The sequence below is a fragment of the Labrus mixtus genome, chromosome 2 (assembly GCF_963584025.1).
Source record: "Labrus mixtus chromosome 2, fLabMix1.1, whole genome shotgun sequence".
In the NCBI taxonomy this organism is placed as follows: Eukaryota; Metazoa; Chordata; class Actinopteri; order Labriformes; family Labridae; genus Labrus; species Labrus mixtus.
This window is the reverse complement of record NC_083613.1, coordinates 2,295,152-2,418,101: the sequence shown is the minus strand read 5'-3', so window position 1 is coordinate 2,418,101 and position 122,950 is coordinate 2,295,152. Positions and strand designations below refer to the sequence as shown.

At 39.4% G+C, this 122,950-nt stretch overlaps 5 protein-coding genes across 8 annotated transcripts; 2 read left to right on the top strand and 3 right to left on the bottom strand.

The window, feature by feature from the left end:
- Window positions 1-2,310: 2,310 nt before the first annotated feature.
- Window positions 2,311-19,773, bottom strand: cabp2a (calcium binding protein 2a). 3 transcript variants are annotated; one of them, XM_061046988.1, is made up of 8 exons: window positions 19,509-19,773; window positions 18,890-19,072; window positions 10,511-10,732; window positions 6,897-6,927; window positions 3,486-3,620; window positions 3,011-3,120; window positions 2,686-2,833; window positions 2,311-2,501 (listed from the first exon to the last, which is right to left on the bottom strand). In XM_061046988.1, exons 1-8 carry the CDS (start codon window positions 19,566-19,568, stop codon window positions 2,476-2,478), a joined length of 915 nt encoding a protein of 304 aa, XP_060902971.1. In that variant the 5' UTR covers window positions 19,569-19,773; the 3' UTR covers window positions 2,311-2,475. The 3 variants fall into 3 exon arrangements, with proteins under 3 accessions (XP_060902971.1, XP_060902987.1, XP_060902980.1); XM_061047004.1 differs by lacking the exon at window positions 10,511-10,732 and having other exon boundaries at window positions 19,509-19,758; XM_061046997.1 differs by lacking the exons at window positions 18,890-19,072; window positions 19,509-19,773 and adding an exon at window positions 11,043-11,434.
- A 5,150-nt stretch (window positions 19,774-24,923) lies between these two features.
- Window positions 24,924-31,763, bottom strand: LOC132980697 (prostaglandin D2 receptor 2). Its single transcript, XM_061046975.1, has 2 exons — window positions 31,615-31,763; window positions 24,924-27,772 (listed from the first exon to the last, which is right to left on the bottom strand). The coding sequence occupies exon 2, from the start codon at window positions 27,766-27,768 to the stop codon at window positions 26,386-26,388; it is 1,383 nt and encodes a 460-aa protein (XP_060902958.1). The 5' UTR covers window positions 27,769-27,772; window positions 31,615-31,763; the 3' UTR covers window positions 24,924-26,385.
- Window positions 31,764-46,940: 15,177 nt separating this feature from the next.
- Window positions 46,941-56,496, top strand: vwa11 (von Willebrand factor A domain containing 11). Its single transcript, XM_061046962.1, has 18 exons — window positions 46,941-47,030; window positions 47,927-48,116; window positions 48,742-48,878; window positions 48,962-49,106; window positions 49,798-49,891; window positions 50,861-50,989; window positions 51,252-51,438; window positions 51,813-51,982; window positions 52,257-52,369; window positions 52,495-52,611; window positions 52,701-52,874; window positions 52,990-53,122; window positions 53,246-53,398; window positions 54,108-54,200; window positions 54,409-54,680; window positions 54,835-54,968; window positions 55,657-55,810; window positions 55,995-56,496. The coding sequence occupies exons 2-18, from the start codon at window positions 47,934-47,936 to the stop codon at window positions 56,373-56,375; spliced, it is 2,769 nt and encodes a 922-aa protein (XP_060902945.1). The 5' UTR covers window positions 46,941-47,030; window positions 47,927-47,933; the 3' UTR covers window positions 56,376-56,496.
- Window positions 56,497-57,229: 733 nt separating this feature from the next.
- On the bottom strand, window positions 57,230-64,334 carry LOC132980676 (mucin-2). 2 transcript variants are annotated; one of them, XM_061046943.1, is made up of 5 exons: window positions 63,871-64,334; window positions 62,810-62,991; window positions 62,645-62,714; window positions 60,478-62,531; window positions 57,230-60,004 (listed from the first exon to the last, which is right to left on the bottom strand). In XM_061046943.1, the coding sequence occupies exons 1-5, from the start codon at window positions 64,136-64,138 to the stop codon at window positions 57,842-57,844; spliced, it is 4,737 nt and encodes a 1,578-aa protein (XP_060902926.1). In that variant the 5' UTR covers window positions 64,139-64,334; the 3' UTR covers window positions 57,230-57,841. The 2 variants fall into 2 exon arrangements, with proteins under 2 accessions (XP_060902926.1, XP_060902934.1); XM_061046951.1 differs by having other exon boundaries at window positions 62,645-62,711.
- A 138-nt stretch (window positions 64,335-64,472) lies between these two features.
- Window positions 64,473-77,049, top strand: LOC132993985 (uncharacterized). Its single transcript, XM_061064028.1, has 8 exons — window positions 64,473-65,378; window positions 66,328-66,446; window positions 67,000-67,099; window positions 67,346-68,507; window positions 71,296-71,579; window positions 71,654-71,790; window positions 71,901-72,006; window positions 73,238-77,049. Exons 1-8 carry the CDS (start codon window positions 65,114-65,116, stop codon window positions 74,434-74,436), a joined length of 3,372 nt encoding a protein of 1,123 aa, XP_060920011.1. The 5' UTR covers window positions 64,473-65,113; the 3' UTR covers window positions 74,437-77,049.
- Window positions 77,050-122,950: the final 45,901 nt, after the last annotated feature.

Below are 122,950 nucleotides of genomic sequence, written 5' to 3'. Positions count from 1 at the left end.
CAGAAGCACAGGTAAGTATTTTTTTATTTTTTATTATTAGGTGCAATATCGTGACAAACTGGTGACATATACATGACAAAAAAACAAACAGACAAGTTCAGGACAGCTACGACAAAATACAATAAAATAAATAAAGATAGCAAAATACTGAGACATGCATGAGTTACAGATGAAAATATATAAATCAGTATGAGCATCTATAAAGAGCTATATGCTGATGTTTTGAGCCATGGTGACTGGTGGTCTTCTATATTCTGAAAAGTATCTTAAGAGATATAGGTATTATCTTTGCTATCATGAATTACATTAACTAAGAAATTATGACACATGACATATGAATTCAAGGGGTTTTTGGCTACATATCCACCCACCCACCCATCCTATGATTTCATTTTTGTAGGAAAATATGCAGCAAATAAGGCGTTGGAACTTGGATTGGCCGGCTCACGGACTAAAAGAGTTCACCGATTGGCTCACTTACAAACTCATCATATCACTCAAAGACAACAACAGAAATTTAACCCTTAGAAGTGACTTGATGAGACAGCTAGATATGATTGTATTTGTTATCTTTCAATCATCTTCTTTAGGCATAAAATAATTTCTAACAATCTTTCAATAACTTTATATCTTGAGTTACACCTCCACTACATATATGTTATTTTTAAAATAAAGGAATGTGTCATAGTTAAACCTGGGCTACATTTAGCAATATCATCAAGCAGGTGTCCTAAAGAAACATTATAGTGTTTTTTACTCAGCCATTCGTTCCACTATCACAATCAGGTGATCTCTTAGCAGGTACTCAGTGCGATTCCCCGAGTCTTCCGATGGTCTCCTTCTAGTCAACATTAACTTAAAAGTTTGTAAAATATAGTGTTTTATTATTGGTGTGCAAAAAGTGTATCTTCTATAGGTCATCTATGAAACATTTAATGGGGCGCACAAACATGGTGTGGATAATGCTTTTAGATGGTTTATAAACCAATTATTAATCATTGATAAAATATTAATTATCTATCTAAAAAATATTTATAGATGCTTTACAAAGTATTAATAAGGGATTATAATCTTCAGTTCCAACTTTATAATAACCATCCAAATAATGTTAATAGACACTTTATAAAATATTTACAAACCATGAACAAATATCTGGTCCATGTAGCTCTGTAATGTTTATAGATGTTTTATAAACCATCTCTTAAAGGTTTATAAATCATTTGGTCATCATTAACAAACACTTTATAAAGTATATTAAATGTTATAATGTGTGCATCAATAAACTGTTAACATAACATAAATTAAAGCATTAAAAATCATTAGCAAACATTATTAACTATCATTTCATTGTTTGTTAACAGTAAATAACTATTAACTAACTATCTATTTACCCTTATTTACCCTTTATAGATGATGGTTATTATAAAGTGTTACCCATTTAAGTCTGAAAAATCGCATATTAAGCCTTTAAAGGTAAAGTTCCCGCACACTGTCAAACTTACAAACTAACATTTATTAGTGATGTATCAGTACTAGACCTTTATCAGGCAAAGAAAGAGACCTAAAATTAAGAAGGGAAAATAAAGTAAGGATGAAAAGCTTTATGAAAAAGTAAAGCCTCTGTGCAAGTGCAGGAAATCAGTTTGAACACAGTTAAATTGAGAAAATAAAGAAATAAAGAGGAGGTTTTTGGTCAGTAAAAACTAGTTTATTTGAGTTGATTTCATTTGTTTTTATTTACAATATATTTCTCAAAAGATCTGACTTGTTGAACACTGTACAAAAATAACATTTAACATGTATACAGGATTGCATAAAATGAACTTTGGGACTGATTAAGGAAATTAACGAATGGAAAATTGACATATATGTGAAAAAAACAGAAGTGTAGCACACCACAAAATTCAATGCATTAGTGTTACAAATACCGTAACAAAACAAGATGGCTTGCTTTTCTTTGCCTGCATTGTTTGGATTATATAAAATGCTGAAAGTGAAGTTAAAATGATTTATCACATTATGAATCTGTGGGGCAGTTTGTACTTCTGCTATCTACACTAAAGTAACATCACAAAGTCACAGTCATAACACTTCTTGATTTAGATTTTAGATATGGCATCATAAAAATGCTCTAAATGTATATATAAATATAAAGATAATGCATATAGTGTATTGCTGGTATGTAGTTCTCGGTAAAGAGGTATTGCCATTTAATTCAGCGTTTGTTAAATATTCTCCATCTCAAAGAGTCGTCGACCGAACATCTCTCATCACATTTTAAATATATATATTGCTTTCTTATAGCAGTAACACATTTAAGGGATATTTTTATTTTTGAGAAATAATGGAAGTAACTGAAAACGTAACACAGACATCAATACATGTTTGTACATCAAGAAGAATGACACATATATTAACAGTGTGCAGTCTGGTCCTTGTCGTATTTAGTGCAGTAGTGAGACATTTGGTGAGGAGTCAGCGAGACATCATTCGCACAAACTCTGGGGAAGGAAAAGATACGTTCTTATACTTGGTTAAACAAAAGGAAAGTTATCAACCTTAACATCCATGCCGCCGCATAAACAGAAATCAATATATTTGTAAAATCTTTCTGTCATACCACTTAAAAGCAGTTTCTAGAGATCTTTTTCTTCTGTTTTAGTTTCTTTATTTTGAACAACCCACCTTCAAAGTCCACCTGTCCATCCCCGTTGAGATCCACGTCTCGCAGGATCTCGTCAATCTCTCTGTGGTTGAGCTGCTCCCCCATTAGCTTCTTCATGGCTTCCCTCAGCTCTCCGAGACTGATCTGACCGTCACCATCAGAGTCAAACTGAGGAATCAAAAGGTGTGGTAGAGAAAAAAAAAGAAAATCTATTTAATATAGATATGAAATGTATGGCATGATATTTAACAAAGACGTGCATTAATGGTGAGTTCTGAAGTGGTTAATCCTTTCAGACAAAATGCACTTCTATTTTGTTGAAAATTATTAGATTGTATTGCAGACCTCCTTGAATGCATCCCTTAGCTCCTTGACTCCAATCATATCTGCAGTTTCAGCAAGCATCTTAGGACCCATCAGTTCCACAAAGTCCTCAAAGTCCACTCTGCCGCCACCTAGAGGGGGGGAATGTAAGAACACAATTGTTACCTCATCTTTCATTTTTATTATACTTCATTAATCCCTGAGTGGATATTTGGGTTACACCCTGTCATTGGAAGCTACTTTAATACACACATGCACAAACAGGACCTACAGACATGCATTAATGGAGAGGAGGCTGCACAAAGTTCAGTGCTTTGGTTAATGGCAGCTCGGCAGTACTCAGGAAGGAAGCTCCTACAGCAACCAAACCAATTTCCATACTTTGGTCGATACCCAGACTTGAACTGATGACCCTTCTGGTCTCTTCAGACTGAGCCACTGCTTCCCTTTTCCTTGACTGATTGTTAACTCATGTTGTGTCTTTAGAAGCACTCACAGATCTGCTGACTGAGTTCAATCAGTTCCATCTCTGTGGGCATGTATCCCATAGTCCTCATGCACTCGCCCAAGTCTTTACAGCTGATGAAGCCATCCTTGTCTTTGTCGAACTCCCTGAATGCCTCACGGAGCTCTGTGAAAAAAAGAAAAGCAAAACAACAACAGGGAAGTGGTGAATTCCTCAGAAGACTCTTATGTATCCTCCTCCCTCTGATGAAATGTTGAAAAATGAGACAGTCCAGCGGTTTTTGTATCTTTGACTATTTCAATCCATCCTTTTGTTGGTACTGTAGTGAGATTTCTGGTATGTATTTTCTAATGCTACCACTGGGTGGTGCCACAGAAAAAGAAATAAATACATTTCTGCTGAGGTTAGCATTAACTTAAGAAGCAGTTTGGTACTGTGAGGACAGTTACATTTTGGTAAAGACGTTGGAAATGTTAATCTGTAAGATGCTGGACTTTTAATGCTCTCTCTCTGTGAGACCGATTACTATTATATGCACATTTTTTCCAGCCTCTGTTAATTTTATTTTTTACTCAGGTACCACTGTCTTACATTCCAATTTTTAGCAATATTTTTTTATTTTCTAACTGCTTTATTTTAAAGGTAATCAATCACTAGTTTCTTATTGGTCACTGGATCAATTAGCACTAGTTACTAGTTGCTTATTGATTTGATTTGATTTGATTTGATTTGATTTATTTTTATTTCGAACATGTTTTAAAAATAAAATAAAAATACACATTACAAACAAAGCAAACAGCAATCAAAGCATACTTTCTGTAGTGGCTCGATTATTTTTCCTTAACCAGTCCATGTTGGAAAAGGGTGTAGGATGAAGTTAAATAACTTATCCAGTCCTACCCCTTTTATCTTTTTATCTTAATAAATTAATCCAAGACTAAGCTTTAAAAAATAAAGTCAAATAATACAGATAACGAAGTAACAAAAGCAACAGATATAATGTATTACACACATTAATTGGTAGACGGTACAGACCTTACAACTGACATTGATTCCATTTTTCCCATTGACTGTTCAATTTTATATTTATTAAATATTTTATTCTTAAAAATGTGTTTAAACTGTCCTCATGTTTTACATGTTTTCATTTCACCACTGCAGCTGTTCCATAAATTAACACCCAGTGTAGTTTCATGTTGGTCCTTACTGCTCGAGATTGTGTTTACTGTCCCTCTGCTGAAAAAACTTTTGGATACTGTTCGGTACATGATTTGAAGGGTTTTAAATTTGACCCAGTCCTTGAGTTTCAGTGTTTTCAGTTTGATGAAGAGTGGGTTGGTTGGTTCTCTGTAGTTGGAGTTAGTTATAATTCTTATGGCTCTTTTCTGGAGAATGAAGACTGGTTCAGTATTTGTTTTGTACGTGTTCCCCCACACTTCCACACAGTAACTAATATATGGGAGTATTAGGGAGCCGTACAACGTGTAAAGTGACTGTTGATTTAACAGCCCTTTCACTTTAAATAAAATTGCAGTACATTTTGATATTTTTTCCTTGATGTATTGTATGTGTGATTTCCAGGATAATTTATTGTCTACAATAACTCCAAGAAGTTTTATTTCAGCCACTCTTTCAATTTCCAAATCATTAATCATAAGTTTCTTGGTCAAGCCAGTTGATCATTTCCAAAAGATTATTAATTTGGTTTAGTTAAGTTCAATGTTAGTTTGTTTGAGTCAAACCAACTCTTCAGTTTCTTTAATTCATTTCCCACTGTATCCAAAAGTTTTTACAGATTGTCCCCACAGCATAGTAAGTTTGTGTCATCAGCAAATAAAATAGTTTTTAAAATACAGGAGACTTCACATATGTTATTGATGTACAGAAGAAATAATAATGGCCCCAACACTGAACCTTGGGGAACTCCACACTTTAACTTCATCTGTTCTGATTGAACCTGATTGATTTGAACATATTGATATCTGTTGTCTAAGGAACTGATGAGCCAAGTCAGTGCAACTCCTCTGATTCCATATTTCTGTAGTTTTATTTGTAATAAGTTATGGTCAACTGTGTCAAATGCTTTTTGAAGATCCAGGAAAACACCTACGGCATAATTTTTGTTTTTGACGGCTGTTGTAATCTCTTCTACAAATTCTATGAGTGCCATTGAGGTGGTCCTGTTGTTTTTAAATCCATATTGTTGATCATACAGTATATTGTGTTTAGTAATAAGATCATGTAGTCTTACAAAGTATAGTTTTTCCAGTATTTTAGAGAATTGTGGCAGTAAATTGATCAGCTACAGTATAAGTCACTGATAAGAAAAGTTCATGTTGATTTTAGTTAGTCAATTCTTAAAGAAAGGGCTGCAAACTGTCTGCACATAAATATATGTAACTAAGAACACAGATAGTTTCAGACTTATATAATAATATAAATCCGACCTGATACATTACATGAAGGGGGACGTCTATTTCAAACCCTGATAACAGGATAAACTGTCGTACCTAAGACAAATGTTTTAAATGGCGCCACTTTGTGGTGGAGATTTGAGAAGGCTAGGTTGTTAATGTTTAAAATATGAGTGTCATGCGTTGGAGAGATAATGCCTGACCGATGTCTGCCTGCGCTCTTAATTTGAACTTGAGCTAGAGGATTGAGACTACATTAATTACTAAAAGTGTAACCCACCTGAAACTCAAACTGTGCTGGCAGTCAGTTTTAAAATATGGGTAATGTCGGCGGAGACAAGGAGGGATGCGAATGAAACAAAACTAATTTGCTTGTTTTTTTATGCATCTTTTTAAAACCATCTTGTGTTCAAAGAGCAATGGTAGCATTTCTAGAGACTGTATCATTGGTTGACAGGTGTTCTTTTATGGGGCTGTTTAATAGGCTGGGATTCTCCTTGTGTTTGGATGAATGCCCCAAAATGTAGCTGTTTTATTATGAGATTTGTTGATCATATAGCCAGACGGTGCATCACTTTTAATTTTGTTGTTTACCAAAATGCCTAGCAAAAAACAGAGTAAAATCAATTTTGTTTCACCAATTGTATTGTGTTATAACCCCTAAAACACAAACACACAAACACACAAACACGTTTTGTGATTATCTACAACATCCTGTACAAATCCTGTGAAAGTGTTAAACCGACCTGAGGAATATAGTTGGATAACAATCCTTCCCTTTGATCCACAGTACACGTTAAAAAAAACAAATATAATACTGCTGGTTCCTACAGCTGAGATTCAGTCAGAGGGCAAAGTCGAGGAGCAGTTTGATTGTCTTACTCTTTATGGTGAAGCACTTTATTTCACAGTCAAACAGAAGGTTTGGGGATTGAAAGGAGGGCGGTTTCAGGAAAAGACAGGATTGAGGGGACAACGGATGAATGCACTATTTGGATTAATCTTTGTTTTTTTTATATCTCTGTACCTTCCATCTCCTCTGGTCGAAGATCTCTGTCCTGTGTTGGTGCAGATAGAAAAACAGTAAAGAGGGAAGGTTATAAAAACACTGTCAGTCATCATTAACCAGAAGAAAACATTTTGGAGTTGTAGTTTCTTGTGGTCTTTTTCGCTGCTGTGAATCCTTTTTTTTTTTTTTTTTTTTCAATTAAATGTTAAATCAGCCCGAGCAGAGATTCTATTACAAGATGATTTCGTTTTTGATCCGACTGACCCTAATGACCTTTTAGTCCACAATCTCATGTCCAATCTCATTTTGTTCCTGCTAAAGAAGGAGCTATGAAAGTCTAAGGGGCATATGCTCCTCAACAAGCGTTCAAATGTGTAAGACAAACCCACAGATACACAAAATCAAATCACGCAGAAAGCCTCTGGTCTCTTTCTCCCCTCCAAACATACTGAGATAAGGCACACACATCTGCAAGCACACACACATGCAACAAAGCTTTTTTGTATGATGGGGGCTCTAAGAAAGACTGCCCATCTTAACATACATTGATAGAAATTACAATTCAATTGGAGATAAATGTCACTTTGAGGTATGTGAAAATAGTTAAACCCTTTTTTAGTTTTTGATGAGATGGCTTCAGCATGTTGCTGCATGAACAAAAGGTGATGTCAGGATGTGTCCTGCAAGGCTGTGACATCAGCACAAGGAATAATACAGGCCAGGATTAGAGGATGTAGGAGAGAGAGAACAGTGGCAGGGAGATTACAGCTGTAAATTGTATTACAAATCACGAAGGCTTATCGGTTTTTCATTTTCCAATCTGCCACTGATTTTTTTTCATAAATCTTGATCTGCATCGTCATTTTCATTTGCATCTGCACTGCGGCTCAACTGTCACTTGGTTAACAAACACTAACACACTTGCAGGATGCTCAGCATGCAGCAAAACCACATGTTCCACTTCTGCTGGTGGTCTTTTTTTTCATGTGCAAAAATGAGTGACTGTCTGGTAAATCTGACTTTCTGCACATCAGCAACGAAGCAGAATCTTTGTAACTCAGATACTGCCGCCAATCTTAAAGGAAAAATGTGCAAAAGCAATAATCTCCAAAAAAGCAATATGGCTTATTTGTAGTTTGCAGTTTCAAACAATAAAGTGGGATTATAGGGGATTATGAAAAGGCTATAACTCTCACACTGTCCATGAAAAGACTAATGTGAGACTAATCTCTGTGTCCTCTGTCTAGGAATTCATTCGTCCTCATCAACAACTTGAAGTATTAGCAGGAAGATGTCCGACAAGTTTAGGATTTTGGTGACTCAGAAAGGTTGCTACTGGTTTATTGCCTTGATGTAAGATGGATCTGACTATCAAAACTCAAAGTCGAAACTTCAAAAGGTACAATAACTTCCAACGGGGAAAATCTCAACTATCCCATTTCCACAGATTGAGTGCCACAGTCGCCTGCCTTGATCATTATGTAATGTTGGCAGTTCTCTCTTGAGATTTGTGTATGGCTTTAAGGCACTAGTTCACACACCAGCTTTCAGCTTCAAAGAAGCCAGTTCGCCCATCTCTGTGCTGTTTGATAGAATGACCAAAGGTAAGACAAGGTGACGCAAAAAAGAGAGACTGACAGAGCAAGAATCAAGACTAGAGTAAATATTGATGTGAAACGACATATCCATATCCCAGACTAAAAAGTACTACCAGAACAAAATAATCTCAATGAACAATCATCCTCCATCAAGTAATAATCCCAGTGCAAAATCACTTTAAATCACCAATACTTTACATTTGCACTGTAAGGAAACTTGAAGCATTTGTTGATTCTCTATATGAAAACCTTTATTAAAGATTTTAGAGGAAGTATTTCTCCGTCATGATGACAAGCCCCATGGACTTCACAGAGCTGCATGGTAGCACATCTCGATGGGTATCAGTATTCAATAGTAAACCTTCTTTGCAACCCTCTACTCATCAACAAATGCACATAGTCTATGAGAGGGAGGCGTAGCGGCGCTGTTTACAACAGTGTAGTTGCGCTAAGAGACCTTCAGTGGGGGCCAAAGTTTACGCAACCAAATTCCCCGCAAGTGTTGTTTTAAATAGTGTTTGATAAGCAACAGATTTGAGCTGATGACGACTTTTGCCATCATTTTAAGCAAATTAATTTCTGCATCAAAACATAATATACAGTCACTTCTAATCTGAAGGTTCAAAATAATGTAAGCAATTTTCTGACCTGTATGTACGACCAGTATTCAACCTCTTTCTAGCTCCGTTCTGTGTCCACTAAATCCTGATGGAAACATGCAGCCCTCATAGCTGCTGAATGTAAAACTACTTTTTCTAAGCAGATACTTCCTTTGTTCCTCTGCACTTGATAATTAGTCAGGTAGTGTTGAGTCTGTTTTTGCTGAAAGCAGATATCAACTAGCTTGATCAGTGAACTGAAACACCAACGCTGCTGGTTATAACCTCAAATGAAAGTCTTAAAATAAGGTTCAAATGATCTGTTGAACCAAAAGGAAGGCATTTAAAAGAGTTACTGAAGTGATTTTTTTGCCATTGGTCTCTTTTTTTAAAGGCCTGTGTTAGCTGATTGAAGGGGCTCTAAACCTGAAAAGGATATACTGTCATCTTTTATAGCCAACACTGTTAGAAAACAGGATGGTATCCAGCTATTAAAGGGCAACAGGAATTATGTGTCATGTTTCTAGCCACCTGTAGAATGCACATTTATATACAAATATTTTCTCTCCTTTCACCTTCTGATATTGGTTTCCACCAACCCCTGGGAACATGTGTCTGTTAAATGTCATTGTGTTTGGTGATTGTTTCCTTTAGAGTGATTTTGCTATGGCAGCCATCACCATTTGGGACTGAGATCAGTGACTTCACTACTGTCCTAATGGCTCTTTTCAATTAGTGCAGCTAGCTGCACAGTCAGGGGATGACTATAATTGATATCTGCCATATTCCTTATCTGTATTTTGGCCATTAAGCTGGGAAAAAAATCATTGCATGACTTCTTCAACAAATGAACAGAAGGGATTTATGATCTAATTACAATCAAGACAAAATGAGAGGTCATTAACTCAGTCATTATTGTGTAGCCTTTTACCAAACCAATGATTTTCTTTTTGAAGCTCACAGTGTAGAGAGCATTTCTTTCTGTCCTTCTTTGTTCTTATTTTCTTTTCTTTCCGTCTTTCTTTAATGGAATCTTTTGTTTGAGTGTTTGTTCAAGCTTTGACAAATTTACGTACAGAAACTACGGGTACTTCCAATGAATTTGAAGGACTACTTTAAAAAGATAGTTTACACAAAACAGTCAGTATTCTTATCAAATATGATACATTTGGTTTATAGGATTGATGGTCCAGGGTTAAATTCTTACTGAAGCAGATTGGATTGGAAAGCTGAGATGATGATGTAGGCTGATGGATGGCCTTAGCTTTAGCTTCCCTTGGACAGTGTGGAAAATGGATGAAGAGATTTATTGGATATTTTGGCTATAATTCTGTACTGTGTGTGTGTGTGTGTGTGTGTGTGTGTGTGTGTGTGTGTGTGTGTGTGCGTGCGTGCGTGCGTGTGTGTGTGTGTGTGTGTGTAATGTCATACATACAAGCTGGCTCTGAGCGAAGCTCTGTCTGAGGAAGATACAAGCAGGCCCCACTAAGTTGTGCAGCATGTTGCAGTTCTTAACCAGAGCACACAGAGGCTCCTCAAACTCTTGCTCGCTCCCTCCTTCCTCCTCTTCATCCGTGTCTGCTTCACCTGCACCTTCCAGGCCCCCCAGGGTGGTGGCAGCCATTGGGGTGCTACCTCGTTCTACAGGCGACTCTCCCTTTAAGGAGGGGAACCAACTGGATTAGAACCGAGATCAAACAGCCACTTACTGACTCATTTTTGCAATCATTTGTACTCATTCACGAGTCAAATCACAAAATACATTTGTCCTGTACATAAGAACCTTAATCCATTGAAAGTCTTTTGTGCCTGATAGGAACCTGTAAGGTTTAAATGTGGCTTTGAAATATTTAAAGCAGTTGCTATACATAAGTGAAGGCTTGGATATCCAAAAAGCATTATCCTAAATATCTTTATCATTTAAATCTATTTGTCTCTCATCAGAAAACAGTTAAATGAGTCCTTACCTTCTTTTTACTGTTCTTTTTAGAAGCCTTGTTGATGTTTCCCATCACCCTGCCCAAGTCTCCCTGTATGCCCCCCTCCCTATCCTCCTTAGTTTCCCCCCTGTTCCTCCCTATTTCTCAGTCTTTTTCTTTTTATCTCCCTCTTTGCTCCGTCACATTAAAATCCACTACATCCAGAGCAGTCCATGGGTTCAGTGTCTTTCACACACAGTGAGACGACAGCAAATGTTGTCACCTGCACCTCTTCTACTGCGTGCAAATGAGGATTGGTCCCAATTCATGTGTGTCCAAGTGGATCCAAGATGCTATTTGGTCCAGAGTGAGACCAGGTAGGCATATGTTGTATTAAATCCTAAAACTCCAGTAGGATATTGAGCGCTGTCATGATGAGCTTTGAGGCGTGTGGTGCATGTTAGTGAATAGCAGAAGAGTGCTGGAGTGAGACGGGGTGGGGTGGGAAAGCCGGGTCATATCTGGACTGAAACAACCTGCTGCGGCCAGTCTCTGGCTCTGATTGCATGACTCGACCATTTTCTCTATCTCTCCCTGCCTCTCACACACAAACACAAGCTTTTTTTTTTTTTTTGCGTTTATCTGTCAACCCTTCTTGCCATGAGTGATCCTTTGAATTTGGACCAACTTAATCTAATCCATCCATCCCACCCACCTTCCTCTCTCTCTGCCGCGCAAACATCGGGCTTACAGTCTCAAAATGACTAGTCTGGCAACTCGTGTGTTTATTTGTGCAAGTGTGTGTGTAAAAGGGAGCGAGTAAAAGGGGGGATGGTAGAGTTATGGATGGAGAATTGGCTGCCTGTTTAATCCCCAGCATTTCAGATTAGAGGGGAAGAGTTATGCTGACAGGCTTGGGGACTACAGGATTGAAGAGGGAGGTACAGATCATCCTCTTTTTAAAGTAGAAATAATGGGAGCTGATAGAAGTTTAAATTGAGGGAACTGCAAGAAGCCATGCATGGGAATACAAGGAATACATGAGCTAATACATTTTTATTGAGATCATAAAATCTACACAACAGTTACCTAATGACACTTTTCATTCAGAGAGAATCTGACTTGTACGCTTTGTAATACCCAACTAAATCCACCATGAATAAGCACAATGGGGCAGCTACAAGAAAAACCTCCCTTTGCTTTCTGAAACCTTGAGCAGAATGTGACTAATAGGAGGTTGGCCATTTGCCTAGACCTGATACATGGGTTTCATCAGAATTTTAAAAAATTCTAAAAACTGCTCTGGAGAGCTCACTGTGGGCAGTCCCCTCACTCTTAGACCTCTCCATTAATGCATGTCCATAGGATCCTGTTTGTGCATGTGTGTGTATTTCGGCTTATGTGTGTTCATGTTAATTAAACACAGTGTAAAAATTTTATTTCCCTTCGCGGGATTAATAAAGGATAAATTATTATTATTATTATCACATTGTTTCTCTTATTCTATCTTTCCTTCTGCTTTCATAAATGCTAAATGAAACTACAGTGAACGTCCCTGTATGTTTTATTGAACCTTTACAGGAATATTGGTTTACACATGCAAAGCTTTTTTTGCTTTTTTGTCAGCTTCAGAGAGCAGCACAGTTAAGCTTGCCGCTGGTGCGAAAATGAACTTGCTCTCCGCTGTAACACTTTTGTACCACCACCAGATGTCAGCATCAGGCCTTTTGGATGTCGAAGGCACAAGTCCAGCTTTTCAGTTATAGCAGGATTTGCGTGTGTTTTTGAACAGCGCACAAAGCATGTAGAGAGAGATACAGGTGGAGTAGTGAAAGCTATCTTGTGACATTGTTATGATCGCTGTATCTCCACCAGCTCCACAGACATAATTCTACACATAATTATGAGACTGATTTATTCTATTTGATTAAAAAAGACATAACTGAGAATCTATTAAGAGAAGGGTTGCTGAGGTGACTTGAGACAAAGGATTTGTGTCCACGGTGTCTCGGTTATATAACAGTATGTGTCTTAGCCCACTGATCCAGCTGGACATCAATCAGTTTAGCAAATAGAAGCCTCAGTCTTGTAATGAGCTTTGTTCTGCTTTTTTTTTTTTTTTTTACAAATGATATATTTCACAACCATGCACAAAATGCTTCAGCTTCATTTCATCTTGGAACTGCAGTGATGACTGCAAAAGTAGACACATCCCATAGAGAGGAAAATGGACAGAGTTTTGTCCCTCTCTCTTTTAAAAAAAAAAAGGAATTACTGAAATCCTGCTTCAATCAAAAACCTGGTGTGATTACAAAGCTTTTCACCATAATTCCTGAAACAGAGCACTTGGGTGAGAATAATGATCTATCCGTCAACAACATCAAGCCTACCAGATGCCCCAAAACACGAGGATAGAGGACAGAATACCGCCCTGGTAGCGATGGACATATTCCAAGAGTCAGGATTTTGCATGCCATGCTATGCTAACAGCTGTGGCGTAGGCATTTTGGTCCAGACGGGGGGGGGGGGGGGGGGGGGGGGGGTCCATGTGTATTTGGTTGCTTACACATGCCTGCACTTTCGCATACAAACAGAAATGTATTACAAATGCTTGAAATGACGTCATAGGATTCAAACGGGGTCACCTAGAAAATTAAATGCAGATATTTCTACAAGCAACCACATCTAAAAACGAGGCCAGCTGTATCACTACGTTGTGAATGTTGACTATTTACAGCCTGCATAACATTGTCACCAAGCCTTTCAAATGTGTTTTTTATCATAATCCCAATATATGAATACATATAGAAATCCTCTTATATGTAGTGTAAGGCTATTTGATGTCAGGGCTTAAGCATTCCTTTAGTCTTTGTCATTTTACCCAGTACACTTAAGGCACACCTTCTGACCTGAGAGGTGACATAATCACTCCATGAAATTAATTTAAAAGGGGTGCTGATGGCCTAGTGGTAAGGTCACACCCTGTGTACGGAGGCTATAGGTCCTTCAAGCAGGTGGCCCGGGTTTAGAGTCTGACCTCTGACTCCTATTCTGCATGTCATTCCCCACTGTCTCTCCATCCACTGTCCTATCAAATAATAAAATAATAAATAATAATAATAAAAGCCCAAAAGTAAATCTTATCTCTTATCTTATCTAAATCTAATCAATATCTACACAGTTTTCCAGTTATCTCTCCCTCTCTCTCCCTGAGAGACACACACACATGCACACACACACACACACACACACACACACACACACACACACACACACACACACACACACACACGCACACATACAACATTTACCATGATGCCATCAACGCTCTATTTGCCCGGTGTTAACTGGATATACGTTGCTGTTATACGTATCAATGTTTTATAGACTGCTTAGACACCCCCGAGTGGACTTACAGCATCTCTCAATGCTGCAAAAAGTCCAAGACAAAAACAGAAAAATGCACTTCTCCAATTTTATTCACAAACAGAAAGACGCAAAATCTGCATTTCCATGAGAGCAGTTCAAATGTATTTAGAAATAAAGGTCTGTTACAGATGGCGGCTTTCACTCTAACCTGACATGATTTTACAAACTGCAACAACACAAAGCTGTCTGGATTGGCCCACATACCTTGATCTCATTCTCTCCAAATGACCCCTTACAAAGTGGATAATGCTTGTTGCACCTGTCCAGAATTTTGTTTACTCTTCTTCATGTGACCTAAGAGTTTATTTTTATATTTTTATATTATGAGGTCTGAAAGAGACTCTTTGTAAAAACGTCACAGGATCTTTATCTCCATCCCTAATATAGGACACAACTGTTGCCACTAAGAGTGCTAGAGTAGTAATGGACCATCAACTAACCTACTTTTAAATCTGTCTACTAAAGCTGCTTTGTATCCACAGAATATGAATACTGTCATTTAGCTGTAGGAAGTGTAACCTGATATGATGATGTAATGATACAACAACATCTGAATGAAAGGAGTCAACTGCCAAAATACAAGTTTAACCTCCTTTATAAATGTTATTCTTTTAAAAATGATTTTGTGTAAATTAGATCTCTGACAAACTTCTCGTCATTATAAACACCATGTGCATGGAAAAAAACACAATTCAAATCCAATACTTTGAACACTTCATAGGCAATTACACAGTTACTTTTCTGGTTTATAATATGATTTAGCAATATTTCCACATTCATGCCCATAAAGTTTACTGAATTGAATTGAACTAAACTGATTTGAATTGCTGAACTACACTTTTCATGTACAGTGCTAGAAGAATAGTTTTAAAAGTTCCCCTGGCACATTTTTTGTGCTGGTGTGAAACACAAAAAATGACTAGGTTTAACATGCGTTTAATAAAGTGAACACTTTTTTTTGTTTTCAAGTAACCAGGATTAGTGTTTCTTTGTTAATAACAAAATCCCTCTGTTCTTGTTAAATTATTACTTCTCCATCAGAGGGCTTCAGAGATACCATAAGCTGTAGCTAAAGATGCTCTTCACTTGCTTGGGCAGGCAGTCATGTGGCACTCAGCCTAAACTCAAGGAAGTAGACAGCCAATACATTTGACAAGTACAGATTACAGAAACTGTTTCATACAATACAAAGACATTCCAATATGACGATTATACAAACTGGGCTGCTAAACGATTAGAAAAAGAAAGTAAGATTGAACTACTATTGTGTACTATTGTGAGCTAAAAGTTGTCATTTTAAAGTCTGGCATTGGAAATGGTAAGATCTTAATACTATACATTATTCTGCAAGGTGCTGTGTCCTAAACAAATACATACAACTGCACATTCCTTTATTATTTATTTATTTTTTCTAAAGATTTCTTTTGGGGATTTTTTTGCCTTTATCTGAGAGACAGGACAGAGGGTAGAGTCAGACATCTGTGAGTGAGAGAGTGTGGAACAACTTGCAACAATAGTCCCTTGAAGGAAAGCATCTGTTGGCTGGGTTTACCTCCATGGGGCCTGGTCAGGCTTTAAGAAATAACGTGGAGCCACTGCCATGTAGGCCCACCATCCGCAGGGAGAGGCATGGGGGGCCACGTGCAAAGGCAGGGGCCTGGGCAAGCCTTTTCCCAGCAACGCAGACTGGTTCTTGGGACATGGAACATGACCTTACTAGCAGGGAAGAAGCTGGAGTTGTGTGTTAGCTTGAGCGCTACCAGCTGATCTCAAGGCACAGCTCCAGCTCTGGAACCTAACTCCTGGAGAGGCGCTGAACTCTCTACTAGTCCAAAGTTGCCCAGAGTGAGAGGCGCTAGGTGGGTGTGGGGATGTTCACAAGCCCCCGGCTACCTGTACAGGTATGGCGCGAAGGGTTGTGGCTTCAGTGGTTGTACAAGCAAAAACCCGGATACGGGAGGTGTAGGAGGAGGCTACGGAGAAGGACTTTTCGATTGGTCTCAAGGAAAATCTGGCAAACTGTCTGACTGCTCAGGAGGGGAAAGCAAGACTTGCCCCAGGCTGTAATCAGTAGGGGTGGAGAATTGCTGCCCCGGACAAATGACACCATTGGGCATTGGAAGAATCTGTATTGGTTAAGGACTGGCAGTAATGCGGGCATTGTTCAGGACCGTCATGGTGAAGAGGAAGCTGAGCCTGATTTAACATGAGCTATGGGTAGTGACTAAAAAAGTAGCCCAAATTAATTTTCTTCCGGAGGGTGTCTGGGCTCAGCCTTAGAGATAAGGGTGGAGGGCTCAGACATTCGGGGGGTTCTCGTAGTAGACCAGCTACTCCTTTGCATGGAAAAAGAGCCAGTTGAGGTGGTTTGAGCATCTGATTAGGATGCTTTTTTTCGGGCACAGCCAACTGGGAGGATACCTTAAGGTAGATCAAGATCCACCTCGTTGGATGGATTGTAAATCCCGTCTGGCCTGGGCTGGAAAGTGAAGGTCTGAGTTGACTTACTTTGCGTGTTGCCACTGCAACCCACCCTCGGATAAACGGAAAAAAATGCACGGACGGATTGAATTTAAAAACAACACTGGTCCTTTACATTCTAAAGTGAGTGTGTTAAGTAATAACTCAGTCTCACCAAGATTGGATTTAGTTAATTTGCAAAGTTAGTTACGAACTGAACACGCTGATTACAATTACTGATTATTTTCTTTGAAAATTATAATTAAGGAAAGTAATACGAGTGACCTACTGTACGGATAAGGTAGTGTGTCATTGCAATATATAATAGCTCTCTCACTCTGACTGGACAATCCATTTACAGTTTGAAGCCCTATGTATGTCAAACTATTGTTTTTTGTGAGACTCAAGATTTCACAGAAATACATCCATTGGCTCGATTCTGTAGTTTGAGTGACTTTGAAGGAGCGATGTCCTTCGGTTTAAGCTCTTATCTCCGTCAACATCGCAATCAATCCCTTCCCTCTTTCTTTATGACCTCTAACCAACAAGCACAGCCCTGCTCTCAACCCTTCCCTTCCTCCTTAATATTCTCATTATTCACTTCATCTGCTGCTTACTGTTCAGCTGACTGATCTGAATAATTAGAACTGGAGAGAAAAGAGAAAATCTCCACAGAGGACCCACAAGAGTCAAAATGCAGAGCATTCAATACAGGCCAGGTTTCAGAAGTAATGATCTGTTAATTGTAAACCAGTTATTTGCACATCATAGCTTTTGTTGTCTAGAAGAAACCCTTTTAAATCCTTTTCTTAGATTGCTTTTTTTCCTTTTTGTTTTTAGGAGCTATAAAAAAAAACCGTCATGTCCAGAAATCTTTATTTAAGCTCCTGTAAGGATTTCCTTTAGCTGGTAATTAAACATAATCAAATTCTTACGTAACTTCATGATCTAAGAAAAGCAAAAAATACATTTTACAAAAATATTCAATATTTCTATGAAGTTATTTGTAATGCCCGTCCTCTCTACCACAGGGTTGATGTCAGATGAGGAGATAAACAGCATGCTGCAGAAACAGACCTTTACATTTTTACTCTGCCTAAGATGCAGTGTGATTTAGACATTGATGATGCTAATTTTCTGTTCTGGAAAAAAACAACGACTTACACATGTACACAACATCATTGCCAGATAGATAAACTGTTCTAAAATCAACATACAGAACGTAACTCTCAGGATCTGTTTCTTTGCTCAATTGAAACCACAGCTCTTTGAGTTCTCTGCCTCTTCCTGCACTTGTTGTGCAGGAAGGTTGTTATTTGTTTAATATGTATTTTTTTCCTTTACTGTGCAAATAAATAAATGCTAAATACTGAGTACTGCATAACCACAGGTGGTGGTGGAGAAGAAAACCTAGGCTTTAGTTGATATTGTGGGAGCAATACAACCAAAATCCACTGATCCAATGAGAAGAGAGAGACAAGTTTCATCACACATGTCCACACACAATCCCTTTAATCAAACAGACGCTTTAAAAATAACATTTAACCCTTGCAATAGATTCCTTCAGAAAACTACCGGTGAAGGTCAGGCAGATCTGAATTCACTGATTAAGACATTTACCTTAATGCTTGTATCTGCACACACAGTTAGCACCAATATAACGGAATACTTTTCACAAGTCTTTACATGCATATGGTGCAAATGCAGCACATAAAACTGACAATGCTTTAACCCTGAAATAATAATATATCAATATTAATATTGTGTAATACTGCTCCATATCACAACTATGGTTTAAAGACTCTGCAGGCAACCTTCCCATGAAGTCGCTATGTGTTTAAAAAGTTGCAGAACATTGTTACCTTCTGTAATAAGCACATGGCTGTTTTCACTCATGTTAGCAGTGACTGTGTCATTTTCTGTTAGTTATTATGTGTCATCGTCAAATGTTTCAGTCACACAGACAGAGGCACTAGGTACATGAAACTCCCACTTCATCGCCCTACCTGTCCAAAGACCGAGTCCACGATGGGTCGCAGCTTTCTCCTGTCCCCCTCCTTCAGCCAGAGGTCCTCGGGGTTCTCCACGGGGGAAGACAGACTCAAGGTCTTGGCCTTTTGCTTTGGATGCCTCTTCATGCTTGCTGAACTCCATCGCCTCAACGATTCGATCTTCTTCTTGATAGAACCCTGGAGAAGAAAAGAAAAGAAGCTTGAAGTTGTCGTACTTGGTAAGAGACAGAAAAGTAGGCCGGGAGAGAGAGAGACCTGTGTGAGCAATGATAATTCATGCTGCAAAGATTATGAATGATGAAACAGTTGAACACTTAGGACAGAAAAGGAAAAAAAAGTTGAGGTGGGAAAACAGCATTTAATATTTCCATTCTAATGTACAAGATAAGAGACGTTTTCTAAAAATGAAAAGTTGTATTTCTTTGCACACATAGTTGTTCTCTTAATTATATTGTGTTTAAATAAAGGAAAACTAACCTACTAAAATCAATAGATTAGTGTGTGTTCATTCAGGGGTTGGGTCACCACAGTATATCACATAAAGTGAGTAAGAGCAGCTGTGGCAGGATTAAGGGCACTGCAAAGTCATATAACTACATTCACATCCACTGACCTTTTTCATTAACTTCCCCTCTGGCACCTCCATGGTTGCTACGCTTTTGGCGTCAGTCATCTTTGCAGAGCTGCTTGCATGCACAGAGGCTTCCTCGTTCTCTCTCTCTCTCTCTCTCTCTCTCTCTCTCTCTCTCTCTCTCTCTCTCGGCCTGCACGCTCCTGTCCACTCCTCCTCTTTAACTGCCTCTAGAGCATCTGACACCAGTTGATAATCCGAGGCATATCATCCACTGTTGTTGCTCCTCCTGCTCTCATCTCCCTCTCTCTCTCATTCATCCCTCCTCTGCATGTGTCCACATGGACCCCTCACTCACACTCTGTCAGTTTTTATACTCCCTTAATCATGTGTAGGCCCTCTGACATGAATTAAAAAATAACTTTTTATGAATTGAACAATGATATACAAACAGTCACACATTGTCTTTTGTGAGCAGCGCACCATTTTCTGTGCATGTATGTGACATGTGAAATAATCCCCTATTCACTTCCTCTCCGTCTCTCTCTGATCTCATCTGTTCCCAAGCTGATGTAGGCTGCTGTCCTCAATCCTCTGCCCTTTATATTGCTTCCTTTTGTTTATTACATTCACCATATGGGCCTTTGCAGACTGACCATTTTACAAATTCAATTTAGTATAAAATTACATTTCTATTTATAAAATACAAAGAAAAGACGGGACATGACTGGTAAAGTATATGTTTCTGAATTCAAGGCCACACATGTGACTGAATAGAGTTTAAGTTCATATAAATTGGATTATGTTTATTTGTGGACATGCCTGATATTATTCTCTGCAGAGCGTCACAAGAGAACCAATGGAAAGACAAAGAGAGGAGAGAAGTGCTAATAAATAAACAATAATAAGCTTTTTAATTTGTGAGGGGAACAAAAACTGTTTACTATAGATAAGAACCAAGTATTAATCAAAACATTAAGCACTCAATCTGTGAGAGTTTAGCTGTTCTACTGCTTTATTTCCCAGAGATTTGTTTTTTTTAGTTATGCAGTATCTGTGAACGTAAACTGTAAATCCAAGGCAGAGTGTTTACCTCTTTTTCACCATGAAGCATGTCAGATATTGAAGTTTGCCTTTGTTTTAGGACCAACTTGAAAATGGCTCTGATGTTTATATGTTTGCTTGTAAACGCCATATTTGGAATATACTAAAACCGGGATAAGGCTCATAACCGGGATACTCAAGTCAATGTCAATGCACTCCTTTTTTTGGGAACCACAGAGGTTATTCACAGGACTCATACAATGGGTCCAAATATTGTGATTCTAAATTGAACATGCCTGTTACATAACATGTCACATGTGTCTCGTCAATGCATGTAATGTTCATTAATTAATTCATTGATATCAATCAGTTGTTCAGTTTAGATGAATTGTTGCTCACATACATACAGGCCTGTGACTGTAAGATTTTGTTCATACCATAAAAATACATTTTCATTTGATCTATTTTTGTTGTACTTGATTAGAACACGATAGAATGATATGCAATAGAAAATAAAACAATAGAATATAATTAAATTAAATTAAATTAAATAGAAAGCAATAGAAAAGAAAAGACATCTTTGTTGTCCACACAATTTCCTCAAAGTCAATTACCACTCGTTAGTTACTGCAGCACATCAGTGTTTGGCCACATAATTATACTGCAGTAAAACAAAGACAAAACTGAAAGGTCAACCTGAAGGTCAAACTACAATATGCTTGAAAGTCACTGCTCTCTCATCTTATCAACCACTAAATTGGTTGTTAAATAGAATTATTTGCTTACACTTGGCAACCTTCTTTCTTTTCCTTTCTAAGAAACTAAAGTGAAACTGGACTGTGTAATGAAGCATTATTTGTTGCCATAGAATTACCAGGTTCTTACCAAGTTATGTCCATGTCATTGGGACACCTTGTCTGTTCTGCAAAGTTACAAAGTAAAACATTCTAATTTACTCAGTAAGTAAGGTGTAACTGGACTGTGAAAGAAAGCATGGTTTACTAGGCTCTTACCAAATCATTACTTTTCCATATTACTAAGTAAAGCACTTCAACATATCCACGAGGAAAGTACCAGTTTAAGAAACTATGAAATGCTGCATGACTGTAACACTGACCTCAGGTCCAGTCTTTGTACAGACAGGAAATTTAGAAAATGTCTTCACCCCTCAGATATCTCATATCTAAATTAAGATTACCATAAAGAAGGTCCACTCACCTTCTGGAACTGTCCTGATTTCTATAGTCTGACAGCAAGGAGCCACCAGGGATTGACATTTCATCTCAAACTTGAAGCTACAACCAGTGCTGTCCCCACCCTGGAGCCAAGACGTAAGTGCAATACAACATCCTTAACAAGATGTTCATTTGTTATTCTCTCTTATTCTATTCTTCACCAGAATCAGTTGATCTTAAGTGACCACTTTTTTACATTTTTAAAAGAAGGGTTATTTTCTGCTATACATTTTTTTTAACCCCAATTCAAAGATGTGTAAAGAGATAAATGGAAGGTACAACATAATGGTGGTAGGTTCATTTTAAATACCTTTACAACAATAGGATGATTGCTGTTAAAGATTCATGGGATTTATTTAAAGATACTAAGTAAAACCTGCAGCTACTGCATTTCCAGTCTGTAACTTCTTTTGTCCTTTTTAAAAAAAATAAAAGTTCTAATTACTCCTTTTCTTCTGTGCGGACCAGAGCATGATGTTCTAACTAATGGGCATTGAGTGTGCTTTCATTTTTTAAGCCAGCATCTGTCAGCTATGAACAGTGTAGCATTAAACCTTTAAAGCAATCCCAGCCCTCCCTCCACTTGTTCATTCTTTCCCCTATCTCTTATCACTAGTGCTTTATATAATCTCCCCAGCTCCATCTGACACAGCCAATGTTCTCACTGTTCTCTTGCGGGTTCATTATCTTAATCCTTATCTGTGTGTTTGATCTTGTAAGCAGCACAATAACTCTAATCTATACATCTGCAAGGTTCCATTCACTTGAATTACACCAAGAAGTGTTTAGAATATTCATTTGTAAACATAACTTATACTCTGAATATTCACAATATAAGTAATATTTGGTTTAGTTTGTCTGTTCTTTTACTCCTATAACTTCTCTCACCATTCACTTTTACCCCTTTACTTACCTGAAATAATGTCTCACTCTCTAAAGAATCATGACCAACTTCTGAGTGCTTCTTTTGAACTTAATTCATCAATTGAGTTTCTTTATCAGAACACAGTTTTGAAGTTCCTTGACTTGTTGTGTCATTGTAAGAATCTAAAGAGACAATGCAAATATAGTCACTATTGCTGTACAGCAGTGAGTGGGAGAGAGGCATTTTGAGATGAAAGTGGTAAAAAAAATAGGAGATATATGAAGGATGAACATGAGAAATTCATCATTTAGCATAATTACCCTGAGCACCAGTGTTGTAGTACTCTAAATCCATCTTTGTCTCAAGACCGGTCTCGAGGCCACTTTATAAAGGTCTCGGTATTGTCTTAGAATCGACTGTATTTTTACTCTGTCTTGTCGCAGTCTCAGACTTAAATGAAAACCGGTCAAGACCACCACTGAAAGGCTATTTTTCCAAGTCATTACTATGATAGAAGGAAAACGCCCCTCTTGAAAAGAACGAATAACTTCAATTCATTTGTAGTTGGATTTTTATCTCCCAGTTAAGGCCACAACCTTTCTGGTGTTACTGTCTAAGTGAGGTACTCACCTGCTGCACACAAGTTAATGTTTTTTTTCGGTGATATTTATGGTCTTGGTCTTGTCTCGGTCTCTGAGCACTCTGGTCTCGGGTGTGTCTTGGTCTCTGTTATTGTGGTCTTGACTAAAAAACTACTGACTAAAATGATCTTTCAATCTTGGGGTAATAAAAGTTTCTTACTCATACAGCACTTTGAGAGCGATAGGCTTAAGACCTTTGGCATCAGAATGATTAAACATCATGATCATGTTGAGCTATCCAGAGTGATCATAGAGTCTGAGACTTTTGAGACTACTAGGGTAACAGCCATCCATTCAAGGCACATTACCACTGCTATACATTTTTTGAAGAGAGAAATGTTGAAATTTGGTGCAACATGTAACTGTTTTACAATGATTGATTTGTCTATATGTGTCAAACTGATGGTTCATGATGCTTTTTTCCATGGCTAAAAGTTTTTACACAAAAAAAAACTTTAAATAATTTGTTTATGAGATTAAGTTATAATACTTTATCCACAATGACATCAAAATGTAGTCATTTTTTAATAAAAGGTATCTTTATGTATTCAGTACTGTTTACAGTAAACTTATCTAATGAGCTTAGAAAACACGAGAAAAAACTCCAGGGCAATTATTCTAAAATTATTTAAATGCCTTTTTTTCACGACGTGCTTGTAGATAGAAACAAGATCATGCAGTGAAAAGAAAAACATTTTGATTGTTGAATGCCTTGTTGAGTTTTTTCTTGTCTTTTGACTACATGTGTCCCATTACAAAGAGCATCTTAAAATACCAGGAAGCATTTTTTGAACAGTATCGTTGTAGGCTTAATTTAGGTTAAATTAAAAGTAGCCTATGTCTGAATTGTTTAGGAAAGCCTGAAGGTGCAAATGGTGTCATTTCATTTTATTATTTTTGAATAAAGTGAACTGTGATTCAACAATGATTGAACATTTCTGCTCAGATGGGACTATATTTTGGTTAAAGTTTCAAAGATGTAGCATGCCAAACTGATTTCTGGTGAATTAAAATGCAAAGTTTTTAAAAATGTAATTCAAAGGAAGGTAGGGAAGTCATCATTGTATTTTTAGAGGGCTAGTTGGATATAACTAAAAGATAGGGAAACGAAAATACATACATAAATATATATTATGCCTCTGAAAAAAATGCACAGACATGTACTATGTCCTATAAAAATAATTTCATAGCATTTACATATTCTTGTTTTGTAATGTTCATATTGCACATTGCTGGATGTCAAACATTTCACTAAAGTTTGAACTTTGGAGCTTGACTCTTTCTTTTTACACATTCCTCCTCTCCCATTTATTTGTAATCTTGACTTTACTGTAATTGTTTAATGGAATAAAAGCAGCCAAAACAAAAAGAGAGAATATGAATGTAGAGGAAGTGAAAATGAGACAAGTCCCAAAGGGAGGGAGAGAGATGGATAATCTCCTGTAACTGGATGGCTGAGAGGTAGGAGCTTTATATGTCAGTCTGACCTGTGTGCTTTAATCCTGCTTTGCCTTTATATTCTGAATCTTCACTCTGCAATATTATCTTCAAATTACAACAACCTCCATTGTAATCCCACCCTGCTGTGGCCTATATTACACTTCAGCCTGTGTATGTCAGTCTGATTGAGAGTGATGGAACAAGATTATTCTGATGACATCAGTGAGACAGTCAAAATGTATATGAAACACAATCTCAGGAACGTGGTTTTACATCAGTTCAGAGTTGAAGTGCTCTTGGATTACAGGACCTGCACAGTCCTGTTGTATCACATCATGTCTGTTGTTTATTTAATCAGTGTTATAGGGCTCTCTGGTGGCAAAACATAGACACTGCATGACCCCAAATCTAAAAACCAAGCATGAATACCATAGTGCAGCAGATAAGTCATTACGGTTTACTATCTTTTAGTCATGCCATAACTGCTAGGTTTTATCAATCAACCTTCTGTGCTCCTTGATAAATCAGAGGCCATTCATTTATTTTATTTTCATATATTGTACTTGGAAACGATGAGAAATTAAAAGGACAAGGAAATCAAAGGACTTTAAGTGACAGAAAATGAACTTAAAACAAGCCAACCATAGGATGACTACGTCTTCATACTAAAACATTTCAATTCAATATGAAAGCAATACAGACAGAAAAAAACTCATAATAATAATAATTATTCAAATGTATGGCAGTAAGTGAATCCAGCATTGTGTTTTACATTTTTGACAAAATTCAAACATACAAAATACAGGATCTGGGATAGAGTCAAGCAATGAAGAAAAAACACTAGAAGTGTACAGCCTTAAGATAACTGCTGATATGAGCTCATATAGTTTAAAGGGGCACTATGATTTGGTCGTGAAATTTGAATGTTGGAGAAGTGAAACAATTCTATGCTATATTTTCTGAACTAAATAAACTTTATTCAAAGAAATAATGTGTCCCTGGAAGACTGTTTGGACTTAAAAAGCTACCAGGTGAGTTATGGTTATACTGTTGCGGGCCCCCCACCATAAGTTATAAACTTTAAACACTTATAAACATAAATACACAAAATCCATCCCACGTTAATGACAACGCCATTTTGTTTAGGATATATTTGTTCATAAATCACAGTTTATATCAGCAACAAAATTGAAAATGGCCATACATTGGATTTCCTGCTTTGAACCACAGGCTTTTAACAAATCTCCCAGTAAACCATCCAATTCTAGTTGAAATACTTCAGTTGACCAAAATGGTGGGTGGACCAACCTTCATACCCTGTGCTGTTAGCATGGCAGAACATCGTGTCAATATATGCTTCTATTTCCCTTTCCACATGCTTTTAGTGGCATTACTCTTGAAGTCATAGATCATAGGGTGCATTGGCTTAGCTCCACATGTACATTTGAAGATATCTCACATGCTAAAGGAACATCAGCTTTATGCTTAAGCAACACAAAGGCAAAAATCCAAGAGTCTGAGCTTTCTTGAAAGAAAACAATCAATGGTGAGTAGGGTTAGAGTTCTCTTTGGCGTTCTTGCCACTACGCCTTCATTTAAAATTCCCCTTATTTTTACATGAACTTTTCAAGCTTTTGGTATTTTCACTACTTTCTTTAAGAATGGCATTGTTTTCTCTTAGTTAAGTGAGAGTCCTAATCCTGTTCCACCTCGCTGTACGATCCTTGTCTGGTACGCTCCATGCATATCTCCCTGAGGCCAATAGAGGGCGAAGGTGGTGGGTAGGAGGGTTGAAAGTCAGAAGGACAGGGTGAACATGAACCCTTTGGCATTCCAAGATTCACATCTCGACTGCTCTTCCGTCTGATATGAGCTCTTAAATTTCTCCCTGGCACCATCAGTAAGCCTCCTCCTTCTTCCACCAGACCGTCAAACACTGCACCCAGACTCTGTCGTATTCGCACACAAAAGTTGGGGCAGCTGAAGGCGTACAGAATGGGGTTCAACACTGGATTCAGGAAAGCAAAGGTTGTGGCCAAGGGAAGCCCGACCTCCACCAGGTACAGATTCTTGTGCCAATACTGGGCTGTGACTTCAATCATGCAGAAGATGTGATAGGGAGCCCAGCACAGTGCAAACGCTGCTATTACAAATGTCACCATCTTGGTGAAGCTCTGCGACAACTGGCTGGGATTAGTAGAAGGGGACAAGGCAGTCGGTGTCAGAGCTAAAGATGGACCAGAGGATGGAGGCTTGAGAAAGATATTGGTTTTCATGGTTGTAGGAGTGTTTGGTGATCCAGATGCCCCGTTGTTGTTTGAAACAATCATTGCGTCAGTGAGCCTGCTGGCACTCTGCTTCCTCCTCCTTCTCCTTTTCCTCAGACTGACACCAATTTGGATGTAGCTCCCAGCAATCACCACCAGAGGGAACAGGAAGGCAACCAGCAACTTGGAGATAGCGGTTGCTGCCTGTCTCACTTTGCAGTCTCTCTCCAGAGTTACTCCAGGGGATGAATACAAGGCAAAATTGTGATAGCACAGTTTTCTCCCATCCTGTTTCTCAGTCACAGAGCGGAACAGGAGGTATGGAAATGTATTAACTGCCGCCCACAACCAGCCCAATGCACACACCTTCCACGCTCCGGCCACTGACCGATGATTCTGGCTCCACACCGGCTTGGCCACTATAAGGCAGCGATCGAGTGAAATGGCTGCTAACAGGAATGCTGACACAAACATGTTTAAGAAGAAGATGGAAGTCTGTGCTTTGCAAAGTGGGCCACCAAGCTCCCAGCTATGTGAGGAGCTAAGGTAGAAGGTGAAGAGTGGCAGGGTCAGAGTTGCCAAGAAGTCAGACATGGCCAGGTTAAGCACCCAAACAGAAGCCACAGTACGGCGCCGAAGACGGAAGCCCACCACCCAGAGGATTAGGGCATTCTCCAAAATCCCCAGGCAGGAAACAAGGCCGTGAATGCAAACCACCACAATATTAGCCTTTGTGTTATTGTTGAGGCTGTGTTCCTTCATGGCCTGTAGCAGAGGGCAGAACAGCTGCTCTCCCGTCACATTCGACATCGTGCTGTGAAAAAATAAAAATAAGGTCAGTGATTGTAGCAACTGGTTCGTGGACTAAATAGCCTCATGTTTGGTATTTAGCCATGACCATTTTGTGTCACCCAGAACTGATTAAACCAACAGTTAAGCATTGTAGTGCTTTATGCTTGTTGACTGTCTGCCTTCAGAAGACTTTTCCCCTTACACATATACAATGCCCCATAAGCACGCCATGATTTATCGTCACTGTTACTCTAAATAATAAACATAATGTTTTAAATAATTGAGAACATAAATTAATTCGGAACATTTTTACTTAGTTGGTGAATTAACTGTGAGGTTGTGTATTTTTTTTCATAGTTTTCATAGTTAAGAGGCCACAATAAAAATGCACAAATTTTTGCACTGGAACTACGGTGGCTGGGAGGTGCAAAACAAAATTACGAAGTGTGAAACACTTTGGCAAAATGTGAGACGATTTTACATTTTGAAAGACATTATTTCTTTTTATAAAACCAAATTACAAAACCAAAACACTTTTACCAAGGTGAAAACAAATGTACATTTTTATAAAACTAATTTACAAGATGTGAAACACTTTTAAAAGTGTTGAGACAAATTCACAAATGGCAGAACACTTTTATCAGTCCCCAAACAAATGTACAAATAACAGAATCTTGACGGAAAGGATTTTTTTCACATAATGTACTTGTAAACATTTGAAGAAAATGTCAGGCCCCTGAAATCCTCCTGAGTTGGTAGTTCACATGCATCTCACAGCGGGAGTCTATCCATCAGGAATCATGACATGATGTAAAAAGAGATTTTTGCCTTTATATCAGTGAGTTTGACAAATATCATAATATCAACAAAAGAGCAGAAAACAGAATGATGCAGTTTAAGTGTGTTCACCGAGATCACAACTCCCACTATGCAGTCTATGATTGTGCACCAGACGCAGGATAGAAACGTCATCACCCCCTGCCACCCGCTCACTGTGAAAAAACGTATCCCTACTTCATGCAGAAAATGTACTTGTGGGCTGGCAGGGAAATCTGATTGAGAGATTCAGCTGCTTGCATTTATTCATGCAGCTAACAGGGCGGCAGCAGCTCTGTCTTTAGGGACTCAGCAGTGCTCACTGTGACATCTCTCACTTAGTGCATGTTCAACAGAGTGTAAAAGTGCATTTCCCCTTTCGGGATTAATAAAATGTATCTTCTTCGTTTTCAGGAGTTTTGTGCATGTGTAAAGCACCAAAGGAGTCTACATTCAGTTGTTGTGCAGTCTGAGGTGTTGCACATACATTCTTATTCATGTTTAAAAGCTTCAGATGTTGTATTCATCTTTGTACTCTCTGCAGTAGCTGATATTTTGTACTCATGTTTGTAGTTGTCTGGTGGAAAAGGTTTCCGAGTAGAGAGATGATGATGATGATGCAGATGATGATGGTGATAAGGTTGATTTTATGACCAACAGACTTGTCCTTGCTTGTAGATGGCAGATACTGTAAATGGCTCTCTTTCCTCATATACAGTGACTAAAGGAAATGAGAACTAATTGTCTGGCTTGTCATCTTTGAGCATCATAATATAACCTTATAAATCTTAATTGACTTGATAATGATAAGAATTAAATCAACATGCCTGACATGATTACTGGTGATAAATCCTCCTGAACTGCACATTTTATGGGCAGTAAAATGTCTGTGTTTGTTTTTCTTTTATTTGTTATGACATTCTAGTCGTATGGTAACGTTTTTGAAAATAAATTCTGAATTAACAAAACCAATACAGACATGGTGGCAGCCAGGACATTTGATGTATAATATATTCACCTTCAGCTCTGCAGGTCTTTAAGTTATAAAATGACACATTAATGTGATGACAAGCGGTGCATACAGTTGAGTGGAAAACGCTCCAAATAACTGCTGGTTTACACTTCATTCATATTATATCATGTGTTTTAAGTCTATGGTTTCTTCTGCATTCTGCATTTTGTAGAAAAACAAAATGAGAAAACAATTCTCCACATTGTCCCTGACTCCTACGTGTCAAGGCCTGTTCATGTGGTCTAACCACATACCAACTCTTTGGCAACTATACGTGTTCAGTGAAGCAATACAGTCTGGGAATGTTTGAGAAGCTCAGAAGATGAGCGCGTGTAGTGTTTAGGAGCAGTGTTATCAATCTATCAATCTCTCTCTTTGAGATTATCCTTTTGTTCTATTTCCTCCAAATGAACCTGCCAGATCCCAACAAATCTGCAAACAAATGATTTACAAATACAACTTTCACAGCATATACTCTTATCCTTTTTGACATTTTGGGCTTCATCTTTATTTCAATAAAGATAAAGCCCACAATAGAGAGGGGCGGCTGAGTCGTCGTCTCTCAACAGGAAGGTGGAGGGTTCGATCGAGGTCCCATGTGTCCTTGAGCAAGAGACTAAACCCAGAATAGCTCCCGCTGCTTCGTCGGAGGCGTATGAATGTGTATGAATGGGATTAGTTACTTCTGATGGCCTCACTACCTCTACCATCAGTGTGTGAATGTGTAGGTGTGACCTGCAGTGTAAAAGTGCTTTGAGTAGTCTGAAGACTAGAAAAGTGCTCTACAAGCTCAAGTCCATTTACCATTTACGATATAGTAGGTAATTAGGAGAGAGAGCGGGGAATGCCACATGTCTGATTTGAACCTGGGTCGCCAGCTTCGGGGACTGCAGCCTCAGTTCGTTGGCTGTAACCTTCAGCGGCCCCACAGCATATTTTTTCCTTGTGTCAATTAGACCCTTACCATAAAGCCTAACCCAAGTCAGCTTGTTACCAAGGAAAAGATCGAAAGGACTGATAAATGAACTGGCTTTATGTGATATAAAATGTGGTTGGTTCTTGGCATTCACTTATCAGGACATTTGTAAGATCCAATCTTCAAATGTTACCAGCATCTGTTACAGACAGCATGGGGAAATACTTACTCACATAACCTCATCCCACCTCATCAGATTAGGCAAACACAGCACCTTGTCTGCACATGAATACAGACATGAGCAAAGTTATCTATGACATAAGTGTGATGTGCGTATATGGGCACAAATCTGATGGGATTGTTGCTTCATTAGAGTTTTTGCAGATCATGTCCTTTTGTGAGAGCTGCCTTAAAGTAATTCACTGAGAAACATAAAAAATGGCAAAATTTGATGAACGCAGTTGTGTGATACGGCTAAGTGCGATGGTTCATGTGCTGGTATGTGTTATCTTTGAAACTGCAGCTGACTTCTATTAAGCACAGCTAGCTTACATTAAGTCTGCCCTGACTGACATGAAGGAAGTGGATGGAGTATTAGAAACCTCATTTCACATGAAGCAACAATAAGAATAAAAATAACAAAACCACCATAATCAGAGTTGAATGATCAAGCACATACAAAAATATTTAAGTATGAGCTTCCAGAAGGTATCATTTATTGTTGGGCTATGTTAACTATTTGACTGTTTACAATACCAGGCACGTGTACCTGGTAGTAATCAGCCAACTGAGCGTGTGAATATGAAACGATATATACAAGATATTGTACTAGGATCCTGTAATAGAATATAATCACAGGTGTCTGCTGTGCAGGTATTTGACTAAACCTAGAGGAAGTATTAGGGCTGTATTGAAAAAGAAACTGTGCAGCAAAAACAGCAACACATATTGAAGTATTAGAACTGTAAAAGACATGTTATCGTATAGGAAAGTAGAATAAGAACATCTGAAAATTGTTTTTACAAAGGCAAGAAGTAGATGATCGAGAGTGGTCATTGCACACAATCATTATATTGTTTAAGCAGAAGTTAATTCATTCAGAGTCATTTTTAACACTCACCAAGATGTTAGGTCACATCTGTAAAGAATAAAGAAAGTCCCAACCTTTCCTCTGAAAAACCTCTCCTGTCTTTCTCTCCGTCTTTCTGTAAAAGCTTGTCATCCCTCCAGTTCTGTCACTTTCGGCAGCTCTCCTGACACGGAGACGCCCACTGTAAAACACACACACACACACATGCACACGCGCACGCGCACACGCACACGCACACGCACACGCACACACACACACACACACACACACACACACACACACACACACACACACACAAAACCTTGCCTGTCTTTCTTGCTGATAAATGTTCTGATGAGAGTGTGTGGACATTGATTCAACTTTGACAGCAATCTCATTCTTAGTCAATGATTTATCACATATAGAGAGTGAACTATTCAGAGGAGAGCTGCTTCTGGACAAGAGGAGAAACAGAAAGTATGCTAACAGAGACTGAGAGATAATGTCAGTCAAATGTTGTTTCCTGCTACACGACTGATCATCTGCTGGACTTGCAAGAACTAGTTTCACTGACGTTTCATTCTCTGCCGTCATTTCCATGACGACACATGACAGATGCAAAGCACATATTTACATGTTGACACATATTTACATATTTACTGTGTAGTAAATACAACTGCAATGTACAACAATCTACTTTTAATTCAATAAATGGTAAATGGACTACTCAAAGCTCTTCAAACAACTTTGAAGAAAAAACTCTTAAGCAGCTCAGAGTATGAGAACAAAATGAAAGTGCTTCGTGGTTTACGAACGTCTCTGTCACCATCTGGTGGTCAACACCAGTTAAAACAAGACACTTTCATACTGCTGATATAGAGGAGGTGGGAAATCTGTCTATCATTTGTTACAGTTTTTTCCAATTGCTAACACACTAAAATGACATGCATAGCACAATTATTTAAACTGACACACAGAGAGCAAAACCTCTTCTCAAGTCTCCAAAAGTCTAAACACATTTTCTGCTTTACACACATTTTGCAATTCAAAATGGCATTTTTTAAATGCACTGAACACGGTTCTCTGCATAAGACACAACAATCTAACATAAAGTCACATGTTTGCCATCTCAAAACACTGCCATTCAAAATGACACTACATGAGCTAATCGGCCAATATATGTGCCACCTGGCCAAACACCTCAATGGTTAATTGTTATCACTTCAATCAGGAAGTAAGCACTATGAAAAGACCACAAGTGAGCACCTTTTTTTTTTACAACAACACTGGAAGACTTTGCAGAGAGAGGAAGAGGGAGGGTGAGAATGAGAGGAAGAGGAAGAGGGAGGGTGAGAATGAGAGGGGGAGGAAGAGGTAGAGCTGGTAGAGGAGTTCATGGCCAAAGAAGAAAACAACTTTCAAATGAAATCAGAGCAACACCCAACCCCAAGTTGCTCCCACTGCTTCAGTGGTGGTGTATGAATGGGATTAGTTACTTCTGATGGATGATACTACATAGCGATCACTACCATCAGTGTGTGAATGGGTGGGTGTGACCTGCAGTGTAAAAGCACTTTGAGTAGTCGGAAGACTAGAAAAGCGCTATATAAGCTCAAGACCATTTACCATTTACATCCATAAAAATGTAACAGAAATCATTATTTATTGCATAGGAGTTTAGTTTGATGTCTAGGGTCTGATGTAACCCGTTTTAAGAGCCGCGAACCGAACGTCCACTTCCTTCCGGTTCGTTGTTGATAGCGTCCATAACTATCACCATAGCAACAGTAGAAAACGTAATGTCCCAACGTTTTTCTATCGAGACCTGAAAGAATCTTCGTAGAAACGAACAAACTAAAGATCATAAACATAAACTGAACGAAGATTATGAAGATACAATGTACATTTGTCACCAGAAAGGTTATCAAAACGACACTTAAGCCTCAAACTATCTTAAAATATTGCATTTTCCACTGAAAATAGAAGGGATGTCCGCCATGTTTTTTTTTTTCGCCAGGGGAAAACTGGGCAGTCACGTGACCTGAGGTATGCCTATACAAAAGAATAGACAAAAGGAAACGTAGACATGTCACAATTTTAGAGCCCTTATTGTGAAACTACTACGCTTTGAGCTGTGGACCAACGTAGGTATTACACATTTTGACATGAGACTGGGTTGGACAAGTGCCACCGGTAACAGGTTAAGCTATGGTTTTATGCAGTTATAAACAACAATTAAAGTAGTGTACTGCTATAGGCTACATTATGAAATAATACAATGTGATGTTCAAAACGTCATATACCAATAAATGGTTAAACTAATCTTTCTGATCTTTCTGTAAACAGGCAAACACAATTCAGAGATAATGTCAAACACCAGAACAGTTAAGAAGATAATCCCTGGCAAGCTAATAGTTAGTCCTGTATATCCTGGATACAGGTCAGGGTTGTAGCGTAATTAAGTTATTAAGATGTTATTTATTTATTTAACCTCGGATTTAAGAAGGGGCACCACTTCCTGTTAAAGGAAGAAAATAACTTCAATGGTATAAGTTAATTAATTAATCAGTCAGTTTCATATCTAAGTTCTGGAAAAGTTAAACAAGAAAACACACAGACAAAGTCCTGAATTTTATGTGTAAAATTTAATATAAAAAGGGGTAAACAATGAGGTATAGATGAAACAGATAAAGAATAGGATTATTATGATCAGGATAATGCAATTATAATGTATGGTGACATTATATATTTAGTAACGAGATAAGACGCGGTATTGTTTGAATGACTTACTCAGAAAATGGTCAAAAAGAAAAAGTTGATAAACGAATTTTGGGATTCTATTTGGATTTAAAGGAGGGCTCTGAATAGACATGACTCAAGACTTAATCTTCCAACACCCCTTGCCACCAGCAGTCTTACTGTGAGATGTGTTCAATTGAACTCCGCCGGCTGGTCCCGCGTTTCAGTCTCTGGCAAGCGGTTCTTTTCAGGCCCAGAGAGGTCCACGGCCAGATTAGATGCCTTGACACCTTGGTCGGAGTGTGCAGCTGGGATGGAGATTGTACGTCGGTTCAGCCGTCGTCTCAGAAGCTCCAAGAGGATCCCACAGGAAAAGTATTAAAGAGTCTTTTGATACGTCGATTTCCAATTCAGATTAACCGGATGGCCATCTTGATGAATCCAAATTAAGGAATTGGCGTTCAAAATTGAAGAGCAAAGACTTTAGAGAAGAAAGTTCAAAAGCCTTGCTTGAGCCAGAAAGAATTGATGTTTCCAAAAACTGAAAAAGAAAGTTCGGCAGAGACTCGTCTCTACGGCACAAACTTGAAAGAAGTGATTCGGACCAAGTCCGAAGAGAAGCGAGCAAGAGCTGAAGCTCTAAACTTCAAGAAACCAAAACTAAGAAGAACCAAAGATCTGAGCTCAGTGTGAGCTCTTATCAGCTGGATGGGAGGGGGGGGGTCTGCAGGCAAAGAGGGGTGCCTCCCATTCTGACTGGAGGACAACTGTTTAAACTAAACCGAGTTTACTCAATAAGATTAAGAATAAGAATCTAAACATATATACGTCACCATACATTCATTTCGGTATTATTTCTATCAGATCCACGTTGATGTAGGTTCACGTCATATATTTAGACAAACATTTCTATCAGATTCATGTTGAGATGAAAATCACACCATCTGGGAACATCCTCAGTCAATCCCATCCTGTAGGTGAACAAAACCATGTTATACAGTCAACATTCTTAATAAGACATATTAATAAAGTAGGAAAAGAAGTTGGTGTCTTTAAATAACACCATCTATATCTAATATCAAAGAGTATGCTTTATAACACATCTAAATGTATAATTATGAAGGTTACGTATTCATGGATATTCTAACACTAGATGGCAATAGCGCTCCACATCAAATTCTTATTCAACATAATATAACTCTTATTCCTGTTCTGAAGATCAGATTTTGAGTTTAAAAAGATGATTATAATACATTCAATGTGACAATTACAAATATCTAGATGAAGAAAGACATAAATGTTCATTTGATGCAGAATTGAAAGCTGTGGTTTAATTCAGTTCTTCAGCAGTCCTTCAACAGATGGTCAATTTTACGACTTTGCAGAGACTGGTTTCGGTCACAGTTCATGTCTTTGGGGTCAATTCGTAGATAGCAGAGTGTTCTGTTTCCGCTCGGTTGTTTATTCAAGGTGTTGTAAAGGTTCATAATATCCTGTCTGAGAGGGAGACTTAAATCATTGATCAGTTCCTTTGTTCCTTGGTAAAAGTAAAAAACATGTTAATCCACAGTCCTGAGTCCTGCAGGAAGAGAGGTTGTAAACGTGACTGCTGATAACGGCTACAGGGTGGTGGTGATTGGGAAATGTGTCACATGGAAATCCAACAGTTTCCTTATAGACTGAAATGTTGAAACAATGTGAATATTTTGTTGCTGTGATCAAAATCTTTATCATGTTGAGTCATGATCGTCCAGGGCTCCTCCTCTAACGTGAAGTGTGGAAAGAATGTTACTAGTGATATCTGAACCGTCCCAATTTTTTTACACTTTGTTAAAAGTCTTATACAGCATTGCATGACAACTGCCTTAAAATCATATAACTTAAAAAATGGAAGCGTTTGAGGCAGATGCCCAAATATCATGAAAACAGTTGTGTATTATTGCTAAGTGAGGTGGCTTATGTGCTCATAATATTGTGTGTGCGTTCTTTTTGAAACAGCATCTTAACTAATTATCTGAACTGAAATCCTTATTTGCCTTACATATGGTCTGCCCTGTTTGATATGATTGAGGTTTAATAGAAAAAGTTATCAAACTGTGAGAGAGTGAATACCTTATTGCTGTAATCAAAAACTTTATTTCATTTCATTTTCAAACCTTTATTTAAGCCTAAAAAATCAATTGATGTTTCCCTCATTTACATTTTGAGTTATAAAAAAAACACAAATAAAACAACAAAGGATGATTCTCAGTAAAAACAATCACACACTGGGGTAAAGGGGTTTGAGATTATTGTCTCAATATGTCCAAGAGAAACAGGAGTGTCCATCTTGAGAATGTGCTCTGTAAATGATTCCACATTTTTGGAGCGAAAAAGCTAAATGCGGATTTTCCAAGTTCAGAGAAAACCTGCAGGACTTGAAGCAATAGACGATCAGTAGAAGGAATTTGGTGGGGTCCGTTGGTCCATTTCATCAGAGATGTTAGGCTATATAAGATGATGTATGTCTAATAAGGGATTTATGTTTATCACGTCACTGTGCCAGTGAAGACCAACCAACTTTGTTATACAGAATGCAATAGCCTAAGTGTTATAGGGGTCTCCAGTTATGAATCTAAGAGCGGAGTGATACACTGAGTCTAGAGTTGATGTTGGAGATATGATTCTAACCTACTTGTAACACTATCTTAACCGTACCCATTTCTTAAAATGAATTTATTGCAGCACATTTCAGAATGAGTCTTTAGTTACTTTAAGTTGGGTCCCAAGGGTGTTCCTGATGTATCCCTGATGGTAAAAACGGGTTAAAAATTGTTATTAAAAGAGTCATAAACAAGATAATTATTGGCTTATTTCATAAGTTAATGTTTAATTTCTTTCATGTAATACACTCTAGCTGTGATTACTAAGTCAATCATTTTATTTTTGCAGTTTTTTTACAACTAAAATCAACAGCAGTTTTACAGTGCAGATTGATGTGCAGGAAAACAAAAATCCGCGATGCAGGACTAGAGATCATCACGCTGTCAGCACGTTAAGGTTAGAAGTTGATAAACAGCTAAATGAAGTTATAAAGATTAACAGTCGATAATTCATCAGTTAGGATGAAGCCATGCAGAAGCAGAAGCCATGAAACTGCGTCATCTTAAAAAGCGCTGCGGTCAAGCCAGCCGCTCCTCCAGTTTACATGGTGTAGTGAGCCGCCCCTAAATTTGAAGCGCTCACGTATTCTGATCTTTATGGTAAATGCTCCGGACTCCAGAGCGAGCAGGAGTAACAGACAGAGAGGGCGAGTCCGTTATTAATCTCCTTTTTCAAAATAAAGTGATAAATGCAGAAGTCTTACCATAAAACTGGCTATGAGATACACGTGTATGAAACGGGAGTAAACAAAATACTGTTCAGGGAATAGCTTCGGTGAAGTTAGTGTGAGAATAATACTGCGAGTCTGAGGTAACTTCCGTTTTTCAAAATAAGGTGTTTAGAAGTAAAACAAAAACAGTTTTCTTGGAGAAAAAAAAAAAAAAAAAAAATATATATACATATATATGTATATATGTATATATATATATTTTTTTATGACTTTGATGTCTTGTAAAAACATTTCCTTCCATAAGTACACCATGATTATGATATGGTTGGACTTAGTACTTCTTAGACTACATGCACAGGTACTATGAAGTACTTTTACTGTGTACTTTTTGAGAAATCCATTGTCTAAGTTCCTTATAAATCACTATAATGAGTCTTTTTTTCTGACTTGGATGTTGAAGAGCTGTGCAGTTGTGCAGATATGTGCATGATTTGCAGTCTAAAACAGAGTGCAATGTGAAGAGAAAATATAGTAATAAGTCCAGTGAGCGTTAATGTAACGCATCAAATCACTTTCAGCCTTCACATTACTGTCATGTATTGAGCTCAACTGTACTTTTGACACAAACCGGCAGCACTTCTATACAGAGATGTTCCTAAATTAGAATTTGGTCTTAAAGGCTGAATGTGCTACATTTTACACATACTGTAAATATAGCAGAAATCCAGTATATCCTCTGTAAATATCTCTGTGAGTCATGACTGTCTACAATGAGTGTGACACCCGAGTCCCATTGTCTGTGATGTTGTCTGAGCCGTATCTACAGCATGTTTACATGGACGGGACGGACGGCTGGCTCTTCCCCTTGTGTATAAAAGTTGTTTAAGTGAGGGACTATAGAAAAGAAGAATAACATACTCACTGCTTATTTGTAAGCGTTTTTAGATCATGTTCATTTTGTGTAAATTTACATGCAGTGTGAAGCTACGAGCAAACTAAAGAGCGCTAGCATTAGCATGCTAACACAACAATGCATCTCGAGTTGTTTTGGTTTCATGCTGGTGCTCAAGGGCGACATCTGCTGGATCAAAAAATTGCATATTCTTCCTTTGACATATCATAAACATAAGCAATGTCATTAAAAAAATCATACCTTTTAGAATACACATGCTCAAAATGTATCTCATATTTTTAATTTGATGGCTGTATTTTTTGTTTGTTTAAATCTTTGTTAATATTTGTATTCGTTCAAATTTGAAGAAAAAAGATAGATGTATATAGTTGTTGTTGTTCATAGTCTTTGTAATTTCATATGTTCTACAAAAGTGTTAATGTTTATAATAAATTTAAAAAAATGTCAATAGTATTTTTTTATTTGTGACATTAATAATATTTGAAAAATGCTTGTATGTGTGTTTATTGCAAAATATTAAAAGTGAAACATGTAGCTGTGACAGAGCGAATCAAATTGATACTGTCACATTCAAAACACTGCAGAGAGCTGTGCTGTGTAAGGGAGCTTGACGGTGGATTTCTCAGAAAGCACACAGTAAAAGTACTTCATAGTACCTGTGCATGTAGTCTAAGAAGTACTAAGTCCAACCATATCAGAACCATGGTGTACTTATGGAAGGAAATGTTTTTACAAGACATCAAAGTCATAAAAAAAGACTCATTATAGTGCTTTATTATGGACTTTGACAGTGGATTTCTCAAAAAGTACACAGTAAAATTATTTCATAGTACCGGTGCATGTAGTCTTAGAAGTACTAAGTCCAACCATATCAGAACGGTGTACTTATGGAAGAAAATATATATAATTATTTTTTTCTCCAAGAAAACAGTTTTTTTTAAATTGTAAACAGCTTATTTTATAAGCGAGGAGCGGCCGCAGTTAAAAAGCTGCACTCACATGTCTCGGTAAGCTAGCTTTTCACTTCATTTAGCTAGTGTGCGTGTGTGTGTGTGTGTGTGTGTGTGTGTGTGTGTGTGTGTGAGAGTGAGTGTGTGTGTTAGCAGAAAAGTTATTACTGTGTTATTTTCCTAAGACCAGCCTGCGCAAAATGAAACATATTTCCTCTGCAGACAGCTTCCTCCCAGTCATTGTGGTTCTTTCTTCAGTTTCTTGTAGTATCTTGTCAGGGTGCTGATATTTTGACAATGTGAAGATGATGATGTGCCAAAAGCATGTGTAGTTTCATATCTGCATAAGTAAAGCCCCAACACGAATATTATCGTAAATAGTGTCTGTTATCTGTCTGCCTTGTTAAAGTGTCTCATGTGCAGAGACAGTTTGTGTCCTGTTCATCAGTTTACAGATAAACAAGGTCTTTCAAGTTGAAGTGAAAACTTCTCTTGAACTAACTGTTTTTACCGACTACACAAGGAAGTAGCCTATTTCCTTATTCGTGAAACCTCCACGTTAGTCATTTGAGAACAGGATGCTGCTGCTCTTCTGATATAGACTAAAATAACCACTTTATTCTTTAAAGACTTCTACTTCTACTAAGAGTTCTACTTTCATCATTTTCGCACAGGCTGGTCTCGAACTCGTTAATTTACGAGATTAAATACCAGATTATACCAGAAAAGGTAAAGGGGTAATAATGGATTTGAAGTGTCTAAAAATGTAAATTCTGTTTGGCGTTTTTTGTTTTGGACTTTGAAAATTTCAAAAAAATCAGAGAATCGAAAAAGACCAAGTACTTTGACTTTTCTGTTTTCTGTTGTATCATCGATGTGTCATCAAAATTTACGACTTTAATCTCGAAATTTCTATATATTTTTTTAACGTGGCCCTAATCCTCCGTTGTAGTAAACTGATATTGTGTTCTGCAGAAAAATATATTAATGCTTTCAGCAAGGGAAGTAAATGTTTTGTGTTTTTTTTTTCAAATATCTTTATTGATTTTCTGATATACAAGTATATAACAAAAATTACTCAACAGTTTCACAAAGGCGATCCGTGTGATAAGTGAAAGAAATAAAGGGAGAGATCATATCTCCGGCAGACCATACACAGACCAGCAACAAAAACAATACAGAGAAAACTGAATTGTAGTAGAAGAACAGATATAACAAAAAACAAAAACAAAACACGGGGGGCCATGTTACACCTCAGAAATAGAAAATGACAAATAATATAAATAAATCAGAGACAGCATCCAAATTTTACAGTCCTGTACATCATAGCATCACAACACACCAACATATATCACGCTATGTGTAGCTCCATAGGGAATCAGTCACTCCTGTGATCAATGAGACCCTTCATTACAATGCTTGTCAGTCTAGTACAGGGGTGGGCAAACTTTTTGACTCGCGGGCCACAATGGGTTCTAAAATTTGACAGAGGGGCCGGGCCAGGAACAGATGGATGGAGTGTTTGTGTGAACTAATATAAATGACATGTAAAAGCCATTACATGAAAGGATTTGGCCTTTAACAGGTAGCAAAGCATGAATATGCAAGGCTCATTGTACAAATTGATTTCCAAATGCATTCATTTAATTAATTTAAATTTAATAAACACAGTAGAGAAACTCACGTTCAGTTTCAGTGGGAACAGTGTTGTTGATCTCCCTTTTTTGCCAGTGCATTAAAGTCTGGAGTTAGTTTTGTAGTGGCAATTCTCAGGATAGATCCGAGGTGTTGGTCAGTTAACAGTTAACTAATCTGTGAGGGGCTTTGTTGATGTTCATGACTCTGAATGTCTGCTCACATACGTAGGTATATCGCTTAGCTCAGGAAATTTGTCGGATTTCCCCATTAACTCCAAAAATGCGCTGATCTCCTCTTTCAGCTCCCACACTCGTTGAAACACTTTGCCCAAACTTAACCAGCGGACACGAGAGTGGTACAGAAAGTCCTGATGATCCGCATCAGTTTCCTCCAGGAACGTAATAAACTGACGATGCTGAAGTCCACTTGCTCGTATAAAGTTAACAAGTTTTACAACTGGATTCACGACATGATTAAGCTGCAATACAGACTTACACAGAGATTCCTGATGGATGATGCAGTGAAGGAAAATAACATCCTGGTCAGGGTTTTCCTCTTTCACTTTATCCTGGATTCTTTTCAGCAGACCAACATGTTTTCCAGTTAAATTTGGCGATCCATCCGTTGTGACATTGACAAGTTTACTCCAAGGTAGCTTCATTCTCTCGATGACAGCAGACACCTGGTTATACAAGTCCTCTCCTCGCGTTTTTCCTTTCAGGGACTCCATGGTCAAAAACTCCTCTGTTATCTCAAAACTCTCATTAATCCCTCGGATAAAAATGAGGAGCTGAGCAGTGTCTTTCACGTCATTACTTTCATCCAGCGCTAGTGAATATAACTTAAAGGACTCAGCCTTTTTGTTTAATTTGCTGGCTATATCTTCGTCAATCAGTTCCACACGGCGAGTCACAGTCCTGCATGATAAACTGATTTTTTCAAACTGGCCTTGGCTCTCCGGACACAAGAGACCTGCTGTCTCTACCACGCATTCTTTTAAAAACTCGCCTTCGGAGAAAGGCTTGCTAGCCTTTGCTAATTTGAATGCCAGCAAAAAACTTGCCTTGGTAGTTGACTCTTGAATCGCAGTTTGTTGGTGAAAAAAATGTTGCTGAGTCTGTAAATTATCCTTCAACCTCTGAGCCGCAGCCGCCCGTTCTTGCGTGGACTGCTTGCTAGCGTAGTTAGCATGCTTCGTTGCAAAGTGACGGCTGATACTGTACTCTTGTACTGCGACAGTTTCTTGGCATATCAGGCATACAGCCTTTGATCGGACTTCAGTGAAAAAATATTTAGTTGTCCACTCCGTATTAAACACTCGGCATTCACTGTCCACTTTTCTTTTCTTTGATCCGCTCATTTTTACAGAAGGGCTCATACGGGTTCATAGGGCAAAGTGAAAAAGTGAAGAAGGGCGTAATACACCACACTCTGAAGTACGCCATCTATTGGGGAAACGCGGGCATTACAGGGGAAAACGAACGAGGTTTAATTATAATAAAATTTAATTTAATAATAATATAATTTGGACAAGTTCGGCGGGCCGGATTAAAAAGCCCAACGGGCCGTATATGGCCCGCCGAACTTGTCCAAATTATATTATTATTAAATTAGACCATGCCTGGTCTAGTACCAATATATTTTAAGAATGGGGACCAGATATCATAGAAAACCTGTATCATACACTTAGATCTGTAAGTCAGATACTCCATGGGTAATATATCAAAAATAACCTTGTGCCACCCAGCTATTGTTGGAGGTTTGCAATCTATCCATTTCAGCAATATATTTTTCTCGCACAGAAAGTGAGGACACATAAAAGTATTTTGGAATGTGTATTTTTGAGTTGTGCATCCGGCAATCCAAATAATAGACACAGAGGATCCTTATTCAGTTTAATGTTAAGAATTAGGTTTAGTCTATCCGCTACGTTTTTCCCGTAATCATCTATAAATTTACAGGTCCAAACACAATGAATAAAGGTCCCGATCTCAACATTACACTTCATGCACAGTTCAGATTTATTATGATCCAGTCTATGTCTAAGTTGGGGAGTAATCTGCAGGCGGTGTAGAAACCTAAATAGAATAGAATAGAATTACTTTATTGATCCCAAACTGGGAAATTGTGGTCTAAATTTATTTTCTTTTAACCTGTTGCAAACTGAAATATTGTTTGCTAATTTCCATATTTGTAACCAGGTAGCATCATCAATGTCCATGTTCAGGTCCCCATTCCAATTGGTGGCCATAAATGCTGGTTTGCCTTTTTCATATTTAGAAAGGGCTTTATACCCAAGCCCCAGTATGCCCTTTTTCCTTCCAGTAGAGACTAATCTCTCCAGTGGAGAGGGTTGATGAGAAATACTTCCGTCTTTCCTGCTATTTAAAAAGCTTCTTATTCTGTTCGGGGTATGTTATATCTCTTACATAAATGGTCAAATGAAAGTAGTGTTTTCTTTTCATATACTGTAAATGTCCTATGGTAACAATCCCTTTACTGGCCCACATCTCAAAGCCCTTGTCAGTGGTACCAGGAGAGAAGTCTATGTTGCCCCAGACAGGCGAGAACGAGGACAGTTGTCCCTCTAGTCCCTCTAATTTTCTTATATCCTGCCAGGCTTTAATAGTTGTTTGTATAATTATATTGTCACCAATAAGAGTTTTCATCTTCTTTAGTTCACAAGCAATCAAGAGACCTCTCAGGGGCTGATTAACCTGAAAAGATTCTAAATCAAGCCATACAGAGTCACTGTCATTTCTAATCCATTCAGCAATGTAGCCCAACTGTGAAGCTAATTGGTAGAGCCTGACATCAGGCACCGAAAGGGCCCCCCTTTCCTGAGGCTTCATGAGTCTAGCTAGGCTCATACGAGGTTTCTTCCCGCTCCAAACAAAAGTACTAAACCAGCCATTTATTTCCTTAATTACTTGTTTTGAAAGGAGGACGTTGCACTGACAAATTTTTATTGAGGGGGGCTAGAACCGAGCGTTACATGTAGCTAATGCTGCAGCTAACAGGAGGAGGTAGGAGAAACTGCGTTTCTGCGGACTTTGAATTTTTGCACATAGATGTGCCTAAACATGCACAGGACACTTGGAAAACACACTAAAGGGCATATAAAACCAGAAAAAGCATAATATGGGACCTTTAACAGTTTAAAAAGATGGGGAAGTTGCACCAGAAATTTCTACTTTGCCGATTAAGCAATGAAAACTTATTCTCTTAGAGATTAAATATTCTACAAAAGAGGTTTGAGTTTATATTTATTATTTTAGAACACAGCAAGATAATAATAAATTCCACAAAAACAAAAACAATGCAGCAAAATTATAACTTTAGTGAACAATGATTAGCCAAAAGTGCAAATACAAGGTTCAGTAGTAAAATATATAAATACATCTAATAAAAAAAAAATATATATATTATAATTGGAAGAAAGATATAGTAATGATTGTCCAAAAAAATAATAAAGTAAACAAAACAAGTAACAAAAATAAATCAGCAAAAATATAACTAAAAATGTAATATAAAAAATAACTGAGAAAAAATAAATGAGAAAACAATAGTCTAAAGCCCTAAAAAGCAAACTTTGATTTTCACCATCAGAGAATCCAGTGTCCCTGTACTTTAACAGGGATTCTTTTGTTTTGTCAATAAGAGTGACAGCGATGTCTGCAGATTGCAGGAGTTTACTGGTAATGTTGATGTTGGACAGGATGTCAAACCAGACCACCGTACAGATTTGAAATCTGAATGATTCTATTTCTTCTGCCAATGACTGGGCTTCAATTCTCCCAGCAGCATCATTTGTTTTGTCTCTGAGGCCTCTCTGACTTTGTCAGTTTGGTACCGTAAAGGCTCAATGCTGTTGATTCTTCTCTCCCATCCTGTCTCACTCCATGACTTGAGCGTGATCTGGACATGCCGGGTGAGGAATGGCAGCTGGTTGAAAAGTGGCGTCCTCTACTCCCCGGACCGCAATTATGAGGTGGAAAACGGCGTGGGCTAAATAATTAAACGTTAAAATACAACTGGCTGGGGATGAACTGAAGATCTGGGTCAACAACAACGGATTTCAAAAGGAAAAAGCTGAAGAAACAGCTGACACTTTCATCTAAAACACCTGAGGACAGTGAAATGAAACAGCTGATTATTGAACTGAAAAACTCTCACTCTCTCACTATCACCACAGAGATAAAAGATTTTAGATCGGAGTTTAAAACATTCCGTGAAGAGGCCGAGTCGGATATTAAGAAAATGATAGAACAAACGACTGAGCGGGAAAACGGAGGCCAGAGTGGATGAAATTGAGCTCAGAGTCGGAGAACTGCATGATGCAGCAGACATCTCTAAAGAACAAACAATGAAGCATCTGACACAGAGGATTAACGAGATGGAAGCGACTAAGTCCAAAACAACATAAGAATCTTCAACATTCCAGAAAAAAGCGACGGCAACGATGTGGCTGGTTTCAAGATGCGCTGGGGTTCACAGGAGAACTTAACATTATTAGAGCTCACCGCATCTATAGAGAAAACACGGAGCAGGCAAAGCAATCATCAATCTTACAATCAGCGTGGGCAAAAAAAGAAATCCTTTACTTTGATCATGACTTCACCACCAAGGTAAAGCAAATGAGAAGCCAATACAGGCCTATCAGGGACCAGCTCAGGAGGAATAATGTTAGATCATATATTATTGCCCCAGTGAAACTGAAGTGTTTAATATGGACGGCACATCGATGACCTACGACAGCCCAGAGAGGGCATCCAGGGCTCTCGAGGGAATGGGCCATAAGCAGAACAATGAGAAGTCCCCCACCCTGAGGTGGAGTGGGCCACTGTACACCAGAGACTGGGAACTTCAAGGAGACATGAAGCGGGATCCCAGCCCTCAAAGAGCTGCCCGAGGGAGGCAGCCTCGAGGCTGGAAAGCTCAGACTAAATATAGGTACTGTAGTCTTCACAGAAAAGACAATTTGCTTATTACTTAGTTTTGTTAATATGTGGAGAAGTCTGTCTGTCTCTCTCCCTATCTATCTCTCTCTCTCCCCCCTCCCACCCTCCCTCCCGATGCAGGCCGGTGAATGTAAACGACTACATGTATGCAAAGTAAATGAACTAGTAGCTACATATAGTGACTAGAGGATGTAGGTGAGAGGGGATGAGATAGTGACCCCTGATAAAAGACCTGACTATAGGACATAGACTGTGGAGAGGGAAAATAATAGAAGTGCTTCAGTATCTGTAAAAGCATTCAGTCCGGCTGTTTAAAAAAAATAAAAAATGTATTTTTTTTTTAGTTCAACAAATGGTTGGCATTTTGAAAAGTAAAGCATTTTGTTTTTTCCAGGAACAGAGTAAAGAAGATTAGCTGTCAAATGTAAAGGAATTAATAAAGCATAAAGTGGATGATAAAATGAGCAACTTTCGTTTGTGCATATGGTTTTTGACAGTGGTAATGGAAAGGGCCTAAAAAGGGGCAAAATGATCCATATGTACATGTATAAATTAATGTATTTTCTTTAACAAGGCTGGAAGGAGATACTGGATATGAAGAGGGAGAGGGAAGATGAAAATGAAAAATGTATGAGTTAACTCAAATACTTAGTTTCAGGCTTAACTTTTTTGCTGGAGAATTTGATTTACGTACATGTTTATAATTTTCCCTCGATAGCCAAAAGGAAAGTGGAAGGGATAAGAGTGACGACAAAAGGCTTAAAGGGTTGACGCATATTGCTCAGATTGTTTTTTGAAAAGATAAGGTGTTCCTTTTTTACGGGGAATATACTTGTCACATATTGACTCCACCCTGCATCATAAAAAGTACAGTATAAATTCAGTAGGTTGGTGGGTTGCACATTGTTCTTCTTCAAGAGTCCCCAGACACATCACATCTGAGAAAGAACAAGGTATGATCACAACTAAGAGACTATTTCCATTATTACTGAGAAATCTGTGTGAATAGCAAATATAGGACAACAAAAGAAGCTATTAAACAAATGATCAGCTGTCAAGAAACACCAAAAATATGTTATCCAACATGTTCGAAATGTGATTGTATCAATGTTTTCCTCTTGACACTTTAAGTGTAGCTCATTAAATTTGTATTTTTTTGGGAAAAAACACCTTTATATTTGGAATAATTTGTCATATGATTCACTATTGAAACAAATCAGTAACATAACGCAACCCGACCTTGGATACGTGTAAGAAAATTGTTTTGGCAGGCCGCCAACCCACGATCCGGTGGGGAGGGGGTAGGGGTGGGGTGGGGGTTGTTCTGGCAGGCCGTCAATCGACTAAACACGAGCTAACCCAATGTCAATAAAGGAGGAGTCGGAGTAAGTTTTCTTCATTTACTGTCACAGATCCTTATTAACATGTTGGTGAAAACTGCAAAATAAAAACAATAAAACATTCATTGTCCCTGTAATAGCTTAATGCTTACATTTTACAATTACGCGACACATAACTGTTACTTAAACAAACGTTTTCTTAAAATAATGATCAATACACTTTCTTTAACATCTCTTTGATCAAACAAATAACTCACAGCATTGCCTGTCCGATGATTCGCAGTGGATGGCAGCAGTTTAACTTCAGAGCATGCACCATCTGACTAAGCCTGCTGCAGGTCTAATATGAGCCCCGACAGGAAATGACATCATCATATAACAAATAAAAGCCGTGTCACGACAGCTACGTCTAAAAATGTAACAAATACCATAAGGGCAACACAGGAAGACTAGAAAAGCGCTATATAAGTTCAAGTCAATTTACCATTTACCATTTACTCCCCCTCTAGATTGATCATGACCTCAGTGCAGGTGCTAGCCCTGCTGGCTTTGTGCCTATCAGGGCGCAGTGTGGCCTTTGTCCCCATTGGAGGAGGGTCATCCAATCATGTCAGCATTACTGGAATGGCTGTATTGCAAACTGTGATGGAAACGTGTCGGGCGGTGGCTGAGGCAGCTGGTCATGAGTTCAAGCCCACGGTAGGAATTTAGATTAAAAAAGTGAAATGCAGCACAAACATAGGCCAACACAACATACAGAAATAAACACTTTTTTTTAGCTACAATAATGATGTGGCATTGGGCACAGCAAACGTTTTTATCTGCTGGATGGACAGTTCACCTCTTTCACTCTGGTGATCTCTTCACTTTTCATCTGCCATGAGGTCAAGCAGTCATTGAACTTACAGGATTCCCATGAGCCTCAGCTAACACTGCTAAGACTTTAAACTAGAAGTTGAATAATAAAATATATCAGCGTTAATATCTGTATTGATGATTGATTGAGAGACAGTCAGAACACCTTTACCCTCCCTGATATTAGCAAATGCCTACATAGTCACATGGCTTTAGATTCTTAGATTTCTATTTCACTGTTACAGACTGCAGAGAGCAACAACTGTCAAATCCTAAGTGGAAGATAAGCAAACTTTAAGTGTGACAGCTATTAAGTGACTGTGTTTGTTAAAAGCAGACATAGTCAGTAACAGCTCTGTGCATTGTTGAACGCATTCATTCATAACAAATAGTGTTAGGTGGCAATGCCTCTTTTAACCCCTCAGACTTTCTTGTTTCTAGAAATGTAACCTTTGACTTCTGACTACAGGGTTCATCTCCTGAGGAGCTGGTCCAGGCTTGTTTAGGTCCAACGGCGACAGGAGAAGTGTCTGGTGCAAAGTTTCACTCTGCCCTTCAATCGATCTACACACAGAACGGACTGGTAGACCGTGACTTTGTCAACAGGTGGGAGGATGACAAAAAAAGATGAGAAAAGAAATGTGTGTGTTGTAAAGCCTTAACTGTGATTTTCTCCCACATCCTTTCAGTGCTCCACACCACTTTAACTCAGAGGCCTTTCTAGAGGGACGTAGGCTCATCACGGAGGGTGTAGTAGCCATAAAGGCTAACATTCGCAGTGAGAACTTCCAGGCCGCCAGGGAAACACTGGGCAGAGTGCTTCACACACTGCAGGTGAGGGAGGTGGAAAGAAGCAGCTGGGTTGTAATGTGCAAAGGTTGTAACCAGGAGTTGACATTAAGCCCCTCCGGGCCACTGGTTTTCAAAGATCACTGGCCCGACCATTGTAGCCCGCTGGCCCAGGAACATTACTTTTGATTCCAAGAATAACAGTCACCAATTTACTCTTGAACCATTCTGATGCAAAAGTCAATTACAACTTTTATTTAATTAATTGAGCTCTAATTATACAAATATTGTGTATTTTTCTTATATTTATGTGCTCATGTTTATTCACCATGCTGGTAACTGTAAGAGTCTACTTAATCTGATTGATATTAATATGAGGCTGTGATAGAGCTGGAATCTCTCCTTCTTTCTTCTCTGTGAGAAACTCTTCATCCTTAGATCTTTACTTTAGGAGCTCTCTTAAGGGCTAAGATGCTTTGTGAATAACTTTTATCTTTACCAGGATCTAGTCTTTAACTTTAACGTGTTCCAGCTCCTCCAGCTGTCTGTCACTGTGGATCAAACTTTTCTCCATTCTGTTTTCGTCATGCCCTGCTGTCACTCTCCACTCTTCCTGTGATTTTTTCCCTTTGAATGCTGATTTAAGTTATAATGTCAAGCCCTGGTTGTAACAGTGTGTTTTAATCATAACTCTTAAATCATCAGTATTAATGCTTGTGTTCTCATGTACTGTCAGGATTTCTACAGCCACAGTAACTGGGTGGAGCTTGGATACACAGAGCCATACATCAATCTCATCCGCCCAGATCTTCCTCTAGACAACCTTGCAGGTGTGTTAATGTTCATATTAATTTACACACACAAGTAATTTAACTTGGGTGAACTGTGCTCTCTTATGTACAGGTCCAACATTAAATCTCAACAATAAACATAATAAGAAAAGACTAATATTTACATGACTAAATATGAAACAGTGCAGTGGTGAATAGTGCAAAAGATGCTGAAGTAACATGATAATAAGTAAAATGCAGTTATGTGACAGATGGGTCAATTAAGATGAGGAAGTTTTTGTTTTTTTTACAGAATTTACATTAATAAGTGTGCATAGATTGATCATTTAAATGAAATGATATATATATATGTATATATATATATATATATATACATATATGTATATTCATAGTGACGGTTGGTTTAGAGTCATTTCACCACGACAGGTCTGACACTCTGTGACTGTTCAGCGTTCATCAGGGTGACAGCCTGGGGGAAGAAACTGTTCTTATGACGGGTTGTTTTTGCGTACAGTGTTCTGTAACGCCTGCTGGAGGGGAGGAGTTTGAAAAGTTTGTGTCCGGGGTGTGAGGAGTCTGCAGTGATGCTACCTGCCCGTTTCCTGACACGCTAAGCCTGTGCAAATGTGTCTAAAAGATACCACCTAATTCACAAAACCTACACAAATGTTTAATGCTCCTTTAACTGCGCTGAAGAGTAAAAAGCAAATAGTTTGTGTTTAAATGAGACATATGCATTCATTTTGTGAAAATATGTTGCCTTTCAATGCTTTACAGCCTCATCGAGAAAAAAAACATCTAATTGAGTTGGCGGTAATTACATACTTAACTCTAATTAGCTAACGAGTGTGCATTATTTGCAGATAACCAATCAGATTACAAATAACACTCCTTATAAAGTTTGAATATAGAATAAAAAATCAACTTAAATATTTCAAGTAGTGCAAATTGTCATGGGTTCAGATGAAGAAGTGTTTTATTCATCTGCATCTTATGTACCTTTTACAGATGTGGACACTGCAACCTGCAGTGACTGTGCCAGTGGAACATGCCCCAATCCCATCCTGCCTAACATCCTGAAGGAGAAGAAACTCACATCTGGCTATATGGGAATTTTCTCTGCTGCCAAGCCAAAAGGTATCAGACATATTCTCAAAACCCTTTTAGAAACAAAGGCTGATGTTCCATCACACTCACAAGGAGTAAAAAAAAAAGAACCTCTAGAGGTCAGGTGTTTTTTGTATTCATATTTTTTATATATGCAATCCAGATGAATCATCATATGGCAATATTTAAAAACATGTTTGTCCTAAGTACCAGACAACGAGCCTCTTTTCTTCAAGATAATTCTGTATATGCAGAAAAGGACACAATAAATGCCTCCTCTGTCCTGTGCCAGGTAAATGCAGCCATGGAGGTGCAGGTGACCTGACTGCAACAGCAGTTCCTCGCGGAGGCATCAGCAAAGACGAACGTCGCTCGGACAATGTGGCTCTTCACACTGTAGCCGTGAATGTAGCAACTGCTGCCAGTCTCCAGCTTCTGCAGGACATCCGGTTTGCTGCTGGGGACGACGACTTTTTGAGGTACATTATTCAGAAAGGAATAATGGGGCGGTAGAGCCGGTCATCTCTCAACCAAAAGGTTGAGGGTTCAATCCCCAGCACAGGCAGCCACATGTCCCATGTGTCTCCCGCTGCATTATTGACGGCTTATGAATGTGTATGAATGGGATTAGTTAGTTCTGATGGTCACTTTACATAGCAGCCTCTGCCCTCAGTGTGTGAATGTGTAGGTGTGAGTGCTTTGAGTAGTCAGATGCGCAATACAAGCCCAAGTCCATTTACCATTTCTACATTATTTCTTTAAAACAAAAACAATTATTTAGAGAGACTGAGAGGGAATTATAGAATATTTACCCAACATTAAATTATATTCTACTTCTTTTTTTTGCTCACAGAATGATGGGGATCGCCCGCTCTTCTGTGGTGTGCTTTGTCATTGACACAACTGGTAGTATGAAAGATGACATCGATGAAGCCAGGGCGGTTGTTTATGAAATCATTGACAGCAAAAAAGGAACACAGGACGAGCCATCCGAATACATTCTGGTGCCATTCAATGACCCAAGTAAGAGCATTTCTACCTGACTAAGAAAAAAATAAATAAATGATTGTTTGAATCATGGAGTCTGATGATGTCATGGTTTATACGTAATGCTAAGCTGTAAAGTTTTATATTTAGCAACTGCAGGGCATGCAGACAATCTGGGTTAAATAACAGTGGCTCTGTTGGTTAAACAGTAGTTTAAAGAACGACAGATTTAGTCCAAAATACTTACTAGGACAACATGTTTTCTCATAATTGACCCTCTATTGGCCTCATTTGTGTTCTTTCTATTTAGGATTTGGACCTATGACCAAAACAACAGACGCTGAAACCATGAAACGAGAAATTTCAAAACTCACAGCCACTGGAGGTGAAGATGAACCTGAGATGTGCCTGTCAGGACTTCAGGTACAATACTTTTACAGTGTCAGATTGTAAGGCTGCTTGTTGATTGGGAAAAGATTTCCAGATATTTTTCAAAATCTCAAAAACTTCAAGATAGACTTTCAAAGTTCTTCATCTTCTTTCACCAGTTGGCTCTCACTGGGGCCCCTGACTCCTCCCACATTTATGTTTTCACTGATGCTACAGCCAAAGATATTCATCTCAAGGACACTATTGTTGCACTTATGAGGACTACCAAGTCAACGGTAAATATTGACACCTATGATGCCCTATCTTCACTCAGTCTATTTAAGGGACTTTCAAATGAAAGGTTCACATCAAATGATCTTTATAGGTATCGTTCTTCATGACTACGAGATCTAGAAGGCAAAGTCGTTCTCTTCGAGCTGCCTCTTTTGAAGACTACAAGGACCTGGCTTTGGCTTCTGGAGGCCAGGCCATCCAAGTGTCTAAAAATCAGTTGCCTCAGGCCACAGACATCATCCTTGACACCTCAACTTCAGCTCTGGTGGGCTTTGCAGTTCTGAAATCACATTCTGCAGCAACTAGCAGAGATTTTCTGCTTAGAAAAGTGTAAAAAAAAGATTTATTTCATCTTTTTTGCTCTTCCTAATCTCCCTCAGGTGACAATTCTTCAGCGAGCAAGAAATCCTGGGAAACAGGAGACTTTCTCTTTTATGTTGGATGAATCTCTGAAAAATATCACTGTCTACATAACAGGAACATCCATTACTTTCACGTTGACTAACCCTGCAGGTAACACATTGTTTCCAATGGTATTTCTACAGTGGAAATGTTTAGCATCTCTTTTTCATGCTAGAAATGTCAGTGTATTGTAATACCATTTAATGAGTATAAATGCACTATTACATATTCCAGGTGTTAGCCAGAGCCATAATGAGGCCAATGGTAAACTGGGAACCATTCAGACCGTGGGTAACTTGAGAAGAATTCGTCTTAATGCTGACAAACACACAGGAGCCTGGCAGATCAACATCAACTCCAACCAACCATACACACTTAAAGTCACAGGTCAGGCACTTTATATTTCTCTTCATACAGTATCCTTTCTGTGTAAATATCATTTGCATATTAAATGATATATTGTCACTTCATAGGGGGGTTTGCTCATGCCAAGAGAGCCTACTTTAGTCATTTTTAGTTTAGAATAGCATAGCATAGCATGACCTGACCTGATGGATTGTGGTGGAGGAAGGAGATGAGCTGGCTTTGTCCATTGGGAGTGACTGTTCTATTACCAGTATAAAGTTTATGTTAGTTATTCGAAGTAGTCCAGCAAATTACCTCCATGAAAATCCAGATTGTTGTTTTTTTCTCTCTCTTGGTTTTTCTGCAAATTAATCAAACAAGGTAAAACATTTTAAAAAGTGAAGCTGAAGATGTGTGTGTTTGCTATTTTTCAAATGCAGGAAAGAAAACTGTTTCCCCCTCCTTCCTGTCTTTGTGCTAGAATAAGCTAACCCAATGCTTGACTCTTAGTATGTAAGAGCACTGTTTATGTTCTCTTCCAACTTTCATCCAAAAAGCACAGAATCATTCCCAAAAGGTGAAATTCTTCCTGGAGAAATCTGACCTCATTCAGCACCCTTTGGTCCAATTAAACTGAACACTAATGTATTCTTTATGCTGTTGGTATAACCTTATTTTGTTTTCATTAAGGAAAATCTCACAAAGTTCTTTTCATGTGTCTCTCTTTAACTGTGTTTAATTGTACCTCCAGGCCAGAGCATCATTACCTTCATCTATGACTTTGTGGAAAGTTTCAAGGGACCTCACCCAGGTTATGCAGTACTCAGTGGGCGTCCACAAGCAGGTACACCTGGCAGTTTTACCCAACAGTAGTATATCATTAACTGTAAAAATGTGCAGGCATATTCAAATGATGTTTTGCAAAGAGAGTTGGTGGAAAGATTTTGAATACTTATCTACTGTGTTATCTGTGAATCACTTTCAGTGAAACATTAACTTCCCTCTTCTTCTTCCCTCTAACTTGATTTTTGTTTTTGCTTCTGGAAACCCAGGCCAGCCGGCTTCCCTTATGCTCTCAATAATGGGTAGGAAAGGTCCGTCCTCGTTGTCTGTTGGTGCTGTTGGCCTGGTGACTGTGTCTGGCCCTGAGACTGTAAGCAATGGCACAGCAACCGACATGGGTAACGGAGACATCTTGGTGACTGTTGTTGCAGTCCCTGAGGGGGAGTTTGTGATCAGTCTGAAAGGAACTGACAAGGTATCAAAAAGTGAATTTCAGAGGCAGTCCACCACCCAAATGTCTCTCTCCAGAGTGAATATCCAGGTTGGTACCTTCACCTCCCTTCTACAACTTGTGTCCTATTTCCTATTTTGTTTCTTTTAAAGTCTGTTTATGTACACATTTGCGATAGTTTATTTTTTCTTTAGGTATAATAACCTGTTTTGTTCCCTTCTTCTTCTCTTCCATATACCTCAAGGCTGTGGTAGATAGCAGTGTGGAACCAGGAAAAGCCTTAGAGGTCCCCTTTAGTGTCAGGACCCAGGGTCCTAGTGGTATATACACCATCACAGCCAAAAATGACGGAGACATCCCCATGACCTACCCACCCAGGTGAGGGTGAAGCAGGCTTAAAACAATTCCTTTGAAAATGTTCCTTGTCAACAGTGACTCACGTTCCTTATCAACAGTGACAAAGTTCCCCGTTATGTTGCCTTGCCTAGGGGCAAAATGACATCTGCGTGGAGTAAAAAGTGCATCCCCACCCAACAGTGGGGGTCAAGGACAGGGTCAGACTCAAGGCGTTGCCAGCTTACAATCAAATATCTGTTACTTTCCTTAACTATCATACATTTACGCTGTTTCTGTGAATGAAAATGTTTGGAGATGAGAAAGTAAGCAGGGTTTTAACTTCTTTCTCTTACTTTTTTGAATGGTTACACTGCCATTTCTGTCCATTTTCAAAGTTTTGATTATCTTAAAAGAAATAATTTCTAAATTAGTTGATGCCAGTTTTCCCTACCATTATACTAGGGGGGCGGCCCGCTCCCCTTGAAGGTCAAGTAAATAAAAAAAATATATATATATGTATGTATGTATGTATGTATATATAAATATATATTTTTTAGACTTATTTTTGTGCCTTTATTGTAGAGATAGGATAGTGGATAGAGTCGGAAATCAGGGAAAGAAGTCATTTAAGGATCCCATTCCGATAGAAAATGAATTACTTGTATGAAAGTTAAATGGATTATCATGGTCATATTTCCTGTAATCATTGTGTTTTTATTCTCCCTGACAGCCTCACCTTGACTACTGGACAATATGGTAATGGTACCTTGACCATTAAACCACCTGCCAGCATTCCTTCAGGCACTGATGTTACTGTTACATTGGAAGCCAAATCTGGTGGTGACTCCAACTACGCAGTGTTGAAAATATCTGTAGTCACCAAGGTACCAGACACACCCTGGATTACAGAGTTGCATATTATTAAATTACTTATTTATTTATAATCCTCTAAAATGGCCCTAAAAAGGGTCCACAACAGAGACACTTTTCCAAAAGCCATATACGTTTTCAACATAAATTGCCCCAATGACTCATGCATTAATTTTGTCTTTCTTTTTCTTTTTCCAGATTACAGATTTTGTTCCACCTCTGTGTCAAGTGGTTGGTGTGCTGGCTGATGATTGCCCTCATGATGTGTCTCAGTGTGGACCCTTCCAATGGCAGTTTTTGGCCAACCTAACAGATGGAAATGGCACGGGAATAGAAAGAATTGCTCTGCAACAGGGCAATGGAAACCTAACCTACACTTCCTTGAGTAAACCTCTCGTTGTGGCGAACTACACAGCCTCCTGCTGTTCACAGATTGTTGAGTTTACAGCAGTAGATAAAGTTGGCAATGTGGGCAAGTGCTACCATTCAATTGAACGTTCTGCTGGCCCTCCTGCCTTATTCCTTTCTCTGCCACTTTGGTTGTGCCTTCTGGTATCTGCCCTCCTAGCAAGGCCTTGAAGGGCTTAGGCAAGTACATTGGAGTGTGAAAGTGATTGGCAATATAGTCAATATTTATAATATTCACTCAGTTGTATCTCATTGTTAAACACTATTAGTGTTATAAACATAATTGACAATATCTATTGTTTGGTCCTCTCTTACAGCATTAAAAAATGCACAATTTCAAGTCTCTGTTGTTTTTGTTCTTGAGGTGCTGAAGGGATGTGGTGTTTCGCAAGAAGCAAGAAACATTTGGGTACTTTTAAAGTTAATCAATCTATGCTGAACTTTTAGCAGCATACAGCTACGATGCTTGAGTTGTTGGCTAGCTAACAGCAGCCTACTAAGTATGTGAAGGAAATCCACCATTCTGTAATGAAACCACTTCATTGTCAGCCAAGAACAGACAAAATATTCAATAGAAATATGTTCCTTTGGATTCAAAACAGTATGGCCCATGATCACAGCATCTTTTTTGGGTAATACATGATTTGAAAGACATTTGTATGTATCATTTGTCTTCCATCAGTTGACCTAGAATAGCAGTGCGTCTTACAGTGTTTCATGTGACTTATCGGGAAATATATTACTTGATTGAATATCCCACAATCTGTAATTATAGGATTTTTAAATAATCAACTTACTGCAGGAAGTGCTGAAGTAAGTATTTTTAGTTAAACATTAAAGGACTTTTTGATCCAGCAGATGTCGCCCTTGAGCACCAGAATGAAACCAAAACTGGTGCTGCATTGTTGTGTTAGCATGCTAATGCTAGCACTCTTTATTTTGCTCATATCTTCACACTGCATGTAAATTTACCTGAAATGACCGTGATCTAAAAACACTTACGTGACATTCAAATAACTCATATGCCCATTAAATGTTGGTTTAATTTTTGCAGGAAAGGTGTATGTAGATTAAAGCAATCAAATCAATGATAATTCAACATTTGCAAAAAAATCTGAAATGAGGTTTTGAGTAATTAAAGAACAAATCACTTTTTTTCATAAAGACTGGTGTGAGGGAGAAACGGCTAGCGTTATGTTGTCAAAACCTGAAAAGGCATCCAGCACATTTGAAGCTCTACCATTAAGTTTTTTTTATAAATCTAAGCATACAAAGGACTACTGTACTTTTTTTTTTGTAAGAATCAGCACAAATGTATATTTCTAGCCTTCTTGTAAAGCCAAAAGGTTCCTCGCTTCACACTCCGCATGCAGACATGGCATTAACATTTAAGATCCCATCAAAATGTTCCCAAGAACTACTCTTTCATGACTTAAAACTATGAAAACAATGAAATAATAATGTAATCTGCTAACAGAAACTTTGTCATATTTACTTTCACTTCAAAATAAAGTGGCATCAAAAAACAGGATCTGTATGTAACAAGAAGTCTAAAAATACAATTGTTACAATTTCAGTAATTAAATAAAAATACATGAAAACTAAACATAAAACTGTTTTCAGTGGATGCCCATCTCTCATTGGATTTTATGCACATTCTTCACATGCTTTTTCAGGTGGCCTGACTGTGAGAAGTTCTTTGGGCAGTGTGGGCAGGAGTGTGGTTTCTCTCCCGTGTGAGTATATTTGTGCCTTTTCAAATTATTGAGGTCTAAAAATCCTTTCCCACAGTACGGACACCAATGTCTCTTCTCCCCATTATGCCACCTCAAATGCATATTTAGTTCTGTCCTCCTTGCAAATTTTTTTTCACAGAGGTTGCAATGGAATGGTTTCTCTCCTGTGTGGATCCGGATGTGGGCCTCCACATCTCGCTTTGAGAAAAATCCCTTGTTGCAGACCTGGCAGACAAAAGGCTTGATCCTGCCGTGCACTATCTGGAGGTGCTTAGTAAGGCCAAAACTGTAGACAAATCCCTTCCCGCACTGCTTGCAGATATGGATCCTACCATTGCGGTGCACTCGTCCATGCCGTTTTAGACCCTTTGAGTCTGGGAAGCGCTTTCCACAAAGTGTGCAGGAGAAAGGACGGCGACCAGCATGGAGACTGACGTGGCTCTCCAGAGCAGCATTGCTGCTGAGGACACGCCCACACTCCCCACACTGGTTCTTCAACAGACGCCAACCAATGACTGATAAAGGCTGTAATGGTGATACAACAGCTGGTGCTTTGACAGGGATTGGATGGCGAGAAACACTGGGGGGGTAAACTAATGTCTGATCCTGGGATTCCGTCTCTAATTGCATTGACCTCTTTCTCAATGCTAAAGGGGTTTTACCGATTAGCAGTGTAGGAGGAGTCCACAAACCTGTAGCTGTACATTTCTTTACATTCTCTGTGCTAGCACTGTTCTCTGCTAACTGGCTTGTTTTGGCTCCATTTAGTAGATTTGATTGATTTTCTATTTTAGCTACTGTTTTGTCTTTTGGCGAATTCTTCGAATCGACCCCTCTTAAATTATTCTTTGGACAAGGAACTTGAGCTAATTTGGGTTTCTTGGCAGGTGTGGATTCCCCAGTCTTACTAGAACTAACACCCTCAGCCAATTTAGTCCTTCCAACATTTTGGAGATTAGTTCTACTTTTAGCATTTCTAGAGGAAGCACCATCATTGGTAGGTACTTTAGGGCTAGAATAATTTTTACCTAAACCAGATGTCCCAGGACGAGTAGAAAACGATCTAGTCCTTTTAGGGGTTTCAGTAGGACAACCAACTGTTTTTTTACTTTTTGGGCTAGGACCATCTCCAGTTGAACTAGTCCTCCTGGGATGCACATAAATGGTTTTGATCTTCTTAGGACTAGCGATTTCTTTAGTTGAACAAGTCCTTCTAGGATTAACAGGCGTTATTTTTGTCTTTTTAGGGGTAGAACATTGTTTAGTTGAACTAGACCTCCTAGGACTAACTGAAATGTTTCTGGTCTTTTTAGGGATAGCATTTGGTTTGGTTGAATTAGACCTCCTAGGACTAACAGAAGTGTTTCTGGTCTTTTTAGGGATAGCACTTGGTTTGGTTGAATTAGACCTCCTAGGACTAACAGAAGTGTTTCTGGTCTTTTTAGGGGAAGCACTTGGTTTGGTTGAATTAGACCTCCTAGGACTAACAGAAGTGTTTCTGGTCTTTTTAGGGGAAGCACTTTCTACAGTTGAGTTAGACGTCCTAGGACTCACAGAAGAGGTCTTTGTATGTTTTGAATCAATGCAATCTCTGCCTGAATTTGAGCTGTTGGGATTCACAGGCATGGATTCACCACTGGCTTTGAACCTTCTTGAGCTGACAGGGGAAAGATCCCTTAGAGATCTCTTGGAACTTGCACTGTCTTTACATATACCAGATCTCCTTGTAGTGATAGGAGAGGGGTCACTGGTTGTCTTTTTAGGAGATGTTACATCCAAAACCGTTCCTTGTTCTTTGGGACTAAGAGGAATGGGTTCAATGGCTGTGCTTGTGTCCTCTGGACTGTCTTCTTCTAATTTAGCCTTGTTAGAGCATCCAGTGAGAGTCTCTGTTTCCGTACATGACTCCTGACTTGTCTCTGAGTTTCTAGCCTGAATGTGAGTTTTGAGGTGATGTCTGAGATTGGCCACAAGGACGTCTTTTTGTAACTGTTTTTTGTCACTGGTGCTGGTGCTGGTTGTAGGACAGGAACTGTTGGTATCTACAGAGTCATTGGTGGGGGGCTATGACAAAAGAAAGGAGAAAAAAAGTCAACAAAAAATGCAAAAAGAGCAGTCACAATTATTTGTAGGGATTCCAGTGCAGTAGAAAAAAGGTACAAACATCTTTTTTTCAGAAATATGAAAATTATACATGGCACTATAACAAACTACAATCATATTGCCTTGCATTTTTCCCAAAATTATGAACTTATTACTTGTTATTTTGTTGTGTCACAGAAAGTGTACCTTTTTAATTTTTATAAATAAAAAGTAAAGCGATTTGGAACATGGGTGATTTTGTATAAAATAGCCTGTGGTGTACATTTATCTCAAAAAGCGGAATAAAAATGGATCTGTTATTGCCCTGGATAATATTTCATATGAATATTATATTACAGGCATATTGTATAGTAACCAATGCAAAAACAAACAAAATGTAATCCCATAACAATAATATAGCTAAATAGATTGAGATTTGTGAAGTACTAACTTACCTGTTTTGGGTCTTGCACGATCGGTGACACAGCTAATTGGGCCAAGAACTGTCTTTTAGTCATCTGTAAATGAGGGTCAGATGGGTCCTTGGGTTTGATGGACCTCAGATGAATGACAGCAGGTGACTGTTCTATAGCAGGATCACTGGGTGATGTACAGTACGGCACTACTATGCTTATTATTTCTTTTTGCAACTTTGAAGTTGTCTGTTCTGGGGACTCTTCAGGTAAAGCTGAAGGCTCAATAGTGTTAATGATTATTGTTGATTTTGAAAGGACTGATGCTGACACCCTGGATGATGTAGATGATTCATCCAAACCAGTGGCTCTTCCAGAGCGTAATGGTAACTCCCTTGGAACATTGTGTTGTGTTCCTGACATCTCTGGGGTTTTAAGAGAAACAGAAGTTTCTTTAGAATTGGAACAAATGTCAGAGGATGACACAGGTGTCTCTGATGGCTGAGTTGATAATGGTACTGATGATGGTTTCTCTTCTGTGGCACCTTCTTCCAATAAGGATCTTGTTTCAGCTGATTCATTTCTAGGCATCCTTGACAGTAAAACTACATCTTCCTTTGCCATTGGAAATGGAAGCCTGTTTAATCTGACGACAGCAGAGACCTTTTGTTCAATAGGCAATGGTAGCCCTGAAGACATATCTAAACTGGAACTGGTTTCTGAAGGTTCATTTGTTGCATCAGCACAGGAGTCAGTTTGTTTGGAAGAGTCCAGGTTGTCAGAAGTATTAGTCTGCTTTGTAGACAATATCGTGGCAACTTTATCCAAGATGGATTGCACTTCACCAGACATGCTAAGCTCCTGTGGCATCAGCTGTGGCAATTCCTGCTTTTTTGCAAGAGCCATTTTCTGTTTCCTTAGTGCCACAGCTGACAACTGTCTTGGAATTACAATTGTTATTTTAGGATGCGAAAGAGACTGTAAGTCAGTCTGGGGAGGAGTCGACTGGGAAGTGTCGACAGGAAGCGATTTCTGTTGTTTAACAGAGGAAATTGAAGGTTTTTCAAGAGGTTTGTCTAATGGAGTCGAGCTTGGTTGTTCACTTTTATTTTGGGCAGAATGGACTGTTGACACATCAGTTGAAAGCTGGGTTGGAGACTTTGCTGCAAATTTACTAGATGTCATTGAAGCTAATGATCCTGACATGACAAATATTTTTTTAGGTACAGCATTCTCCTGTTTGCTGTGTGCTAATGGTTTTATTGGGTCATTTGAAGGGCTCTGTTTAAGGGACTTCACAACAGTTTGTGTTGCAGCAGCTGAAGTGGCTATTGAAGATTTAGCAGTGTTGGATAGTGAGACCATATGCTGTTTCAGTATGACAACCTTTTTGTGGGCCAGAGCTTCATCAGTTGTAGTAGTTTGAAGATCAACTGGTTGTGTCCCTGACTGAGCTGGCACCTCCCTTACAGTTTGCAAGGTTTTGACTGCCATTATTTGTGGGGAATCAAGTTCCTTTTCCCCTGTTGACTGATTCATGGCTTCAACTAATAGCATTGCATCCTGAAGAGTTACAGAGGTGTGGCGTTGTCTTGACTGAACTGATGGTACTTGTGGTGACTTAGTTGTTGGAGTGTTTTGTGTTTTAATGGTAGAAGAAACAGCAGTGGATGGAGCCTTAATTGCCCCATCTTCCATAAATATTTTTTTCATTTCTTTCTTCTGTTCAGAAGATGGTGGAAGTATTATTTTCACTGGCCGTTTCAAATGCTTTGCTTTCTTTGGTGGCCTTCCTCTTCTTCGTCGTACTGGTATGTCAGGCTGGATACTAGCCTCTTTTGCCACAACCTTTTTTAATTCTTCTCCTTTGTTGGGTGCTGTAGGTTTTGGTGTGGATGAGATGTGTTGAGAAAGCACTTGTTCAGATGACTGTTTGTGGACAACTGTTAAACTTCCAACCATTCCTAAATGGGGCAGTCCTAGGGCCACTCCAGTCTCTTCATTTCTTTGAGGGGATAATTTTTCTGCATTTGAACATTCCTTGTTAATGGCCCGCCCTCCATTTTCAGTTCCACAAGCAGAGACCAATGGGGAACCTAAGCACAACAGTAATAGCTAAATCAATGGGGTAATGTCAATATAAAATATTGCCAGGAGAAGTGACAAATAGGCCTTACCAAATTCTCAAATTTAACTTTTGATTCCTCACCTGTATCGTTTCTGAAGACTTGCCCAAAGGATGCAATGGGCTCAACTTCCTTTTGCTTGAAATCAAACTGCTGAGGAAAATTATGACAACCGTGTAGAGGTAAGAAAAATGTTTAATTAAAAATCCCACAACATGGATTTGTTTCTGCTTTAGATACTCACGCACCTCCAGCTGTTTCTTAGGTAAAAGGGCAATCAGAGAATCTCTCTTTCCACGATTCTCGTAGTTGTGCTCCTGCCAAACGTCTTGCGTTGTAACATTTGCACTTTGTTGCTCTTGATTTTGCAGTGATGATGGTCTCAATGGTTCACATTGCTCCACCAGCATCGTATGGAAAGAAACAAGATCTGTAAAAAACAAAAAAAAAAAGCAAAAAAAACACAAGTGGTTATTTTAAGACTAAGGTCTTTAAAACTTCAAACAATTCAAATGTTTTCCCAGATTTGATTCTGTCTAAAAAAGAACCATCTTTTTCGAGTGATGCCGAGATTGAAAAGTGGCACCTGACACGGCACATGAAAGTGCATGTACCACTAATATTTAACTCCATAATCGCCAATCTTCCCCAACCATGATTAACATGTACATTATACCAGTGGACTTTCATTACAACATTTACTGCAGTAAATTTGTAGAAATGTCTTTATCTATGTTGACAACGTGAGTGAAAGTATTGAATGATTTAATACTATAAATACATATAATATTTATAATGTCCCCTTTTCATGCAGGCTATATTGAACAATTGTCTCCTTCTATAAAGCTAACACTGTGATAGCCTTCAATAGTTCCTTGCAGTGGAACTATTTAAGGTGTAATCAATATGCAGTCCAATATCTACACCAGTCATAAATATGCCGGTAAAACAGTTAATGCTGTGTTGACGCCAAAATAATAAAAGTTTAAAGTAGTGGGATCACACTTTCTGATATTGATTCATCTGACTGCCACTCTGATCGGTGGCTAGGCTAACCTTGTTATCTGTAATTAGCTGGGTACGGTTTCCCTCCTATTTGGCATCATGCACTTTAGCTAAACTAGGCTACGCTAGCTTTTATTTTTTATGTATAAATATGTAGAAATCAACAGGAGGGGTTCCCAAAAATCTTAAACTGAACACTATTACAAAGAATACATTGTATTAACAATCAAACGTGATGCTAGACGATATAGATGTGACATTGGTTGTGATGAGCTCCTGAGGAGCGACAGGCATGTGAACTCACCACATTGAACAGCTGTGTCACGTTTATCAGAGCCTCTGCTTTGTCCCGGAACAGACTCACTCTCTCTCATAGTAGTTGTTTTGCTCCTCGCATTTTCAAATTGGCTACATCTTCTTTTGAGGTCCTCATTCTCCGTCTTGATTTTGGATATTTCTGCCTTCAGGTCGTCGACCATAGTTTCGAAAAGTTTGGTAGTCTCCGCGATAGCACTCTTTAGCATGCTCTCCATGACTGACGAGTACTTCGTCTGAAAATCGTCCGAAGACATGTTTGGTGTCGTATTTAGTTCGCCGTTTGTCCAAGTGTAGCTACGAATCCACGTAGATAATTCAAGAGCAGAAAATTATACAAACACAGTGTTGGGATTTATTCCAACATGGCGTCTTCCCTCCAACGAGGTGTGTGACGCACGTTGGTGACAGGAGGGGCTACAGAACAATATCCGCTGATCCAAACTGAAAACTGTTAATAAATACTGGATATACTGGTGTTGATTAAATACATTAATAACCACTCATGATTAGTAGAAGCCCGATACTTTGATAAGGCGCGTTGTTCTTCAACAACCCCAGTTCAGGCGGAAACGTTCTTCTTCTTCTTTTTCTTTTTCTTCTTCGTCTACGTTTATGGCGGATAGCAAACCAATGATTAAATGCAAATATCGCCACCTACTGTCCCGGTGTGTGTAAGTGCAGGGCCTCATGTTCTTCTTCTGGTTCCATAAGATTGTCCTTTCTCCCGACCTGTATTTTAAATCTCGGAAGTGCGGTTGTTTACTATAGGAAATGCGATGGCTCATCTGAAACCAGTTTTTGAAGTTACAGCTTAGCGGCTGAAGAAAGGTTTGATACTAAATCAATATTGAACTCAACATATCCTGTAAGCATGTTAAACGGTAATTTAATGTTTGAATAACTACTTATCACGTGGTGGGGATGTGTAACGTCAACACCAGATACAAAACTGGTGTACCAAGCTAGTAAGCTAACGTCGACAATGGAGCCCACTGTACCGTGTTATTAATAATGCGATGGAAGTAACCAATCGGTAAATGTGGGGCAGCCAATTTACATCCACATCTGTTTAAAGTCATAAACCCTTCACCACTAACTGGATCAATATTAGCTGTGACGGACAAATGCCACTCTTGTGAAGTGCACGTCGAGTGGTACCCCCTCCTCAGTGTCCTCAGTTTACTGAAAGAAACACAAACTCGCCTGACTTTTCACACACTTTTGGCACAATGGCCGAGACTATAGCTACGTTTCAGTCCCAACTTTCGGGGGTCATGGAAACAGTCTTCAAAGCTGCCATGTATGAGATCACCCGGCTGGTGGAGGACAGTTTTCTGGAAGAGGTGACCCGGTGCAGGGACCAGGTGGAGACCCTGAAGAGGAGACTGAAGTGGTCGGAGAGTCGACGTAAGGAAAGGGAGGGAGACATGAAGGCGAGATGTAGTGACTGTGGTAGAGCTGGGGCTTCTCATGAGGAAGAACCAAGAGCGACAGGTGAGCCTGTAGAACATGTGTTTGAATACTTCTTTAAGCAACATTTCAGATTTACAATGAATGACAGTGATCTGTGTAATACGACAGTGACCAACCTTAAATAAGACTTTTTGGACTTCTTTGTTTTAATCTCTGTTACTGTTTTCACTCCCTGAATGTATCTGTCCACTGTGATCACAAGGTAGTCGCTATAGACTAGGGCTGGGAGATATGGACCAAAACTCATATCTCGATACTAATTAGCTGAATGGTGATACTCGATACATATCAATATGTATTTTATTAACAGTGAAAACATACAGAAAATAAACTACCTATTTGTGAATTTATAAAGTAATATTATAAAATAAAAATGTTCCTTAAATACAATAAAAGAGAGAGGGAGAGGAGGAGCAGGGTTAAGAGGGACAGACAGTCAGTCATCATCAGTGAGATGAGAAAAAGGTGACCTGTCACCTCTGTAACTTTATTTTAATGCAACATAAACTATATCGTTATTAACCATATTGTCTTACCCTATATCTTGTTTGAAAATATATCGATACATCTTAAAAACCCGATATATTTCCCAGACCTACTATAGGCTACTGTTTGATGAGTAAGATTTGAACAGACTCCTGCTGTTACTAAAGAAGGCTTTCTGAGACAGTTAGAGAGAACATTAACAGTAAAGCTGAGGGTTAAAATAAAGAGCCAAAGTAAGTTTAGAAGAGCTGCATATGACTTTTTCTGTTCCTTCCATATTGAACATTTATTCACGTAATTCACAGGCACTTCAAGTTATATTTAAAGACTTTGATCATGTTGTCTTACAGAGTGCTCCACCATTACAGTTTATGACCTGCTTGTGTATGTGCCATGCAAAATCTGTTAAAGAAATAGGAGTAACCATGCTCTCCAAGTAAAACAAGCAAAAAAACAAAACAAAATATTTTCCTATCCTCTACAGAAAAGTGTCTTAAACAGGAGAGTGTGCTGCAAGAGGAGACAAATGGCTCCACAGGCAATGATGGTGAGATACCTTATCATGAAGCAGAAGAGGCACACGATGCAATGAAGACTAAACAGGTAGAAGATACTTTATTTTAATTACAGTCAATCATTTTAAATGTTTTAAATGTGGATTGAAAGAACAAAAGAGTCAGTTTTGTTGTTACACATTTCCCATGAGTGAAATGCTGTACACTCTCTCTCTCTCCCTCCCTCCCTCTTTCTCTCTCTCTCCCTCTCTCTCTCCCTCCCTCTTTCTCTCTCTCTCCCTCCCTCTCTCTCTCCCTCCCTCCCTCTCTCTCTCCTTCCCTCTTTCTCTCTCTCTCGCTCCCTCTCTCTCTCCCTCCCCCCTCTCTCTCTCTCTTTCTCTCTCCCTCTCTCTCTCCCTTTCTCTCTCTCTGAAGGGTTCTCTTTTATGAGCGGACACCATCATGTCCACACTTTTATATGGTTTTGAGTTTTGTTCTCACATATCTTGACTTTTAAATGTGGATGCAGGGTATATATATTTGAACATTTGAACAAAGTATTGAATAAGACTTGCCTGTTGATCTATTGAGAAGTTTAAATTTTTCTTAATGAAAGCAAAGCCAGACTTTTTAACATTTCGTCTTTTATTTTTCTCTGCCAGTCTCCAGATGAAAAGCTTGATATACTGCTCAAGGAGGAAACTCTTCCAATCTCACCAGAAACTAATGAGTCACAGGAGAAATGGGGAGTCAATGTGGAGGGTCAGTATGGTCTTATATGCAGATAGAATCATAAACACATGAATTCATAACGGTCTTGGTTTTCAGTCCTTTCAGTGTAAAGATAGTAGCCTTTACAGTACTTGTTTATTGTAATATTATTGATCACATGATACACACTCAAAACTGCCTTAAATGTCTTTAATTTCAAGGATCAAATCATTATTTTGTCATTGTTGCATAGCCATTCAAACCAAAAAGTTTAAATGTCTGCCCTCTCCCAAACAGAGGCATCAGGTCAGCCGGGGCCCAGTAAGCGTTTCAGTGACCAGAAGATCCCAAAGTGCCATGACAACTGGGATGCTGGCTTTGATCAGAGGCCAGAATCAGGCCAAGACGGACACTCAGGTGACCCATGTCAATCTGTTTTTCAGAGCAGGTATGGAATGGAAGACTTGGGTGGTTTTGACAAGACTGGCTATGGAGGCACGGATATGATCGATATGGGTAACCTGGAGGGGTTACATGGATCACCATCCCAACTGGGTGACGATATGGGTTACATTGGGAACTATGAGGGGTGTGTGGAAGCACCAGAAGCAGCTGAGAATCAAGTTTACCAAGCAGGCGCTCCTCGGAGCAGAAGGGGCCTGGTTGGTCCCTCTGCAGTTTCACCCTCGAGGACTAACAATGAAGTGAGTGGAGAGTTCAGTTGTCTGTTGATCAATGAAGAAGGGTATCTACAGGACCCAAGCATCTTGTACCCTGAGCAGGTGTCTGGTGATCCAGGTGGAAGGTTGAGCCTCCGGGGCCATGGTATTAGCGTTAATCCGTCCATAGACAGCACAGAAGATATGTACGGGCCCTCAGGTGGCTACAGTGATACCTTTGTCCTGGCGGAGAGATTGCAACATCAGCAGGGAGGCAGAAGAGGCAAGAGACTCACCTGTAATCAATGCTTAATGTCCTTCCCTGATTTGTCCTCATTAAAAACCCACAAGCAGTCACACAAGAGCACCGGACAAGTAGCACCATACTCCTGCACACAGTGCGGTAAGACCTTCACCCAAGCCTGTAACCTCAAAGTCCACCAGAGGATTCACTCAGGGCAGGGTCTCCACCTCTGCAGCCACTGCGGGAAAGGTTTCCCTTCTTTCTCTGACCTGAAGACACACAAGTGTGGCCAGACGGGTGAGAAACCGTACTGCTGCAACGTGTGTGGGAACAAGTTCAGTCGGCTCTGGAATCTAAAGTTGCACAGGAGAATTCACACGCAGGAGAAACCTCATCGGTGCACCATGTGCGATAAGAGCTTCACACGGGCTGACATATTAAAGGTTCACCAGCGGACCCACACTGGAGAACGACCGTACTGCTGTGCTGTCTGTGGCCTCAGCTTTAAACGCCTGGATCATCTGAAGTCCCATCAACGCAAACACATGACCGATCTTTAAAATGGAAAAGCTTGGGAGAGAGTTTCAATGAATACATTTAAAGATTATAAGATTTAAACATACAACAAAAACACCCAAAGTTTAGTATTTTTTATTTTCTTCTACTCACAGTCCTTTTGTTTTCAGGATGGATATAACATACATGTTTATCATGTCTGCACACATATATTGCTGCATATTTTGTCACTGAAGAATGACTTATGTAACTTTTTTTACCTGTGATGACATCACAGATTCAACACTTTGTTAGTGAACCACCTACAAAATAATCCATCTTTGTCCTGGAGTTTATTATGAAATAAATTGTTTGTCATTAAACATGCAATGGATGAACTTTTTTTCTTTACATCAAGACCAAACGTGTATCGTCCAACTAACAATCAAGCAGCACACAGTGAGTGTGTAGATGTTTTTTGAGAGTATCTAAGTTCAACTGTAAAGTATACAATGCAGATGGACATTGCTAGTATTAGCATTACAGGTATTGCTTTTACTTAAAAAAAAAAAAAAAAAAAACTGCTGGAATTCAGAAATGTAAAAGGCTGACTCACTAATAAACATCACAGTTGTCAAGGATGTGTTGAAGCTCCCAAAAAAAAAACAAGTTGAATGTATCATTCTGGGTTTGAACCTCTTTAGGACCAATGGGGCTACTGGTGTTTGTAAATTCTCCTGACAGTTCTTTGAATTTTGTCTGGGTATTGGATGTGTCTACAAACAGTCAGTGTATTCAGGTGGACTTGCTAATATTAATCAGGCAGGCCAAACAGGTGAAAGTGATTCCAGGTCACTGTTTTTGAATTGTGTACCACTTATTATAATATTTATATTAATATTTAGCATTAGTTAACAAGTTTTGCTGTTGATCAAAGCTAATTGAATGAAAAAGTACAGTTCCATAAGCAGAGGTGTGGACTCGAGTCAGACTCGATTACAACTCGATTTGGACTTCAACACTAATGACTCATGACTTCACCTGGACTTGAACCTAATAACGCCAAAATACTTTTGCTATTTTATGGCCCTATTATTTCTGCAATGTGGAAGACCGACAGAATCACAGAGTTTGACAATGAAAATTTAATCAACTAAATCGTAAAATATTTTGGAATTTGCCTCATTATGGGTGTGATCTATTTATTTTTCATAACATTATATGCTGAGTTTAAGTGTGTTTATTGTACCTGCTGCTCCTCTGTTGTCTGCATGTTGCAGGAGCGAGCTGACACGCACACACAGACACACATACAAATACACAAACACACATACACACCGAAATTCCAACAGTATTTTGTTTACTCCCGTTTCATACACGTGTATCTCATAGCCAGTTTTATGGTAAGACTTCTGCATTTATCACTTTATTTTGAAAAAGGAGATTAATAACGGACTCGCCCTCTCTGTCTGTTACTCCTGCTCGCTCTGGAGTCCGGAGCATTTACCATAAAGATCAGAATACGTGAGCACTTCAAATTTAGGGGCGGCTCACTACACCATGTAAAAGCGAGGAGCGGCTGTCTGTGAAGTTCTCCACACAGACTGTTAAACATGGGGAGCAGGTGTGCCTGGGCACTACTACTACCTTAAAAAAAAAAAATAAGGCAAGCAAATATTTTTTATTACATTTCTCTATTTCCTGACCTGATCTAATGAAATTATCTAATGGAATTGTTAAACACAGAACTCAGTAAAAAATAAAAATGGAACAAAAAGGTGAATTTAGGAAGAAAAAAAGAACACAGTCAGTAATACTGGTATTGTTATTTTGTTTAAGGAAGTAGGCTTAATAAAATATTTCATATCAACCATGATTTGTGTAAATGTAACAGATTATTACTCTGTCTGTTTAAATTGCATTTAATTTAGTGAAGGATGCTAATGACTTGTTTAGGACTCGAAATTCAAAGGTTAGGACTTTTGACACGTCTTGAGACTTGCCTGTCTTTACTTGTGACTTGACTTGGTGCTTGAGACCAACGACTTGAGACTTACTTGAGACTTGCAAAAAAATTACTTTGTCCCACCTCTGTCCATAAGTATACTTAATCTACAGCGTCTGTATTGACAAAGGTTGAAATCGATCCAAATCAGTAATATGTATAATATTAATGTGTAATCTCCTTCTGTTGTGTGTTTTCAATGAATGAATGCAGGTGAGGGATTTCTAATAGCATCACAATATGTTGTACAGTTCAATGGCTTTTCTATTTGGAACAAGGAGCTTCCGGGAAAATTCACAGTTTGGAGCAACCTATGGGTTTCACTTCATTAAAACGCGTTTTTTTTCCTCATGCCAAGATTCGGCCACCGTAGGAGATCCTGAATGACGTCACAAGTGAAAACAGGGAAGGCTAGCGGTTGTTGAAAAGCTAGTCCGTTAAAAAAAGAGGAGTGCGGGTTTATTTGCTTAGCAGAACAGTCGTTACTCATAAAATCAATAAAGCGACGATAAGTAAATGACCACGTAAGGCTGAACTATGGTTTATACAGGTCATGTTGAAGGTTTGTCGCCATAGATGATAGCTAATGTTACCCTTAAGCTAAGGTGTCACATTAGCTGGCTAGTTGAAACTTCATAGTGCCATGAAGAACATTTCATTTCAGTAGGTAGCTCGACCAAAATAATATAGTTTGTGGTATTATACACATGTTTATTTATTGCTTTAAACTTTTAATACCTACAAAAAGTGGATTTACTGACAGCTGTAAGAATGACGTTAAGTCCAAATATCCTTCAGTAGCATTAGCTAAGAGGTCTCTTCTTTGCTAACACTCGGAGCACTGACTGACTGTCATCATGTCGGAGCTGGACACCCTCATTGCTACCTTCCAGACCCAGCTCTCGGATGTGATGGAGACTGTGGTGAAGACAACCATGTTTGAGGTGACACGGTTGGTGGAGGACGGCTTCTTGGAGGAGGTGAAGCGCAGGAACCAGGAGGTGGAGACCCTGAGGCTGCAGCTACGATGGTTTGAGAGGAAAGTGAGAAAAGAAGGAAGCAAGAAGGGGCAGTGTGCCAGTGATGGTGTGGAAGTGTCCTGTGAGACCGCAGCAGAGCAACGGGATGGTGAGGAGGACACTATTTATTGAGGTTTAAAGCCACCCTATTACCACCTGTTAATGTAGTACTTTCCTTTCCAGTTGTTAGCATTGGATGTGGTGTGAAGACAGAGGCTGACTCTGTGGAAAGGTGGAAGAGAAGACACAGACAGGAAGTCATACCAGCGGCTACACAGGCAGCAGAACATCTTCTGGCCTCTCACATCATAGAATCACAGGTTGGTCAGAGGCTCTTTTAATTTCTCTTAATAGTTTGCTTGAGCAACTGGCAAATAAATTGAAAACACATTTTTGGTCTTGTGTTTTTTGTTCTCTTTGTGCTGTTCAGACAACAGAAGTGGAAGATGTGCTGCCCGTGGTGGATGTGAAGGAAGAGGACGTAAATAATCCATCTTGTTCTGTGGATTTAGGAAGGTGGAGTGGCGCCATTGAAGGTGAGTACTGTGCTGCGTCGCCTTTGTCCATATGAAACACTTGATACTGCTTACTGATCACTTGTTGTGTTGTGATACATGAAATAATAATAATAATAATAAATAATAATAATACATTTTATTTATGAGCGCCTTTCTGGACATACAAGGACACTGTACAACAATCAACATTTAAAAAACAACGATGGATAAAATCAGCATACCATGAAAGAAATGAAATGTAGGACAGTGTAATTACAGTTAAAATGTTAGAGTGAGCAGGCGATCTTGAACAGATGGGTTTTGAGTCTGGATTTGAAGATGGGGAGAGAGTCAATGTTGTGTATGTCAGGTGGCAGAGAGTTCCAGAGCAGCTGAAAGCTCTGCCCCCCATGGTGCTGAGGCGGGCAAAGGGCACGGTGAGGTGGATGGAGGATCTGGAGTGGCGATGTGAAGGAGGTCAGATAGATATGGAGGGGTGAGGTTGTGGATGGCCTTGAAGTTGTACAGGAGGAGTTTGAAGACGATTCTTTGCTTCACTGGGAGCCAGTGGAGTTGCTGTAGGATGGGGGTGATGTGATGGTATGAGGGGGTTTTGGTTTTGGCAGCAGAGTTTTGAACCAGTTGGAGCTTATGGAGGGACTTATGAGGGAGGCCGAAGAGGAGAGAATTGCAATAATCAATACGGGAGGTGACGAGGCTGTAGGCAGTATGGGGGGTGAGGGAGGTGCAAATACACATTGTTTCCTCATGTAAGAATAGCTTCCCTTTTATCAGTGGGATTTAATTAGCTAGTAGCTTTGGGATTTAAAGCTCAACATGTAATCATGCAGGCAGTTTCTCATGAACAATAAAATATAGAGCTAAGATATTCCTTGTGAACTTTAACTTTACAAAACAAGTGAGCAAGTCTTGGAACCTTTTTTGATTTGAATATAATCTAATATTAATATATTTTCAATAACTTAGTGTTAAAGCATCAAATAAATGAACACAGATTTCTGCAACTCCTTTTGCCTACAAACCTCACACGTAACCACGGACACCACCTTCCACGATAACTTAGTTATTGAATTGTCCCCCAGGGTCAGATAAAGTAGCATAAAGTGGCAAAAGAGAAAATCAACTTGCACATTAGTGTCCAAAGGAAGCACAATTCTAAAATATTGAGCAGACAGCACGGGGAAAAAAACATACATTTTTAAAAAGAGCAGTTGAATGCGATAATAAAGTGTTACCTTTCATTCTTTAGGTAAAGTTGTGCCTGAATCCAGCAACTTCAGTGAGACGACGGAGGCACCGCAAAGACAGACTTCAGAGAAAAGTGAGGACTTATTGAGGAATGCCATTAAGAATGATCTGCAGGTGTCGACTGCTTATGATGCTCCTGAAGAACAGGAGGAAACAGGCATAGCTCTTGATTCATCTGAAGAGGTGGACAGTGGTTGGGCTGGTCTCACTGTCACAACTGCTGAATTGATGCAGAAACAAAAACATGCAGCAGAGAAAGACTGTAATCCAGCCAAAACTACAGGAGCTTCAACAGAAGTAGAACATGAGCTATCTGACTCAGTCGCAGCAGATGTTAATGTTCTCATTGCTGCGGGTGGAGATCAGATTTTATCCTTGGCATCCCCTAAGGCAGGACTGCAAAACAGCGATGTGTTAGGTGTGAGTATCAAGCAGGAGGTGACTTTCGGTTTTGATGAGTGTGTGGAAAGTGAGTTAAAGGAAAAGACAGTAGCATCATTCTCATCTCATATCAGTCAGACTCACAGGGCGAGTCCTGTAGCAGCCAAGCTTAACCGCATATCTCATAAAGCCAGAGTGCAGGAAATCATGAAGCTCCATTCCAAAGTGGGTACAGGTCTTAGACTGCAAACTGCGATACAGCAACTCAATCGACCAATGAAAAAGCCCCATCACGCACTCTCTAACAGCACCACCACAGCACCGTCTGTAGTTCACTCTCAGGTTGTAAACTTTAAATCAATCAACAGAATGCCCTCCACATCTAAAGCTGCTCCTCCTGCCCCACTCTCAGTCCAACGCGTCCACCTGGGCGATAAACAAGCGATGGCACAGAACAGAAGTGCTGCCTCATGGGCTGGCGTCAAATCTCAACATCAGTCCTCAAACGCTCATTACAACAACGCCTCACTCCACCCTGACTCGCACCCTGTTGTTGGCTCCAGGCAGCTCCAGCGCTGTGGCCAGTGTGGGAAATGCTTTCCGCACCCCAGCAACCTGAAGGCCCACTTGCAGACTCACACAGGTGAGCGGCCTTTCTGCTGCTCCCTCTGTGGTCGCAGCTTCACCAAGCTGAGCAACCTCAAGGCCCACCGCCGGGTCCACACAGGAGAGAGACCATACTGCTGCCTGGCCTGCGGCAAACGCTTCACCCAGAAATGTAACCTAAAACGCCATCAAAGGGTTCATCTGGATGTATGATTATAGGCAGCCAGTAAGAAATCAACAAACTACTGGGCTTGATTTTCAAGATGATACAGAGTTTGATTTTTTATACAACCGTTGTGCTACATTACAAGAAGTCTTTGTGTAGGGTTAGTGTGAAGTAACTGTCCAATTCTTCTGTGCATTCCAGAAAGGTTTATTTAGAAATATGCAAAGATGTTGCAGTTTAGATAATGGATGAATGGATGGATGAATGTATTGGGCCTCATTCACCAAAATGTTCTTGAGAATTTTCGTAAGATTTTTCTTAAGAAGATTTCAACACGTCAGATTCACCAACGTGTTCTTAAATGACTGAATAGTTCGCAGCTATGCTATTATCTCCTTGTGTTCTTAAGTTGAAAGGGCGTGCTTGTTGTTCCCAATTAGCATAGGTAACTGCCCACTAATGCCCTTAAAAGGGCATGAGTGCAAGTCATTGCCGACACACAGAAACACATGATAGTAGCAAAACAATAAGGTTGTGGAGATGTCTATCGGAGGGCTGAAGATGACGCTGGCAGAGCACAGGACTCCTAATGGAGAAGAAACGATCAGTTGTGAAGTGGAGGTACGACTGCAGGAGGTCAGCAGTAAACAAACTGTTCAGCAGTGTGAGTCATGGTTACTAGTGTTGTAGTCAAGAACACACTAACAGACCTAGACATATATACCAGAGACTGGAAGGCTCAGAGACAGAGACAATACCAAGACCATACATATCAATGAAAAATGATCAACTTGTCACTCACTTAGTCCTGAACACTGGAAAGGTTGCGGCCATAACCGGGAGAAAAAATTGAACTACAAATGAATTGACGTTATTTGTTCTTTGAAAAAGAGGCGTTGTCCTTGGAATCATAGTGATGATGTGGAAAATAGCCAATCAGTGGTGGTCTTGACCGGTGCCCACTCTGAGACCAAGACCTTCGAAAAGTGGTCGCGAGAGCGGTCTGGAGACCAAGACCCATTTCGAGTACTACAAATATAGTGGTTACACAGGAACACATAAAAACAGACTTATGGGATGAACTGAACATAATTAATGTGAATTAAAGTGTCATGTATGTTTTCTATTTTAAAGGAACACTCAGATTTTAATGATAATAACAAAGATTAAATATTTCATTAATTGTGAAACAAAATATTGTAATGTAACCCTATGATATTATAAAAATGTGAATTTAAATTAAATGCAATAACAAGTAATTTTACTTGAGCCAGTCAGCACTTAAATGTGTGTGAGAGTTCTCTTGAGTGTTCGTAACCTCAGAACAAATCCCACAGAAAACATTTGGTGAATCCAAGAATCTTCTTCAAAAAGTTCCTAAGTAGGATTTAAGAAGAGTTTAGTTCTTAAGAATGGTTGGTGAATGAGGCCTAGTGTTATTAAAGGATGATAATCAGTGTGTTATGAAATGTATTCTGCACACAGAAGTGTTAGTTGTGACTTTTGGTCAATAAAAAGTTATTTATTCTGTAATTACTCACATTTTATTATATTAATAAAACACTATTCCATAAACACAGTGGACATACTACATGACTGAAGATCACAGCCTATACTGCTCTGCTGTGAGAGAAACAGAACATAATCATTTACAGAAAAAGTCCTCTAGAGGTGTCTTTAGAAGAGTTTATCAATGCAGTAATGAAACTTTTAAGATATTTTCATTTGAAGTCATGGAAAGTCACTGCAGGCATTATTTCAGGTCATAGTTTTAAATATGATGCGTTATTTAAAGAGGACATATTATGAAAAATCCACTTTTACAATGTTTTTGAACATATATTTGGGTAACCTGAGCGTATACCAACCCACAAAATGTGAAATAAACCCATCCAATCCTTTGCTTGTGGTCTGCATAAGTTTTACAACACAGAGAAAAATGCCCCGTTTCAAATGTGCTCTCCTTGTGATGTCACAGTGGGATTCTGGTAAAAAGAAATGCCCTCCCCTCCCCTGGTATCTCCACCCATGGACTCCACCCCCAGCGTAGATCAAAACTGTTGTGCAGGTCTGCCATTTTTATTCTCGCTAGCGAAGGAGTGATGTCTTCTGGGAAAACTCAGGGGGGGCTCATTGCATTTAAAGAGATACACACACCAAAACGGAGCATTCTGAGAGAGCTGGTTTATACAGGGTCCCAAACTTCCTCAGTCCGCACAGACCACGGGACTGTTTTAAAAGGTGCAAAAGGGGGATTTCCATATTTCACCCTGTTAGTGTATGTATGTCTTATTATTCATTTTTATTTTACAAGTTCTTTGTTATTAGAAAATTATGACTTAAAATACTGGACCTTATTAAACTAAAACTCCATGTTTTTTTTGTTTTTTTTATGTTTGTTTGTTTGTATGTTTAAAATAACGTATTACATGTTGGATTAACACTTGTTCCTCATGGTTTCTTATCTATTTTCCCCCAAGCTCCTCCAGTAACTCCTCACTGTGAATATTAAAATACCTTAGATGACCACTAGGTGTCACCCTATCATCTAAGTGTATAATCATCAGAACGGCAACTTTTCTGATGACTTCAAGTCCACCGTTTCTTGTGGATAACGTCATAATTAAATAGTGGAGTACTCTTGAAAAAATACACTTTCATTGGAGTGACAATTCATTGATTTCCATCTTTGTGCCTAAGTGTGCGTGCGTGTGTCTGTACTGTGTGTGTATGAAAAAACAGTGTCCGTGTGTGGGTAACATATCTCTGGTTCAGGATTATGCTTGATTTGTTGTATGTAGCAGTACTGAGAAGCAGCCCTGCACAGGTGGTAAAAGTGATAACATTTTAATCTTATTTACAGATGAGGTAAAAGCATGTAGAGGCTAAACACTCCTGCTGGGTATGTGTGTGTGTGTGGGGGGGTGGATGTGTGTTGAAGATAGAATATAGATTAAAGCAGTGCTTCTGTTCAAGATGGTATCTTTCTTTTGATATTCAAACCAAATAATGCGATGAGTTATCTATGAAGAGCATTTGAAAAAAACATGCAGCAGAATCTGCAGTATGCATACTGGAGACTGGGGGGGTTGTGTGAGGGGATTGTGAAACCAGCCTGTTGGTTCTAAGATTAGTGTGTGGGAGTCCAAAACATATATAGGCTAAACATATTCCTATATCTTGGGCAGCATACACCTTGTGTCTGTTGGTTTCAACTGATGAGCTTAAACATGCGCTGCCATATGAATCAAACACCTGTGTTTCCTCAGAATGTCCTTTAATTGGGCTGCTGTGGTGTGAGCGTTTTTTTTTCTGGAGATGTTTAATTACCTAGAAAAACATCCTGCAAAACATTTTATTTTCCCATCCCTCTTCATTCACTTTATTTGGTAATAAGGTTCCTCCTACATGCTCTTTTTCGGGCCCTTCTGTGTATAGTAATCCAGGTGGTTTTATGAGGAATAACAGACTGTTTGAAGAGCAGCCTATTTTTATTTTTTTTGGTTGTGTCTAAAAGTTTCTTCAAGCTAAGCTGCAGTTCAGTTTAAATTAGTCTGAAAAGGTCGTTCAAAGAATGGATTTCCATGGGACACTTAGAGATAATGTTTAAAGCTTGCACTAATTGGTAGAACGATAAAGGGCATGTTGAATAAGAATCTCAAAGGTGATTTAAGCCAGCAGCTGTGATTCTTTATGAAAGTATTATCTGAAAAAATACCGATGTTGGGTCAAGTGTCTTACTACACAAAACATCAACCAGAGGACTGGAAGGTTGTTGGCACAGACAGTTGCTGGATTTGATTTCATTAGATTAAAGATGACAGACAGAGCATCTCAAATGTTAACATTTCAGTTTGACCCCTCCCCTCCTCATAGAAAATAGACACAAACATGACAGATTGGTCATAATTCCAGACTGAATTTGCAAGAACAACAAAGCCAGTCGTACCAGAAGGTACCATCAAACAGCATGTGGTCTTTACATGGACAAGGTTCCTCCTGTAGCTTACGTAATTATGGTGAGAGCAAATGAGAAAGTCATGTGACAGCAGAAAAAAAAAACAAAGTTAAGGAGGCCGACATGGGTTGATAAAATTACTTAAATGAGGGGTTCAGACTGCTGTGTAAAGTGACCATCAGAAGTAACTCCCATTCATGCACATTCATATGCCACAAATGAGGCAGCAGGGGAAGAGCTGGGGATTGAACCCTTGATCTTCTGGTTGAGAGACAACTGACTCTACCAACTGAGCCACAGCCGCCCAATAAATAAAGCGATAAAAAGTCATCAAAACAATTAAAGGGAATTAAAGAAATAAAAGCGATTAGAAGAATTAAAAAGCAACACTGCACATATATCAAAATGATCAAATGAGGACATAAAGATTAAAAAATAAAAGTCACCAACATGAAATGATGATGTCTTATCCTAATGTACTTCAACATCTTGCTCAATGCGATAACCACAACTTCTTACAACGAACCAAACCTTGTCGAATAAAACCACAGCAATGTTGCATCAGAAAATAAGATCAGATGTAGTTACAAATGAACAATCATTTAATTGTTTATTATTATTTTACATGTTTCAAAAATAAAGTTATAGTGAACTTTGGCAATTTGATCCCATCGTGAAGTCTTCTTGTTTTCAAAGGGCTAGTGAGGCCAAGAGCAGGAGGAGAGGAAGACATCAATAGAGAGAGCATGAAACAATCTTCCTGCTTGAACTTACACTGAGCTTCATTTATTATTATATACAGCAGCTCGTGACAGCTCTTTGCTTTAGGGCTCCTTACAATATAGTCTGTTCAGCCAGACCCATACTTTCTGCATTTTTCATTTGACTTTTTGATCTCACAAATATAAATTATGAAATAAGATGCAAATACAGAGGAGAAAAGAGAAATATCCCTCCATCTTATTAATTAATAATTTTGGTACAGTCCCGTCAAATATGGGAGGGGCTTAACGTTTCTGCATTACATCACAACTGAGACATTTTTTTTGGCTTTGTCTTCAGATGTCCACCTGTTTATCACTTCAGTGTGGTTTAGAGGTGTTTATCTTTCCTCACAGAGACAGTTAACATCTCCATGAGCTGAGAGAGACAAAGTAATATGACAAGAAGGAAGCCAGAGGTTATCAAAGGAATATGCCGCAGCCAATAAGAAAAGACAAAGAATTAAAGTTCATTTCCTTCACAAATTCCTCTTGGCACATGAAATTGTTATCCCCTTTATCCCATTTGCAAAAATTTACTAGGCAATCAACAGTATTAACAGACCTGACTCAACTTCCAACTTGAACTGATAGCTACACTATAAAAGAAACATCTTCTTTTCTCTTCTGTGACGAATCACTCCAATATTAAATTCAGTGCTTAACAGGCCATGGAGTGCACTGTGGAAGATTTATGCCAAGTGTTGCAAGGCTGGTGTGCCTTATTCATAGCACCTTCATATTTCATAAAAGCAGCCCAGGCAGAAGAAATTGAACTTTGATGTGTTCTTCATTCTAACTTTTATTCCCATTTGTTGTAAGCTCACTAAATCCGTTAAGGAAGACTTAAGTCCTTGGGTTTCACCTTTCTTTTGGATGTGAATGAATAAGTGGAGCTAAAGTCCACATCTCTTTTTTTGTGTGTCCTGTGATACAATATGAAAAGGGACTTTATCACAAACATCTAGAGATAGCCTTCCTCACTTACTCCTCTACTTTATGAAACTTTGAGGACATGTTTGAGCGAGGTGGTAAGAATTGAACTGTTGTATGATGCTGTCTTTAAGATACTGTGATTTGTGAGCCACAAGGTTTTGATATCCCTTGTTGTCACATGTTCATTGTTAAATAGAAGGACTAAGTCTGATGTTAAAATGAATAATGTGTATTAGACCTGTAAGTGGGTATAAAGTTTGAGCTACATCTGGTTATTGATATGTGGATGAATGTCCCATCACTGTCTCAACCACATTGCAGAAGTCCACTATACACACAAATTAGAACATGTTTTGACAAAGCTTGTGTAGAAAAGGGCAAGTCTAGAGGCTTTAAAAGGCTGTACGAACACGTACTGAAAGGGTAATGTTCATGTCTTCAGTATAGACCTATCCGGGGAAAAAACAGAAGTTGACAAGCCGCCATTACTGCGGTGGCCTCTCCCTTCTTCAGCCTGCTAGTTTGAATGCGAGCTGTCCTGAAAAGTGAAAATTAGTTTACTTACTAAAATAATAATAAATAATTGTATACTTTACTATAACTTTTACACCAACGTAAAGGACTTCAGGAAAAAACTTTACTAACAGTCGGGAAAACCGAGTATGCAACACACACTGTAAGAGAGCATCACACACTGTGTAACCCTTTTCACATATACAGAAATCTCCTGAAAAACTCTGGAGATTAGTCTACCCGGAGGTTCTTTAGGCTATGTGTGAACGCAAACAGACGCAGTTTTCGCGCAGACTTGACCTGGAGTTTCTCCTCCAAACCCCTAGTATTTTTTTTGCAGAAGGTCCGAGTGAGCTGATGTCTGAACGTGGCAGCATATACTCCAGAGATTTCATTTTGAGCCAATGGAAAGAGAATGACGTTTATATAGTGACCTAAAGTGTCTGCACGCGACCACTACGATCTCCGTGCTCTAATTAAACGTCTGCGTTCTGTTTTCTGTTTGTCAGTATGTTGTTCTCCTCTCTTTTGTGGATGTTGTCATTCCATTGGATTACACATAGCATTGATATCAAGACAAATATTCTCATTATAACGTCGTGTAGCAGACTCTGTTGCTTCGGCCGCTACTTCCGCATTGTTTTTTTACGTCACGTCTTACCTCGGGAAATCCCCCGAGCCCCCTCCCCTCTGACAGGGAAAGTCTAGAGTAACGTTATATTCAACAGCATGTCCTCACATATTATGTGGCAGCTGGTTGCTTTTTCTTTATTTCTCCGTTATGTTGTAAAATATGTCTTATACGTAAAATCAAACTCATATTACGATCTCCTCATTAAGGTTCCTTCATCAGCAACTGTCTGATGTTTTTTTTTAATATAGATTTATTTTTTGGCTTTTTGTGCCTTTATTCGAGATATAGGACAGTGGAGTTGGAAATCAGGGAGAGAGAGTGGAGAATGACATGCGGGAAAGGAGCCACAGGTTGGATTTGAACCGCTTGGAGGACCACAGCCTCTATACATGGGCCGCGCACACTAACCACTGCACCACCAGCGCCCCAACTGTCTGATGTTTTTAATCTAACTATTGTGTTGTCACAGTAAACCACCAAAAGATGACAGTGCCCATAAAACTGGCCGTAGGAATCAGTCTACAGCTAAGGCTGATGGAAAAGCCATACATTTGATAGCATTAGGCCATCAACCAAAATATAGCATAGTGGATATTTGACCACGTGGTTGGTTGAATGAATGTTTGAATTAACTTTGATTGAAAATCAAGAGAGCAAAAAGTCAACAGCATGATTTGTTTCAGATTTTGTATTCTCTTCATTTGCTCGTAAACATTGTCTTTCATAGCTTCTTGAGGTGTAAAAAAGTGTTGTGGGAGCATTTAATGCCTTTAAGTAGATCTCCTGGTGTTACAATAAATGACACTGAAAAACATTCCCTGAACACCAATGAGCACTTTCTTTTTTCTTTCTGTACTTAGTGAAAGGGATTAAGGAAAGCCACTCGACCAAGGGATCTATTAATGAAAAAAGGAATTCATTTCTATTTCCTCTCTCAGTTTACCATTATCAATGGACAGCTATTCACATCTTTCATCACTGAGTGTGTGTGTGTGTGTGTGTGTGTGTGTGTGTGTGTGTCTATGTCTATAACTTTGTAACAATAGCCATGTTGGACACTTTTCCTTGCCAGTCTTACAGTTTGACACTTGCTTGTCCTTCAAGTTTGGCAGATGCTTTGAAACTACATAACCCCCCTTGCTGGAAGTGCACTACAGAAGGGACAGAGTTTCAGCAAAATCCATGTTTAATAGAATGAGAAGCTTTTTTGTCCAGATATTTCCACTCTGAACACACGTTGAAAAAGAAAGTACATGTTGTACCAGTAATTTTAAGTGCCTTACAAGTCTAATGAACACCATTCCAAAGAGATCCTTATGGCATGGTTAGGGCAGCACCAAGTAAGGTCTGATTCTTTTTAAGATGGATTTTACACAAAATTTGAAGGCCTGCACTATTTTTTTTATTTTCGACTGAAATTTCTCTTTATCCGTAAAAAGATACAAATGAACCTCATATTTAGTCCAATGATTAATGATTCTTGGATTCATTGCCAATTAAAAGTGTCAGGGGCCCTGAGGGAAAATGATTTGTGTGATCAGTTGGACTGATTGAACTCAGATTAACAAAAAACTTTGCAAGTAGATGTAATACTTCACTTCTTGACTTATACTTGACATCATTCCAATGTGTTTGTAGGTAAGAAGTGGATGAAATGTGGGTCCATCACCTTTCACATCATACAGAGAATGATTACCTTAATGCTGATTCTCCCCACATCTTTTAGCTCATTGATTTGGTGTTCTGCCCAAAGATTTACTATTTGGCTTTGTTTTATTACTGTCATCTTTGAGCCTTTTTATATTTGTACAAACATTTTACAAAAAAATGCAAGTTTTATCATTTACACTGGACCAAAGAATAGCTTCATATCAGTGTGGGATTTGACACAGCAAACTGGCTTTACTGGAGCCATGAAGGTTTATGTGTAAAAACAATGACACACTCATTCACATGTTCTGTCCTGCTGTTTCTTCTATTTTAAAAACTATCATCACAACCCTATACCTTTGCTTGCTTATGGTTGGAACAGTTTTTGCCTTATTCCATCTCCATCCTTTTGATAGAGTACAGTGAGACTGAAAACGGCAAAACACTCAATGTAAAAAGTGGGTTTGTATCCAGCTCTCTAGCCTTCAAAATAATCAGTCCTCTCTCACTGACACTGCACTGGCATTGCCACCGGAGCAATTTTAGCAATTCTTGCCAAAGGACACTTCAACATATGTAGGAGCTGGGGAACAAACCCAGAACCTTCCAGTTGAAAGACGACAGACTCTGCTACAGAGCCACAGACAGTAAAAATAAGATATCATGAATAATGAATATAAGAATGAATTATAAATATAAATCATAATTAAATACAATAATAAGTTAAGTTATACTTATAATTTAATTAGCCTATTAATTATGTTGAGTTCATAATTGGTATAATTAATTACTCATTTAAAAAAAAGAATAATACTCTCAGTTGTGAACCCACAGTTTGTTATCCATGCCTGCTGGTTTTAATGTGTGGGCACAGTTTCATAAACTGTGGGAACCGATTTGTAAACTGCATGGGGACATGCATGTGTCGTATGAGAATGAAGAAAGGAACCTTTCCATGGCAACCACGTCCGTCAAGTAACTACAAGTAAATGAAAAGCACAAATACAATGTGAGACAGTTAAAGCTGTGAAAAGTCACAATATGGCATTGAAACTAATCCGGAGAAATTGGATTTACTTGGCAGATCCAGTCAACGTCGAAATGGTCCATTTCTTGTTCTCAGCTCAAGGATATAAACAGAAAGAACATATTTACACATGGACCCTTTCCCCATGTGACACCAGATGAAAACCAAACTTGAAAAAAGTCAATAAAGCCGTTTTCACATCTGCACTCTGGATAATATCTAGATAATTACAGGAGGACTTCTCTAGAGATTCTCCGGACCTAGCCGTTCACATATGCTCCTCATGGCTGGGGACTATCCCTGTCGGGGGAGATTTCCCGACGTAAGACGTGACGTAAATAAACCAACCCAGTCTCATGTCAAAATGTGTAATACCTACGTTGGTCCACAGCTCAAAACGTAGTAGTTTCACAATAAGGGCTCTAAAATTGTGACATGTCTACATTTCCTTTTGTCTATTCTTTTGTATAGGCATACCTCAGGTCACGTGACTGCCCAGTTTTCCCCTGGCGAAAAAAAAAACATGGCGGACATCCCTTCTATTTTCGGTGGAAAATGCAATATTTTAAGATAGTTTGAGGCTTAAGTGTCGTTTTGATAACCTTTCTGGTGACAAATGTACATTGTATCTTCATAATCTTCGTTCAGTTTATGTTTATGATCTTTAGTTTGTTCATTTCTATGAAGATTCTTTCAGGTCTCGCTAGAGAAGCGTTGGACTGTTACGTTTTCTACTGTTGCTATGGTGATAGCTATGAACGCTATCAACAACGAACCGGAAGGAAGAGAATGGTTCAGACATCAGCTCACTCGGACCTTCTGCAAAAAAAATACTAGGGGTCTGGAGGAGAAACTCCGGGTAAAGTCAGCGCGAAAACTGCGTCTGTTTGCGTTCACACATAAAGAACCTCCGGGTAGACTAATCTCCAGAGTTTTTCAGGAGATTTCCGTATGTGTGAAAAGGGTTTTAATGAATTAATTTTCATTGAGTTGCTACACACAAATAAATACTCCTTCTGTGGGTCTGTCAGCCTAGCACAGAATGACTCGTGTTCGGCTGGTGGAACAGAAGCACTTCAAAGATCCAGAACATTGAAAAGTGCCATTCTGACTTGTCATTTCCCCTCTTTTAGCTGTAGACACACACCCACCCACTCTTCCAAAAAGACTGCAGCTCATGTCGCCACTGTCATCAGGCTGCAGTTTTATTATTCTGTTTAACTACTCTCTCTACTTGTCAAAAAGCTGAAAAAGCCACTTGTGTGTCTGAATTTATACGAAGTGAGTCAAGTCCTTATGCTTTTCTGTTTGTACATGCACATTATAATAATGTACATATTTTTAATAACAACCTTCTACCTAACAGAGATGTCCAAATAACAGTTAAACATAATTAACTTTTAAATATACATTAAAGGTGCACTGTGGAGTTTTGGTAGAAAAATTTGAAAGTTGGAGAAATGTACAGATTCTGTGGTATATGTTCATAACTCTTTACACAAACTTTTCCTAAGAGGAACATTTGATCCCTGGAACAGTGTTTGAAGATAAAATGCTACACGATAAGTTATGGTGGTGGGCCTGCAACAGTGAAACTCTCCTGGTAGCTTTTTAACTCCAAACAGTGTTCCAGAGAAAAAATTGTACTAGCTCACTCCTGAACAATCATTATTTTGAAGAGAGCAGGGACGGAGGTCATTCAAAGTTTATATTTTTGAAACTAGACATGACAAGTGTGGCTTTTAACAAAAGAGAATAGCAAGGACAGGTGAGTCCTGGTGCCATCTTCAAAGAAAACCAATCATGTTGAAAGTCATATTTCTTTATCGTCGGCTCAAATTCTTATTGTTGAGTTAATGTCAAACCCTCACACCTCTGCACACATCTGGTTGTGGTGCATGTCCGGATGTTGCACAGCCACAGGGTGTTTCTGCCAGCTCAGGGTCTAAAGGATGTAAACGTCTTTGTTTTGGACACAAGATAAACGAACTTAGTCATGTCTCAAAAGGCTTATTTTGTCTTACCAATAGGTGGTGCTTAGAAAAAAATGCAGTTTTGGCATGTACTGTACATATGTGTAAAAGGTAACTTTCATCAAACATGCAATGTTTGGCTCCATTGAAACCAAGTTGATTTAAATTACAACCACACCATGTTTCATGGCCAGCCAGCAACAGTCGAGGCAATGCACTTTGAGATTTGAACACAAGTATCATCAAGGTCTCCTCTACCTGTACACCAAAACTGAAGTGGATCCGGTTAACCCCCTTGGAGTAGTTCATCAAGATATGACCCTTAGAAATGGCTAACAATACAAAATGCATGGATGGATGGCTGGCTTTAAGAGGCATGCTTACCACAAGTGCTGGGGGCTGGATTTGTGAAGTCTTTAGGGTGGCATCCCACTGACAAAAACCAAATCAAAGTTTTAAATTCTTCACTTGGCTTATGTTTGCCATGTTAAGTGTTTTAAAGAGATCATATTCTGCCCTTTTTGGGGTTCGTATATTTAATCTATGTACCTACTTTTGTACGTTCACAATAGCTAAAGTCCGAAAAAAGTGTCTGTTTTCATGTACTGCTCATCCTTGCTCCCTCTCCGCTCTGAGTCCGTCAGCTACACTCTGCTGAGCCCCATAAGGGCCAAGTCTGCTCTGATTGGTCTGCCGATCCGCTCTGTCGTTATTGGTCATTTGCTCAGCACGCATCTCCGAAATTTCAACATGAGCTGCAGGGCTTGCCACAATGAGCCAATGGGCTTAGATCAATGATCTCACACTGACAATGACGTCGGATTGACAAATTTTTATCGAGGGGGGCTAGAACCGAGCGTTACATGCAGCTAATGCTACAGCTAACAGGAGGACGTAGGAGAAGCCGCGTTTCTGTGGACTTTGAATTTTTGCACATAGATGTGCCTAAACATACACAGGACACTTGAAAAACACACTAAAGGGCATATAAAACCAGAAAAAGCATAATATGGGACCTTTAAGCCCCTCTAAAAAAATTTCTTTCCATTGCAAACAATGCATTGTCATGGCAACAGCTTTAAGCTAGACACGGGTTTCACAATAGAGCGTGGTGATAAACTTAGGATTTGCATTATCAAATTTGAATGGGATTCGACCAACTGGATATGAAATGCAACTGGTTATTGAGACACAGTTAATTACAGTTCCAGAAGGTACATTATTACATGTGCACATGCAATTTAGAGCACATGGAATAATGTACAGCTGAGTTATAACAGCTTAATTCTCAGGGTGAGACGTCAAACTTTAAGTGTGCTGCACTGCTACAGCCATGCTATCTGATGAAAACCCACATTTTTTGTTAATCAAGTTTAAAGTGGACATGTTGAACCAAGTTTGAGCTGTAGTTTTAATAAACTATAACATTTACTACAGCCAGTAGACATTTCTATTATAACTACCAAATAACCTATGACTGAGGGCCTTCATCATTGATGTAAAGTTTTGGTCGAATTACGGAATCTACTGCCAAGCTTTAAACCGTTTAATTTAAATATTTTATCAAAATAATTAATTTACAAGCGTAGGATCTACTCCCACCCTGCCTTTCCCCCAATTTCTGAGATAGAAATGGAGAAATTAAAGATTTTCTTCAAGTGAATGACCCCTGTAAATGAAATTGCATGCTTTAAATCTTACTAGAGTGCAAGCATTCACAGGAATGGTATGTGTGAATATGAACAACACCCTGATTCTGATAGTAGGCTTTTGAAATCTGGCTTCATTCAGTAGGGGTCAGTGTTGCTCCACTGAAATGTGTGAGACCACCAGCCATTATCTCCTATGTGTTGCTCTAGAGCTGTGTGTGCGTATATGGGTGTGTGTACATGTGCCTTAGTGGTAATTGGAGAAAACCTTGTCAACATAAATGGACTTGAACCCCCCCCCCCCCCCCCCCCCCCCCCCCCACACACACACACACGCACACAAAACCACACTTGACTCTAGCCATGATTTCTACGAGTACCAAGCAGATTCTTCTTCACTTGCTGCCTCCTCTGACTTCCTCTTTTCCAACTTATTGGTCTTTTTCTGCTCTGTGAAGTGTTCTACCCTCTGGCCACACGCACACACACACACACACACACACACACACACACACACACACACACACACACACACACACACACACACATGCGCGCACACACACATACACACACACAAACACACACACAAACACAGAGGGGGAGACAGAATGAGTGTGGGTGAGAGTGGAGGGGGATGATAGCTACGGTTTGTGTTTTTCCTTCTTTCTCTTGGTAAAGTGAGCCACCCAAAGCAAAAGGACACACTTGCACACACTCCTCGGCTTTTTTTCTCTTGCTCTCGAGGGAAAAGAGCAGATGGAATGAATCCCTACAAGGGCCAACAAGTAGTAAGAGTGACTGAAGAAATGTCAAACACCCACTATCCTGTGAGCTTTTTCTACATGGAATGAAAGTGTGTCATTTTGACATGACTTTCTCCCTCTGTGTTTTGTTTTTTCTCTTGTGTGTGTGTACAGGTGTATTTGTAGGAGACACACAGATGAACTATATATGTGCAGTAGTCTGTATGTGTGCATTATCAATGTCAGCCAGGGTGATCTGGATTGCTTTGGCTGCATAATTTTCATCTACTCTGCGGCTAGAGGTTCCCCTTTTCCACTCTCTTCCTCTCTCCCCCTCTCTCCCACTCCTACTTTCTCTCTTACCAAATAATATTAGATGGCTTGTTGTGGAAGCCAAAAGGGACAAAATCCAAGACTACATTTCCTCTTCATGGCTAAGCCTGCTGCCACTATCTGGACAAACTATTGATGGTCCCTGAGCCAGCAGACAGAGGTCTGTCCCTCAATGTACTGACGGAGGCTGATAGAGAGGAAGACAGGGGCTGCAGATGGAGAAAGAGTCAGATCGGATTAGCTGAGTCGCAGTTATTCCATTACTTCTCAGACCCACAAGTGTCAATGTGTACACACACACACACACACACACACACACACACAAACACACACATGCACTTTTTGGTCAATAGCTGTAAATGTTCCCGGACCAACACAGAAGAAAAAAAGGGAAAGCAAAGAGGAACAATTAAAATGGTGAAGAATTGATTGAGCAGCTGTGCCTGTAATTCCAATTTGAACACTGTTTCTGGAAGCTCAGCGAGCACTGGAATTAAAAGTATCCCAGGATGTCCTCTGACGATTCTGTCCTTTGAGTTGCTTAGCTGCATAATATTTAATAACCTCTGAGTAAACACTGGGAGGAATTGCTCAATAAATAATTGAAGGGAAATTTATAAATAATTTTCCCTCTTAATCTACTCCAGTGCACTGCTGCCAGGTCCCCGAAGTGATGTTCATCCCCCAGGACAGGCAGCAGTTCTACCTTGGTCCCTCATGGGGGCGCTCTGGTTATACAAAAGAAAATATCCCTTAGTAAATTAAATGAAAAATAAATATATAAGAGTTATTTGCAAAAAAAATAGTACATGCTTCTAAAAAACAGGCCCTAACCCTCTATTAAAATCCAGTTTTTGAGAAGACTGCTTTTGTTATCGATGTGGTCTCAGATTTCTGAGCGTTTCCAGGAAATGTGAGAGGTTTTGTGCTCTGAGGAAAGCTGCACAAATCTATAACTCAGCTCCCGAGTCCATACAAAATGTCAGGAAGGATATTGAGGCAGGCTGTTTGACTTTGGACTTGGATTGAGATGCTCATAATTTTGCTCTAATCTAAAAATCACAATTCATACTCCTGCAATTGTGCTTCTCTTTCCTCCATCCTTTCCATTTTTTCTTACTCTATCTCTCTTTCCTTTTCGTCCAGTTACCCTCATTCCCTCCCTGCTTCAATGTTAGCAGCCTCATATACAATTAACAAGTGTTTGCTAATGAGAATGAGTGGGGCTCATTATTCATTACATCATTAACATTTAATTGCTCTGTGCTAATCCTAATAACTATCTCACAAGGTTTAATCGCTTCTCACTTTCTGGAGTGACTGTGACGTCAGTACTGTTTAACATGAAGTCTCCTGTGACTCAGAGATTAGGTTGGTGCTCATGATGACATTTTTAGGCTAAAATGGTGAACCAAGACATGATCGAATGACTTGAACAATCAATAAAGAAGCTTCAAAAGACCTTTGGTCTCACTTAAACCATCTCCAGCCTCCACTTTTTCCCTTCATCTTTCTTCCACTTCTCATCACTCTCTATCCATTACAACCATTTCTTTCTACTTTCCAATTTCTTTTCCTTCTTTTGCATTCTACCTGTGTGCCTGTTTGTGTCTTTGTCCCCTCTTCCCTGACCTTGCCCTCTCACAATGCTTATTTATATTTTTAAAGGGTCCAAAAAGTAGACGATACAGTCTAGCCCCACGATCCACCACCAACTTCATGAAAAATCATGACCCAAATTTCTGATAATTTTCAACCAATCAGCATTATTAAATGAAAACTGCACAGTTTGGACTGTAAAATTGTGACATGTTCAAAAAGCGCTTCATAGACTTTTTATTTACAGTTTTTTCCCATGCACACACCCCTGACCCACTGAAAATGGCTCTGCGACCCAATTTTTGGTCCTGACCCACCAGTTGAGAACCACTGATATAGGAGATGCTGATGCTGAGCAAAGGCAGATCTTTCCTCCATCAGTCACCACCCGAGAAAAAAGGATAGAGACTCTGACATGGATGTGAATGGAAGAAGGGAAAGATGGAGGAGAGAGAGATGCATGCAGGTGAGAGGGAAAATGAGAGGGTGTGAGCAGCCACCCAGCAGTCATCAACTCCTCTCCATCCATCATATGGCTCAGCCACTTCATCAGAATCTGCTCTTTGTACATGATGTGTGTGCATGCACACATACTCAAAGTATTTGTGTGTGAAAGAATGAATCTATAAGTGCATTGTGTGTATCATTGTGGGATAAACTTCAGTGCGGTGATTAAAATGCAGTACAGCATTCACCTCAGCAGACATACAGGCTTGTTCCGTCATTGATATGCCAAGACACAACGTTAGCGTTAAGTCATGTAACAGTCATTAAGTCATTAATACAGATTCAATATTTACAGTGAAAAGTAATATTTCTGAAAAATGTTTGATGTATGTGAATGTAGATCACCAAAATGACAAGAACAACATTTCAGAAAATAAAATGTCATATTGGTGCTGGGGACTTTAGCCTCTCTCAGAGTTCAATCTGGGAAACAACAATGCATCAGACGAAGTCAGGTTACATCGTAAAAAAGAAGTCTGGTCTGAATCGCATTTCAAAGTGTGTAATAATGGGGTGAAATACAAGACTTTCATCTAGGAAACTGGGGTTCAATTTTAAGTGAAACTAATTGTACATACTTACTTCAGTAATTAATGGACAACTCTTTCAGTCATATACTGTAAAAAAGAAAAAAAAGAACATATTTGTAATGTCAAATTATGTTCATTAGAAGTGACATACCTTTGTTTTGTATAGTGCATTAACCTCTGTACTTATTTGACCCAAACAGTGATGGATCCCTAAACATCACCAATAGTTTGTGTTCACTTTGCAGAACTGAGCTCATCAGATGAGGAACCACTTACTTTTCTTTTAGTCATGATTGTTTGCATGTTAGAGAAACCACCTGCACGCTCCTCATGGGCTGCTGCAGAGGGTTGGCTTCTTGTTACTGCGAGCTGGGTGAGGTTCTCTGCAGAAACAGACAGTGAAAACGATATGTGTATAGTCATGTTGACATGATACATTCAGTCATTTCAGTCATTTCACTGTCTGTTTCAGCATCTTTACCTTTAAAATATGTCAGACAAAACAAATCCATAGAAATATTCCTTAGAAGTTGCCCAATGCCTCTGAACCTTCTTTTCGCTTTGTATTTCTTACCTCCGCTCTGTCACTCCTGCTTACTCCTCTTGCTGTTGTTTCCTTCGGCACCATAATGCTAATTGTGCTTAAAGAGCGAGCTCTAATAATGGGCGGCAGTAGCTCAGTCTGTAGGGACTTGGGTTGGGAATCGGAAGGTCGCCGGTTCAAGTCCCGGCACGGACCAAGTCCGGAAATTGGTCTGGTAGCTGGAGAGGTGCCAGGCCACTTCCTGAGCACTGCCAAGGTGCCCTTGAGCAAGGCACCTAACCCCCCCCCCCCCCACAAGCTCAGGAGCGCCCGCCGTAGGGCAGCCCCCTCACTCTGAGACCTCTCCATTAGTGCATGTCCACAGGATCCTGTTTGTGCATGTGTGTGTATTTCAGTTCATGTTTGTGTAGCATGTTTACTAGACAGAGTGTAAAAACGAATTTCCCCTCGCGGGATCAATAAAGTATAACTTCTTCTTCTTCTAATTGTGCAGAAAAAAATCTGTGGAGGAGGAATTATCCCCAAGCTTTCACAACTTGTTTATAAGTAATTCAGCAAATTGCTAAAACCAGTGGCTAATGTTTAACCCCCCCCCCCCTGCACCCCCTGCCCCCTCTCCCCTCATAGGTGACAGTCATTTAAAGGGTTGATCAATATGAGCCTGTATGCTTGGTTTTCTGGTTGTCACATCAGATGGTTTCATTTGAGGCCTCTTGGTTTCAACAGTGGGAAATCTGTACCTCTTTAGTCTGAGTGCCCTCTTGGAACTCTTCTCTACTTCACTATATTTGCTCCTTCTCCTCCTTTTCAGACAGTCAACAAAAAGCTACGTGGCCAAACTTCCCATAACACTCTCTGCTGCCTCCTCCTCCTCCTCCTCCACTTCTGAAGAAAGGGCAAATGAATGATGCTCACTGTATCGACACAAAACTTTTCCCTTGCTCTCCCCCTCTATACCTCTCCTCCCTCTTTGCTAATGAGCAATGCTAGCTCTATTGACCTACTTGTGGACTTAAAGGAAATCCAATCACAAATGCCTCAGGTCGCTTTCTTCCCACTTTGGGAGATTAAAAGATTCAATTCTCCCTCCCTATCCACACTCATCATCATCATTTCTCCTTCCTCTCCTTTCGTCTGTCTGCTCTGCCGCCAGCCCTGCCTCTGAACCCCCCGCCCCACACCACTGACTGTCACTCTCTCCTTCCCTTTTCTTACTCCCTAACTAAGTTTTGAGGCCCTTTTACAAACTTGGTCTTTGTCTTTCCTATTCAGACACGAGGAGAGCGGCTCAGCGGAAAGCAGCCGTGCAGATAATTATCAGCCGGAGACAAGGGTGTTATTGGAACACAATGGAGCTGGCGGACAGAGTCTGATCTAGTCTGCTGTAGAAGGACAATGAATCATTGGCCGCAGCACATCTGCAATGTGTACAAATATACATAGAAATTCACAAAACTACACACACGGCATCAAATGTGCTGTGCTCATAAAATCACAAGCAAAATTCTTGTTGATACACACTCAACTACAAACATTTCTAAACTTTATCAAGTTATTGGAAATATTACGTGTCAACCTCCATTATTCCAATTCCTCAAAACACATACACAGACCCCCCCGCTGTGCCTTAAATGGCAGCAGGGTGCTGAGCCACTGTTTACTTTGCCTATTGCCTGGCTGTTTGTTTGGCTTCATGCATACTGCGCAGTAATAGAACACAGTGACCCGGGCTCCGAAGGGGGTCTGCTAACAAACAGACTGCGCGGTGAAAACACAGGCTCTCTGCAGGGCAATATTCAGATCATACATGAAGCCTATTTGAATGTGCAGCTATAGATCTGATCAAATGCATGCTGGCTGTTATCAGGGTGGGATTAACCAGTGACTTCTAAGAAATATCGCTCCCTGTCTCACTGGATGAGACAAAAAAAAGGTTTCATGTTACATATTAACAATGGAAAATAATGATATCCACCATGTGTCCGTTAAAACTGTTACTTAAACCTCAGTCCAAACTGACAGCCCTTTTTGAAAAGACGAGGGCATTCACCTAATATAGGGACGTCGAGACACCTCTGTTTGAAATGACAGGCTAATCTAAAGCCAGCATTTAGAATCTTAATACATTTTATATGTCTATCTGTTTAATATAAAGCTGAAGTCAGGAAAAGATAAGCTTGGCACAGCATGAAGACTTGGAGCAGGAAGAGACGGCTAGCATGGCTCCAGTCCAAAGTTAAAAACATCCATGCCAATCTAAAGCTCACTAATTAAAATTCTACAAAAAGTAAGTCTAAAGAGTCAAGTCATAATTTTAGAGGGTGAGGAGGTAATGTGCTTAAAAACAAAAAGAGACTCCAGTAGATTCTGCTGCCCAGTACTTTATATAACCCATACCAGAAATACTACGCAGACCTTTGGTCAGCACTGATAGCGGTCTTCACATTAGTTAGGCTAACCTTTTGCTGCTGTTTTAAATTCAACAGACAGCTTGTATGGACTTTCTTGTCTGATAGTTGGTGAGAGAGACGATGAAGATATTTCCAAAGATTGACCTTAAAAAAAAAATCTGTTCCTTGTTAAAGTCTTTATATGTGATTTTTTACTCTTAAATATAATATAAATCAAGTATATCCTCTGAAAATAACTCTGTGAGTCATGACTGTCTACAATGAGTGTAACACCCGAGTCCTGTGATGCTTTCAGAGTTTTCCCGAGTCATATCTTCAGTTTGTTTAAATACATTTACATGCAGTGTGAAGATACGAGCATAATAAAGATCGCTAGCATAAGCATGCTAACATAACAATGCAGCGCAAGTTGTTTTGGTTTCATGCTAGTGCTCAAGGGCGACATCTGCTGGATCAAAAAATCACATATAAAGCCTTTAAAGCGCACAGCTGAATTATGAGCTACAACCAAAGGAATGCAAATCCAACAGGTATCTCATGAGTTGACCCTGACAGTTCTGACTCTGTGTCTAAGATGTTTCTAGTTCAGTTTTCTGGTCATGCTCTAATAGATAGCCCTATGCAGACTGCCAGTTCAAGGCCTGATATTTAGGCCCCTGTGACGTCTCGCCTTCATTATGAATGTCACAGAAGGGGAATGGGGGGGAAGAAGTGATCCCACCTCGGAGGTAGTAACAGAGGCGTTAAAGGGGCGGAGCCAGTGGGTGACCGCTGTCTTACGGCTTTCACACTTGCAGAAAACTCCTCCTGATATTTCCAGGAGGAGCTGTATGTGTGAATGCAAACAGCCGAATTTGCTTCACTCAGAGTTTCTCCTGCCAGACCTCTAGTGTTTTATCCGCAGCAAGTCCGAGTGAGCTGATGTGAGAACTCAGCAGGATATTCTCTGGAGAATTCACCTCGAGCTAATGGGAGAGGGAGTGACGTTTGTGGACTGCTACACTGTGCAAAGAGTGTATGCATGTGACTGCTCCGATCTTGTTTTCTGTTCGCCAGTATGTTGTTCTCCGCTCTTTTGTTGACATTGTGATTCCACCGAACTACATGTAGCATTGATATAAAGGCAAACATACTCATTATAGCGTCGTATAGCAGGCTTCTTTTTTTTTTCTCATCGTGTCTTACCTCGGGAGAACCCCCGCCTTCCCTCCCCTCTGACAGGGACAGTCTCCCTATCTGTAACATTGCTGTAATGCAATGTGAAATCATAGACGGGGACACCTACATCATGCTGTTGTAGTCCCAATATGAAAGCACAAATATATAATGACGAAGGAGATTTATTACTGAACTGATGTGTCTTTTTCACTTAAACTTAACATCGCTTATGAGAAAACAAATAACAGGATCAAGTACGAGAACATGTCTCTCATATCTTTGCAATGCTAAATGATGTTTTCAACTTCTTAGATTGAATAAAAAAAGACGAGGGATTGACTCTCTGCAAAATAAAGTCAGGCTATTAAAGCTATGATGAGTTGAATTGTATCCTTAAGGTAAAATCCTCATGTATCTGTCCTCATTATGTTTACAATTATTTCAAAGCCTAAAGTTCTGAGCCCATTTTGCTCAACCAAGGGAAAACAGAGAGTGTAAAGAGCAGCCTGTTACTTCAGAGGTTGAAGTGAGTCAGAGCTGGAAATGAGCGAGAGAAAAGAAGAGCGCAGACATGAGAAATGAGACAAGAAGGGCAAGGCTTTTCTGACTTTTTTGTTTTCTACTGATTCTGAAGTTTTGTTTTTCTTCTCCACCTTCATCCATCGGCTCATGCAAGACAGCTGCAATAGTGAATGAACTTTGAAACACACCCAAAATCGCACTCACCTGTAAGCAAGATGAGTAAGACAACAATAATTGAGTGGGGGTTGAAAAGAAGAAAACTGAGCGAATCTGGGATTCTCAGAAGTTTTCATCAACGGACTGCACAACTTGCAAAAGGAAAAGGGAGAGTGTATAAATAAATGGGCAACACTCTACATTATTTAGATCAATTAAGCTCTAACAAGTCATCTGCCTTGACAAAATGTGTGCAGGTATATGTACAGGAAGATGCTCTCAAAGGGCTGAAAAGAAACAAACACAGTGAGTTATTTTTCCCTTTCCTAACCCTCTCACTTAGTTCAGACTTTCACTGGGCCCACTTATTTTTATAGCTGGACCCAAAAGTGAATACCATCAGCTGCATGTGTCAGTCCAAGAGCTTCACAACTCACCCTTTTTGACAAGACTCCTGTCTTTGTAAAATTAGTGGCAGGAGACAGAAAAATAAATGAGATTCATGTGAAACATCCCACCACCTCTCTGCTCTTTGCCACTGTCTCTGAGCTAAAGCAAAACATGTACTAATTCTGTCCCTGTCCATTTTCTTAATCATCTACTACTACTTTTTTTCTACCACTGGATGTTCAGAGGGAGCAGCCTAAGTGCATTTGTTCCCCAATTGAACCGTTTCTTCTCAGCTGCTGTGTTTGTTTTTTGCCTTTGCCTTCTGTTTATCTGATTGATCCCTAGACCTCTGCATCCCTCATCTACGGTAAGTGCAAAAATGTTCTTAGTGTGAGCGTGTTTGTGTCTAACTGTGCATGTGTGTTTCTTTTGGTACTTTTCTGTAAAAGTAGACATAATGGTTTGACCAAAGGTCCACACTTGGGAGTTGTTCTATTTTTTGCTAGTAAACAAAAATCAATATCAGCAAGTGCCCCGAAATGCATTTTGTTCTAATGGGCCCTGTCTCGCTCACTTGTTTTTGTAAAAGTGTGAAAGAGATGATTCAAGGTCTTAGAGCATCGTGTCGAATCGTGTCCGACAGTACCATCAGCATCGATTCATGTGCACTCAATGTCCATTTCAGTAGGTACACCCCAGTACAACTCATTTCCCCCTTAGAACAGCCTGAAATCTACCAGGAAAGATTCAATCAGATGCTGGTAAGAGACACGGGTCACACAGTTCTTTCTTTTGATGATGTTAACCACAAACCATGAATTTCCCCTCGTAGCAAAAATGGCGTATATTTTTCATTATGGCTTGAATAGTGTGTACGTTAGCGTCATAAAACAGAATGATAGGTTGTCCTGAAACAATTTGGAAATAATGGGCTTCATCTGATATTGTATTATAGTACATTTCTATCTGATGGAGAGCAGCGACTGTAGCCCATTTAGTTTCATCTTCATGTACTTACTTGAAAGTAAAATATTCCAGAATGATCTTCTACTGCTGTGGACTATTGGTATGAAAATGTCTGCTTTTTCACAGTGTTTTCAGTAAATTATCAAAGTCCTGCCTGCATGTCAACACCCAACATTCATCCCAAATAAAATCCAAAATGAATCAATTCCTTACCTCGTAAAAAAATGTCACTACAAAATATTGTCAAGGAAACAATCACACTCTTCAAAATGTATTGACAAAGGCAATCAGTATAATATGAACTAATGAAGTGGACTGTGATAGTCAAAGGAAGGAAGTTACAGCTCTCATTTTTAGCTCCGACTCTTGACTTGAGAGTTCTGGGTGGAAACTGACAAATTATCTATAATTGGCTGTTGTGGTTTCCAGGGAAGCATTGGCATAATCAACCAAATGGGTTTGTAAAAGTCAACAGATAATCTTGGCCAAACACTAGAACTAACCAAAGCCCCCAAACCAGATGCTTCCCCCTGAGTGTCAGAAGGCGTGAATTGGCAATGAAACCCTTACTTAGAGTGAAGAGCAGGGTGTGGATCGAAGTCAGGATTGTGAGACTTGTGTGAGCAGGTGAGAGAACAGACTGAGAGCTTACTGTTGATGAGACTGGACAGGTTACAAAGTGACACTTAAGTTGGTTCTTGGCTGAAGTCCTCCAAGCGGGTGGCCCAGGTAAATGGACTTGAGCTTGTGTAACGCTTTTCTAGTCTTCCGACTACTCGCAGCAGGAGCAATTTGGGGTTAAGTGTCTTGCCCAAGGACACATCGGACATGTTGCTGCAGGAGCTGCGAATCAAACCCTCGACCTTCCAGTTAGGAGACGACCAACTCTACCAACTGAGCTACAGCCAACCCCAAATCCAACCTGAAACTCCTTTCCTGCATGTCATTCCCCACTCTCTCTCTGTCTGTCAGTCTCTCTCTCTCTCTCTCTCTCTCTCTCCCTGACTATCCTCAAAAGCCCAAAATTACGAAAATTATAAAATAATCTTATTTTAGACAATAACCTTATCAAACAGGAACTCAACCTGGTTAAATAAGAAAATAGTTGGAAAAGCTAAAGACAGTAACTATCAAAGAAACAAAATACATCCAGCCTCATTCGATATGTTCATGTTAACAAACATAACTGTGTAGGGAAAGTGGTGAACAGTATCAGACTGTCTCTCCTGAAGGCAGTAATAACAGAAAATGAACGAGTTATTTCTGTAAGAGATAAAAAAAGATGGACAGAGGTTAAGAGAAGTATTGCCTAACAGTGAGATGCATCTTGTGTTTTCTGCCAGTGTCCTTTGTTCTCTCAGATCTGTACACAGGAAAATAGACTCCTGGGTAAAGAGCTCTGTCTCGCACTGCAGGAAACAACCAGGTTTTTGTAGAACAATAGGCTAGCAACAGTGTGCTGTTTGAAAGAGGTGAAAGCAGAGAATGGTCCTGCTTGTTTGTGTTGTAGCTCGGGTTTATCAAGTCATCTTTTTCATGTTCCTTTTTCCAGTTTGAAAACAATATGGTATCATTTCAGTGTGGCTATCATACTGAAAAAGTAAAATAACATAACTTGGAAGATGAATTACTTGTTTCTACATTATATCATCCTGAAACAAACTTTCAATTTAGACAACATGTGTAAATGATGTGCTGAAGTAAACGTTCTTGTTTTATCTTTAAGATTGGGAAAGGAAGGACAGAACTTGCTTTTAGGAGCGATGAGGAGCCTGTTAGTCATGTTTGGAAATACTGGAGAAATGTATGTTATCAGTCGTGACAAAACGTGTGTCACAGGGTCTGTAAAGAAAAGAATGATTCTGATGAAATGATGATTTTATCATTTTAGGTACTACGTTTTGTTTCCAGCTGTGTGTTAGTTCCTGTTGTCTTACAATGCCTCTCGGTGCCACTCCGACATTAGCATTGCTGAGATAACAATCAGTTTCAGAGGAACCAGGTGAAATAACACCTCTACATCTATGGGAAAAAAACATACCTATCATTGTGATGCCTGGTTTTGAATAAAAACATCAGACTGAAACACCAGGCCTTTTCTGTTTCTGTTAAAGCCTGTTATATTGAACTGAGCTTTCATGCCAGGTACCATTTAGATAGAAGATGGAAAATATTTCCGATGGCAGATGAATCACAGCGGAGTGCAACAGTTCCAGTGCAGATGGAGAGAGACAGGGAGGAAAGCAGAGGGGAGGCAGAGTAAAACAGTGAGGGAACAGGGGGATTCTCAGATGCAGGTGTATTTATAACTGGAAAGGGAGAATCGTCTCTCGCTCTCACACACACACGCGCGCGCGCGCGCGCACACACACACACACACACACACACACACACACACACACACACACACACACACACACACACACACACACTGCAGGCTATCCTCCAGCTGTTAAATAATGCAACTGCTTTGAGATCTGAGGGACTCCTATTATATTAAGCTTTTGTGTGTCTTTTTGTGCACTACACATGTGTGTCTGTCTTTAAAAGACACAAACCGCTCCTTCTCTGCGCTTTGCAGCTCTCTCTGTTAATTGCCCTGTTTGTGTGCTGCTTTGTGTGTTTCTGACACAATTCATTATATTCAGTTTAAGACTCCATCATACCCCTGCCTCTGCTTTTGCGTTTGGAAGTGTGGATGTGTTTTCAAATCGTGTGTAATTACACAGCCTCTCCTGAATGTGTTTATATTGGAAAAGCATTTTTGAAGTATTCCGCCACCCAAACTTGCAAAGGCCTCTTGTGCCCAATTAGGCTACTCGTTTGAGTCGCTGTCGTCACATGGTTCCCTCTCTTGGCAACTCTCTCTCCCTTCATCACTCCATCACATCGTAGCCTTCATCTGCACTCCCTGCAGTCTGGCAGTAAGAAAAAATAATGAATACCTAGACTTGCAGTGTCCAAGTAAATCTATGGAGTCTCAGGTCACAGGTGTGCAGACTGTTGGATCTGGACCTGTTGGGGAACTGTTGGACACGGCTCACTGGATCAAAGTACAAACATGCAGAGCCCACGGCTAACACATACACACTTTTTAGTCGTGTTCGTCTCTGACATTTGAGAGGATGACGGAAGGTCAAGAGGAAAGATCCAAGAGAGTAGGGAGGAGGAGGAGGAGAGTGAAAGGAGTGCTCTGCTCACCGTCTTTTACTAGTCAGTACATCTGTCTCCACCAGTAGAGGGGGCGACACTGATAGCAGGTTGGGTCTCTGCCAGCTGGCTGGGGTGCAGACACACACACACACACACACACACACACACACACACACACACACACACACACACACACACACACACACACACACACACACACACACACACACACACAGAAACTCTTATGTGCTGGCTTTTTTTTTCCTGTGGTGCAGTGAGACCTTATGACCTTGGTAGGGGTAGCAAACTACAGCACTAACAAGGACACACACTATCACACATACTCTCACAAAAATACACAAACTCTAACAAGCCACCTGCTCCTATCTAAATGGTACTCCATGTTGTCATTGACCCGTTATAAATTCAGCAGGTTGGTTTGTTTGTCTGTGTTTTGGTGTGCTAAAAGGAAATAAAGAATACTATCCAACTCTACCAGCTCCTCTAGTCCTCACTGCAGAGACAAACAGCTGGAAGTTTTTTTTTTGTCTGTCTGTGTTTGTTCCACAGAACTGTCTAAAATGCTAATTGATGCCACTATGCGAAGCCAAACATTATGCAAAACTATGTCCGTAATTACAGGTGTTTAAGTGTTTTGGCTGGATTTATTCTTTGAGGTACATAGCATTTAAGTTCTTTACATAGATTTAACTATGCACATCACTGATTGGACAGCAACATATTGAGGAGTGTGTTTCTGTCAGGGAATTGGACACAAGAGTAAGAGCTGGAGTGTGTTTGTTGAGTTTTCTGCCAAACAGATGTTCATCAGCATTTCAGAGTGTTCCTGTGAAGCCATTAGACTACATTACCAAGAACACGTTAATTATGTAGGTGCAAGTGAAGGGAAGCGGGCTCCACACAGAGTCTGTTGCATAATCACACACACACATGCGCGCACACAGATACAGCATACGATCATCCTGAAAAATATTGTAACTCCAAAAACATTTAGGGAACACCCAGTAAAAAAATTAATTCTAAATACTTGCTATACTTACACTAATTATTAACACAAAACAGAAACTCATTTGATTCATTGTTGCCTCTTTCAAAATGTGAATATCCTCTTTTTAAAATGGAATAACCCTTTTTTTTGTCACATTCAAGTTTGTGGCGAGCCCATTGAACATAACTGTTGACCAGTAATGTCAGGCTGTAAAGCTATATGCCAGGACCTACTCAAAGTCAGGATGCTGGAAAGAAAGAACACATTTGACCCCAAAAGTAACTTGTAAGCAATATTTTTTCAGTAAAATTCAAAAGCTGAAGTGAGCCAGACCGAGGAGGAAAATGTTAGCCAGAACTGCGCTAAACTTTCAGTTTCTCTGAAAACTAAAATTAAAACCTGAATAATAAAAGTGTATGAATGCTCAGGAGCTACAACCCTACTGATCCAACATGCTTGTAATTGTATTATTAATTGACATCAGTGGAGGCCCATTCACTTCGACTTTAACGGGCCCAGCCATTTCTGTGGGCGGCCCTGCGCAGACATGAAGAGAAATAACTTTTAACAGCACATGTGCACACAAACACCCACTCTGTGTGGCTTTTAAAAATACTTATTTTATTTGTACATAAATCTTTTTCTCTCTATCTGGTGCTTTCATCCACAGAGGTGTTGATGTTCTTCTTCTTCTCCCAAAACTGTTTTTCTGAAACACTCTGCAGAGTCCGTGAATTTCAAAAAACCTGACTTAGTGTATAATAGATGCTGATGTGCAGTTGTCACAGTCATGGTGTGGTGCTAATATATTGGAGAGATAAATAGCCTCCACTTCTCTGTCACCCCCAACTCTTTGTGAAGTGACATTTGGAAAACCAACATAGGCAATCAAAAAAATCCAGCTGTTCATGTGGCACGCTGTTAAACAGCATCTCAGTACAACGGTAGATTCTGTTTCTCTTTTATTCATTGCTGTCATCTATGGCCTAAACCTTCACCTTAAATTACTTCTGTTTCTCTTCAACCTGCTCGTCACACATCTCTTCTCACGCAAATGTATAACACACAAAACACGGTTCAGCAGTGAGTCATGTTGCTTCAATGTGGGCTCTTCATCTATTCAAAATAAGCAACTGTACAAAACATTTGACTTCAAAGTCGATATGAATTCATGTGTAAAGGCACAGTGAGTTAGTCACCTGCAGTATGTGTAAAAAGGAAAATATCTTTTGAGGTTCAAACAACTGCACACAAGGTTTTTAGCTTTATGATGGAAGAAAGAATCAAAAACATGCAACAGTCCTTCAACCTGCAACAACCATTTTTATGCTGAATGGTATGACAACAAAAATAAAAAGGAATATAAATAAATGTATATATGGTGGACTTTCAGCTTTATACTATGTTGACTATCTTTAGCTGCTGACAATCACGTGATTGCTGAATGTGGTGCTGTGGATTTCCTGAGACTTCCTGAGGAAACAGCTGCCGTTGACAAACGAATGATGAGAAATGACAAAGTTTAATCTGACAAGGATCTACAATGAATCTCAGAGATCTAGCTGTTATATTCTTAATGAGTTGCATGTTTGCGTCTCACAGTTTTTATTAAATTAATATATTTATGTTTAACATTTATTTATACATTTTAATTTGATTTTAAATGTCAGATGTCTTTTTGTCATTTTCAAGGTTAAGAATGAGCTCTCACACTAAAGGCTGAATTTAACACGCCATGGATTAATGGATTCTGCAGTAGTGTTGATGAATAGCTGTAAGGAGCAAAAAATAATGATTCAAAAAAACACAAAAAATAAAAAATCTAATGAATCAAACCATAAAATGACCTCACTATATAATCAGAAACATGCTATGTTGAAGTGCTGGCTTCTCTCACAACAACACAGAAGCCAGTATGTCCTCCACCTAAGTTTCATTTTCAGATCTGAATGGTTTGTTTTTGTTTTGACCAGAGATGGTAGCCTGTTTTAAGGTACTCCCCTCGGTTTGCCAGACAAACAACGTACCAACAGATGTTGCACCGATGGAAGAGGACAGGCGAACTGCTTCAGATATAACCTAAAGAGACCCTCTGCATTTTTCGAATAAGTTCTACAACCAGAAACGTGGTTAAACTAGGATAAATAATATAGATGCTTTTGAAAAATGGGGTCTTGCTTCTCTGCAGGCACTGGCTGAGAGCAGGAGTGTGTGATGAGTTTGTCCACCTTTGATAGAAGTGTGTGGAAGACGGCCTCTGGCTGTGGAGGTGAAGACCGGGAGTGTGCGATGAGTTTGTACTGTTGATCTCTGTAAGTGGAGCGGAGTGAGGAGAAAATGTCACTTCCTGGAGCTTTCGCGGAAAATACGACCCGGGGAAACTTTTTATACAGGCAACACAGATAGACAGTGAACATCTACTTATTCACATCAGTTAACCGTTCACTTATTAATGGGCCATAAAAAACTATTTAAACATGTAAAAAGTTACATATAGAACCTTTAAGCTAGTAAGTTTAAGTATAATGTTGAAATGTTGCATGCATGTATTTTTACCATTGTCCCTTTCAACAGGTCTTGAAAGTAAGTAAATACATTTGTATGTACAATAAATAAATAATTGGGACTAACATCTCATATATTAAGTGATTTTCTTTCTTTATGCACATTATTGAACAAGCAACAAAAAGAAGAAATAAAATGCCCTGGGACACTTCAACATGTAGACTGCATGAGCTGGGGATCTGACAGCTATACTTCAAGAGTGACAACAACGGCTCTACCACAGACTCAATATACCCAAAAGATTGTCCAAGGTGATGACTCGGGTTCAGAACACGATACTTCTCAGATCAGGGTAAATGGCAACTCAGATAAAGATGTGGGTGAGTGACAGGGGATGAGGCAGTAAACAGCAATGACCGGAGTTTCAACTGAATAGCTCTGCAAAAAACAAAAAGCTGTCAGATATCAAATGTTCATAGTTCAAAGCATCTCATCTCAAAGTCACATCTCCTTGATCAGCTCTTATTTTTTAGTATTTGTTTTCTTCTCACATCTAGCTATCAAACTCTATCTTTGGTTTAGCTCCCAATCTGTGACAGGACAGACCCACAAACTAGGGAGGAAAAACAAGTTCACAATGGAGGTAACAACTCTCAGCAGGTTTCCCATACGGAGGGAGGCAGGAAGAGAATATTCACAAAAGGAGAAGTGTTTATTCCAGACATATCTCCTTGCTAAGGCAGAGCATAAAACTTGACTTAGGTTAATTTGATGAAAAAGCAACAACCTTTCAGTCCCAAGTCATCAAAAAAGCAGCTTTATCATCGGCTAAGGAAGCTGTAGGAACCCCTCTTGTGCCATTGTTTGGTGAATCTTTCTTCAGGAGAACAGACTTTGATTACATTCTTAAGTTATGTTGAATTCATTGTAAACCATGTAGAGTACATGATCAGTAACTTAAATGGTAAATGGACTTGAGCCTGTATATTTCTTTTCTAGTCTTCTGACTACTCAAAGTGCTTTTACACCGCAGGTCACACCTACACATTCACACACTGGTGGTAGAGGCTGCTGAGTAAAAAGTCCATCAGTGTCAACTCATCCCATTCATACATATTCATGATCTGCTGATGAAGCAGTGGGAGCAACTTGGGGTTAAGTGTCTTGCCCAATGACACATTGGACATGTGGCTGCAGGAGCTGGGGATCGAACCCCCGACCCTCCGGTTGAGATGTGATTAGGTACTTGTTGTTATTACATTATGTTATGTACATAGTTAGCATACGTATCCCGAGTCTTTCCAAGTAACTTTGTGTCTTAATCTTACCAAACTGTGACTTTCATTGTTAACAGATGTTTGAGATTTTTCATGTTCAAAAGTCATAACTGTGAAACCTTTGTCATCAAGCTTTATTTGAAAACATTCAACTTGATATTCTTTTGATACTGTCTCTTACCGGACTGCTTTAAGTCTTAAGTCAAACTCCATCCTTGCGCACCAAACAAACACGAGTATACACTTCTTGACCAGTTGTGAACACTGACATGTTCTTCATACAGGTGAGCTCACAAATAATGGAATTTTCCAGCTTTGTGTGCTGGAAATATTGTATGAACCTTTTCAACTCATATTCTAGATTGAAAGCTCTTAATACATTCTCTGTTTGCTAATGGAAAAATATAACTTTTAAAAGGCATAGTGAAAGAAATAATTTGGGCTGAAATCAGTCTGATATCAACATTCTGTTCAAATGTTCAAGTAGAACCACCATCAGTGTCCACTAAGTTCATGTACATATACACACATACAGTACATTCACACAGTTTAGCAAACATTGCGCTGACTCCCGTTCATCCCTGGAGGGCTGGACCTTAACTATAACCCCAATTAAGACGGAAGCTGTCGTACCCTGTGCTAAGATGAGGCGCAGTGAAATCAAATTTGGGACACGATCATGTCTCGGCTCTGACAAGCCAACCCCACTCAACTGGTGCAAAGTCCAGATTCTGTCTCCAGATATGGCATATGACAGAACTAGACACACAAGTTCCCCTAGATGGCTAGCAGCCAACAAGAGTGAAATTAGGAGTGACGAAAGGAGTGTGAAAGGTCTGCTGTCCCCTCTGTGATCTGACTGATTAGAGAGAGAGAGAGAGAGAGAGAGAGAGAGAGAGAGAGAGAGAGAGAGAGAGAGAGAGAGAGAGAGCTGTGGGATCCTAAACTTGCAGCATTACCCACTCCCTCTTTCCTCTCGACCCCCTACACACCCCCACACCCTTACCCTCCCTCTCTCTTCCTCTCCAGCTACCCCCTCCCTTTTCACTTGTTTTCTCTCACCGCCTGGCATACACACACACACACACACACACACACACACACACACACACACACACACACACACACACACACACACTGCACTGACCTCCTCCTATCCTCCTTTTTCTTCTCCCCTGTCTCGCCCAGCATCTGTCTAATTCAGTGGTTGGGCCTGTGGTTAGCAGCAGTATGGTTTTTATGATCACCCTCTGAGTACATAGTGACCTTGGACATTATTCACACACAATAGATGGAGCTGTCCACACCAGGGAGTGCTGCGACTGCTGTGGGCCTGTGTGTGTGTGTGTGTGTGTGTGTGTGTGTGTGTGTGTGTGTGTGTGTGTGTGTGTGTGTGTGTGTGTTTGTGTGTGGGGGAGAGAAAGGCAGAGAGCGAGTGGGAGGCAGTGAGTGCACCAGTTTAAAATGGGAGCTAGAGAGAGAATATGAACTATGAGGAGTGTTGTTTCATTTGTGCTGGTTTAATGGATGTCAGAGTGTTTGTGGGAAGGTCCCTGGTCATTGTATTCTAAAATCAAATGTACTCATCAGCTTCGACAGTCCAAAAGATGCTTACATGTTTTATTTGGAGGTGGCTTATTGTTTTTAGCCTTCGAGAGAGTGAGTCCATGACAGCATGATTTTTTATTTTATTTACAACATTTGGCAAAGAGGCAAGCATGCTAACTTGCACCTTAATTCATCGTCATGTTTTGCCCATTAGTGAAGAGTTATGTTAACTTAACTCTAAGAGTTAAGAACGTAATAATTGGCCAAAGTGTAATTAGCTAAATAAAAATCTATTTCTTGATATGCACATTGGCTGTCTAATCTGCTCTTCTCCCTTGTGAATATTTGTTTTGTCATTTAAAGGTTTCATATGTGACTTTCAGAGGAGATGTCCAGTAGATGTCCTCCACCCTTTCCTTTGTGTTCCTACAAAGTTTATATGACAGATCTCCATCCAGACATGCAGCCTGAAGTTGATTCAGTTACAACTGTTTGGAAGTTTTTTATACCAGAGAAGTATTTTCTTCAGTTTAGTAAGTCTGTTGGTTCTCCTTGAATTGTGCTCTTACAACACAACCTTTTGCTTCTACTAAGAGCGCCCCTGAGTGGGCGGGGCTGTCTCAATCCCCTTCATGGTGGCAGAGCTAACGGCTGGATAGGTCGGGGTACACAGAGTGAAAACAATAAGCCTAAAGGGAGTTTGAATTCACTCTTTTTTAGAAAGGCATCACTCACTGATATATGTAGTTAGATTGATTTGATATCTGTTGAAATGTTACATATTATACCTTTAACCAGTTAAAATGCAGAAACACACAAGAGTTCATATTAGATAAGAATGTGATGGATTTAAGCAAGTAAAAGGATCTTAAGAAAAAAACAATATTTGTTTTAAGAATTCTTGCATGCATTTATTCTGGTGGAGTTACATTTGGAAAGTCTAGAAGAAGATTCATATATTATCTCTCTTAAGTGTGCAGAAAGCCACCAGGAAACCCAACAGCTTGGCAGGATAAAGACTCTTACATGCATGATCTCAGCTCAGCTGGAGAAGGACTTTACTGCACATGCTCTGAGGCCAACTTAGCAGAGGCACGACGACAAACATTTTCAACTCGTTCAACTGGTCAATAACAGTTTAAAGAAAAGGATGACCAGGATCGTTCCACTGAGTTTTTAATCATTGCAACTATAGCACAAAAATGTTCCCCTGAACCAAACCCAAACTGTTGTATTTCAACAGCAGGCAGTTTTTCTGTGTCAAAATGTGATGATTAAAGGGAACATGGGTAGGACCCAAAAGCAGAATTAAGAACTCAACAGAATGCCATATTAGGCCTTTAGCACTGGTTGGGAGGAACAGGTAAATTGGGAAGAGGCATAGTTGGGGTAAGAATAAAACTTTTAGGGTCTGGCATATGGCACAATGTTGGTGCCAGTCAGCTCTGAGCAGTGGAGATAAGCCATGTAGATAGGTGGAAAAATAAGGTGGTGGGGGGAAAAGTACATGGGCAAGATAATGGATGGGAAATTGTTACAAGGCACAACATATCTCATGTATTTCTAAAAGCTGACAACAATAGACAATGTCATTATTTTAAAAGCAAACGGTTATTTCCTTGTGAATTTAAACATATAGTCAAGCCCTGACCTTACTGCTTTATTTATGTATAGATTGAAATGACATGACTGAACTTGCTTTATGAAATAAACATTTCAGTTCATGGAGATAAATAACTTAATGACTTCCATCCATTAAAAACAAAGATGTGACACATTCATGCAACAAAAGTATACATTTATAAAATGTAATCCTTCTCTTTGTTCTTTGGAGTTCTGACTTTTCTTCAGGAGATCAGAGGACGTGTCACTTATAGAGAAGCATTTTCATTTTGTGTTGTGTGTACAAACATTACAATGATGAACCGGAGAGTAGAAAATTGATGTGTTTTCCACTCTGTAAGAAACAGTTTGGACAATGTTCTTTCCTGTTCAAACATGGCAATGCTCCATGCACCAAGGGGCCCAAATAAATATTGCTCTGACATCAACCCAATCCAATATCTCCGGGATGAGTGGGAAGCTAACCGCAAGCCAGGTTTTATCACCTGTCATCTGTGTGTGACCTCAGTGTTCCTTTGCAAATATCCCACGGACATGTTTCAGAAACTTATTATATGAAGTAAACAAAAAAAATGGTAATGTGTAGTTTTGTCTGCTGAGACAAAAAAAATAATACAACATTATTGACCTTTTGGGATTTGTTGTAAGGTCGAGACATTTTGTTCAGGGTGAGTAAAAGAATGAGAATCTGTAGAACTTATTACAAGAGTGACAGCCGTAGACAGCAACACAGCCATCTTAAAGCCACACATATCCTGTCATGACTCTGTTTATAGCTCAGCAGAGCTGAAAACGTTCATCTTGGATCAATAAGTATGAGGAAATGTTGTGCACAGGCATCAATTTGGCCAAGATAATAGCCTCACAAAGCATTTATTTTGGAACATTCCTGTTTCTTTATATCAACCGCTGGCAGCATGCACACACACACACACACACACACGCGGACACACACACACACACACACACACAGATTCAAAAATGTTCACACACATACCTGCCTTGTTATAACACCAATCAGTCAACTGTCAGAGGCGGAGAGGGTTTATGGCAGCTTTATGGGAGGTGAAGCAGCACTCTGTAGTCCATTTGGCTGCCCATATAAATGACTCATCTGTATGTGTGTGTGTGTGTGTGTGTGTGTGTGTGTGTGTGTGTGTGTGTGTGTTTGCTGAATACATGCATGTTCGAGACACAGAGTGACTATGTAGCTTAGTACTGGGTACCTGTGTGTGAAATGCTTTTCGCATTGCCATGCACATCACTGTGTTTGTCAGACTGTGTGTGTGTGTGTGTGTGTGTGTGTGTTTGTAAGTTCCACACAAGCTGCTCCATATCCATGTGCTGTGGAAGCAAATGACTGTGTGTTCTGTCAAGGAACAGAGTAGATGAAGTGAACTGTGAGTCACTCTCTCTGCACCATTTGAGGTGTAAGATACCAAGTGTGAGTTAGAGACGCAGAGAGCTGGGCAGAGGGGAACAAGGGAGGTCAGGAGAGGGGTGTTAAACGGAGATAAGGATGAAAAGTGAAGGAAGAAAGCAAGTCACTTTTGATCGACATTGTATGTAACCTTTTTGCCTCGTGCCATGGCATATGTTGGGCATTGGTTTGTCCCTTCTTGGCCAGTCAAATTAAAATCTCTGCAAGCTATCTAATCTTAATGAGATTTCTAGTTTGAAATGAGTCCTGGATGGAATTTGAGGAAGCAATACATTTGAGCATTTAAAAGAAACTGCAGGAGATGAAAAAACATTGCATGTAAACATAAATAAATGTATCAAAATAAAGGAATTCATGCCGATATTCACTTGTCATGTTACATCCCACTGCTTTCCTGCTGTACTTATTTTTAAAAGCTTGACATCGACAACCTCTCCAAATATCAATGATAGAAATATCAAAGTTTAGCTGTTTTCTGTGTTTTTCTTAAGTTAAATGGGGCAATCAGCATTTTCTAACAGGCTACTGCAGTAGGTGAAGTCTGTAAGTCTTCCCAGAAACCCACCAATTGCCAATGTTCCCTACTACACAATGGCCTTCCTCAGGCTACACTGAACAAATGTTTCAGCTGTGCGACTATTGCAAAGCAATATGTTCTGGGATTTGATCAAAGAGTAGAAAAATGTTTCCCACAGAGTATTTTTCACATCATTGTGGACATTTAATTGTATGGCGCTATTGAGTACAGTTCAGAAATCAGCAGCTTAAAACGCAGCATGGCAGAGAGTAAAAATACACTAGCAGGAAATGTGGAGTGGTGTTGGACAAAGACTAAGACAGAAAAGGTTTGTTTTTGTACTGAAAGACATTGGCAAAAGTATGCTGCACAGTTAACTTTAGCAATATGTTTAGGTGATCAGAGATACATCATTCTTATCATTCAGAAGTGATTGTACTAATTCATAGTTACTGCTCGCATCAAATTTAAAACTCTGCTGCTCGCTTACGAAAAGGCGACAAAAACGTCTCCTCCTTACTTTAACTGTCTCATCCAGGTCTACACTCCCTCCCGCCCACTACGCTCTGCCAATGAAAGGTGTCTGATCCAACCTTCTCAACAGGGTCCTAAGTCTCTGACTAGACTCTTCTCCTCTGTCGCCCCCCGGTGGTGGAATGAACTTCCAAACTCCATTTGATCTGCAGAGTCCCTCTGCACCTTTAAGAAAAAGCTAAAGACCCAGCTCTTTATGAACACCTACTAACTTAATGATGATGATCTCCATATTATTGATGATGATGATGGTAATGACGATGGTTTTTGTTTGATAACGACGACTTATAAGATGGTTTCTATACTGATTAGAGCTCTCAAGAACTGCCCTCAATGTTGTGCTTTGCCTCTGGTCACTTCCTGTCAGCACCTGTGTGTCCAATCAGACTCAAAGCTGATCGTTTGCTCTTACTGACATTGTTCCCTTTTTTCTAGATCCTTGCTTGTGTTGTTCTTACTCTCTGATGTACGTCGCTTTGGAGAAAAGCCTTTGCTAAGTGAATTGTAGAATTGTAGAACATGATAGATAGTTGTGAAACAAACAACAACCACAAAGTCCTGTGGGCCACACAGCTGGTTCACCTTTTACTTGTTTTTCACAATGTTAGAGGGACTGAAAACTACGACCAACGATTAAAAAATATGATATAATTAGAGGCTTTCAGGAGACATAAGCATGTCTGAGACTAGTGTCAAAACGTTGTTCATTATTGATCATTACTGTGGTGTACTAAACAAGCTTCTTTCTCCTTACTCAATGCTGCTGGTGGAGTTTTTATCTCTTTCAGATTTTAGGATTCATTTTTCCTGTATAGAAAAACCAATTATGGAGGACATTGTTTTTTTTAAGATAAATACTCCATTTGTAGTTCACTGCAGTACAGTGTCACAATGGAAAACAAAGACAGAGATGGAAACGGCTGCTCTTTAGACACCCTCCCCACAGATTTGCATTTGTGCATGATGGAGGAGTCTGGAAATGGGGACTTCAGCATAAATACAGGATCAAACAGAATATGTGGCAAAATGTTACAGTAGGCACAAAACTGTGAGTGTCATCACTGTGCAGGTCCAAAGAGAAAACAAAGTAAAAAACAATACAAAAATAACTTACCTCAGCTGACTCCTTGTAATCACAGTACACAAGTTTTTGGAACTATTTATTGGAGACTGAGACTTTCTTTTGTTCATTTATATGCTGCCAAATAAAGGTGCAGATATCTGTATGGGCTAAATCAGTGTGATGCATTTCTGCAGAATTTATTTTGCACAGTACAAGTATATTTTCATGTTTTTAGTCTCACAGACTTAAACAATGAAGATGGAAGATTAGCCCTTGTCTGCAACTGGCCTCCATAGTGTGTGTCTCATTAGAGAGAAACAGTGTAACAACGTGTCAACTGATCAGTGATCGCGCTGCCCAATTAGACGTGTTAAACAAGAAGCAAGCATGGCCTGAACTAGTGCTGACCAAACGGGGAGAAACAGGACTTCCAGAGGTCTGCTTTTTATGTTTTTTGAACAACCAGGTAGAAGCTGTGAAATGAGACAGTCTGCTTGTTTTTGCAGAGCTTCTTTGTAGCTGATAGACAGAAAGATATGGAGAGAATGGAGAGAACAAAGAGACAGAAAAAGGCCCCCTCGGAGGCTTTGAGGAGGAAACAGTAAAGGCATTTTTTGTATTTTCTTTCTGCCTTCTAAATCGTTCCCTGGGTGTGCAATGGTGTGTAGGAGTCAAACAAAAGTAGACCAACGAAAGGCCCACATTTATCCAAACAAGGAGTGTACATGTGGGAAGTTGAACTCACCCTACTTCACCATGCCACTTTCCAATCAAGGAAAGGAACTTTGCAGAACAACTTGAAATAACACCGTTAGGGTCGCCGTTAGGGACATTATTCATTTGCATGCATATACACATACCTTTACTCTCACATACACATATATGAAGCCAATGTCATTCACATACTGTATTGAAAACCACACACACACACGAGTAAATATACACAGCTGAAAACTCTCATACACACCACCTCAGCGGCAAGGAAGTGTAGACAACAGGAACAATGAGTATGGTCCTTAACCTGATCTTTTGTAAAGTGTCTCAAGATAAAACTTGTTATGAATTGGCGCTATAAAAATAATGATTGATTGATAATGATTGATTGACCACTAATTTATTTTATTTTCTTTAATATACACAACTGAAAAAGATCTCGTGGTATTGTTACAAACTTTTTAATAGTATAGTAAGAATGAATGGAATCTTTCACAGTTTCTATTGATGTTTTTTACATGTAGGAGAGTATTTCAGGATAGTATATGAAAGTTGTTTGTATGGGAACGTTTCAGTGGTGTGTATGAGAGCTTTTCCATTGTGCGTTATTTGTCAGTTTTTCATGTGAGCGCATTTTACTTGTATGTGTGTTTGTTTTAGTTCAGTGTGTGAGAGCTTTTCTGTTGTGTATATGAGAAGATCTGTGGTTTTTAAGCATAGTATGTGTTTCATATATATACAGTATGTTAGAGGAAAAGAAATGTGTATATGCATTGTCATTATCAATAATGTCCCTGCACGAACGCATGCATGCACACACACACACACACACACACACACACACACACACACACACACACACACACACACACACACACACACACACACACACACACTCATTATCGCATGCAGTCTGCATTTTAGAACAGTGCTTATATGTTCTTTTAATGCCTGGCTCTGATTCAAAGACAGGCCTACAGTTGCTGCATTTATGAGAAAATGAATAGATGTAAATAAGCCCTGATCCACTCTCCCTCCTGAATCTGTGTAGCTGTGACCAAAATTGTTGAATGGAAAAAATGCCCAATAGGAACAACTTCCTGAAGTTTATTTTTTTACCACATGTGGGCCCATGCTGCTGAGTCTAGAAGAGTGGAAATCAAAGTTAGTTCATTATCAGCTTCTTGTTTTGTTTTTCAGTTTTCATTCCTGCCAGGGAATAATTTGTCTGAAAACTGTTGTTTTTCCTTATATTTTTTACAGAACAGAGGGGCTGTATCAGAAACGTATTGAAAGTCAAAGTATATGACCTACAGCAGATGACCACGAGGAAGCCCTTGTTTGGAAAAGCTGACCAGAGTACCTGATAGATACGCTTTGTGCTGCTATGTACGGTGGCTGAAGCAAAACTTAGCTTATCTAAAAAAGGCCTGCCTAAAATTCAACATCAGTTCAAGCTTATACTACCTACAGAATAATTACACTGGTTGCTCTTGTTATCAGACACCTTTTTATTTTAGCACTACATTTTCTCAGCTACAGATACATTCATATTACTATATGAGCACATATTTGACATGTATTGTATTATGAAGAAGATCAGCTGTTCAGGTCTGAATATGCTCTTCTGAGTTAATTTTAAAATCAAATTTCACTTTCACTTTTGTTGATGATGCATGATTGTGTTTTCAAGCCTATTCAAACTGGTCAGAGTTTACCATGCTCTGTTGAGCGATAAACAGGTGAGGCCATTCACACTAAATATGAAGATAATAATTTTTATCTGAAAGGGATTCTGTACCATTGAATTGGCTAGGAGCAATGCTGTACCTAACAACTTGCTAATTGAGTTCATAACTGAAATACAAAACAAACACAGATGTTTGCCCTCTATCTTTCTCCGTCTCTTTAGTTGATTTTTTTGGGCACTAGTTTAGCCTAGTGGTTAGAACATTTGCTGAGGCTACAGTCCTCACTGCTGTCCGGGGTTCAAGTTCACCCTTGACATTTGCAGCATGGCATCCCCCATATCGCTCATTACTATCCCATCTAATAAAGGCCCAAAATATCAAACAAACAAACAAACTATAATTGATTTTAGGTGCAGCCTTTTTAGGTTAGTAAACATATTTTTTGCAGTTTTTTTCCATTAGTTCATTGTTTGTCTTCCATGTCAGTTTCTCACAAATTAAGTTATTTGCTGAGCCCAATGGCTGTAAGTTAGTCAGTTTTACAGTAGTTACATCACTGTGTTGAACCAGAATATACCTGCTTTGGTTCATGCAAAAATAATTCAACTGTAAAAAACGCACAGCAGATCTAAGTATGTAAGCAAAAAACATTTGACCATATATACTTTAAATATGTACACACTCTATAGGCCATGTATTACACTTTATACCATCACAAGTGTGAGTGCGTCATTCAGAAAAAAATCCTTGGCCATTTACAGAGTCTTTGTATATTTATCTATCATAGCATCTGCTCCATCTCTTGCTCATCCACTATTCTATCTTGTTCTTGAATTCAGTAAATTGTTGTACCTACTTGTATTTTATTCTTGAGCTCTTTAATCATATTTATTCATTTCCTGTGATCCATCAACCCTGGCAGGCTAAGAGGAGCCCAGCTGGGGAGGAGCAGCAGCCATTTCCTCCAATAAGACATTTCCATGCCAACAGTGAGGTATTTCAGCCCGTCTTTGTTGCTGCTGCTGCTGCTGCTTCCTGCTCCACCTGGACTGTTGTATGTATGTGTGTGTGTGTGTGGGCTGTGCATGTGTTAGCGTGTTGGTGTGTGTGTATCTTTGTGATTTATTAAGTCTTGCAAGAGATGATTGTAATTTGACAAATATTAACATCTGCTCATAAACAGAGGCTAGGTCACACTATCTAACTTCACACTTTGTTATTTTGGACTGATGTTTAGATAAGAATTACGAGGGAGACACAGCGACCAGTGTGTGATGCTGATGTGATTATTCTGTGAGATATGGATTTGGTGCATTCATCCTTTACAGAAACTGCTGTGCAGATGCTGCTAGCTGCGTGCCAAGCTCATCCTTCAGCACTGAGCTTTGGGTTGTCTTCCTTCATTTTTTTTTATGGTGGTCTTTTATCCTGAAAGTGATTTCATTGTTCACTCCTCTGTAAGCATATACACAGTATCTCATGCAACTTGAATAGTATTCTACATTTCACATTTGTGGCTTCAGTAAGAGAAGAAAGAAAATATCAGTCCATTGGCCTCGTGTTCTTATGAGTGAACACAAGATGTAATACCTTCAAAAGAATATTCTGCTTGAAGTTTTACAAGATAAATCCTTCACACCAGAGAAACTCAGCAGTAGTTCAGTAGTTTAAAGGTTTAAGATGGCAGATTGTCATACCATATTAGGATACAAAATGCTAACCCATCTTTGTTGTTGAGCTACTGAGTGAAACTTGGAAGTGATTTCTACTTCCCAGAGACTTGACCCAAAGTGTAACATTCTTAATTAAATGTATTTAATCATCATAGCGATGTATCTTCTGGGTTAAAATCCTCTCACAATGGTAAAGGCAACTATACATTTTTTTTTTGTGTTTTGGGAAGCACTCATTGTAAAAATAGTCATCACAATTTGTCTTCCTTTTGCACATCTTTAAAGCCGACATGTGGCTGTGACATGAGCTCTTCACATTTTTCTATTACAGAGAATATGGTTCATGTAGTAACTAAAAGGTTACCCTACACTACAGTGTGTTCATGTGAGTTGCTCAATAAAAACAGTGTAAACGAACTTAACACAAGCTACAAAATGAATTACATCGCTCTTGAAAAAATGTAAAACTGTTTTGAATATTGTGCTATGTGACAAAGCATCTTTAGTCCGGCTTGTCACTCCAGCAGAGTTACTTTGAACTTAATGCTTACAGTATATGAGCATGATAACATGTTCACAGTGGCAGGGGTAAAGTGCTGAGGTGATATTTTAGCAGGTTAACAAGCATCTCAGCTCACTTATATTTTCTAATAAGCAACATATCACAGTCTTCATGTGGCTGATGTGTCATCAGGTTTGAACCGGATGCTGAATTGATTAAAATTTTAATGTGATGATTAAAAGAGGAGAAACATCATCAGTTATATATTTATTTTAGGAAAAAACGTAGAAGTGAGTGCTGCACTGGGTCAAAAACAAAATAAATATAGAGAAGATCAGGTACTCTTCAGGAACAGGGGACAATAGTCGAATCGCTAAAACTTTTGACTGTCCTGATTAGAAGAGAAAAAGTGAAGTGTGGAGAGGCAGTCTTAAACTGAAAGTCTGAGGCACTCTGATAACATTTAAAATCCTTTATTTATCAGGGATTGTCAACGCGTTTCGACTCTACTGAGTCTTCGTCAGGACATAATTGATAAAAATGAGACAGGTGCTTAAATAGGCTGTCATGTGACATCATGGTCACATGATACATTTCAAACATCTGATTAAGATGTAAACAAACACAACAACTCATATATTATTAATTGAACGTTACAAAACTACAAAATTGTCAGAGACAGTGCATATATAATTAAATAAAAGCAAAGTGGAAGAATAACCACCACCAGGATCACTTCATTATGTGTTGAATCATAGACGCAATGCTATAATGATGGTAAACCAAAGACTGCACGGAACTGGAGGTGGAAAAACACAGTTCAAGAAACAATAAGGCCTAACGCCATCAAGACAAGACACACACACTTCAGATGGGCATTAGTCTGGAAATTAGGTCACAGACATTGATATTGATAGACAGAAGGCATATATATGACCTTAGCAAAACCAGTTAGAGAAAAGGAGAGAAATCAATCTCCTCATTAAGGCCGGGGAAGGTAGTGGCCCTGAGTGTGTAGATCCAAAAGGTTTCCCGTTGAAGGAGGCGTTTGAGTTCATCACCTCCTCTAAGGTTTTTGGGAATGACTTCAATGTCCATGACTTGTAAAGTTTCTGAGTTTGTGTGGCCTGCTGTCTGGTAGTACTGTTCCGTAGGGTAGTTTGAGTTTTTAGTCCTTATGGCGTATTTATGTTCAGCCAGTCTCAGTGGCGATTCTAGACATTTTTCCGGAGGGGGCCAGTTTTTTAACACGTGTAGTGTCCTGGAGGTAGGCTTCCAATGAGTTGGTGAGAGGCTTAATGAAGAAGTCAATGTACTTGGAGGCTGGCTCACTTACGCTATCAATTCCACTGATGATGGGTCTGCCTGGGGAGAGTTCAGGTTTTTGTGGATTTTGGGGAGTAAAAGTAAAAAGAAGCTAGTCTGGATTTTTTAGGAAAAAGGAATACTGTTCCCTTTCTGTGATCCAATTTCTTTCAAAAGCATTGTCCAAGATAGTTACGAGTTCTTTTTTGATCGATTCAATGGGGTTGGAGGCTAGAGGGGCATGGTATTGCCTGAGGGCTTCATCTGTGTATTGTCTCTTACCCCAAACCACCGTAGCTCCTCCCTTGTCCACTGATTTCACCACAATGTCATCGTTGTTTTTCAGCCATTGTATAGCCCTTCTCTCACCCAGAGTCAGGTTGGAGTGGGTCCTTGTCCTATTGATCTGAAAACGTTTTTCCACTTTCTTCCACTTTTGGTCCACTTTTTTCATAAATGCATTTAGACAGGCATTATTATTCATGGGGATCATGATTTAGGCCTGAAGGGGCTGTATGGCTCATTAGCGGTGCTAACATGTGGTGTGGTAGGTTAGCATGTCTATTGTGATACCAGGTCTTCAGATTTAGGTTTCGGTAGAATCTATACAGATCGACTTTTGTCTGAAAATGGTTCATGTTGTTAGTATGAAAGGCCTTTAGATAGAACTCGTAGACAGTCAGGGGAAATAGGTGTACCTGAAATGTTGATCACCGTCTCTTTGTTTGGGTTCGGTGGACTTTGCGTGGCCGTAGGTGGCACTCCGGGGGATCTCTTCCTCCTCCCTCTGCCTCGTCTGGTTTTCCTTTTCTGTTGTTTTTGTAGGCTGTGCCATCTAAAAAAAGCATGTGTAGAGGTGGAAGGTGTTTCCTCATTCTCACTAGCGGTAGCGCTGCTAGGTATGCTAAAGGACACAGAACGAGCTTGCCTGTTTCTCGGAGTCAATCACTTGGTTGAGCGTGACCAGGCATAAACCACTCCTTCTCTGTAGTCTTGTTTATCTCGTTTAAACTTTTCCATTTTGGTCTGTGTCAAAACTTTCGAGAATTTGTCGATGTCCTCACAGAGTCGTCTCTCCGCTGTCTCGGTTTGTTTAGGTGCTGCGCGTGGAAGCGTTTTGTTTGGCTTCCTCAATTTGGTGACGTAGTTCCTCCCTTTCCCTTTTCGCCTCCTCGGTTAGAAGTAGCATCAGATCCAGTAAACATTTATTAAGGATTGCCTCCCATTTGTTTTTAAAAACTGGGTTGTCTTTTCCGAAAGAGGGAAATTCATGCAAAGTGTGCATATTAGATTTTAGAGTGGCGAAGCTATTTGGACCAGTGTGTGAAGTGTAATAACAAGGACTAATACTGCTCTCAATCAGATGTTGGCATGTGAATATTATCATTAAGCATTATGAATTTCAGAGGTGAATGGAGGTAAAAACTACCCCGATGCAATGCTCTCATTTTTGGTTTCACTTTCATATTGTATTTATTTTGTTGTTCTCCATCTACCTGGAAGTCTAAAAGACAGTGTGCCTCAGGGGATGTTATTGGATGTATTTGTTCCTATTCTGAACTCTTTTTAAACACGGCATTATTGCGAACAACAGATGTTTGTATTCTTACTTCACACTTTGACGCTCCAGGCAAAATCTTGTTTTAACGTACTTACTTAACCTCCCTTTGTCTTGTTTTTAACAATAGTAAAAGGTTTTTTTTCCGTCAGTATTTAAATATTAATGATGTATTTCTGCTTCAATATCTGGACTAGAAAATGTTAATGTATTTGGCCTGTTCTCATTTAGGAACCCATCCCTTTAAGACACTTCATCTGCTGGGTTGTAGCCTTAAAATAGAGCCGGCTAATGATGGCGATGTTGGAGAGCCTGCAGGCAGCCCATGGAGCGACTTCAAGCCGTCACTTAGTTTACAGGGCATGTGTGTGTGTGTATGCCTGTTCAAGACTGTGTGTCTATCTGGGTGTGCAGGTGTTCCTGTGTATGTATGGTACACCTATTTTTGATCCTGTTATCCCTTTCCAAAACCACCCACAAGCCTCCCTAAAGGGTGCTGGGTTAAACACACACTGAGCAACACACTCTGAAGCACCGAGTGCAATGGTGCGTTGAAGACTTTCTGCAAGGCAGCAAACTGTTTACTTTTTTTTAAAATCACAAACCCCTTCATCTTCGAGTATGTGTGCAAACATTTGGTGTGTGCAATGTGTAATCCTTACTTTATGACATTAACTAACAGCAGACCACCAACCCTCCCACCTGCATACTCTTTGTTGTTGCAAACACCAGCTATTGAACGATTGAAACCCAGTTTGAAGTCCAACACAGATGCAGTTAGGGCATGTTTCTATCTCTCACTATGTCGGGCTCTTCTTTTTTAAAACTGGTCTGTATTCAGCTAAATTATGTCTGCAGATGTGGACTCCTGTGATTCCTTGGCTCTCTAACAGAGGGAAACAAAAGTCAAAATTGCCAGAAACTTCTTGCTCCATTGTAGACAGAGCACCCCTCTGATAACCAAACAAACCATGTTTGCTCAACAAACCCTTAGAGACCAGACCACCTTGGTACAAAGTTTTTTTTTTGTCATCTCATCCACCTTATCCTTCAACATTTGTTTGCCCAAATGATTTCAAAACCATAAACACCGTATCAGCATTAATTTATGCTGATGTTGACACACTGACACATCCCAGACCACACTGAATCATTTACCCAGCTCTTGTGTGAATGTGAGCCTTACACACACATAATGGGTGTTTTAAGGGCTCCAACTCAAAAGCAAACTCAAGCACTGAATAGTTAAAGGAGTCTTTTCTTTGTACTCAGCTGGCTTACAGTCTCTAACTGGCTGCCAGTGAGAACTGGCAAGGCATCCAGGCAGCAAATAAAAGACAAAGAATTCATCAAAGCAGAAACAAAGACCAGAGCACCAAAGAGACACAAACACAGTGGTAAACTCTTCTCTAATTACTAATTACAACAGCAAAAGAGGGTTGAAAATGTCAGCGGCAAGTGGAAGCAGGGAACATGATGGAAAGGACTAATGAACCGGTTATATATGGCACTGACTGGAAGAACAAGGGATGTTCAGGGGACACTGCACAGTGCACCAATGTACAGGAGAGGTGGTGACAACAGGGGATCTGCAACATAGCTCTAGGGATAGGACTCCCGGCATACCCACCAGGCAATTAATGAGGGGACAGTACAGCATGAAAAAGGGGGCGTGTTGGACAAATATCTATTTTCTATCTTTCAAACCATACAGAGGATCCACATGTGAGATGTGAAGGCTAAATAGACTGCACTTATGAGATAACATTATTTGATTTGACTTTATACACATAAAAAGAGATAGATTTATAGATTGTTTGGCTAGAAAAGTGCTATGTGACACATTAGAAAAAGAGCAGGTCTACACCAGAATTCTTGTTAAATACTGTAGTTTCACAGCGACCCTCATGAATCAACCTTTAGAAACACTTGGCAACTGTGGTTAGGAAAAAAAATGTCTTTTAACAGGCAGAAATCTTGAGCAGAATCAGGCCAATGGTGAACAGCCATCTGCCACAACAGTGTGGGCTGAGAAAGTGGGATAGAAGGAGACTCTAAAAGAGAGAGATGAGTCGAGACAAACAAACACTGAAGAGCTCAAAGAGTTCAACACTGTCAAGATTCACCCTAAGCTGCCCATGAGGAACTTTTCTAACACAGCTCCTGAATCATATGGCGGCCTTTGGGTGCAATCTGGGGTTCAGTGTCTTGCATGAGGACATTTTGACTGCAGGAACTGGAGTTCAAACTGTCAATCTTATAAAAAGATTGTCCCCTTTTCCGCTGAGTCATTGCTGCCCTTCAATGTGAATTCTAGGATGATAAAATAATATAACATATAAAACAAAGAGTTCACTAAGAAGAACGGATTCAAACAGGCTCCTGTAGTATTTGGGTGTCTTTTTAGAGTTGAGATGTGCAGCATCAATCAGTTCTTTATGTCTACATCACAGGTGTGACATAGTGAGGTATAGGACCTAAGTGGCGGCTGTGGTTCAGTGGGAGAGTCCGTTGTCTCTAAACTGGAAGGTCAGGTTTTCAAACCCCAGCGCCTGCAGTCACATTTCAAGGTGTCCTTGGACAAGACACTGCCCATTAAACTTAAGTTTTGGAAGCAGGACAATGTCACGTCATCAGTAAGTTAATACACACGTTTGAATGGGACACCAACCTTAGCCAAGCAGGTACCAGTACAACAAAGCAGAAAGACAGGCAGAAGAGACTACTTCCAAACACTTTAATGCAAAATTACTTAAAATGTATGAAATGATCTTAAAACAATCTTGAAACAATGTTTTTGATGCATTACTTACCTCAGAGAGGGAACCATGTGGCAACCAACAGGACAAAGGTAAAAAAGCAGCCATCTTCTTCTTCTTCTGTTTATCGGCGGTTGGCAAAAATAAAAGACAGCCACGTTGCCACATGTGCTTTAATTAAGAATCAGCCAATTAAAGGGCTTCAACCAGGGGAGCAATTGACCTACTTTCAGGAGGCTGCATTCAAAGGGAAAAACACACTGATCTGAACAACTGCTCCCACTACATCTGCTTTGGGCTTCCGCGCTGAACAAATTAAAAATTGCAAACATACTTGAACAAATGTGCATGAACTTGCTGCTTCTGGGTCGGAAAACAAGAGGGCGGTTACAATGTGGTTACTGAATTTGAAGAATTGGTTGGGGATGTGTGGGTAGGTCCCTTAGAAGCCAAGTCATGAAAAGATGTCACCTATTTGCTGGTTCCTTTGTTCTTCAAGGGGCACAATTGTATCTGTTGCAAAACCAATAAAAAAAACACCAGAAAAGGAAATCTTGAGGAGAACCACAGGTTTACAAGGTTGATTTATGTCGATGTAACCCCTAAACATAGACCTGAAAAGATGGAGAATCATTGAGAGAACAACTATATACGGCAGAGAGTCTTGAGAGCATCCCAAAAACAGCTGATAGCAGTTTCCTACACAGTCATTCAGTTAAGGATATATAT

Bases quoted from the DNA above. Each gene is read 5' to 3' on its own strand.
- cabp2a (XM_061046988.1), bottom strand. From the start codon at position 19,568: ATGACTGACGCCAAAAGCGTAGCAACCATGGAGGTGCCAGAGGGGAAG. The intron at 10,733-18,889 runs GTAGGGCGATGA...CCCTCCTTAAAG, and splicing joins TGGACTCGGTCTTTGGACAG to GGAGAGTCGCCTGTAGAACG. The intron at 2,834-3,010 runs GTCTGCAATACA...TTGATTCCTCAG, and splicing joins TAAGGGATGCATTCAAGGAG to TTTGACTCTGATGGTGACGG.
- LOC132980697 (XM_061046975.1), bottom strand. From the start codon at position 27,768: ATGTCGAATGTGACGGGAGAGCAGCTGTTCTGCCCTCTGCTACAGGCC.
- vwa11 (XM_061046962.1), top strand. From the start codon at position 47,934: ATGACCTCAGTGCAGGTGCTAGCCCTGCTGGCTTTGTGCCTATCAGGG. The intron at 50,990-51,251 runs GTATCAGACATA...GTCCTGTGCCAG, and splicing joins CTCTGCTGCCAAGCCAAAAG to GTAAATGCAGCCATGGAGGT. The intron at 53,399-54,107 runs GTCAGGCACTTT...TTGTACCTCCAG, and splicing joins ATACACACTTAAAGTCACAG to GCCAGAGCATCATTACCTTC.
- LOC132980676 (XM_061046943.1), bottom strand. From the start codon at position 64,138: ATGTCTTCGGACGATTTTCAGACGAAGTACTCGTCAGTCATGGAGAGC. The intron at 62,992-63,870 runs GTGAGTTCACAT...TGTTTTTTACAG, and splicing joins TGACACAGCTGTTCAATGTG to ATCTTGTTTCTTTCCATACG. The intron at 62,532-62,644 runs GTGAGGAATCAA...TGTTGTGCTTAG, and splicing joins AGTCTTCAGAAACGATACAG to GTTCCCCATTGGTCTCTGCT.
- LOC132993985 (XM_061064028.1), top strand. From the start codon at position 65,114: ATGGCCGAGACTATAGCTACGTTTCAGTCCCAACTTTCGGGGGTCATG. The intron at 66,447-66,999 runs GTAGAAGATACT...TTTCTCTGCCAG, and splicing joins ATGCAATGAAGACTAAACAG to TCTCCAGATGAAAAGCTTGA. The intron at 71,791-71,900 runs GTTGGTCAGAGG...TGTGCTGTTCAG, and splicing joins CTCACATCATAGAATCACAG to ACAACAGAAGTGGAAGATGT.